Source organism: Diprion similis, chromosome 9, assembly GCF_021155765.1.
Source record: "Diprion similis isolate iyDipSimi1 chromosome 9, iyDipSimi1.1, whole genome shotgun sequence".
NCBI classification, from domain to species: Eukaryota; Metazoa; Arthropoda; class Insecta; order Hymenoptera; family Diprionidae; genus Diprion; species Diprion similis.
Window position 1 is genome coordinate 4,760,013 of NC_060113.1, and position 114,686 is coordinate 4,874,698.

General features: G+C 33.6%; 1 protein-coding gene and 1 non-coding gene across 5 annotated transcripts; one reads left to right on the forward strand and one right to left on the reverse strand.

The window, feature by feature from the left end:
• Window positions 1-8,934: 8,934 nt before the first annotated feature.
• On the forward strand, window positions 8,935-108,089 carry LOC124410299 (protein dimmed-like). 4 transcript variants are annotated; one of them, XM_046888553.1, is made up of 5 exons: window positions 8,935-8,989; window positions 99,978-100,139; window positions 102,406-102,594; window positions 103,794-103,930; window positions 107,834-108,089. In XM_046888553.1, exons 2-5 carry the CDS (start codon window positions 100,008-100,010, stop codon window positions 107,988-107,990), a joined length of 615 nt encoding a protein of 204 aa, XP_046744509.1. In that variant the 5' UTR covers window positions 8,935-8,989; window positions 99,978-100,007; the 3' UTR covers window positions 107,991-108,089. The 4 variants fall into 4 exon arrangements, with proteins under 4 accessions (XP_046744509.1, XP_046744512.1, XP_046744510.1 ...); XM_046888556.1 differs by lacking the exon at window positions 8,935-8,989 and adding an exon at window positions 83,078-83,125; XM_046888554.1 differs by lacking the exon at window positions 8,935-8,989 and adding an exon at window positions 94,761-94,836.
• Trnas-cga lies at window positions 34,714-34,795 on the reverse strand. The gene has a single exon. It is a non-coding gene; the product is annotated as a tRNA-Ser (tRNA).
• Window positions 108,090-114,686: the final 6,597 nt, after the last annotated feature.

Sequence of the window (114,686 nt, forward strand, 5' to 3'; positions counted from 1 at the left end):
AAATCAATCTCTTTCTTTACTTAACGTTTTTTATATTTTACATTTTATATCGACATTTTTTTTTTTAAATGGTTTTATCTACGTGTAGATTCTATCCTAAATAAATATAAACACTAAATTTATAATGAATACTCGGTGCAGTCTGCAAGCCATAAATAATTAATCGGCATAGTGCCAGTCGAAGAGTGAAACTGCAAAGCAAGGAACAGAGTCCTGCAAAGTGAAATGTCAGAGCAAGGAGAATTAACATTTCCTAAATGCCACTGCGTGAAACTTCTTATTGCGCCGCCGACAACAATGCACGGCTCTATAGATATGTACCTACTTGCAGGATCGAGGCTCTAATTATTATTCATACTTAACTATAATTAAGTTGCAATAAAACTAAGGCACTCGCGTAGCTGCAGTGCGAAGAATGACACGCGATGATGCGCGACGTCAGGCTGAGGGAAAGCCTCTCATTTCACAGATTTGTTAATCCATAAACACGCGCATTGTTTTTATTATTATTATTATTATTATTATTGTTTATAGAGAGAATTTTCTTAAACGAGAATTTTTATCCCTCATTTATTTTTTAGCCTGTAAGAAACGTACACCGAGTTTAATTTATCAACCCACGGATCGCCGATCTCAGCTCGAATTTCTGATCTCTGATATTTATCGTAAAGCTTTTATAAACAATTAAATCTCAGCTCTCCGTTTAATTATATAATTGTATTTATACATTCGCATCCTGCAGATTTTATCACTATCGTCGATTTTAATCCCAGCTGGTATCGAACAGTTTAGGCGATTTAAAAACGATGTTATTCTTGTTGTTGTTGTTGATATCGTTATTATTATTGTTTTTATTATTATTTTTATTATTATTAAGCGGTTATATGCAGTCAGGAGGCCCAAAAAAATCGATTTTTCAAGAATTTTTCTTGAGAAGACCTTTTAATTTATTGAAAGAAGAATTTTTACACGTATTATGGTAACTTTTAACTCTATTTAAAAAAATTTTATCTGTGGGAAATAATTATTTTGAAAGCTGCTACAGCCGATCTTCGGGAACAACTCTAAAAAAAAAAGGCGTCTTGCGTACGTAATCGCAGGTAATCGATTTTTTTGAAAATTTTAATTGTATATAACCCCGTAATTCACACGGAATTTAGAAGGAAAAGCTTTTCAGGCATCTCGATTCGCTGTGTTTATATCGATTTCCATATAACAAAGGAAAATTAACGAGTGAAATAAAATGTAAATTTATCAAATTTCCATCACGAGTTAATTTCATTCTACATCACGTGGATGATCTAAGAAAAAAAAAACCTACACCAACCTAGAATGCACATAGGACAGAAAATGAAATCGCACGAAATAAAATAGAAAATTGTAAATTCATCGACGGTTGAAAATGACGATTGAAAAAAAATTTTTATGGCATGGGCATTGAAAATTCCACTTTTTGTGACAGTTTTCGTTTCGTAAAGTGACGCTTTATACGGCAGCGAACAAAGTTGCGGAATAAAGTCTTTATTCCGTAGTTTTGACGCGCAGTTCGAAGTGCGCATCCCAAACTGGCGAATAAAGTATCTTCGTCGAACAGATCGCGACATAACCTCACTCTTCGTTTTGCTTTTCAATGCCCATAGCGTAAAAAATATTGCATGTGGCATGCCCGTAAACCGTTTTTTGGCTCGGATAATTTCAGTACTTGCTTCCAGCTCGCTTCCGGCTCGCCTTCAGCTCGTCCTAAAATCTTTATCCTTACCGTAAAAACAGGTGGTTTACGGGCATGCCACATAAATAGCTATTATAATCATCGTTAAACTCCGATTCGATGCATGCGTTTCTTCTGAAATTTTGCAGCCGATTCTTTCGACGGTCCATTTCTGCCAGCGCTTCGGTTACGTTGGCAATTTTGTGCGGGCAGCAGCGTGCTGCTTCTGTGCCTGTTATTATCGCTACGAGCGATAAGTGATAAGTTATCGGTGAACACAAGTCGACAACGAGAGAGCGGAGTTCAGAATCATGCAACTGCGAGACATTGACAATCAAATTCGTTTCGATACTCAAGGCTGGCCGTACTCATTGTAATTAGCGTTGATCGATACGCGGCTTATTGATATATGACGTTATTTTCATCATTCGTTTCATTTAGTTTGGCAAATTGGCGAATCGACTTTGAGAAATTTTTATAGAAAAGAATAATTTTATCAGGGAAGTTCTTTAACCGGATAATCAAAGTGTAAAATCAATTTAAGCACTCCATGCATTGACTTGGAATTGAATTTCGAAATACATCAGCTTTATTATATTATTAGTATTAAAAATATAACTAAATTGATTTTTTAACTTAACACTTGTTACAGAAATGTTAATTTTCAGATTTCAAAACGTCGATTTAAATACGTAATATCTATCTGTCGTGACAGTGACCTTCTCAATCTTAATTCCAACTTAATTTCTTATCATATAATGTATATGTATGTACTATAAAAGGCACCTTTGACCCACCAACGGATTAACCGTATATTATATCTATCTCCCGTCATAGTGTAAATATATATATAAGTCTCGCAGAAAATTAAAAAAATTTATAAACATCCGTTGATAACTGCATGGTCTGTTAAACTTTTGATTCTCTGCCATATTACACCGTGTGTCACACTCTCTTCTATTTTATTCTTGCTTTCTTTCGCGCCAACGAAAGTAAGGAAAAGTTGCTCAGCGTTAGGTAGTTGGTATGTATGTACCTACGTACCTTGTAATCCGTGCACCACACGATCCAGCTTCTAGCTTCTGTTGTGAGTATATCGTTCCATCAATCTTATGGGAATTTGATTCAGAGTTTCACCTGTGCAGGCGTGACTCGATCTGGGTCACTCACACGCGCTTAGCAGCAACGGCAGTTCCTCGATCTTCACGTTATTATGCTAGTTTCCTCGCAAAACTCTATAAATCGTAAAATTATTTATCATTTTTCATTTTTCACGTAGAAGGTTGATTCGACATTTTTTTTTTTTTTTTTTTTCTTATAATCTGTTTTTTAAACATATTCTCATCAATTATCTATGCCTAATTATAATATCTGACTGACAATGAGATGAAAATTTCAATCTATTGATACAAAGGATCAACTAATATATCGATTTACCGTCAAACTAAATTTCAAATAAATTTTTTCCCTGATAAATTCATTGTCAAAAAGTATCTAAATTCACGTTTTACTGTTACATTCATTCGAAATTTTAATATATTCACGATATAAACTTACATGTGCATATATACAGGGCGTTCCACCAAAAAATTTGATTTTTAATTTCCTTAATTTTTTCTTATTCTTCAGTACCACTCAAAAGAGTCTTTCTCCTAAATTTTAGGATTTTTTGGATTACTTGTTAAAAAAATATCAACTTTCAATAGCACGATTAAAAATTTCAGCCTCAAAAATCTCAATCAAAAACACTTTGGATATTTTTTTTTGTATTATTTTCTATAAACACCATCTAAAAACAAAGAAATTAAAAAAAAAAGAAACCCAAATTTCGATCATTATTAACCAAGTTCTGAACAAGAAACCAAAAAAAAAGCGATTCAAGTTATCGAAAAAATCTCAAAATTTACCAGAAATCAAAAAATTAAGGAAATCAAATATATATATATATATATTTGATACAATAATGACAAATATCAAAGTAAATTTTAATCTCTAAGAACGTAAATTTAATCAAAGTGCATATTAGAAAGAATTTTTCGCATATTGAAAAAGAAATAACAAACTGACACAATAAATTCATACCGTTTGAAATAACAAGAAATATGTTTATTCAAACAATACACACGATTATTATCAACGAATCATTTATTCCGTTGCTCCAGATTATTATTATTATTGTTATTATTATTTCATTCGACTAATTTCTCCCACATTCGTCTTCTTTATCGGTTGTTAACCGAAGTCGGCAAGCAGTGAAACGGGGTCAATTTCTTGTCGAGGTCTATGGGTTCTGTTCTGGTTACTCCATCAACTGATACATATAGTGTCAATAATTATGGCCGCGATAATCATGCGAGATTAAAAAGCTGAGTGCTCGGAATACTGCAATAAATAACGCAGTGTTTTTTTTTCTGCGAGTTTATATTTAAATAAATAAATTTTCTATCCGATGATTTGATTTTTCTTGCTGACTGACCTAACATAGAATGAAAATTTATTTATTTAAATATAAACTAACAGAAAAAAAAAAAAAAAAAAAAAAAAAACTATTATTGGAGACTTGTAAAATTGGTGCGAGAAATGGAAATTTGACATCCAGAAGCCACATTCGAAATTCTTGTTGGCTGGTGGAATCGAGCTGCAAGTTGAACGCAAGTTACAATTTTATCTATTTTGTTTTTACAATAAAACTTTACCGCGGCATATTATTTTCTTTACTTACGACCGTAACTGCAGCGACGGAGATAAGCAGGGTAGTTTAAAGCCACGTTAATATAAGGCATTCCATGCTAAATCCTAAAATTGCAGCAATTTTTCACTCGTTGCCTTATACCGAATCGAACATTGCAGTGAATAATTCATCTGCGACGAAGTAGGATCGTTTTCTCCTTGTTGGCAAATTCTTGTCAATTATTCCGTCGCTGAGTTTTCAGTTTTAGTTTAGTTTGAAAAATATTATCTACTTTATTGTAACTAATTAGAAAAAATCATCTCAAAATATCACCCTAATTATTATAATTACTGTGATTTTCATACTTTTTAATTAACGTTTATATATAGAAATTAAGCGTTAAAGTTACCACCAGATTTTTTTCTTTTTCTTTATTATTGTTATTATTCTTTACAATTATTCAAAGAACGTGTCACTTTAGGAATAATTATTTTCCGTTATATCACGTGTCGTCAATTTTTTATTTAGAAATTTAGAAACCACAATCCTGACGATCGTGATTGAAAAAAAAAGTATAAAACACCAGCCTTACGTGCCTGTGGCTGTTGCTTCGATGAATCTAAAATTGCTATTTCAACTCCCCAAGTTGCGGTACCAATTTATTTCCCATCAAATCGTTAACAATAATTCAATCCTGTTTCGTCGATTGATCGAAATCAAATTCATTCTACATATCGTATAAGTGTAATTAACACGCGGGCATATATTGAAATTCGATTTAAAGATCTGAATTATTAAATTCATGGCCTCGCTATTATAGCTACTGACGTGTTAAATACTAAAAATTATACACAACGTATCAATTGATACATTCGTGCAGCAGCGTTCGTATCATCGACGTGGTTATTTGAAGCGTCTTAAACGGCCGGTATATACCTTAATATACGATAAAAACCGATCGTAACAGATTAGCTCGAATAGAGTTGACAGTTGGTTAAATAATGTTGTTCCTCCTCCCCCCCAACTCCGCCTTGACGATCTCAGCACGACGTATAAACGTGCGAACGTAAGATACAAGCTGCGTAATACGTCAAAATTTGCGCCGAGGTGTCTGCGAATCGTGAATACGTGCGATGATAATTTTTACAGTAAAGTAAACCAGAGTTAAAAAACGAAACACGTTGAACGAGTGAGGAGTAATTACACTGTTCTGCAAAAAAAAAAAAAAAAAAAAACACTATTTTCTTCTTCTTCTTTTTCTTCTTATTATTATTATGTATAATTATCATATATTTGATGCTCCTGAATGAAAATATAGTAAGAAAAAGTATGTAAAACGTATAGTTTTCATGGAATGATTTTTTAAGAACGAGGGCAGCTTGGACTGGAGCAATTTTTGGTTGAGGGTTTTATTATTTATAGTTTTAAGAACGTTTTAGAATTTTTTTTTTGTCGAAATTAATTTTAAAAAAAAAATGGCGGCATGGCGCATATTCTAAGTTTTAAACAAAAAAAAAAAAAAAAAAAATCATATCACACAATGTATACGTGATGGCATAAAATGTAAAGCTGATCTAGATTCGGCAGTTCAATAATTTCATTTCTATCAGTTTTTTTTTTTTTTTTTTGTTTGAAGGAATTGATTTATTAAGTTTATTACTTAATTAAACTTACGGTATATAATGAAGAAATTTTTCAAGAGTAAAGAATAAAGTTTAAGAATCCTAGAGACGAAATTTCAGCTTTTCAATATCACAGATGCTGCTCTAAGAGCATGATTGAATGCATAATTTTTAATACGCGTACGTATAATCCTGATCAATTTTCAATCAACAAGTAATACGGTGCGTGTATGGAATATGAGGCGATAAACCGTTGAACGAATAAAGTAATTTTTCGCCATACTCTTTATTGATGGAATAAATATTACGGTAGATTTATTATCCATTAAGGTGGTGGTGAACTGTATTTTTTATGCCCGATTACACCAATTGATTGGAAAGTCGATTAACCGAGTCGTCGAATCGACGTGATTCTTTTTTTTTTTTTTTTATTTATACATACACATATTATTTATATTTATTTTTTTCTCATTAAATGCGAAAATAAAAAATAAAAAATTCCAACTTGATCGCATTTTTGCTACACGACGGAAAATCTCTGGATATTTGATTTTCGAAATTGTACGATTAGAGAAAGAAGAAAAAAAACAAAAAACAAACAAAGAACGGTGTGTAATTAAATATTTCATTTCGAAATACGTAAGACACAAAAGAGTATGTACGCATGATATGAAGGAAGAAGAGAACTTGTCAAAAAAATTGTTTGAACGGTGAGAAAACAAATACATACATCGTACAAGTTTCAAAACTGCCGCGCTGTCTGTAATATATAATCGACTTGTACCTGTATAATGTAACAAATGCCGTATTTAATTATGATAATAATATCATATCATCATATCATCATCATCATCATCATCATCATCATCATTATCATCATCGTCGTCGTCGGCGTCGTCGAGTTTAAAATAGATTCTTAAAATCAAATTACACACATAAATCTATATGTACTTCGGAAAAAATGTTTTACCGATACAATTATAAACGAGATCGTGTCGCGTAAAAAAAAAAAAAAAAAAAAAAAAACCCTGATTACATCATCGATACAACAATTTTCATCGGATGTATAACGGAGCGTTGATTATTCAACATCAACCCTCGTACGATACTTTTGTAAGTTACCAAATTTTTCCAAATTGCAGAGAAAAGAAAAAAATATATTTATATATATATTATTAATCTGAAATAAGTTCCTTATCGTAATCGTCTTCCTGAAATTATTACAAGCCTCATCGTTACACTTTTAATAGCTGATCGACTTTTTTCACCTTTCGTTTCCTTTTTCGAGATTTTTCTTTTCTCTTCCGGTTTTTTTTTTTTTTTCGCTTCTCTTTCTTTCTTTCTTTTTTCATTATTGTTCACATTTCGCTGTATATATATTGTATATATATACAGGTAGTACATATCCGGTGACAAACCGCGCAATGCGGGAGCTGTTTAAAAAACGACCAGAACGAGAACGACGAAAACAAAAGAAAAAACACAAAAAGGAGGAAGAAAAAAAACCACGCGAAAGAGAATAATTACGATAAAATGTAAATATTTGTAAACGCGCGGGAGACGGTTGGTTTTTTTTTTTTTTCTGTTTTTTTTTTCTCGTTTCATTTATTTATTTATTTTTCTTTCCTTATTCCTTTTTCTCCTTTTGCACCGTCGTAAAACTACAAGATACATATGTAACAAACTATATATGTATACATATGTATACTATATATATATACATAAATGCATAGTTTATTGGCATGCGCATATATTTATTTACATAGATAGTAGATAGATATATTATATGCTTAAGAAGCTCGTTTATGCTTAACAAAATCCCACGCTGATAAATACTTGCGGTTTATTACTATTACTATTATTATTATTGTTATCGTTAATATTATTATTATTATTAATAGACATATTATACGTATTATATATACATATATAGTTGTGTCACTTAAACGGCGGCCTTGAAAAATACACTTGTTAATACACGAGTGTAATCAGTCATTCGTAAACGATATATATATATATATATATACTAAGAATTTATTTAGAACGTGCTTGCACACTTGTCTCTTGCCACCTCTTTGTCATAATTATACGATGCAAAACCTCATCTCTAACATCGTATCTCATATATCATCCAGATATGTGTTTGAGTGTGTGTGTGTGTGTGTGTGTGTTTTTGTACATGTACCTGCGTAGAAAGAAAAAGAAAAAGAGAAAGAAAAAAAAACACACACACACACAAATGACAAGTAACATCGAACTTGGTGCAATTTTGGCAAAACGATCGTGATGACGCGTTTACTGATGGTCCAGGAGAGACTAAAAGAGATTGAAGTAAGAAGAAGAAAAAAATAAATAAGCAAATGAATAAATACTTAGCAGTTGTAGTTGTTGTTGTTTGTTTTTTTTTTTCGTTTTTTTGTTTCTGTTTCTGTTTTGGTTTTTTTAACCAGGAATAAAAAAGCTCGCATCAATTGTACATCCGTCAGAATTATTTATCGGCAGACCGAATGTATCGTTTTGCGATATCCTAGTGAAATTGAAACGGGGGAGGGGAGGGGGGGGGGGGGGGCTATAATGTGGAAATAGAATGGAAGTGAATAGAAATTTAAAAAAAAAGAATTAACATCGCCGAGTTGACGATTATTGCTTATTAACATTTTAAGCGAATGAGTATAATTCGAAACTATGCGCCTTTAGCTATTCCTGTTATTTTTGTTACAATATAAATAAATTGAATCCGTATCACGTTTGAAATAATCATTACTTGCGTGCAGTTTATCGAACTTCCATCAGCTATCTTGTAATACCTACACGAATTTCCCTTTTTCTCGCTTTACCTTCGTTTCGTATTTATTCATCTTCTTGGGTAGTATGGCCTTCAGATAAGTAACGCTGATAACTACACTTTAATAATGAAAAACACTGTAAATCTGTTTCAGGCCTCGTAAAGCACGAGTGTGATATGAGGAGGGAACTCTAGCCGATCAGGTATGCATTTAAGGACGTAATCGTAAAAATTTGTTATCATCCTTAAAAAGGAAACGCTAGATATCCAAGAGAGAGAGAGAGAGAGAGAGAGAGAGGAGAGATAACGCATATAATTCAAAGTGGCGATATTGAAAAAATGAAATGGAAAAAAATTGTACAGAATCTTTTTTTTTTTTTTTTTTTTTTTTTTTTTTTTTCAATCAAAAAGAAGAGTCAGTATGTTCCGGATTTTTAAATTACATCAAATCGATGCAAGGTCTTTTTCAAAAATTGTAGATCATTCGAAGCGATTGAGGAGAAAAAAAGAAAAAAAAAAGAAATTGTAGAATAAAAAAAATAGTGCCTTCGAGAGGCAAATCGAAGACGTCAAAGGACATACCCATGCAGATTCAGTTGGCATGGAATTCCCCATATGTAGATATATCTACAGTTTGTGATAAGAAATTTTTACAGCCAAAAAACGATCGTTCGTATCTGTTGAACGTTATCTCAGCACTGTGAGTTCTGCGCGGTATAAATGAATGAACTTTTATATACATGATGTGTGTATATATATATATATGGGGTATTCCACGTCAACTCGACCAGTGTTAAACCCCGACCATGTCAAAACAATAATTTCATGTCTTTTTTTTTGTAACATTCTACTCGGTAACAAACGTGACCTGAATTTTCTTTTCAGATCTTTTTATCGAATCGTTTATTTTTTATAAATATTTAAAGTCGATTGCGAATTTATATTTTTTGAAAATATTCATATATATATATATAAAAATAACGGTTTGTGAAAAAAAATGTGTTATATAATTCAGGAACATTATACGTGTACAGAGTCAGGAAAATGTTGTTGAAAAAAAAACAAACTTGTGAACGAAAACAAAAATGGTAAGAGAAAATCATTTGTCCAGTTGGCGTGGAATGCCTCATATATATATATATATATACATACACACACGCATACAGAAGCAATATAATATGCTATAAATACGCGGTGCAGATATTGAAAAAAAAAAGAGAAAGAATTTGACATCTCCATCGGATTATTATACGTATACATATATACAGAGCTGTTACATTATATTATTACATTATTGGATGCATATGTAACACAAGTCGAGAGTTGATTACTTCACAACCGCGGATTGCGCGTCTGAATGTCCAAGTGTGTATAATATATATAATATATATATATATATTCATATTCATATATATATATATATATATATACATATGTACGTAGGCAATTTATTGCCCTTATATAAAGTGTCGGAAAATGATACTTCCTCCGAGATTTCTTCTCCATATGTATACATATTACTTATGTATATATGTATAATGTTACACTACAGAACTTCAGATGTGATGTAGACGGATTGAATCAATCCCCCTTGGCTCTATGCTCCGACGTACTTTATTTACTTTATACGTTAATACGTAAAGTTGTTAATGAAATAATTACCCGTGTTACGGACATTCGCAAGTTTTATAATCCAGGTATAACTGTTATATTTAATAAACCTGAAGTTTCGTCTCAATTAATCAATGATTTGATTAAAAAAAAAAAAAAAACTTTCAAATTTGTTACGATTGTTTTATTATTGAAAAGTTTTAGGAAGAGGAGGTAACAGTTGAATGAAAGATCGTGGATAAAGGTTTTCTTATATATGATAATTTAATTTTCATAGATATATAATGTGGGAGAAAAAAAGTGTGTAAAATTTAAGGGAGAATAATTATGATCGAGGGTTAAAACGACGATTTCGGTTTTTTTTTTTTTTTTTCTTCTCCTACTTGTCGTTGTTGATTCTTTCCTTGAATAAATAGACGCGGTTTTTTTTTTTTTTTTATTTTATCGAAGAACGTTCGATTTATCCGAAACAGGCGAACACAGTCTTATGTTTAAATTATATTATTATTATATCCAAGGAGTAAATCGGCTATGTAATTAAATGTCGGATAGAATTTGTGCCGTCATGTGTCAGTTATCGCAGAGTGACGGTGTGTCTGCTGCATTCAGGACACCGAAGAAGATTATCGTGGAAACGTGAAACGACGAGGTTGTTAAAAAAATTCCATTACGATAACCTTAGTCTAAAAGACTTTCCGATGATACGACGATTTTTATGAATATTTATTTTACAATCTTCGATTCTATACCCAGCAAATATACTGAATTTATATTGTATTGAAAAAAAAATGAACAATTATAAGTTCAAGTAAGTAAAATTTCGTAAAATTACACGGCGGATACCTTTTTTAATTTTTGTTTACGCAGAGAAAAGAAAGATAATAATAAATTTTAGAGTTTTGCATTTAAGGGTGGGATTACCAAGTTTAGGAGGCTGAAATTTTTGCTGTTTTTTGTGAATTTTTTTTTTAACAGGGAAGGGATAATCGGAAGTCACAATTTTTATTTGTAATCATTACAATTCTTTCTTTTTCTTTTGCGTTAACAACATATTTCCTAAGAATATGAACCTAACTCTCGGATGATATTATTATTAGAAACATTTTTTTTTTTTATGCAAAAAAGGTGAAAAAACATGACATTGTGTTGAAACACCTTAAAAACATGTAATTTTCAACTTTTTTTTTTTGATAACAATTAGGTTCATATTCTTGGGAATTATGTTGTTAACGAAGAAGAAATTTTTTTTTTTTTATAATGATTACAGATAAAAATTGTGACTTCAGGAATGCCCATTGGCAAAAAAAATTCGGATGGCGATCGCCCGTGGACAGCAGCATCTAGCTTCACTATTTCCGGCGGAAGTGACTTGAAAAAATTACAAAGTCTACTTCAAAACATGAATAAAATATCCTCCAAGTTTAAACAAATTCTGATTATTCCTTGCCTGTTAAAAAAATTCATGAAAAACGCCAAAATTTCGGTCTCCCAAACTTCGGTTTCCCACCTTAAAAAATGCTGCGAAGAATATCAGAGTGTCCAGTATTCATGGAAATTATGATATCAAGAAATTCTCAGAGAACTTGATATCCCCTGGTGAAAAAGCTGGAGATCTCAGGAAATTTCACGTCGTATCTGGAATATAATAATTTTCATCCTAGGTTTCGTAAAGATTTAGCCATTTGGTGAGGAAAAAAAAAAAAAATTTCCCTCAACTTTCAGTCAACGATCATAAACCAAGTCTTGATTTCTTAAAAATCATACGTGCAAGTGAATTCTTACAAATTCGTTTTACAATGAGCTGCATGCTATAGTGAAACATAAAATATTCTTCTTCGTACGACTATTATATTTATCATTTATTGTGTACACGAGAAGAACCTGAATAAACAATGATTCTTGTCTGTAAAACCTAGAAACTCTCAGAGAATTACTTTTTCGCAAATAACTTGACACCCTTAATATCTAATAGATATACACTAATTCTGTAATCTAAATTTATCGAATGCCAACTTTTCTTTTACATACTTCTTCAGTATGAAGTCTTCAGAACATCATTGTTCGAGCGTAATGTTTCACAGCCTATTCCACTTTCTGTGTAAATTTATTACAACTTCTCAATGTCTATAAATAGAAAATATATTACATGAACCGTATCACGTCGTTAATAAAGAGAAAAGAAAAAAAGAAAGAAAAAGAAAAAATTAGAAAAAAAAAGACAACAACAACAATAACGACATCGACATCGACGAAAGCTGCTTGTGAGGCTTTAACGAAGACCTAATGACCCGCTACTGTACAAAGTAACAACGTTCAATCTTGTTGGCGATACGATACGTATGTATGCATACGTGACGCACGTATATATACAAACGAATTTAAGCATATTTATACAACCATGTTTATTGTATAATGCGTGACACATTGTCAACAGGATCGTTAACCGTGGATAAACTTACACCTAGTGAATATTTATATATATATATATATATAACTGGAGTATTTATCTGTTGCCATGCACATTATACGTAGGTATATTAAGGCTGGGTGAATAAAAATTATTAAAAAGATAAAAAAGAAAAAAAAAAAAAAAACAAACACAACGTTTTTCGTTTTGTTAGAAAAAATTCTTTCTGCCGGAAGTCGCTTTTTGGAAATTTTTTTTTTTTTTTTTTCTCTCTCTCCAAGGGAAAATTCCACTTTTTGTTTATAGTTAAAGTTAATAATCGTTGATAAGTAATCGTTAAAGTTGTCTGAAAATTAGGCGATATTTAACGATAATAAAAAATCTTAACGTGTGTTATAATAACGAGGATTATGCAGTTTTACATAAAAATATGTGAAAAATTTTGTTTTGTAATTTTCCGAGTTGAAAAGAATAAGCATTTTCATAAAAAAATATATGCGAAAATAAATTTTTTTTCTGTCGTTACGTCAGTTTCAATTTATCTAAAGAAATTCCAGAAAATATTCTGAAGTGTGTATGTACAATAGATAAGTATTTTATTTTATTTTTATTTTTTTTCATTTAGATGGCTTCACTGAGTAAGCTGTTTACGTGTTTAGTGCTCTTATATTTTTAACTTCCTTTGACATCTAGTATCGCCTGTAATGGTATATATATAAAGATACAGAGGTATTGCGTAGATTTACGTTACAGCTCATCAGTTCGACAATTTTCGAATAAATAACGCGATGAGATAAATATACGCATAGACTTGCAAAAATTGAAAGAAATTAAATTTTAATTAAAGAAAAATTAAAAAAGATAAAAAAAAAAAAAAAAACAATATAGAAACGGATCGCTCAACCAAAATTTTCAACAAGTGATCAATTATATTCGAGTCTAGATCGTGGCGCGAAGAATTGTTTGAATTTGGAACCCGTTGACTATACAATAATTGAAAATTAAAAACCGACAACTGCAAATGAGAATCTGAAAAATATTCTAAATCTGAAAAATTACAGTACGAATAAAAAAACAAAGTTGTACGAAAATTTTATTCAGTGTCGTTCGTTCGTTCGTAATTAAATAACGCTGTTCTAGCGAAATGGGCAAGTTTTTTTTTTTTTTTTGCTTTTTTATTGCCCTTGTAAATTCGTCATTCATCAGGTAATTTTTTCATTATAATGTGTACGTGAAAATTTTTCTTGATTTGAGTATCTGCATCAAACTTTGTACCGTATAATTCGTCGGTATTTTCAATACCACATTCTTCAAACAATTTCACCGGCAATTTCGTCCTCAATAGCGCTAATTCAGCCTCGAAATCACGCCTTGTAATTTGCCGTATGATCTACCACGTATACGCACGTGGATACATCAATCGCGAATGTAGATTGTAGATTTTTTGATTAGTTTTCTTGACTGTTTTGTCGTAATTAAGGTTATGACATTTTAGGTATGTATTACTGTCATTTATTGAAAGTAATTTTTTTATTAGACGTTTCGACCGTGCGTGGCCGGCCATCTTAAGTACTACATCAAGATAACAGAAATAAAATTAAATAAAAATAAAAGTTAAATAAAAATTACACTTTATACGTCTGGTGTTTTTATGACTAAAGTTACCGTAAACTTATGTGGGATTTTCCACGCGGTTTCGGTTATGCGGAGAGGTTATGTCTTCTACTTTTTAAATTGAATTTTTAACACGATAATAGACTCTAATGTGTCTCTACATTGATAGGGTTATAAAGTGACATTTTCTTTTCATTTTTCAATAAAAAAGGATCTTAATAGGTATGAATTCAAAAACAACCATGTTTTTTACTTACGAAATTGGACTTCTATCAGCGCATCAAGATGTACGAAAGCACGACAGCCGAGAAGTTATTTGCCAAAACAATCGGCGAGCGATCAGATCTCGTGACTCGAAGTGCGAGATATATCGAAAGTCTAAATTCAAACGGTTGTCAAGCAATTTAGAGGCTTTTTCACATTCTTATTATAGATTCATTTGACAAAGGTGCAAACAGAGATTACCAAGGTGTTCAATATCAGTACGTTCCTTGCAAGTTGAGCTTTTAGATATGTTGATCATTTTCTTGATTAATCTGTTGTGGTAATTGGATTCATGGGAAAGTAATTTTGGATTGTCAAAATCGAACTTAGGGGCAGACTTATTTTCGTCCTTACAAATTATACTATATTTGTGTTCTTTGATGCGGTTCCCTAATTGTTGTTGAGTTTGGCCAATTTAGGAGTTGAAACAATTTTTGCATTCGATTTAGTAAATAACAAAAAACAAAGACCCCAAAACAAGGATCCCAAAGACCAGAAGTTATTTACCAAATCGAATGCAAAAATTGTTTTAATTCCTACACTGGCCACACTTCACAACAATTAGGGAACCGCATCAAAGAACACAAATATAGTATAATTTGTAAGGACGAAAATAAATCTGCCCCTAAGTTCGATTTTGACAATCCAAAAATACTTTCCCATGAATCCAATTACCACAACAGATTAATCAAGGAAATGATCAACATATCTAAAAGCTCAACTTGCAACAAACGTACTGATATTGAACACCTTGGTAATCTCTGTTTGCACCTTTGTCAAATGAATCTGTAATAAGAATGTGAAAAAGCCTCTAAATTGCTTGACAACCGTTTGAATTTAGACTTTCGATATATCTCGCACTTCGAATCACGAGATCTGATCGCTCGCCGATTGTTTTGGCAAATAACTTCTCGGCTGTCGCGCTTTCGTACATCTTGATGCGCTGATAGAAGTCCAATTTCGTAAGTAAAAAACATGGTTGTTTTGGAATTTATAGCTATTAAAATATTTTTTTTATAAAAAAAAAAAAGAAAAAGAAAAAGAAAATGTCACTTCATAACCCCATCAATGTAGAGACATATTAGAGTCTATTATCGTGTTAAAAATTCAATTTAAAAAGTAGAAGACATAACCTCGCCGCATAACCGAAACCGCGTGGAAAATCCCACATAAGTTTTCGGTAACTTTAGTCCTAAGAATAAAAGACGTGTAACGTGTAATTTTTATTTAATTTTTAGATTTCTATTTAATTTTCTTTCTGTTATCTTGATATAGTACTTAAGATGGCCGACCATGCACGGCCAAAACGTCTAATAAAAATTACTTCCAATAAATGATCGTAATACCCAAGATGTCAAACGCGTTTCAAATTCGGGCGTCGGCGTCGGCGTCGCGACGCCTAGAATAACAGGCGTATCCTCGCGTCATCTGTACGCCTATTAATCTCTTTACTATTCTAGGATTCCCTCATCCATCCGCGTCGTAACTTCTCCAGTTTCATTGATAAATTGCCGATTCATTTCCGTCACATATGATCACCGGTGCGTCACAATTGCGTTACAATGCGATAACAATATACTTTTACACTTTTTCCTCTCTCTCTCTCTCTCTTGTTTTTCCGCAATTTTGTTTTTTGTCCATATCCAGAAATTTAATCGTTCTTACTTACAATCAGAAAAATTCAAGATAAGAATTAAAAAAAGGTTGTTGTTTTTTTTTTTTTAATTATGTAGGTATGTAACGTGAAGAAAGAATTCTTTTCAATAATAATTACATTGACAGCCTTGTTTTATTTTCATTTTGAATTAGATATATACATATATGTATGTATTATACGACCGAGATTTAATTCAAGCATAATATAATTTTCCCGCATATTACGGTGTTAATTATTATCGTATAGAAAATATTCCGATGATATTTGCGTTGGCCGCATTGTTCATATCGTACAAATGAAAATCTTACTTATTTCGATAAAAAATATTTGTAAATAATAATCACACATTACCATCAATTGATTAAATTGAAGAAATATCGATTTTTTTTTAAGTACAGTCTAAATCTCGCAATTAATCCAAATTCAAACGATCAGAAATTTTTTGGTTTTTCAATCTTGAATATAGTTAAAACTAAAAGAGTAAAATAAAAAATATTATCATATTATAAACAATTGATCAGAAAAAAAAAAAAAAAAAATATGCCAAGTATTCGACAGCATTAAATTCCGCAATTAATCAATTCTAATGATCGGAATATCGCTTGTATTACGCGGGGATAGAGCTATTGACCGCATTTGTTATAATATGTATGAGAAATAAAAAAAAAAAAAAAAAAAAAAAAGAAGAAATATATAATATAATATGCAATATACCAACACGTCAGCGTTTTTCGATTGCTCCGGATCGAATGTCTATTCCACGCCATGAAATACAGGCATATAATACATACCTATACGTTCTAGCTGTACGCACATATGTGTAGTACGTAGATATATGTATTTTACAATACAATTGTAGATGCGCGATGTGCTTCTATATATATATATATATATGTATACTCTTGCGGTGCTTACGTTTTAATTACAACAAAATTTAGGTCGCCGATATCGATCTAACCGTAACGAGAGGAGACTATATATATATATATATATATACATATACGTGTACGTGTAAATCGAACGTAGAATTTTTTAATTTTGCAACACCGGTATGTCTGTTAAATATATATAACATATATATATATATATATAGGTGAAATAATTACATTCATATTATACGAGCTGAAAACTCGTCTCGATCAACGATTATTTAACCAAGTGAACGTATTACGTATGCACGTGTGTATGCATAACGATGGAACACCGCGTTACGTGCTCGCGTAATTCGGATTTCAATTTTTCTTTTTCCTTTTTATTTTTCTTTCTTTCAAAATCTACGTACATAAAATACATACATTCTTTTTTTCAAAGAAATGCAGAGGGAGACAGGAAAATAAACCATTCAATGTAAGATATATTATTAATATAATAAGTTAAAATTTTAATACAAGCGAATGATTACTAATAGGTCAACGCGAATTTTCAATCTGAATTTTAGATGTCAAATTTTCCAATTCTTCGACGTAACTAATAGAAGAAAAAAAAAAAAAGAAACAATTTTCTACTGCATGTGAAGTGCTTCTGAAACTTTAATGAATTACTTGAATAAATTAAACCATCTTCTTAAAAAAAAATTCTTGAAAAATCGATTTTCTCGGGCCTCTTGACTATATATAACTCCTTAAACAAATTTTTTTAGTTTCGCATTTAGATAATTTTTGTCAAAAAAAAAAAAAAAAAAAAAGAAAAAGAAAATTAATATCGTTTCCGTTTTTTACAAAGGCATTGTAATTTTCATTGTTTTTGACGCACGACAAATAAGAAAATAATTAACTCAACCCAGGTACAAGAATAAGATTTATCTGTTTTTATTTTTTCTTTTCTTTTCTTCTCTTTTTTTTTTCGTCGAGCGGTGTTACGTATTTTCATTTATTGATATTTTATAATCTGTACAGTGTAAAAAGTCTTGAGTAAAATTATCGAACGAGCTTTTTCCCTTGACACATTAATCACCGTAATTATTCATCTATACACTGTTACTGATAATGACATAATGAACTTACTATTCAACCGGAGTCAGCGGAATGAAATAGAAACAAAAAAAAGAAAGAAAAAAAAAAAAAATAAATAAAACCTGTCACGAGAAGGAGAATCTTACCATGTATAACACCCAATAGTTAATGCCACGAGTCGATATCGATTATTTGCTCGTTTGATCCGGGTGCAGTGATCATTTCATCGGATATATATATATCATATATCGATGTAATAATTAGTTTAGCTACATGAGCCGCCGCAGCGTAAGCAAAATTTGCGATATCGCATCGCTTCTTCTATTTTCTACGAGAGAAGGCTTGTTGAGAATCGGTGTTGGCATTTTATTATTTAAATTATACGTGGCATTTCGCATTCACTAAGAATGAATAGCGTTACGAGCAGCGTCCCAGTTAGTTAGACTCTAATCTATGTAATCACGTGAAAATAACGCGCGCATCTCGCGAGGTTCACGAGGGTCGAATCACGGTCACGTATCTTTGATATAATTGCAACTATATTATTAATTCAGGCTTGACTCGACGGTATATCGATCAACTGAATAATTTCGCAATGCGTTTATAATAATCAATGCGGGCTAATCGCAATAAGCAATTGGCGATTTTATATAGCGGCGTGTAGAATTATTTTTATGTAAAAATTAAAAGTCAGCTTTTAATTAAGGGGACATCTTAGTGAAACTGTATATTTTTTTTTTGTTTTTTTTTTCGATTTCCTTGAAACTCGATACAAATAATTTTTAATCTTCATTATCGTTTGTTGAATTCAGACTTTATTAGTTTTATTAGACAAAAAAAAACAAAAAAAAACACAAAGTCAATTATAAAATTTGAAACTCTTGATTCTATTTCAATCGCGAAATTTCTATTTACAGCAACGAGGGATGTTCTATTACGCGAGAAGATAACGATAAAATTAAGTAAGTAAGTAAGTAAGTAAGTAAGTAAGTAAGTTACAAGGAACGTGTGGCGCAATTCAAGGCTCGTAATCGAAGCACCATCCTGGTAATTGGGAAGTAATCATTGCTCGAGATGTGCCTCGAATACTTGTTTCACTTATACCAACGTGTGCCTTGATACGAGTCGTGTGATAATAAAATATCCTCGTTCTCTTCTCCTCTCGTCTTTCTCTAATAGATTCGTTGTAGTGAATTCCTAACGACTGCATTTTGGCCCGTGTGGTAAATTTTAACGCAGACGCGCGCGTTTCAATCCAAGATGAAAAAATTTCGACAGTCGTCGTTGGCAGTTAGTTATACGATCAATTTACAAATTTCGACATTTTTTAGGTTAGAATCGCTGGCTCACCCTGGCAAACAGTTGAGCACGGATCGTATGCAGTCGTTAGAAATCCACTCCGCGTATTCTTCGACGTTATTTGTTTTCTTCGTTTCATTCAATTTTCATTCTTTCGTTTTTATTTTTGCTTGCTTTATTTGGTGTTTTTTTTTCCTTTTAAAATTCTTTTTTCAACGAATCGTGCAGGGAAACATTGACCCCACCGAAAAATCCACTACACTTCTTCTATATATATATATATATAGCACACCTTATATTTCGTATCTTATTCAACTCAGCTGTTAACGCTGCGCGCAAATACCTGACCGGCATACTAATCGAGAAACATGTGCCAAGTTTTTATTCACTCAGGTATAGGAAGGAGGTGCTTTATACATATATATATCTGATGTTGTAGGTAAATTATTCCGTCGCGGTATACGTCCGTGTAATCTCTGTGAAAGATTGACGCGATCGAAGGGTCGAATCGATCGAGATGAAATTCGCTAACGTTAATGGAATTAGTAAATCGGATTGGACGGTTTTTTTTTTTCGCAAAAGCTAATCTAGTCTGGGTGGTATTTTTTTTTTTTCTCTCTCTTTTCTTTTCTTCCTCTTTTTTTTTATCATTCTTATCAAGTTCAATGTCCCGATTCGTACAAATCATTCAAGTTCACCGTCGATGATCTCATGCGAATATATATATATATATATATATATATATATATCGAATGCGTAATGATGGTGTGAATTAAAGAAAAAAAAAAAAAAAAGTTAGTAACTACATATTGTAATAAATAAGGAGAAAAAATAGAGTTGCAGGAAAGATAAAATGAAATGAAATGATGAAAATTTTCAATCAATACAAAAATTAACTTTATCACTGTTGAAAAAAATTAAGCGATTTTTTTTTTCACTTTTCTTTGAGGAAAAATTTCGAAATTGTTGCGTGACCACGGATTTTCCAAGGTAATACGGATCGACGTGTCTACCACCGGCATGCTTGAAATTCTACCAATTTATGTATAGATGTTGGTATTCGAGATGCGGGATGTTTGTACAGAGCACGTGCTGACTGTAAGCTATTCTCTCTGTCTTTTAACGAATGATCGAGCAGTGTCTGAGTAAGTAACCCGTAAGTAGCTTCCTACCTTGAAATTGGAGAGAATAATTGAGCGACGGATGATTGAAATTTATATTATTTGTAAATGAAATCGAGTCGAAATTTCAGATACGTGTAGAATTCGATTTTTTGTGTCATCTGTCGTGGTGGTTATAAATATACTTTGCGAAATCGAAGATCAAGGCCTGTCTGAATTTAAAGGCTTATCTCGTAGACTTACGGCCTCTTATTTCCAAATGTGAGAATTACGTTGAAATGTCACCACAAGCTTCGCTGCAGAATCACGTAAATCCACCGAGTAACAGGCAATTTTGAAATATGAATAACGATTGCGAATTTTTATCGAATTATTCAAGCTTATATTGGAGAAAAGACTTGAACGACAATCGATTGCATTAATTTTATACGTTAAAATGATGCAATCGTTGATTGCTTGCGCAGGTCCTCTTATCGTGTATATATGTATACGTTTCAGATTTCCGCTGAAATGTATTTGCTTCCCTTAATTAGTTCTCGCCGTACGTCATCGGAGATAAGAGCGATTTGCACTCGGTTCGAAAGTGCAAATTACATCTAGTCGACTGTCTGCAACGTGAATTTGCAACAAAGTTATTAACGTCTTCGAAGTATATGCGATTACGTTGAGATATTGCATTAGTATGTATATGTAGCATGTAGAGACGGGTCAGTGAACTCCGTGGACCGATGAAATAATTACTGAAATATTTTTCAGCCACGCGAACGATTTGAAAAGCGAAAACTAAACACCGGCAATGATAACGAAAACGTTTTACGCAATTTTCGTGTATAGATTGCGATTGATAATCTGACTAAATAGAGAAATGCTTCCGTTTCACTGGGCGCTAAATCATTAATGAATTATTCATGAATCACAAGTGATAAATTTTTTTTCTCTGCTTCTCTGTTTGTTACAAGAACTCTGGGAGCGAATATATTATAGTTGAAAACTATGTGTCGTAAACTTGAACATTGGTATCGAACATTGACTCGATTTTAATAATCGCCTGAAAATTTAAACGAGTCTTAATCCAGGGGAAATCGACAAGCCTACGATACGTAATGCCGGCGACAAAACGAAGAAAGTAGAATGACGTGCAATTTTGGCGAGTCTTCGAGCAGCAAACTTGATTCGTCCAAGGAAGCAGGGGACGTCGGCGAGGAGTCGAGGCGAGGAGATCCTGGCTAGAGCGAAGGTCCTCCGGATCCTGCGAGGCGAGGAAGGCGTCGCGTCGGGCGCGACTAAGTCACTTCCTATTTAGCGTCGGGATTTCACGTCGGAGATAATGAGAGGCGGTTTTGCCGGGAGTCCACTTTGCAAAATCGCTCTCAACGTCGCCGCTGATTGCTTCTAGGTAGCCGATTTATTACGATCTCGTTACTCGCCTCCCTCCCCCTCCCCCCCCCCCCGCCGATTCTTTTCTTCCGCCCTGCAACGAGACTCGGAGAAAGTTAGGCCCGATTTCGATTGTTTTTCACACTCCCCTGACACGGAAGCGATTCGCTCGCTCGTTCGTTCGTTCGTTCGTTCGTTCCTTCCTTCCTTTCCTCCGGCCTTTCCTTTTTTCTTTTCTTTTCTCCTCGGTTGCAGTCAGCTACCCCCTCTCCAAATAGAGGACGAAGCACGCTGCTCCGCATTGCATCCTTTTTGCGATCGGTGAAAGCCATTATCCTTTGACAGTTGAAAAGATACAGGCTCTCACTTCTTCGGAATGTCCATGCTGCGATTCGCCATTTGTATCGTTCTCTGATTTTTTTTTTTTTTTAGAGACCGCAACTCTAGCAGAATTTTTTATAAATTCAGGTTAGCGACTTTGCAATCTATATTGCCTGTAATATTGACGATATTTCATTCATTTGTCTATCTAATTAGTCTTTCCACGATCTTTTCGTACAATCGGTACAGCTACAATATCAAACAGACGGAAACGATTTAGCAAAGCAAAAAGAAGCGATGAAAATTTTTATAACAATTAATTTCAATATACTTGATTTTCACAACAATTTGTTCTCGATTTCAATAATAATTCAACACAACCCTCGGGGCAATCGATTTCAATGATTCGCCGCAATCGCTCTACCGATCAATCGATCAATCGATCAATCTCAGTCAATCAGCCCCAACGAAGATCCCACTCTGCAGTCACCGCGCAGGTGATTTTCTGTTTTATTCAGCTGTTTTCACCACGTAGATATCGCCTGGACGTGTGATCGGCAACTCAATTGGCCCAACCTATCGGCCCCCCTGGGCACCCCCGGGGGGCATCATAGACTCGGCGCGCATTCCGTTTCATGACTATATGTACTCGAATGAGGACGTAACGTAGCGCGCAGCCACTATACCGACATATATAGAAGAACTCGAGACTTCTTAATCGTCGTTCGCTGTTTCGGCGTTTCAGGTATGCGGTCGGCACGAAACGCCGGCCGCAGGCCGTAAAATCTTCTCTATTTCATGAAAATCGAATGAGAAATTATTTCGAAAGAAAAGAAACACCCCGAGTTTTATTTCATTCTCGAGTTTACTTTTCAATTGGCAATTATAGAAACACATCATCAATATCCTGGTGAATTGCTATAAGTGATGAATGTTTATACACAGGTATATATACATATATTAGAATGGCGCAAAAAAACCGACTGTATTTTTTTTTTTCGAGTCTCGTGTGACAAAATGTTAGTTTTTAATGTTTTGAGAGCCCACTCCAAAGGACAGCTCAAAAAAAAAAAAAATTTTAAGACGTCGCTCCAAATTTAAAAAAATGTCAAAAATCGTCAAGAAATTAAATAAAAAAAAATTATATTTTCAATATTTTTTTTTTTATTTTTAATTCATGTCGTGGTGTATTGTTATCGATTCTTTCTTACTAAATTAAAGAAAAACAATTTGTGAAATTTTAATATGAATATTAAAAGGTCGCTCGAAAAGATCTAAAGAAATGCACCAAAAAATTGAGAAAAAATTATAAGCGACCTTTCAAAATTCAAATTTTGAACTGAAACTTTCGGAAACTTATTTTTTTTTTTTGTCTATAATATTATACCGTAACGAGAAAAAAAAACAAAAAATAAAAAATAATCGATTTTTGACGATTTCTGACGTTTTAAAAAATGTGGAGCGACCTCATCAAAATTTTTTTTTCGAACTGTCCTCTAGAGTGGGCTCTTAAAACATCAAAAACTAACATTTTGTCACACGAGACTAAAAAAAAAAAATATATACGTGCTGCAATAATGGTCAGAGAGTCGTTGAATCAAATTATTGCATATTTGATTTTGATTAGATTTTTGTTCATTTATATTCGTGCTTAATTTTCTGCCAAATATAATCATACGGTATAAATGTATATTCTTATTTTTCTCCTCTTTTTTACGGCAAGCTTTCGCGATATTTCTTCAGCTGTCGAAGGTTTTTATTTATTTTATTTTTTTCTCCTCTCATTCCCATCGACAGATTAGAGAATTTCGATTGCAAGTGTATGTGTTTTTCTTATTTTTTCTTGTATTATTATTATTTTTTTTCTTCTTCTCCTCGCCGAAGTTCTGGAGAGATTTCACTTTCAGGCTGTAGGGATTAGTTTTTCAAATTGAAATTCTACTACTTTTCACGTAGATGCTGCTGATTTACTCGATTACTTAAGCATATTTAATTATTCAACGATTGATTACTCGCGTCATTTCTTGGTGCGATAATCACACACAAATACATGTATAAGAAGAGAGGTGTATTCACTGTGGAAAGCAATCGCTTTAAATCACTCGAAATAGCATGAAATTATGTGAAATTATTTAAAATCGTTTGAAATCGTTGCAATCGCTTGTCACGTTTGCTGTTAAAATTGGTTATTTTTTCGTCGTGTTAAATTTTGAAAGAAAAAAAAAAAAAAAAAAAAAAAAAACCAACAACAACAAATTACACAAGGAACAACATAAGAGATACTGAAAATAAATTTCTGCAAAATCTATACACAGATGAATAAATTTTTTCGTTATTAGAAAGAACGTGTCGTTGTATGTCGTAAATTACATTTCTAAAGAGAATTATTATACGAAGGCGAGAAATACGAATGCATACATTAACGTGAAATGGCCAGGATATTGAAATCCACGCGAATGCATCCGATGTAATGACATAGTATTAAGTAATTGAAAGGTCAGGATCTCGCGAGCGACCGACGTTTAATTTAATCCGGTATACCAAGTGCTTTGCAGCCTCTGTGGAATAGCAGGTAATTCGTTAAACCACGGTACGATACCCTGCAGGAGTTTGCCTGGCACATTTGCACTTTGCACTCACTCCTGGAGGGAGGGCATGCATGCTGTATGCACCACGCAAACCACGTGACAGCGGTAAACATGTGAATCGAATTCATCGTTGCACTGAAATTTTTCGAAACTTTCACACACGTACATAATATATTTATCAGAGAAAAATTATTCGCTGTTTTTTGAAAAGTTTGTTTAGATCGACTGAAGTTTAATCACTCTTTGAATCTGTTTTAACGACACCTTTTTTCCGAATCTCTTGAAGTCTCTGGTTTTTCTTCTGAAATTTTTTGAAATTTTTCAAAAATAATTTATAATCTATTTAAATCTTTGAATTTTTTTTTTTTTTCTGCAATATTTGAAATCTTCTGAAATACCTTGAAATTTTTTGAAATTTTTCTGTAATCTCTTGAAATCTTTTGCAAATAATTTATAATTTATACTTAAGTCTTTGAAATTTTTTTGCAACAATCGAAATCTTATGAAATCTCTTGAAATGTTATATAAATAATTTATAATTTACTTGAATCTTTGAAATCTTCTGAAATCCTTGAAATCTTTTGTAATATATCGAAATCTCGTGAATTTTTTTTTTTCAAATAATTTACAATCCATTCAAATCTTTGAAATGTTTCGTAATATTTTAAGTCTTCTGAAATTACTGAAAATCGTTGTAGCAAAAAAAAAAAAAAAAAAAAAAAAAAAAAAAAAAAAAAAAATCCGTTACGATTTCAGTCCGAATCGGGGAAATTCAAAGACTTGAGAAAATCGGTTTTTCTGCAGGCAATTATTCGCAGCAGACTCGTAGTAAGTAAGTGATTGGAATTAAGTATCCTAACTACACGCTTGAGGTATGCGGAATCTAAATACCGGTATAATTTCGCTATCGCAGATATACCTGAGTGAAAAAAAAAAAGAGGAAAAATGCACGGCAATAATCCTGCAAGTCCGGAGATTTCACGTGACGTAATAGCACGCCGTTAAATTCCGCAAGTCGCGGGAAGAACTGAACCATTAATCCCGTATGACTTGAACTCCTCTGGAATTAAACTCACTTGCAGAGTCAGAGTCGACGTGTTTTTTCTCGTATAAATAGACACGGAAAAAAAAAAAAAAATTGCAATTTCGCAAGATAAAATCGCGCTTCACCTGCGTTTATTATAAAGATCTTAAACGCTAAATTATCTCCGCATTCCGTTCCGTCATTACTCTCATTATACGGCCTACAATGTGACCGATCATCCGATAATCCAAAAAAACATTTGTAAATGCGACACGATTTTTTTCTTTTTTATTTGTCGCAATTTTTTTTTTCTTCTTCTTTTTTTTTTATTCTGCAACTCTTCTTTCTTTCATTTCTAAATTTATGCAAATTCTGCGGATTTTTCGAAAATTATTTTAATTTAAAAATCGGGCTTTCGATTCACCCTGAGAATATTTATGCACATCGATCGGTTACGTCGAACCTGTTATTACATCGTTGAGATTAGGATTAAAAAATTGTTCGTCTCGTATAGAGTTATTTTCGTACGTTGAACGCAGATAAGTGATAAGAGATGTTTGCACTTGGTTCGCAGCTGGTTTTATCCCTGGTGCAGCGTAAATTTACAACAATGTTTCTTTTTCAAAAGACATAAGAGATTGCGTTGCGACATAACATCACATTCAGGTTACGAAGTAGATACGGCGCGACGGAGCCAATGTTCGGAGGGTCACTACTCAACGTGAACCGATTATCACGTCTGACGACCCAAGGATGCGTTAATTACGCGAAAAATGATCTTGCTAGTGAAAAATACGCAGACGAAGCGGATTAGTCGCGTTAATGAGTGATAAAGTGACGGTTCAAAAACCGAAAATCGAGTCAATAAATTTGATTAAAATAATATCTCGTTGGTGAGGCAAGAAATGAACAAAACAGTGGACAAAAAAAAAAAAAAAAAAAAAATCATAACTCATATCAATTAAGAAAACGATCAATGTATTGATAATTTGAATAGTCATCTTCTTGATAATTTATGAAATTATCGAATCCCAAAAATGTCAATTAAAAACACGACTTACTCGTACAAAATTTTCGGTTTTTAGTTTTTTTACTACAGTGTTGCACAAGTTTGTTTTTTTTCGTATCCAAAAACGTGCTGTTCGACAAATTTCAATGAATCATACGTCATCTTGTAAATCATTAATGAATTATTCATATACCGCCAGTGATATGAATTTTTTTCTCTGCTTCTCTGTTTGTTACAAGAACTCTGGGAGCGAATATATTATAGTTGAAAACTATGTGTCGTAAACTTGAACATTGGTATCGAACATTGACTCGATTTTAATAATCGCCTGAAAATTTAAACGAGTCTTAATCCAGGGGAAATCGACAAGCCTACGATACGTAATGCCGGCGACAAAACGAAGAAAGTAGAATGACGTGTAATTTTGGCGAGTCTTCGAGCAGCAAACTTGATTCGTCCAAGGAAGCAGGGGACGTCGGCGAGGAGTCGAGGCGAGGAGATCCTGGCTAGAGCGAAGGTCCTCCGGATCCTGCGAGGCGAGGAAGGCGTCGCGTCGGGCGCGACTAAGTCACTTCCTATTTAGCGTCGGGATTTCACGTCGGAGATAATGAGAGGCGGTTTTGCCGGGAGTCCACTTTGCAAAATCGCTCTCAACGTCAGCGCTGATTGCTTCTAGGTAGCCGATTTATTACGATCTCGTTACTCGCCTCCCTCCCCCTCCCTCCCCGCCGATTCTTTTCTTCCGCCCTGCAACGAGACTCGGAGAAAGTTAGGCTCGATTTCGATTGTTTTTCACACTCCCCTGACACGGAAGCGATTCGCTCGCTCGTTCGTTCGTTCGTTCGTTCGTTCCTTCCTTCCTTTCCTCCGGCCTTTCCTTTTTTCTTTTCTTTAATTCCGGCTCCCAGTAAGTTATCGAAATTGCTCGTAATTCGTTTCTCCGATTTTACGGTTGTTTCCTACTCGCCGTCTTTTCGGAATTCAGGTTAGTGTGGCAATCGCCATCACTTTGCAATGTTCTCACGCAACTTATATTCCTCTACCGTATATACAGAAATTTATTAGCGATAAAATCTCCCTGCTTCGAATGCGTCGCGTCGGTGCTGAAGGTGAAACAGCCCTCTGGGCAAGGGATATTGCGGAAATCGTTAATACCTCTGGACTTGGTCGGAGTGTCGATATATTCATTCTCCTTATTTCTTGCAGTCAAGAGTTTTCACTTTTTCCCCAACCAGTCAAGTTTATCCTTTGATTCGTATCCCATATTTTTCGAAACAACAAATAAATATTACACCCTTCGATCTATCATTCGATAAACAAATTTTCAACGAATAAACAATTCTAAATCCCAATTCAACAATAACCTGCAAAATTTAGCTAAACATATACGTTTGCCACGCTGTAATACGACGTCGTCAATATTTCACGCAAATTAATATTTTTTTATTTTTTTCGTAGTTCTCACAACGATTGTGAAAAAAATTCAGTCAACTTATCCGTAAAACGGGTTTTATAATTACGTATTCGTAATTCCGACCATGAAATCGGTTCGAAATCGTTCGAACACGGTGTGTACCTCGTTATAATCAGACACGTAACAGCCGATGAAAGTTGGCCCAAAAATTGAGATTAACGGTACTCGAAAATACGATATCTTATCTACGACTGGAGCGTATAGAGAGAAATAAAAAGAGAGCTTTCACATATTTCGATGTGTTTTATTTAAATTGAGATCCCCCTACCTGTGTGACGTTCCTCACACATGTACGTATACATTATACAACCGATTTCCGTACAAGCAACGTATTCCTTTTTGTTTTTTTTTTTATTATTATTTTTTGCTTCTGTATATATATATATATATTTATATATATATGTATTATTATTTTTTTTTTGTCACTTTTTCACCTCGTTTACACGGTACTTTCTGTATCGTGGTTTACAAGTTTCGTATTGTAAAACGTTTCGATTGTTCTAAGTCCGCGATCCATGTCTTCCCGCGAGTAGGTATAATAAGACTTGAAGCCGATTCGACCGCATCGTGAGTTTCTTTATAATGGAATATGAATTCATGTATTATGATATATACATGGCAGCTGTACTTTATACATCCATAACGTTTTTTTTTTTTTTTTTTGTTTTTTTTTTCTTTCGTATCTATACATCTCGCAGGATTCAGAAATGCGGTACGAGCTGATCACCTTTCAGATATAAGCACGTCGATATAGCAAACAATGCAAAATTTATACCGCGTTGAACTGCCTCTTTGTGTTTTTTACGCTTTTATTTTATTTTTTTTTTCCACTTTTTTTTTATTCAAACGTAACGTTTTTACACATTTATAAAATGAGCACGATTATGTGGTCGGCCTTTTTTTCAGTTTTTTTTTTTTCGAAATTTTAGCCAGACGAATTTGCAATTTTTTTGTTCCCATCACATGGCAACGTTTTCCTTTTTTTTTTTTTTTTTTTTTTTATCTTACTTCAAAGAATGTTCAACTTAATTTCTATCTTAAATTATCATTCAAGGACTAATTTATTTTTGTTCAATTGATTGAAAGAAAATTTATAACACTGTGATTATAATTTGTTTCGTTGATTTTTAATATCTTAAAAATTTTTTAATAATTAATTATGATAAACGTGAAAAAGCAAATGAGGAGTGGAATTCTGTTATATGGTTCAATATGTCCACAATTTATGGTTGATACTTTAGTGACGTTATTCAATGAATTTTCACTGATTTTGAACAGACTAAGATTTCGAAATATGAGTGTGTGTTTTGTGTTGTTGCAGTTTACCAAATTTTAGACAATTCGAAAATGGCGAAACAGAGGTTTCTTCTTCGAAACGCGTTTTGATTTTATAAATTTTGCAAGAAACGTTTCACTTCGCACGCATAAAACCTCGGAGAATTTCCAAAATCCAAGAATTGATCTCCGTATCATAATTTCAGAATGAAATCGACTCGAAAATTCTTTGATGTTAATTTTTTTTCCACTCTATTGTTTTTCAACAGCGTGTATCTCAACTCCATTTTTCAGATATTCAAACGTGAAACGAAAAATTCGTTCTTCTGCTATCGATGAATAGAAAATAATAAAAGTTTTTTCAAAAATCGTTCAGAACGTCTGAATTGTATTCACGTTCTTAGTCCGCGTAGATTTTTTCTGTCGTCGTCCCTGTTTTCAAACATTATTCTGAATTTTTTCAGACTCTTCTCAACAATCGTTTCTGATTGACGATTTTTTTTTTCAAACGAACAAAAAACGACCGTTTTTCAAAATCTGAAAAAAAATTCACAACAATCAACCACTTTCATTCATTCACAGATATATGTAAATACTATTTTTCAACTACACGAATGGAAAAAAATTCATTTCCAACATGTATTGTACGTACCATTAGACGCGTAGTGTAATAATGCCTACGGCTTAACTGTAATAGAAGCTCTTGCAAGGACTACAGGCGAGTCCTACTTTCGAAAGGAATTATGCGATACTGTAGAACCTAATATTACATGGATAATACACAGGTATATTATTCCGTTATGAAAAATTCATCCCGTAATCCTCAGAGCAGAATTAACATAGCTAGGTAGGTATACATATATATATATATATATATATGCACACCTCTTCCGGTTTTCAGGCATAATTAATTCATTCAAATATTCGCCGGGTGCAAGTTTTTGTGTGTGTTTTTTTTTAAATCACTTTGGAAAAAAGATGAAAGAAAGAAAAACATCAGGACTAAAATAATATCCATAGAATATTTCTGACGGTATTTGTTTTTGGTTTTTTTTTTCTATTAAATACGCGAAATCATTTTAATAAAATTTTTTATAAGTGTGTAGTTACGATATCGATAATCGAAGTTAATTTTCCCCCACCAGATTTTGGGAAAAACTAGTAAAAACGTGAAAAACCAGGCGAAATTTTCATCCGGAGGTATTCGTTCGAATTTAACAAATATATAATATTTAAAATTTTTAAAACCTCCTGCCAGATTGCAAAACCCGATATCTGTATGTTTGAAAAATTTGATTTCAGTTTTGTCCAAAGTAGTAAATTTCCTATTTTGGAAATGTAAGTGGAGTTTTTTATTTTTTATACTCGATATTATAACTGTAGCATATAACGATGAATTGATTTTCAGGAATTGACTAACTGAATATTTTGTAACTAATCATTGCAAAAAAATTAAGAAATAAATAAATGAAAAAAAAAGTGATCAGCAAACTCGATAAATACTTCCCGTCGCCACGGGGGAATGAAATGAGAATGCAAAAAGGTATTGCGAAAGGAAAAAAATAAAATTCATCTTCTCTTCCTACGAACGGTGACGCGACGCGCGACGTGACGGCGTCAACGTACCGGGAACAACGTCCACCTACATTATTTATTTAACATACGGAATCACACACGGCGTCGTGTGTTGCGGTAAGTTGCTACAGGTAGAATACACCGCGGCTTTGCCTTAGCCCACGTGACACAAGGCCGTGCGATTACCTTGATCTCCGTTCTCTCTTTCTCTCTCTTTCTCTCTTTCTCTCTCTCACGGTCTCTTGCAGGTAACGTCGTCGTCGAGTCTTGATCCCAAGTCTCCAGCATCCGGTACGAAATATGTTGGAATATGTTTTTTGCGATACTTTTCATCAACGCGAAATGGAAAGAACTTCGGCGATGATCTCGAAAATTGCGGAGTGAAAAATTCTGATACCGATGAAAATTGACACAATGTCAAATGAAAAAGATTGTAATTAAGAATGCGGAGAAATATTTTTTATGAAAAACAAAATATTGATATATTATAATTATAAGAGAGGCTTCGTCTTATCAAAGTTTTCGAGTTATAAAGAGTGACCAAAACGACATTCGATTTATAGAGACTCGTAAAAATTGGCCAAATATGTTTTTTTTTTTTTTTTTTTTTTTTTTCGAAAGAGTTTCGAGTTCTAGCCTTTGACTTATTGTTAGAGAGATCGGTTATCCTTAAACTCGAGTTACAGAGTTATTCTCTGTTTTTTTTTTTTTCAAATTACAAAGGTTTTTCCAAGAGAACAGACTTAATCTCAGATACATGGTGGTTTTAGAGTTATGGAGGTTCGACTGTATAATATCTATTCCGCAATAATAAGTCGTCCCAAATCGCACTCAAACCAAAAACTCACAATTTCATTTCCAACCAGCGAATCCGCGATCCATTATCCATTGTCTTCGTGATTCGTTGGACCCGGCAAAGTACGCGGCAATCAGATTTTTCTATGCGTAGGACAAAAAGGCTGGTATGCGGCTGCTGGGCCAGTATATTTTACAGTTACGGGACCCCATGGTGGGTCCCGATGGAAAGATTTAGAATCGCGATGTCGGGCGAGAGGTAAAGAAACCGTAAACTGGTTTCGTCGCGGGTTTTTTCGTCGGAAATGCTTCATAATCTCGAGTGCATCCCACTGAGATAAAAAATATATAATCAGGAATTATACAGCCCGCGTAAAAATTTTAATCTCATTTTTTCCAACAGATAATTCTGTAATTGGATAGAAATATTATCTTCGTAAGATTTTTACAAACAATTGCGGTTTTATATGTATATATATATATATATTATATATGGTTATACGAAAATTGAAATCATTTTCATCTCCATCATTTCGGCCTCGAGTCAGGCTTCATAAATTCATAAAGTTTAGTTCTAATTACATGATGCAAAATGCAACGTACACATCGAGTTCGTGTGAATATAAAAAATCTACGGGAATCTTTTGAATTCGTTACGTAACAGGAAGGAAAACGCGAATTACGTACACGTGATGCATCGAGTCACGTTAACGTTCGCGAATCTCGTCACAGGATGTGGATAAATCGCAATCGTGTATTCGCGTGAATATCTAAGAAGAAAAAAAAACGGCGATTATCGCAGCGTGCAATGGATCGAAAAATTAAAAACAGGAAAAAACATCGTCGCAGATTTCAATTGCATAAATATTGAATGAATTGAATTTTCGTTATCGCCGTAGGTTTTCAAGATAGATTTTGTCGTTGCTGAAATTGATGATAAAAATGGAATTGATTTGGGGACGATCGACGATAACGAATTGCGAAGATTAAAATTGGATCGAAGAGGAAGATAAGAGAAATCATTCCATATTTAGAATTATACTCATACTTTTATGCAAAAGATTATTAAAGAGTACATACAAGCTATTAAAGATACAATCTGTGAGATCGTACATCTGATCTTGAATTTTGAAAATCATTATCACGCTTACGTTTCACGAAGATTAATTATTCTTTTTTACATAATATATATTCAATCTTGATTCAAAACATCACGCGATCCAATCTGTATAGGTGTGCATGTACAAATAAATAAATATATATTAGGGTGGTGCAAAAAAACCGACTATATTTTTTTTTTTGAGTCTCGTGTGACAAAATTTTAGTTTTTGATGTTTTAAGAGCCCACTCCAAAGGACAGCTCAAAAAAAAAAATTTTAAGAGGTCGCTCCAAATTTTAAAAGATGTCAAAAATCGTCAAAAAATTAAATTAAAAAAATTATATTTTCAGTATTTTGTTTGATTTTTAATTCATGTCGTGGTCTATTGTTATCGATTCCATCTTACTAAATTAAAGAAAAAAAATGTATGAAATTTTAATATGAATATCAAAAGGTCGCTCGAAAAGATCTAAAGAAATGCACCCAAAAATTGAAAAAAAATTATGAGCGACCTTTCAAAATTCAAATTTTGAACTGAAACTTTCGGAAACTTATGTTTTTTTTGTCCATAAAATTATACCGTAACAAGAAAAAAAAAATTTTTTAAATCGATTTTGACGATTTCTGACGTTTTAAAAAATGTGGAGCGACCTCTCAAAAATTTTGTTTTGAACTGTCCTTTGGAGCGGGCTCTTAAAACATCAAAAAATAACATTTTGTCACAGGAGACTCAAAAAAAAAAAAATACAGTCAGTTTCTTATACACTAACACTATCCACCTCACGTATCTCGGCATTATTAATACTTAGTCATATGCCGCGGTTAATCGAAAAGATATTGCAGCTTTCACTTGAGCATGTATATATAACAAGCTTCACATATCCTAATAAAAATATAGATATATATATATATATATATATATATATTTATACGTATATACATGCTGATGAAAATGATACGATGAGTGAATTTGATTTAGAACACTTTTGCAGGTAATTGAAAATCATCATGCAGCCGCATATACATATGTGTTATACCTAGAGACGTAAAAGGTGGATCAAGAGTTCAATTAACGCCTCAGAAGTCGAGATTTAATATCCACTTGAAACACGTGTAAACATAGGTTAATTAATATTAAGTGTTCCTTGCACTTACGCTCCTTTCTATTTATCAATTATCACCATATGACTCAACGCCTGCATGTGAGTTTTATTTTTTTGTTTTTTTATTTTTTTATCGTTGTTCTTCTTCTTCTTCTTCTTCTTCTTTTTCTTATTTATTTAAAGTACTTTTTACCGCACCTACGTGTTATAAGTAATATATTTTTATCGGTGTGGATCAAGTAATTAATTTTCGAACGATCGGATCACGCTGGAATAATTGCGCGTAAAGTTTTAATCATATTTCGCAGCGACAAATCGCTCAGGATAATTTTATCGGCGAAAGGTTAAGAAAAAAAAGTCCCGCAGCCGGTAGGATTCGAACCTACGCTCCCAGAGGGAATCTGATTTCGAGTCAGACGCCTTAACCACTCGGCCACGACTGCCGTTGACGTAGAGATTTTCTTTACACTAGGGGTGTCATCCCCTAACTGATCGAATTCCGAACGTTCCTAGCCCGGCAAAATCACTCGATAATATTCATCTCGCAAAACTATTATAGTCAACGAACTGAATGAAACAATCGAGGGTTTATATATACAGTCAAAAAAAAAAAACCCAAAAAAAATCGATTTTTCAAAAATTGTTTTTCGAGAAGACCTCTTAATTTATTGAAAGAACAATTTGCACACATATTATGGTAACTTTTAACTGTGTTTGAACCTTTTTTGTGTTTATCAAAATAATAGAAAAATTTAGATATACAAAAAATATTATATGTTTTTGGCAAAATAGCGGCTTTACAAGAAAAAAAAAAAAAATAAAAAAATAAAAATCAATGATTATTAATTATTTATGAAAAAAGAATGAAACGGCGAATAAATCAGGGATGCTATTAGATTCGCGGATTTCTTACGAGTGAGAAAAATGTCGAGAAAGGCACTAGCAAAATTCTACTGCAAGCGAAATTAAACGCGGAACCTGCACGACTACGTCTGAACGACGATGACGGGACTTTCTAACGGGGTTCTTCTATAACGGATCGATAGATTCTGAAATGCTCAAATACATACAGAGAGTAACAAGCCTACATACATGCATACGACACTGGATTTTAACAAAGGAGTGTAATTTTGTAGGGTGACGATGCAGATACTCGCCCCGATTACGATGGCTTACCGCAATGTTATTCCTATCGTAACTGCAACGATTATCTACAAACAAACTTGATTATGTATTAACAAAGAGTCGCAATTAGCTACGGGTTTTATAGAAAGGTTTTTTGAATGGATCCCTGAGGTACCGAAGGAGCAGACTTAAGGAGGAAAAGGGTTCGAGTTACGAATTTGCTTAGTTTAGAATTATTTATCAAGTTATAAACTTGAAGTAAAGAAATCAAACTTTGAAGAAACAATGAAGTTTAGAATGGAATCATCGCGGAAATCATACGGATCAAAGTTCCGGAATTCAAGATTCCAAGATTATTCGAAATATGTTAGAGCAACGTTCCGAAAAGTAAAGTTCCGATGGAGGAAAATTTCAAAAAATAAAATTTCAATGCAGGAAAATTCCGAAAAATAAAGTTCCGATGGCGGAAAATTATGAATATAAAAATATACTTACACAGCATAGTTTACTCAACGAGTGGATGTAAAAAATGAGAAAAACCAAAAATCAGAATTACCAGGATTCCAGCAGTCGTAAAAATATCAAAAATCAAAAACGGGTGGGATAGAAATAAAAAATGATCAAAAAATTGAAGGGTCACAGTATTGAATATTTAACGAAGCGAAAACTTAATTTATAGAAGTCCAAAATTTTGATAACAGAAATATGGAGAAGTGAAAGAATAGAAAGGTCAGAACATAGAATGCCGAAGTGTAGAATTGTCAGAATTCCTCTCGATAATGTAGAATCGTATACAGATTCTAGATTTTGACGTTCTATGTTCTAACCTTTCTATATTTTGGCATTCTTTATTTCGACTTCTTGTATTTACAACTTTATATACTTGGACGCATGTCATATTTCAAAATTTTATCTTCAAGATTTTTTCGTCTGTGAAAATTCAATATTCTGATCCTTCTATCAATTGACAATTCTAGTTTTTACCCTCACCCATCCAAAACACAGAAAGATTAAGCCAAATATTCACGGAACTGAAAATCTTCGATCATTCGGAATTCCGATGTTACAGATTTTTAAATTTTCTCATTTTTTCATCACAAGGGAAAAACTTTTCTTCTCAGTATATATTTTATTGTAAAAGTAATAATGTTAAAAGAAATTTGTAACCGTGAGGTTTTAGTCGGTGTTAGTGCTACTGTGTGGGAAAAAATTCACATAATCATCTCACGAAATTTCGACGAATTGGACACCCTTGAAATCTGACTTTTTTTTTTTGCATTTAGAGGAAGTGCGATTCGTCTAGATTTGCTGATATCGTGATGTAAATTTTTTTAGAGATAGTATCGCTAATACCCACTAAAACTTCGCGCTTACAGACTTTTTTTTAATATTATTACTCTCGCAAAAAAATATATGGGTCATTCCATGCCAAATCGACCACTTTTGAACCCGACCCCTTTCGACTTCGCTGAAAATTTTTCATCATTTTCTACCTCATGAAAGACGTCTCTCTGAATTTTTTCAAATTTTTTTACCCATCCAAAAAAAAAATCATGAATTTTTGAAAAAAAATCGTTTTCTTTTTTTTAAATCACCATAACTTTTTTAAAAATTGACGTATCGGGACGTTTTTTTTCTGAAATTCTTGTTTTTTAATGTACTTTTTAGAAAAAAAATAGATTACAATGATCAACATCCATCTTCGATGTTTATTTTTAGATTTTCGGAAAAAATCGCGAATTTTTTTATGATTGTCACTTTTAATTTTTTTCATTCTCAAATTTTTTCGGAGTGAGATTCTTTCATTTTCAATTTTTTTTATTATTTCAAAAAAAAAAAAAAAAAAATTTCTCCAAATTTGGCTCATTTCACATAATCCCACCCTGAAATTTTGTATGAATGCTCATGAGATCTCAAAAGTTGGGAAAAAAAATTTTGCTCAAAAATTTAAAGTGATAATCATCGAAAAAATTTCGATTTTTTTCGAAAATATCAGAAAAAAAAATAAAAATTCGTCCACATCCTAATGTAGGTACGTGAATCCCGAATGAAAATCGTACAAATTGTTCCTACTTTCACTTGTGAAACACTTGTTAAAAATTTCAAATCGATCATCTACTAAATCGTACCAAAATTCTTTGACCTTTTAACTTTTCGCGATCTTAAATCGAGCCTGACAGTTTCTCGTATACATATAATAAAGCATCAATGTTGAATTGCAAAAAAATTATAAGTGTAAAAAAAACTTCGGATATATAAGTTCAGACAATCGCTTTGAAATCTTCCGCAGGTCTTTAGATTAAAAGTGAAAACAATTTGTACGATTTTCATTGACTTTAATAAGAGTTACGAAGAGAAATAATGGAGGTCGTGGCGACGACGGGATCACGGCTAGAAATTCCCGTCAAGGATCATTAAACCGTGTCTAATGTTGCGGGTAGTGTGGAGAACAATCAGAGAGAATTTCATACGACGACGCGACGTATAATAAATACCGGATGCAGCCGATGATCGTAGAAGAACTAACTAACGATATCTCAGGTCCGTTTGCGCTCGAGGATATTTTATTATTATATTATAACCGACGCAGATCGCGTCCTTCGATCCTGTCCCGGTAAACATTCCGTTTACAACAGAGTGCGTTGTGTCAACTGTTGTATGTATTTACAAGGTATTATTGAACGGTTAAGGTTATAGATCATAGATCAAAAAACAGACGAAACACGGTATCGAATTTTCTAAAACGTAAAAACTTGATTTGTAGAATTTCGAAATTTGGAAAATTGGAGTATAGAGGAGTAGAAAATAAAAAGATTACAGTTTTGTCAAAAGTCAATAACGCGAGGTATTATTGAACGATTAAGGTTATAGATCATAGATAAAAAAACAGACGTAACACGATATCGAATTTTCTAAAACGTAAAAACCTGATTTGTAGAATTTCAAAATTCGAAACATTGGAGGATAAAAAAGTAGGAAATAAAAAGCTTAGAATATGGAATCCGAAAATATAAAATCGTCAGAATTTTTATGGGTAATAGAAAATCGTATAAAAATTCTAGATTTTGTCGTTTTACGTCTAAGCATTTCTATAATTTTTTGTCCTTACTTCGACTCGCTGTAAGTGTATCAATTTTTTATACTTGGACTTTACAAAGACTTTTTCAATCGAAATTTAATTCCCGTAGTATTATAACGACGACTGTGTAAAATCACTTCTGAGAAAGTATCTACTAAACGGGATAACAATCGAAAATTCAACAGACTGAAATAATACCTTGTGTAATTGCACAAAAAATATATATATATATGTATACACGTTTAACAGTTACAAGCAAATCTTTTTTTTTCTTTCTACTGTGTTAAAAACTCATATTGTCCGAGAAACTATAATTTTATTGCGATTTAACTGCATAAAATTAGTCAGAATAATCACGGAATATTGTCGCAGCGGTTTTTTTTTTTCATCTTCCTATTTTGTTTCTGTGCATTTTTTTTTTTTTTTTGCACTTTCTCTGCAGATTCGCAAACGCAAAACTTTGTTTCTTCATTTTTTAATCATTCTTTTGCCAATCACAAACGTCTTAATTTACCAAAATATTCATTCGATTTATAGAAGGAAGTTTGAATATATATATATATATATAAACAAACCGGCTCCGATGCAAAATATACAAAACGCGCAATTTCAGGCGTGACGTGGAAAAGCTCGCTTCTGATTGCGAGCTTCTAGTTTCAGATACGCGAACACGCCGCTGTATATGGCTGACAGTGCAGCCTAGGCTGCAGCTCATTGAATTTAATCGCAGTTCAGGCTTTTTTGCATCATGAATAATTTCCGCCAGTTTTGCACAGCGCTCATGCAGCATTAAACGTGCACTCTTGGCTGACCGCCTCGAATAAGTTGCAGCCGCGGCTATCGGGCTCAACAGGTTTACGATAAAGATACGGCGGGTCTCATATCTCTAATAAGCCTGCAGTTCTCAAATATACGCGTCTAAGCTGAACTCGAGAGAATGTTGAAAAAAATTGGAGAACACGAGCCGTGCGTCTATGTCGCAAGAATTCGCGATCGCGACTGATTGTTGTAATTTTCATTTTTTTCCTTTCTTTCGCACATCGGGGGGAGAAATTGTCAATTATTTTCGCCGGTTGATTGGCCGATAATTAATCGATACTTTTTGTTAACTTCGCTATACGAGATTATAATCGTACGTCAAGTGTTTATTCAATTATGATAATCGAAAGCTCGATGTCGATGCTTCGTCTCAAACTTCTTTAAAATTTTTAACATCGAATACAACAATCTTTCAATTTCACTCTGCACGAATCGTTTTATTCAGAAGACTATTTCACCGAAACAGATATTTATTTTTTCGATTTTCAATTAAATATCGCTAAGCGGTGATTATGAATTGAATAAAAATTATGTAATGTTGAATGAAATTAAATATTCAACAACGCCAACATGATAAAAAAGGAAAAAATCTGTTTCAGTGAATTTGTATAAAACAGTTTTTTCTACCGAGAACAAGCTATCGTAAAGTGAAATCGATTATTATTAATATTATTATTATTATGTGTAATTATCATATATCTGATGCTTCTGAATCAAAATATAGTGAGAAAAATTATGTAACACGTATACTTTTCATGGAATGATTTTTTAAGTGCGAGGGCAGCTTGGACGGTCTAAAACATACCTGTTTTCATGAGTTTTTTTTTCAAACTTTTTTTATTAAGAATGAAAACACTTTGAGCAATTTTCGTTTGAAGGCTTTATTATTTATAGTTTCAAGAACGTTTTAGAATTTTTTTTTATCGAAATTAATAACAAAATGGCAGCATGACGCATATCGTTTGCTACTTGTATGCGTCATGCCGCCATTTTGTCATTAATTTCGATGAAAATTTTTGTGAATGTTCCTAAAACTATAAACAATAAAGTCCTCGATTTCGAATTGCTTTAAGAGTTTTCATTTTCTTTGAAAAAAAAAAAAAAAAAAAAAAAAAAATTCTCCTAAAAATGACGAATTCTAAGTTTTGAACAATAAAAAAAAAATCACATCAAACAATATATACGTTATGGTATATAAAATGGAAAGCTGATCTAGATTCGGCACTTCGATACCTTCGTCTCCATCACATTTTTCTCTTAGAAAAAAAAAAAATTCATAATTCTCTTCTCACCAAAGAAACGACGAAATGTAATAAATATAAAATGAAAAAACGATAGCGCGAAATAAAAAAAAAAAAAAAAGTGAAAAAAAAAGAGAAGAAGATGAAAAAGAAAAAGAAAAAGAATAATGACAACAACAATAATCAGCTTATTACGCCTACTTTCTCTCGTTTATAATCCGAATTGCGAAATCAGGTCGACCGGGATACCGAGTAAAGGGGGAAAATTCATGGGGGGTAGAGAATGGGTGGAGGGGAAGGCGACGCCGTGACGGGATCATTGCTGTCCCGACGTCCAACGTCGCGACGCCGCCACGCCTCTTTTCACCTACGCACTTATCGCACTTAAGTTTGACACGAAATGCTCCCGTAACATACGATGTATATATGTATATGTATATCTCATGTATCTATATGGCACCCCGATCGAAAGTCTAACGGGCAATTGATTTTTTACTTATTTATCTGTCCTTTTTTTTATTCGTTTCTTGTTTTTTTTTTTTTTTTTTTTTTTTTTTTCGCAATGTAATTACCCCGGCTGTTCACTGGGACAGCCAAGGACTTTTTGCGATACATATTTCTCGTACGGTTATTAGGTATTATAAATGATACGTACGTTGGGTGCTTTCATACCTGAAACGCGAGATAAGAACGTTATTGCTTATTATATATATATATATATATATATATATATTTATATACATACATACATATGTATATATACTATATACCCTATTCATTATGATATGAAGTATTTATTATTGAAAGAAATCTGGTGGGTGAACGGGAATTATTGATAAAAAATTTTATTATTCCATAATTTTGTTTATATTGTTTGAAAAGATCATTTTTTTTTTTTTTTTTTTTTAATCTTATATTACCAAGGTTCAAAGCGTTGATCAAGCTTTTGATGAATCTCGAAACGATCGAGTCGCTTGATTTTTCGCAATAATTATTTTCCTCAAAATGCAGATTCGTCAACTCTGCCTGTGTGTATGTGTTTTTTGTTTCATTTTAAAAAAAAATTTTTTTTTAATACAATTACTCGATCATTTGAGAAACTGATTCAGCTTCAATCGGACTTCTTTCGTCGAGTTCAACGTAAACGCGATATACTTTTTCGAAATCACGTTCCAACTTGATTATACTTATATATTCATCTTCTGTTATAATTAATTCATCAGAGTTGTAACAAATGTAAAAATTTCAACAATCCCAGAGACACCTGGATATCATCGATATTATAAAAAAATTCGTCCGTTGTACGATATTTCAACGAATCGCTAAACTCTTAAAACAATGAAAAAAAAAAAAAAAAAAAAATGTAGAAAAAAAAATAGAAACGCAATTTTCATAATTTATCAGAGAGTTAAGTTGGAGGTGAGAGACATAAAAAAAAAAAAAAAAGGAAAAAAAAAAAATAAAAATTCCAAACGTTCTTCAAGAGTAAACGACGTAGCCTGCATGTAGCCGCAAAGTGATGCATGAAATTGATTTATCTAACCCATTGGTCCCAGAAATTGCTGTTATATATATTATAAATTATATATATATATATATGGAGAAGGTGGTCAGCGGAGAAAATATAATACAGATCATTTCAGCATTGCGTAATATTTATTCGATCCACTCTCTCTTCAGGCTGAACGCGCGCGGTTTTGCACGCGACAAACAAGTCGCCCAGAACTTGTCGCAGAGTCAGATCAGATCGAAGGGTATGATATACATGTTACAGTTGCTCAACGCTTACACACCCCGATAATTGAACACGCGGTAGATAAAAAAGGTGAGAGAGAGAATGACGAAAAAGAAGAAAAAGAAAAAAAAAGAAAAAAATCAAAAACAAATGGAAAGAAAAAAGAAACTCAATTTCTCTGATTTAGCACTTCTCAAACGCTATATATATATATATATATATATATATATATATGTGTGTGTGTGTGTGTGTGTGTGTACGTGAAATCGATAATGAATTTCTGAACGCCCCGGCGGGGGATGAGAAGAATTGAATTTTTTTTTTTTTTTTTTTTTTTATAGTAATTTGAAAATTGTAAAATAATTATGCAGGTAAAATAAAAATAGACTTGAGGACTGTGTAACGATTTTTTAAACATATAAGCAAGCAATCAGCGATATTCGTTATATATATATATATATATATATATAACAATCTTAGGAACCTTGTGCCGGGAGGATAAAAATGGTGAAAATAAATTTTTAATGAATATAAATAAAGTCTGTAGCCTGTTTTACGAGTTTGTCTTTCGCTTTATAAGAATATATACTATATCTATGGCAAATGAGATATTTCTGTTGTGGGAGGAGGTGCCGCCCTCGCCTCGGGCGAAGTTTCACTCCAGTGATCCAGTTCGCTCTCGATCACTCGCCGTTTGAAATGAGCTGCAAAAAGAACGAAAGGCGGGTGAAAAAGAGTAAGAAAAATCCATATCTCTTGAGAGGGTTTGGTAGGGGACGATCGAGATTGAGATGAAGGGTGGGAAAAAAATTCTTCATTGCCGGCTATGTATTTTATACTTATTTATTTATTTATTTGTTTGTTTTTTTTATTTGTTTGTTTGTTTATTTATTTATTTATTTCACAACTCCCGTTTATTTATGTAATACGCATGGCAGCGGTTACCTGAGACCAGAACGATCGCCGTCAACTGTTTATGCCGTGTTTAAGGGTTTATATACAGTTAAAATTTTCAGAAAATCGATTTTTTTTTTTTTTTTCATATAATTTCATTATCGTAATGTACATTATAATATCCAAGTACACGCGTAGAAAGTGTCTTTTGTCAATCCGGCAAATATTGACAACTTGATGTAAGTTGGAGGGTAAAAAAAAACAAAAACAATTTTCCACCGCTCGCAAAGTGCTTCTGTAACTTTGTAAACGCTTTTTTCTCAAAACTGTGTTTTTCAATTAGGTGAGCATGATTTCTCGCGAACGGCCAAGCCGATCAATCTCACATTTTAAAGAAAGCCTTTTGAGTATATTTTTTAATAAAATTAATCCAAGATTTTTTCCTCACCGATGAATATTTTCTATTTTATGAACAGTTTTAGGCTTAAATTATTGTAAAAAAAAGGTTTTTCTTTTTTTTTGGAGGGCTTCCGGACCGTGTATAACCCCTTAAGAATTATTTCTGATTTTATCGACATACGAATTATACGAAAAAACAATAGAATTCATTTGAAACGCTTCGCGACTGAAAATGCTGAATTTGATTTTCAAGATTGTAAAACAGCTTGGCATATTCATCGCGTTAGCATTCAAAATTTGAAAAGGTCATTGTGACTCTCATTTATCAAAGGTCAAACTATCTGTCGCGTATTTATTTAAAAAATCAAGTTTTTTACTAAAGAAATATTAGAATGTATCCAAAATGTCAGTTTCATATCCTTATAATATATAAGGATATATCCTTATATATAAATATACTGTTTTTACTGCAACAAACGTTGATATTTAAAAATGGCCAGGGTCACAAGAGCCACAGCTTAAAATCGAAGGTTGAAAATTAATCGAATGACACTATTTTATAACTGTTCAAATTCTTTGCAAATAAAAAAAGGAAAAAAAAAACAAAAACAAAACAAATCTTTTGGCAGAGAATCAAATTCCCTAGAAAATATATGAACATTGTTTATAATCACTGAGGTGAAAAATTCATAAATAATTTCAAATTATTTTCTCGCGCCTAAATTATAAATGAAAAAAAGATGCGACTTTGACAGAAAAAATGTTGTAATTTTTTTTTACCACCGTTCTATCACGCTGACTATTTTTCATCCTACGTAGTATAATAAAATGGCGAGAGCTGCTCCGAATTTAGTTAGTTTGACGGTGGTCGAGCAACCTTGACCAAAAGGAAAGCAGGAACGGTATAAATTTCGGTTTACCTACTCAAGTGTCAGTCGGTCTATCAATACTCTCACCTCGAGCAAAAACGTTCTGTTAATTGCAGCACTAGGATACTCGGTTACAAAGTAAGATTTATAACACATGGATCGATGATGGAGAAAAAGTGATCGATAAACGGCAACGGAGAGAAGTAAAAAAAAAAAAAAAAAAAGAACAAACAATCACCGTGTACAATTAATTTTTAATCTCTTGAACTTTTACAAAAGTATATACTATGTATTCAACGTGAATTTTGCGAGTTTGTGAAAAATATTAGAAGGAGACTGACACTTGATCGTTGAAATTTGTAGGCGTGAATTTTTTTTAAATTTTTTTCTCTGATAAGAAGATTTTTGGATGTTCGTTATATACGTGGATAAAAAACGGCGTCATGAGGATTGATTGGATATTTAAATAAATAAAGAAAATAATGATAATTGAAACGTGCCAAAGTGGAATAAAATCTGTAATAATTTTTTTTTTTTTGTTGCAACAGCGATACAATCGCGCTTTACATATTTAAATATATATATATGTATGTATTATATATATTTATATATGAGTATTTATAGAGCGCGGTTGACTGGCTAGAGATGAAAGTTGGTTCTGCTTCATAGATCTAACTTTCTTAGAAGGAATTTCATTTACTGCAGCAAATAATAAATAATAGCTTAATAACAGACTATTAATTTTGCCGTTGTATCGCCCTTTCGCGAATACACGTATATATAGACATATATATTTATGTGTGTATATCTATATAGTATATATATTTGTATAAACATATGCATAGATGCACTGCCATGCCGTCGTGTTTCTCCGCGTGTCTGCGTGTCGCGTGTTCGAATCTTCGCTAATTCACCTCCCACTTGTTATCCCTCTTATATATTTTCTCTCCGCGATCTGCGGCTCTTATCTTTTACCGATTCTTCTACTTTATTTTTCATTCTTTTCACTCGACTTTCAAGCGAGAGTCGGAATATCATTCATCTCGATTGCGTGATGATCGCGCGGTGCAGTTTCAGCAGCGAATCGCATCGTTAATACGGAAACTAGTTGAAGATTTTTAAAATCAATTTATTTATTGATCTATTTTGTAGAAAAAATATTGTTTGTTTACCAGAGGGGGGAAAAAAATAGATAAATAAATAAATTTACGAACTCGTGAGAGTTACAGATTGATTATCGCTATCAGAAAATAACATTTTACATCGTAAATATGCGAAAAAAAAAATTTTTTTCAACTGGCAAAACACTCTCTGTAAGACGTTATTAAAGATTCTTTTTCGAAAAATAATTAAAATGTGCGGTTATCAGGAGAGGAGGTCCAGACATGTGTCTTATTTAATTAGGAAAATTAAATCATTCGTGATCTAACACCGTTGAATCGGCCTGTCAAATCACAATGGGACATTTCTTTGTCGTTGTTTGACGGGTTACCTAATTCCTGTAGGATAAATCATCATTTTTTTAGTCACAAGAATTAAACAATCGTTTTTCGATCCTTACAAAAATTATTTCACCGTGCAGAATTGTGATGCCAAATTATTTCCGAGACATTACTCATTTACTAATCCACTTTATTTTCCGTGCGTTATAAAATTAACTAAACTTTTTGATTTTTTGAAAATAAGCTTTTTGTTCGGAAGTAGATTAACTTCGTTTCAGGGACTAAATTAGGGAGTTATTTTTTATTTTTTCTTTCTCTTTTATCCTCTTCGAATTTTTGCGATTCCCAATTTTATTTCACGCTTTTTTATTCCACTATGCAATCGAACGGAATAAAAACGGAAAAAACAGAAAAACAGAGTTAAAGCAATATGCTGTTCCACGTTTGACAGCGTCTATGTTGATGCATCGATCGAGTAGTACCTACAGCTGGCGGCTGCAAGATCTCGTCGTATTTTTTATTCGGTCTTCAATATTTACGAACACCCAACAAAGTATAAATAATAAAGTCTCTCTCTCTCTCTCTCTCTTTCTCTCCGTTACATTTCTTTCTTTCATTCCACTTCACGGTGAAGTGAAAAAAAACCATTATTACTATTATTAATATTGTTGTTATTGTGACGTAGAGCTGATTTTCAACTTTTTCGATAACCAATTTTGACAGATTTCGAATATCGTCACGATTGCGATACCCAAAAGCAATACAAACGTGCAGACAATCCATTTTTGTTTCTAGTTACAACGTGAATTGGAACTAGTTTGTGGGATTTGAATTGTTCGATTAATTTCTTTCTCTTCAACTTTGACTTTTCATTTAGAAATTAATACTCATTAATTAATGTGTTTCAATGTCTGGACACCTAATAATCATGAGGTCCGTACTAATATGTTTTACATCTTTTTCGCAGAACCGGTTTCGGCAAATTCAATCGGAATTTACACACAGATTTATCTATTAATGTCTAGACAAAAACATGCACAGTTAAAGCTTCTGCGATATTTACCTCTCATCTATAAAGAATTCGCGAATTCGATTATGTCATACCAGGAAAATTGACAAAAATCATCGCGAATATTAAGAACGAAAAAAATTGCTCGCCAACTTTATTTTCAATTGTACATTTGCAAAAATTTATAATATATTCTTTGATTGTTTTTTTTTTTTTTTTTATTTTTATTATTTTCATTCTGCAATCAGATACTCGATTGCGTTTTAACATTTAAATTACAGATAAATCGATTTTTATTTCTTATCTAAATAAATGAATTTTGATTTAATTTTACCCTTAAGGTCTTATTTTATTTCTGAATTACTAATTTTTCTCGTTTTTCTTTGTGTTTTAGGTAAGTGACATCGTTTCTCCTCGATTCTGTGACTCGGGTAAAGTTTATTGAAGAAATAAATTGGAAAAAAAACACTTGCCAATTATTTCCTAATAAGTATATTCAGCGGGGTTTTACCAGAAGGAAAAAGATCAAGATCGAGTCACGGATGATCAATATTCGCAAGTTTTGGCGCGACTGCAGTGTAACCGCAATGTAAGAGGATAATATGTATATAAATTTGGGTAAATTCGGAGAAAATGAAATATTATTATCCAATCAAACTGAGTGAAATTAGAATCTTGAGTTATTTCTAGGCGTATGTCTTTCGAACCATAATCGCTGCACAATTTTAAAAGGCCAAAATTGTTTGTGAATTCTTACGCAATCACCGCATCGCAAATTTCCTTCAACTTTTATTAATCAATAAAAGAAAAAAAAAATCCTTGTCACTATTACTAAGAAGATCGATGACCGAAAATCCGGACTTTCGAATGATCAACAAAAGCTTGCAAATCAATCCTACGTTTCAAATATTGATATTTCTTGACTATAATCAATATCCGTTGAATTTTGTAAAACTTTTTACATACAAACCTACGGAAAAATCGAACTAATCTATCGAGCATTGAAAAAAAATTTTATAACCGATTCGAGAAGCAGCGTCGATATCCAAGCTTTCCTATAAGTTCACCATTTTCGATTAATTTTTTTTTTTTTTTACTTTTCCACGAGATTTTCGCGTACGATAATCTTCGTAAAAAAAACTTCTCAAAAGTATCGATTTTTTGCCAACCGATCTCTTCAGTATCTAGTAATTCACCCTGAAAAAAAAGCTGCTTTTGTAAATTTTTTTATAACATCATTAACAAAGATATCGATCTAGAATTTGTCAGGCTTTGAATTTGAATGAAAAAAAAATTTTCATTCGTTTACTTCGTACACTTTTTACACATAAAAACATCAGTCTAAATGCAATGCCTCTAAAAACTGTCTGCCTTGAAAATAATCTCGAGACTGAACGATCTGAAAAAAGAATCGTATACTTTCAAAAATAACAAAAATGACTGCCAATAACTTCAATATAAACTGTATTAATTTCAATTAAATCGTATTTTTAACCCATTCTCGTAAAAAAAAAAATCAAAATTTAAAAAAAGAAAGCTAAGAAGACCCCTTAATACACAGGCTCAGTTTTATCAGTGTACATAAATACGTGAACGGGTTAATCGGCTGCCTTGAAAGTAAAAGTAACAATTTTCCAATTAAAAATCATCCTCACACGTCTTACCTTTTGCAGCCCGCACCTTCTCTTGGCACCTATAATGTGCCGCACGTTCCTTATACGAACAGGTTACTTGCTATCCATGTTGTCCTGACCTTTTCACCTTTTGCCTACCTACGGTGGTCCAATTATGTGATTTTAATATATTAGGCGTATATCAAATAATACCACGTTGGTTTTGGAAATGAAGATAAAAAAAAAAGGAACAAAAAAAAAACAAATTGTCATTGTTATTGTTATTATTAATTTCTTAATTTTTTTTTTTTTTCCGCTCTCTCCCCCGAACACGATTAAATCGATTTTCCGGCTAACAGATCAAAATTGCGAGAGTTGAAATTTTGAAGAGGAAAATTAATGATTGGAGATGAAACAAAAAATGAAAGAAATAAAAAAAAAAAAACAAAACAATTTCTCAATTCCTTGCAGAAATGTAATGACGCAAAGTAATAAAGGTATGGCGAACGTTTCTGCGAGGAATTGAGACCTTTTTTTTTAGTTTGTTTCTTCTTCTTTTCTTTTGTTCCCTTTTCAACGATTAATTTTCACTTGAAAAATTTCAACGCTCGTTATTTTATTCTGTACGAAAAATCGATTTCACCAAGTTTTGGGGGAAGAAAAGAAAAAAAGTATGACCAAATTAATTTGTGCAACCGTACATGGAATGAAGTTCGACCTCGTTGATGATTAACGAATGTTAAAATTTTTTTTCCCTCACGTCCAATTAGCAACGTTTTAGCGAATTTCTTTGACACAATATTTCATCGGTGAGCATCGCTTCGATTTATCATTCAACATTGAACATCCAAAAAGTTGGATAATTTCGTATGAAGGAATATAAAATACACGGAGGTCGTTGATAGGATTAACGATCGGACCGTTAACATAACGTTATTCTCGACGTTTGAAAAAAAGTCTGTTTATACATATATATATATATATATCTGCATACACATATTGCCATACGATACGAGCATTTCTCTTCGTTTCTAATTCACAACCGCGGTCCAATTTTTTTTTCTTTGATTTTTTTTTTTTTATCGAGCCGATTCCATTTGGACGTCAAGATCGCGAGGAATAAATTGGGCCACGTGGCCCGAGAGAGAATAGATTTAAGTAGGTTTCGGATGGAATGACGAGAGGTGAGAAGGGTGCCAGTTTAAGTAATGGAACGCACGTCAATGGCTCGTGAAGCGATTCTCGCCGGATGCGTCCGGTGGTTTGTAGAACTCTTTGCTCATTGCCAGGCTACTTTTATTTAGTTACCTCACAATCAGAGATTTGCTCCGTGTTGTAATCCACTTTGGCCGTAGTAACACTAGAACCCACCATATTAACTCGACGACAGGTGGAGATACGCCTGAACTACATATATATACCTATATATATATATATATATATATATATGCGTGCAAATGCAAAGGAATCGTCCTATGATTTTTCATTTTCTCACTCTTTTGCTTGAAGTTTTTTTTTTTTTTTTTCTTCTTTTTTCTTTTTTTCCTCCTCTTCTTCCTCCTTTGTATCGTAAAGTTGAACGTTGAAGAAAAAATTTTGCAAAATCATAGAGAAACTCTTGACAAAAAAAAAAAAAAAAAAAAACAATTCGTGACATAATTTGACGGAAAACAAAAACAAAAATAAAAATAAATTAATTGAATAAAAGAAAATATCATTCATTTTTCAAAATGAAAAGTATTCCGTCCTGGAATTCGGGATACCGCGTGATGATAATCGGACTCGGAGTTCAGAGAGATTTATTTCTCACGCCCTTTCGTCCGAGAGACACATAGAGTTACGTACCTATACACATGATATACATATATATATATATATTTATGTAAAAGAGTGACCCATAAAATTGTACGGGAGTTGAGTTTTTGGGAGAAAGGCGCGTTCGCAGGTATACATACCTATATATTCACGGCGTAAGTATCAACCGTAATTTGACCCGAAAATTTACAAACCGCTTCTACAGCCTCTCGACCTGATTATATTGCATTAAAAGTCTCGACCGTTGACGCGGTGCACGAAGCCCGTCCATCAACGTCGGATCGACGACATCGGCCGATTCCTTGCCCTCCATCCGTTACAAAATCCCCGATCAGATCCCAGATCGTTACAATTCCAGGATCAAGAAAGATCGAAATTCTCTGCTCGAATCTTCGTCAACCGTAGACTTCGGTGATATCGAGTTTTTTTTTTTTTTTTTTTTTTTTTTTTTTTTTTTTTTCTCGTTATCCCAAATGATCAAAAAAGATGCGATGAAAAATTTCTTCCATAAAAATTTAAATCACGGTAGTATGTGTGGTGAGAAAGAGAAAAAAATTTCGATCTCCCGCGATGAAAGTTTACGTTCAAAAAGTAGACTTTTTGGAAACGGTTCGCTGGATTTTTTTTGGCTGAAGTTCGTTGCGCGTACACTTTTTTTTTTTTTTTTCTTTCTTCTTACTTATCTTACTTAATAATCAAACGGATTTAGACACATATATGTATATATATATATACACTTAATATAAAATTATGCAAATCCGATAACCGTGATCCGATCTAGCACTAATTTTTCTCCGTTATAAAACAATATCGATCTACCTCGCTTTTAATCGTTAAGAGATTCTCGAAGCATCAGCATTTTTTTATCATTCAATTTCAGATTTCGGCTTTGGTACGCAGGAAAAAAATTTTTCAAACCTCGTTTTACTTTGCCTCGATGCCGTATTTCACTTTGTTTTTATTTATTATACAACATCAGAATTGAAATCCGAGTATCTTTCTCAAAATGAATGTTTTTCCAAGGTTTCGTTCGTTCTGGGTTTTTTTTTTCTCGGTTTTTTTCCTTCTTCTTCTTTACGAAAATTCAATTCTAACAAGGATGAAAAAAAATTATTTCTGCATTTGACTATTTTCAATTATCTCGGAATAAAATTTTGATCGTTTATAATAATTTACCTGTATATATATATATATATATTACGAACCCACGTTTAAGACAAGCTTAATTGATCATGTACACATATACATGTATATACGTATATGTGTATTGTATATGTAAATTGTCACGTGAAATACAAGCCTTTGAGAATGGCTATTTTGCGCGCATAAAAATCGATCTAACGATAAAACAAATCTGACATTTGTATTACCTTGCGGGCGTAAATAAAATAAATTGTGGTATAACGAATTATCTATGATCCGTTAACGGGACGAGTTTGTAAATTTTTATACCTTCCCCCCCCCCCACCTCTCCACTTCGATTCCGCAGACAAGTCATGCATGACAGAAAGTATCGCGTGTGCTTTTAAATATACCGACGGCGAAACGTGTAATACTTGTTGCGTGTGAAAAAAAAATACATGCACATATAGGTATATATGTGGCGTGTAATAACCATAAAACAGTCGAAGAGCATAGAAAACTTGGCGATAAAAAAAAAAATGCAAGCTGCGAGTTATAAACTACGACAAAAAGAAAAAACTGGAAATGAGGAATAAAAAAAATGAAAAATTTAAGAAAAAAAAAAAACTAGAAAAACATGAACTCGACACGTGCACGATGTATACTTATTATCAGTATAATATATATATATATATATATATATATATATATATATATATATATATATATGTATAAAAGATTACGTTTATAAATATCAACAAATTCACTTTTCAACTTATATATTACTTGTATACGAAGTGTATTCCTAACGGCTGCACGGTCCCGTCGTCTGTTAAAATTTAACGCGCACGCGCTATAGTTTGATAACAATCGTTTTTAACAGGCTGACCAACTGTTTCTACACCTGAAAAATTTTTGCAAACGTAAATAGATTCCGTCCGTCAGGGACAGTTGTGAAAAAATTTTCACGTTAGATTAAAATACGTCGATTGGTTAGCCTGCCCATTAAATTCTAACAGACGACGAACGCATCGTGCGGTTGTTAAGAATTCACTCTGTAAACCTACACTACCGCACCGATTCGTCACATTAATTTCTACAATATCGTCTACCTATATATATATATATATATATATATATACATATATCATCACCGCAACTTGAATCCACTCGTGTATTAGGTATATACAATTTATCGTATATTACAATCGAATTGTGCATTTGCAAATTCACAAAGCACGATACAGGTGTCTTGCTATATAAAGTTGCATAAAATGCTCTACATGTTTCTATTACATATATATATATATATGCATACCTGTAATCGCATGTATATGTACATTATACAGACGTTGCTCTCGGTGCATGTCGCCGCTGGCTAATTGCCTCCTTTGAGAAGGAAGGAAAATGGAAAGAAATAGTGTATGATGGGGGGGGGGGGGGGGGGGGAAGGGGGGATTCGCGATTTGAAAAATTTACTCTTATAATTTTAATATCGCGACGTTACGCGACGCAAATTCGCAAACATTTGCTAATTTTTATTTATTATACGTGCATATGTAAGCATATATATATATATATATATATGTATCCTGTCATACATATGTATAGTAGATATATATATATATATACGGTTGCGAGGTGAAGGCAGGTAGACGGATCGACGCACGGTGGGAGCCGGAACAAAAACGGCCTTGCCAGGTGACCACGCCCTGAATCGGTATTCGCGATACACAACACACCCACGATTCCGCGAGTCCGTGACTCTCTCTCTCTCTCTCTCTCTCTCTCTCTCTCTTTCGCGCTCTCGATCGGCCTCCGCGACCCTATTTCGTTTTATTTTCCTCAGTCCACAGTCCGCTAGTCCAGTCGGAATGTACATTTGAGTTTGAAATTTTTCAATACCAGGTTATTCTTTTTTTTTTTTTTTTTTTTTACGGATACGGGATAGATTGATTGATATTAAATAAAGAATCTTAATCAGATTCTGGATAGGCTTTCTTCGCCCGTCGTATTGAATTTATGGTGGATTATGGTTTTTGTCGAATAACATTGGGGGTTTTTGTTTTTTCTCTTTTTTTTTTTTTTTTTTACCCGAAAAATTCCAGTCAGATCCAAACTTGCGGGTAATTCGATTCTCTACGAGTTAGGCGTCGTAACGGAAATATATTTTATGTTGTTTATTTATTTATTTTTTTTTTTTTTCTTGCCCCCATTGTCTACAATCGACAATTTCACCGTTCAATCGTAAAAAGCTCAAGATGGCGAGAAAAGCTAATGCAAAATTTGGCCTCGTAATTCGAGATTTATATTACCGATAGTCACAAAATCCCACAAAAATTAGATAAAGATAATTGATCTATCGAAATATTCCATCTTCGGGTATTTTTGTTTTTGTGAATAGAAACTGGCTTAGACCTTCCTTTCTCTATTTCTCTCTCTCTCTCTCTCTCCCACAATCTCTTTGAGCAACAGAGATTTCGAAAAAAAAAAAAAAAAAAAAAAAAAAAACAACGACACTAAACACTAAACACAACCGATTATACACATATATAGAAAACTTTTCGCAATCGTACCGCAAATCATATGCAATTTATCATACTACGTGTACAATTAATTCAATACTCGGATTAAGTATGACAAGAACGAATGAAAGAAGGAAAAAAAAAGAAAAGAAAAGGAAAAAGAGAAAAGAAAAAGCTAAGAAAAATTCACTCACTTTAATAATATACATCAATCAACTTTTTTTCGCTATATTATAATCCCCGCGGTTAAACACAGTATTTCGTATTTCACACTCAATCAATATGCATTTATGTAACATGCATTTAAGCATGTATTACGCAGCCTTATACATATATCTAAATAAGAATCAGTCAATTTTCACTCGCACTCACATCAACACCGATATGTCAAATCGATATACTTAACACGAACTTTGAATACGGTAGAGGCAAAAAAAAAGAAAAAAGAAAAAGAGACGAGAGAGAAGAAAAAAGAAAGGAAAAAAAAAAAAAAAAGGAAATCTTAGTCAACTTTTGGAAACACGTGAAAACAATTAATCGAATTATTTATTATAAAATAACTGTATGCGAAGAATCGTTTCTTAGATTTGACACGAACTGGACGATGCATAAATCCCTGAATGCACCATAGATATGGAAGGCATAGATTATGTACATATGTGGACGATTAACGCGCGCGAGTATGCAGCAGCGTCGTTTTCTCGCATTTAATTTCATCTCTCTCGGTTTTTGATTAATCGGCTTCAAGTCCGCAGCGGCGGCGTCTGCATTAAGAGATCGAGCAAGACCCGCGGAAGTCGGCTACACGTATCAAGTTCGTGTTCCTGGTTCGCGGGCACGTAGACACGTGCCTTTAACTGGGCCACGAACCCGGACTCGTGCAGGTCTACCTACCGTTCTTTATTGGAAAGATTCGTTCCCCGTAAAACCGCTGCAGGTATTACAATTGAGGAGAGAAGAGAGAATAGAGGGAGAGAGGGAGACGCAAACTGTAAGAAAAATAGCATCGGTTTTGCATTTGTCTTGTCTTTTTTATTCAACCATGAAAATTGAAAAAAAAAAAAAAAACACATTTCTCATAAGGGTATAATATTATAGACAACAAAAAAATAAGTTTCCGAAAATGTGAGTTCAAAATTTGAATTTTGAAAGGTTGCTCGTAAATTTTTTTTCAATTTTTTTGGTGCATTTCTTTAGATCTTTTCGAGCGACCTTTTAATATTCGTAGTAAAATTTTATAAATTTTTTTTCTTTAATTTAGTAAGATGGAATCTATAACAATACACCACGACATGAGTTAAAAATCAAAGAAAATACTGAAAATATAATTTTTTTAATTTAATTATTTGACGATTTTTTACATTTTTTTAAATTTGGAGCGACCTCTTATAATTTTTTTTTCGAGCTGTCCTTTGGAGTGGGCGCTTAAAACATCAAAAACTAACATTTTGTCACACGAGATATATATATATATATATATATATATATATGGAGGAGAGGATCGATTGCTGCAGGAGTAAAGTGAAAATCAAGAAATCGTATCTATATACAGATACGTACAGGGTGTCCAATATTCATGGAATACTCAGAAAATTTCACGTCGTATCTGGAATATAATAATTTTCATCCTAGGTTCGTAAAGATTCAGCCATTAGGTGAAAAAAAAAAAAAAATTCCTCCAACTTTCCTGGCAACGGTCACGAACCAAGTCGTGATTTCTTAAAAATCATACGTGCAAGTGAATTCTTACAAATTCGCTTTACAACGAGCCGCGTGCTTTAGTGAAACATAAAATATTCTTCTTCGTACGACTATTAATATTTATCATTTATTGTGTACACCTGAGAAGAACCTGAATAAACAATTATTCTTGTCTGAAAAACCTGGAAACTCTCTCGGTGAATTAAATTTTCACAAATAACTGAACACCCTGTACACGTACCTGCATCAGACAATTGCAGTTGACATGGAAAGTCGGTGGTGAGTTGAAGCCAAGAGAGAATCGCGACGTGTACATACAAGTTATAAGAGAAATTAACGGTGTTTCGGTTCACTCCAATTTACGTAATTGGATATATCTACCTACCTACCTACCTACCACCTATATACCCACCATCTACCAAGTTGGAGATTTTCGCGAGTGCATCGGCATCATCATGGTGGCAACAGCATCAGCATCAGCATCAGCATCAGCAGCAGCAGCAGCAGCCGCCAGTTTGCTTCGTGTGCGAATCTCGATGCGAGGACCGTTATTATACACAAACACACACACACACACGGAGAGGGAGAGAGAGAGAGAGAGAGAGAGAGAGAGATCAGACTCAGGCACGAGAATTTTCTGTATATAACTGTAAGGAAGCGGCTGATACACATTTCGCAACGCATGCATGCGAATGTTCAGGCCTTTTGCAAGACAATCCGAAGACCGGCAATTCTTATCGGAATCGTGCACAGAGCGAAAGAACGACTCTGGGTAATGCGAATTACCGATAACACGTCCAATCGATGCGATAATAAATCCCCCCCCCCCTCTCCCCTCGCCCCTCCTCCTCCCTTCCCGTACCAATTATCCTCAATTATTGAAATCCGCGAATAATGGGGGAAATTGAAACTGAAATTTATACCGATTATAATGCAAATTTTGGGTATAAGAGACGTAACATGTCCGACAATTCGTTAAGTGGGTGGGGGGAGGGGATAAATTTCGACGACGTGCCTGGTACTCCAGAAAATCGTGACGCTTACTCAGGTGATCGGTTTTTATTCTTTTTTTTTGGGTTTTTTAATTTCCATTTTTTAATTTTTATCGTTAAGAGAATCGATACCGAGATGGAATCGTTTATACGAGCTTTTACTCGTTGTTTGTACAGGTGTTCTTTTTTTTATTTTTTTATTTTGCGCACGCTCGCGCGCATTTTGCGTTATGCAAGTTACAGCTCGGTTATGAAGACGGAATTATTTTTGCACCACGTTACAGCAAATTTTGTCAGCGATTTGAAAATTTGTCGTGAGTTTATGTATAAACTTGAGAGGATATTTTTAGTCTAAATGTCAAGGAAATCACAGGTCAAACAATTTTTGGAAATTAAATTGTATATTGAAGACAGTTGAGTGACGAAAAACGTTGCTTGGAAATTATTTATCGAAAATTGTTTTTTTTTTTTTTTTTTTTTTTTTTTTCTCTTTGGAAATCATAAAGATCAATTTATGTATGTATTCCGGTAAACACCACGTGGTTTTAATTTATTAACTCTCTCCCTCCCTCTCTCTCTCTCTTTCTCTCTCTCTTGTGATTACCAATTTATCAATTGGTGATTTCTCATTGATTTTCAATGATTTTTCAGCGTTACGGATAGTTTCTAGTGATCAGTTGTAACTGCCTGCGATTCTTTCGATTTTGTGAGTCAACGAAGATCGCCTTGAACGTTTGGAAATCGTTGTAAATCGAGGAAAATCGATGTCGACGAGTCAGAATCGTTGCAATCGATTTCCAACTGACAATGAACGTTCGAACTTCATCGCGATGAATGAGATTTGAAAGTGAATACACACGCGTCAATTCGTGAAAATTTTTGCAAATCCTTCACCGAGTCCGAGCGCTCTTTGATTTCTCACTCAATTTACGATTGCTGCAGTAGTTATGGGGGGAGGGGGGGTGGGGGGGGGGGGGGGGCACAATTACCGAGTCGAGGAAGCGAGAGTTGGGTAATCGGAGGCACTCTCGGAGAAGCTGCGGCGCGGCGAGGCGGTGAATTTATTAACGCGGAATTACTTGCCGAATGATTTTACTCCCCGTTTATAGACGCAGCATCGCGGGTGCTTTCGAAGTAAGTAAAGAGAATCGCTTGCGCCGAGGCAGACGCGAGATGCTTATACCTTCATAAATTGAGCAACCGATAGAGGCTCGTAAAGTCATGCAGAGTAAGATTCTTGAGTGGCTCGCTTTAACCCCGACGATCCTTTGCTCCGTATATTATTATTTATTTCAGATCGAGAAGAGAAAGACCGATATACTTGCGGCGGTAAATTGTTTGCGATAAAAAAAAATATTTCGCACACCTGCCTTCCTGTACTGTAGCTATGTATATATATATATATATATATATATATATATATATATACGATATTCGCAATTAGTGCCGGCGAAACGGTACAATCGTAGCCGTTAATGCGTGTGTTGATTAATTATTATTATACATACTTACCTGTACCTGCATCCTCACTATCCATGAAATTTTTCATCTCTTCTTCTTCTTCTTCTTCTTTTGTTACATAAGATATTCTACTGTATATTAAATAATTTAACGGTACACAAATATTGTAAAATTTGCTACGAATTTTCTCGCGCTCAATTTTCGTATACATATATACATTAGGGTGGCGCAAAAAAACCGTTTTTTTTTTCTTTTTATTCAGTCTCGTGTGACAAAATTTTAGTTTTTGATGTTTTAAGAGCCCACTCCAAAGGACAGCTCAAAAAAAAAATGTTAAGAGGTCGCTCCACATTTTTTTAAAACGTCAGAAATCATCGAAAATCGATTTTTTTTCTCGTTACGGTATAATTTTATAGACAAAAAAAAAAATTAGTTTCCGAAAGTTTCAGTTCAAAATTTGAATTTTGAAAGGTCCCTCATGATTTTTTTTCAATTTTTTGATGAATTTCTTTAGATCTTAATTTTATCTTTAGAACAAAACACTGAAAATATAATTTTTTTGATTCAATTTTTGACGATTTTTGATATTTTGAAAAATTTGGAGCGACCTCTTAAAATTTTTTTATAACCTGTCCTTTGGAGTGGCCTCTTAAAACATCAAAAACTAACATTTTGCCACACGAGACTAAAAAAAAAATAGTCGTTTTTTTTGCGCTACCCTAATATACGTGTATATATAAATAAATAAATAAATAAATAAATAAATAAATAAATAAATGTACACATGTAGATTTTCTCGCTATAATTTATTCACACCCTTGTATTAGTTGGTGTATAGAGTGTACAAAGTTACTCGCGCACCTATTAATTAAGTATAGCTTGTTATTTCGCAAGTTAATTATTACTATGCAGAGCAGGCGGCTCTATATATTTATACATATATGTAAACTAATACAAGGGTGTGAATAAATTATACCGAGAAACTCTTCCGGGGAAGGGTGGTGGGGGGTGGGGGAGGGGGGGGGGGGGGAGAGTGATAAAATCAAGTCTAAAACTCGAAAAAAAAACTCTGATTTTTTTCAAACAATCTTTCGTTATTCTTGTCAGGAGTAATAGTTACTGATATCGTATATATGTATATACTAATTTAATTTTATCAAATATGTTTTTATTCTCGGAATTTTGTTTTCTTTCTTTCCATTTTTTTTTTTAATTTTTTTTTTTTTTTATTCATCGCCACCTCTCTTAGGGGGTAACCACATTTGAACTGCAACGGAAAAAAAAGTTTTGCAATTGACGAGAATAGAAAAAAAAAAAAAAGGAAAGGAAAACTAAGTATTTCCTTGAGTATCCCGTTTTGCCCACCTCCCCTCCCCCCGCACCACTACTAATCATAAGAAACGAGAAATTCTTTTCCGGTATACCGCGATATAAAACGTTGTTGTTTGTTGATTTTTTTTTTCGTCAATACTTTTTTCCCTTAAGATTCTTCGATTCACCGAAAGTTTTACCCGGCGACGCGGCGGCGTTCTGCAATCCTGCGGGAGACAGCAGATAATTCTGGTCCAGAAGCGTAACGGTCCCGTGATTATACGCAGCATCGCGATGATGCCCCCTCCTCTCCCCCCCCCCCCCTCCCCCCCTCCTCTTCTTCTTCTTTAATCTCCCGATAGTTAGCTATCCTTTCTCCTCCGCTTCTTGCCCATTTCGCCCATCTCGCCTTCACAATCTGAGTCACGTTTTTTGTTCCGCTACGCGGTATTTTCACCGATCGATCCTCCGATCAACGATCGGACCATGATAGAACCTGACGATTGCTTTGCACGCTCGGCGGTTTTTTTTTTCTTTTTCTTTTTTTTTCAACTTTTTGCCGAATACCTTAGTCGACAAGGAGACCATCTCGACTCGATGTGCCCGATTGTATGACTATAAATCGATTAACGGATTTTCTACAACGCACTTTTTCATCCCTTAAAAATAACGCTTTGCTGCCGGATCGAAATTATTTATTATTCGCTTTTTGTTTTTTTTTTTTTTTCTTCTCCTTTCACTTCGTTTAATTTCATTCTCGATCGTACCTGATGAAAAATATTCACGAACGTCAAGTTTGTCGATTTTTTGTATAATAAAACATTAAATATAATAATAATAATAGGTGAAAAGAAAACAATTGAAAAAAATACGTTTTTTGAGTCGAGGAATGTGTTTTGGGTCCAACGAAAAGCTGAAAACTTCGATCGACTTTAAACTGGACTGTAATTTTATCTGATTGCGATATTTCGATATTTGTTCATTCGATTAAAGTAGGTAATGTCAGTTAACGTTGTTTGTTACTTTAATTAACGTGTAAATAATTGAGAAAAATTTTCGAAAAATTATTTCACGCTATTCGGATAAAATTTCTCTCACCAATCTCAATAATTTTCGTATGATTTATACAAACTTTCGTGTAAATTTTCAATCAATTATTATTCACATTAACAATCCGTCTACAGACTTATTATCCCACTGACGATTATCTATATTTTTATTCAAACAATTTCTTCCTTTGAATATAATTCAGCGTTCAGCGATCGTAAATTATTATTCTATTATCGAAATATCGCGTTTGAAAGAATTTTTTGAAACTAGATTAGATACTTCGCTTACGTAACGAATTACGTAATCGAAGTACGTATGTACGTAGAACTAACAAAGTTCAGCGACGAGAAATTGAAAAAAATAATTTCTCTTTACTCTTATTTGCACATTGCATTCAGAATTGTGTATGTATGCATATTATGTATAATGCTTGGACTTTCGTCGGGGATTTCAGGCAGAAGAACTGCACAAAACTCGATTTTACCGAGTGAGCTGAATAGCAGCCCGTATTTCGGAATAATCTGCTTTTCTCTTCTCGAAGAATTTCTTCTGTTTCGTATTTTTTTTTTTATTTTTTTTTGTTTCTCATTTGTTTTCTTCTTGTTTTTTTCATTCACGTTTTATCTTTCTTTCTTCTTATTATTTCGCTTCTCTTTGCTTATCTCTTTTCTCTCTCTCTCTGGCTGACCTGACGCGACGTTATTTCTCCATCTCGTTGCCTGACGTTAATGGGTCGTTTCGCAGAGTTTATTCGCATGAGGATGTATTGCAGGTGGTTTGACGAGGCCGGAGGGCATTGCGCGTGGGCGATTCGAAGAGTATTTTTGGGTGGGCAAATTTTCGCTCGCCAATTCACACGTACGTACGTACGTAATGGGGGACACACAGAAAAATTATCAACGCAAATTACGTCATCGAAATCCGTTGACCGTTTTTTTTTCCCATCTTGATAGTGAAATATAAACATTATTTATTATGTCTCCATTAATTTATGCGATACGAGTAATTCAAAAGCCAAAAAACGATTTCGATTAGCCTTAATTGAAATTAGAAAGAAAAAAAAAAAAAAACTTTTGTTATGTGGCGATAAAATGGCGCCGATAATCAGCCTCTGACGTCATAAAGACATTTTCCAATATTTTTATGACAGAAACTAATCATATATTGTACGTAAAACTTTTTTTTTTCTGGGGGCTTTTGTTTTTTATCTTACTTGCAATTTTTTGATTTGCAGTATCAACGATTTCATTCTCCTCGCGTGTGACTCGAAATTGAGCACATAAGGAAGAAACGCACGTATCGCAGTCTGTAACCTGCATAATCCTCCTCCTCCTCCTCCTCCTCCTCATCTTCTTCTCTTTTTTCCTCCGGGCAAAACTGCACCGCCAAGCGAGATGCAATTTTGGTGGATTGGCAGCTGCTTTACTGCTCGATGAACTCGGGGATCTTTTCTGGGAATTTCAACTCTGCGAAATCATCTTTTTAAATATAGGTATAATACATATTTATATGTGTATGGGAGCGCATAAATTTTCATCGCATCTCACGCATTTCAGAAATTTCCAGTCGCAGCATGCAGACCGTCGTCTTTTGAATAGCTTAGTATTAAAAGTGGGAAAATGTCAGGGAAAACTAGGTTTTTGATTCTGTAAAAACTGAAAACGTCTTGGAATTTTTAATTTTTCTAAAAAATTTGGGGCTACTCTGTAATATTTTCAAACGATAATATCAGAAGAGAATAACATGAGAAAAAGAAAAGCAGGGAAAAAGAGAACAAACACGTTTAATCGGCTCGAGTAATCAGAAAATTTTTTTATTTTACTATTGCTATAACTGGTAATTCCGTTCATCGTACATATTATAAAGCGAATACAATTAACAAATACCTGAAGTATATCGTTTCAAAATAAGCGTATACTCAAATTATTAGTGATATTATTTATCCTATTATTATTATTATTATTCTTGTTATTTTTGTTACCATAATTTTACATGCGTTAAACAAACAACAATTGTCAGAAGATTATTTCCCAACAAAACCTTATTGCCACGTAAAATTTCAATCCTGTTCTTCTTATTTTTCATCTCTTGTTTTTCGTACGTTTTTTTCATTTCCCATCTTTTTTATCCCTTGGAATGAGCCTCTTAATTGTCGAGTCTAATTATTCCTTTTTATTTATATTTTTTTTTTTATTTTTGCTACAATTTTTTATGTACTAAAAAATTGTCAAAACGTTACAATATGTAAATTACAGTCGGATGGATGTAAATCGAAAGAAAACTTCACTCTGAGAAGAAATGTAGATAATTTTAGACCTCGCGAGTATGTAATACGTGTATATTATTATTATTGTTATGTAGAAAATTGTGAAAACATACGAGCGGAGGAATAATAAGCTCCCGCTGCATCGCATCGTGCACCACCTGCATCATCTTCGAGGGAATGAATCGGCTCTTTTGCAATGTACGCGGAATGACGACGACGTCACTTTTTGTAACAATAAACAGCGCGCGCCGAAGTTACATCGAGAAAATTTTTAACTTTTAACTTTACTCGGTACTGTAGGAGAAAAGTTTATATAAATTCAATCAAGTTTCATTAAATTTCAACTAATTGCAACAATTTTTTAATGCTATATATATATATATATATATATAGGTACAGTCGATCAAATTCCTCATCACTTGATTACAAATGAAATCTAATCTTTAAACTCTTCGTTATTTATTGCAAATATACCGACTTTTGTTTATTCGATAAACCTGTTCACTTTAAAATGAAATTACTTATTCACTAAAAATTTGCCTTCACTTGAGTAGGGAAACATTTTCTTGAAAGATTTTTAGTATTTTTCGACATGTTTCAGATATTGAGTTGTTCTATTTTCTCTCTTTTTTTTTTCAAAATTCGCTTCTTTGTAGCAAAGTGAGAATAATTCTAATAAAATCAAGTACAATAACAACAAATTAAAAGAATAAAAAATCATACAAAACCACGAATCTTACACACGAAAAAGCTGAGCTTTTGAATGTTGTAAGATTGTAAGAAAAATAACAACGGAAACAGATTTTCACTTTGTAATTAATACAGGGATTTTAAAAAAAATATTTGGCCTGGATGAATTTTTTTCTTAGGATGATCGGCGAGGTATCGAAAGCTCGCGAAACTGAGCGGCCACCAAGAAAGCCGCAAACTCGGTATCCGCTCGCCTGTCGATCGTCTGCGGTTTACAGGCTACAGGATCGCGATCGAGCGCGAGTTGAGGGAAAGGGATTAACGCGAAAAGGACACGGATCCGTTTCACCTCCGAGGGTCGACCCGTTACTCCGTCTTTCTCTCATTTTCTCTCGTTATAATCTCTGCTCCCTCGTTTTTTCTTTATCGTTTTTTTATAATACGTATAATTACGTATTACACCGTAAGAATTTAGGGCGTAGAAGATCCCAAATTATAATCTGTCATATCGTTATTCATTCGCACTTTCGTTATAAGATCTCCTCTCGCCCCTCTTTTTTACCAATTCTTGTTTCTCTTTTTTTCTCGTCCACGTCTGATATATATATGTGTATTTTTTTTTTCGAGTCTCGTATGAGAAAATGTTAGTTTTTGATGTTTTAAGAGCCTACTCCAAAGGACAGTTCAAAAAAAAAATTTTTAAGAGGTCGCTCCACATTTTTTAAAACGTCAGAAATCCTCAAAAATCGTTTTTTTTTTTTTTTTTTTTTTTAATTTTTTTTCACGTTACGGTGTAATTTTATAGACAAAAAAAAAAAATAAGTTTCCGAAAGTTTCCAGTTCGAAATTTGAATTTTGAAAGGTCGTTCATAATTTTTTTTCAATTTTTTTGTGCATTTCTTTAGATCTTTTCGAGCGACCTTTTAATATTCATATTAAAATTTCATAAATTTTTTTTCTTCAATTCAGTAAGAAAGAATCGATAACAATACACCACGACATGAATTAAAAATCAAACAAAATACTGAAAATATAATTTTTTTAATTTAATTTCTTGACGATTTTTGACATTTTAAAAAATTTGGAGCGACCTCTTAAAATTTTTTTTTTGAGCTGTCCTTTGGAGCGGGCTCTTAGAACATCAAAAACTAACCCTCTTCTTTCCTATTGTTTCAGTTTCTGTAATTCGTGTTATGTAGTGTAACAGTGTCTCACGGATTGTTTTGACATATGAGGTACATACATCTCCGTATCTAATATATATATACAATATACATATATATATATATATATATATATATATATATATACATATATGTCATAAATATTATTCACGCAAATGCAGCCCCAGTGACTGTTCCACCGTATACATATAACATTGAGGTGAAAAGAATTTGTTCAATTGGATAAATATCGGTGGCTTAGATATACGATGCACTTGTGCAAGTGTGTGTGTGTATACGTATATTTATTTATACAATACAATATTGCAAGGTACGCAATTATATTTCAGTTAGTGACACGTATTATTTCATCATCTGCATTCAAATATACATATATATATATATATATATGGTATACATGTATACACGCACGTGTGTGTAATATGATCTACAAATCGATCCCCAATTTATGCGCTTATTAAAATGCCGCAACTGCCGTATAAGGTACTTAAATTTTTTTCAAAGCCCGAACGCGCACTTAAAACAAACCAATGAATCAATCAATCACTGTGCAGGAATCGTTCGATATTTTTTGTTGTATGTTTTATTAATTTTTTTTTTTTTTTTGTGTTCTTCTCTTTTTTTCTGTCCAGGTTCTCGCAACTCAGTTTCAGGATAAATCTCATCTATATAATGTGTATATATATATATATATATATATATATATATATATATATATATATATCGTGTGTTTTGGTTTATATGAAATTTATATTTAAATGCTGTTTGCAACGCGGAATTTGACGAATATAGAAGTAATCTTCGTGGTAATTGAAGCATCTCGTGTTTAACGCACCTAATTAACCTTCGGTGGATCGACTTGCGCAGTTGACGTCGTTCCGAAGTAGCTCTGATCGATTCCTAACTATCTTTATAGATATATTATACAAACCGTTTGTAACCTATACCTTATTTATCGTATTAATAAAATCAAAGACCGCTTAAACTTTCGCATTTGCTCCGGGCGACGCAAACGAGCCACATGACACCATAGAATCCGTAGTATGTATACGTGGATTCATATTATTATATACGGAGCGATTTACGCCAAATCGGACGGTTTGAAATATTTTGATTTTTCATATTTTTTATTACCCCTCAGAAGAGCTTTTCTGGTGAATTTGGAAATTTTTGTTTTTATTACTTGTTAAAAAATATATCAAAGACGGGATTTAAAATTTCAAACTCAAGAGTCTTAATCAAAAGGACTTTGAATATGTTTTTTTTTTTTTTTTGCATTTTTCTCTGCAAGGGTCATTTAAAAACAAAGAATTTACAAAAAGAAAAAAAACTTCAATTTGTACCATTATTGAGAAAGTTATGAACAAAAAACCAAAAAAGAAAGCGATTTTATTTTTTTTTAAATGTGATATTTTTTCAACAAGTAAGGAAAAAAAAAAACCTCAAAATTTACCAGAAAGGCTCTTTCGAGGGATACTAAGAAATATGAAAAAAATTGAACAAATCAAGAATCAAAATTTTTCAAACCGTCCCATTTGACGTGGATCGCCCCATATGTATATATATATATACAAGTTATGTAAAATCAAACAAGACGATAATCGACAATTCAACGACGTGAAATTACATGCCGAATGTGCCTCTGATGGTGATACGATACAGAAACGATTATCGATTCGTGAGATACACGAAGAAAAATAATTTTATGAAAATTAATACCGGCATTGAATATAGTAAATTTGATTTTGTAGAAGTTTTGAAATGAAATTTATAATTCACACTAAATTCGTCCGAAAGTTTTTATTCGCCGATTTTATATTATAATAATACCATATAAATTTCTAATTTTTTTCACCAAGATTTAAGTCTCGAAATTTTCGACAAGGTAATACAATGAGTGAAATTTATTTTTCAATACTCGAGAATAATTATTGCGATATAATGTAAATTATTATTGTCGGAAGCAAATTCGTTGAAAGAAATTTTGAAAATTGAAACAACGATTCATTTCCGAGAAATCTATTCCACTAAACACGTTCACATCTTAAATAAATTGTAAGTTTTTGGAATCGCTAATTACAAATCCGAAATCGGATTTTCAAAATTCAATCTACCGGATGCAATTATGCCTGACGAAAATTTCGAACACGATCTAATCCGTAGAAAGAAAATTTCGTCCGGAGATTTCTTGAGTCGAACGAGACAAAGTATTTTAATTAAGATAAAAATATTGTGTCCAAATTTGGTAAAAAATGGTCGTATCGTTTTCGAGTTTGGCGAATCTGTCGCAACTTGTGCAATTCAATTTGGATTTCATAACGCAATTTGCACACAAAATTTTTGACACTTGAAACTTTGAGAAATGTGACTAAAAGAAGAAAGTAAGTCGAATTTTGAAATATTCTACTCGGATAATGTGTCCCCTTAAGATGTGGGAAGGAAGTGAAAATCTTCTTCTCATTGATGAGATTTTTTTTTTTTTGATAGAATAGCAAAAGATTTGTAATTTTTTAGGATTTTGCCGATAGAGATGCGACGACGTTGTAGGAATAAGCTAGCTTTTATTTATGTATAGGTGTTCCTGTGCAAAGTATATACGTGAGGCGAGGCGATGCAGCGGTACTTCCTGTTGCGCTTGTAAGACCACATCGGCACTTTCGCGTCGTCGGTCTACGGAATGCAGAAAAGGAGTGGAAAAGGAGAACGCAGCGTTAGCGTTTTGAGTTAAATTCCTGCCGAGTCAACCGGCTATAACGGAGGCTTCAATTTATTCCCATTTATAAACCACCGATGCACTTTGCGCAGTGTGCGTAAGGTCCTCTCTCGTCGCGTCGTTTAGTTCAACAGCTCTCCGATCCTCCTTGGAGCTCGCTTTCGCTCGCGACAAAGGACATCAAGGATCTCGCGATTTTTTTTTTTTTTGCATCCTTACACTTGCTGATAAAAGATTGGGACAAAAATATTTCACCAGGTTCACTAAAATTATTTTGTCGGCTTAAGGGGTTGAATTTAAAAAAAAAAAGAAGCTTTTTTCTCACCGATAAATGTTTAAAATTTTTTTAACAATTTGAGGCCTAAATTTTTGTAAGATAATTGATTTTTTCTAGAGAGACGCTCCAGAAGATCAGATATAACAGATTTCAACATAGTTTTTTTGATAGATAAAAAAATTTTAAGTACAGTTAAAAGTTAACATAATATGTGAACAGATTTTTACTTTAATGAATTGAAAGACCCCTTAACTATATTTAATGTACCTATTACTCAGTGAGAAAAAAATAAAAATGACAAATTAAATGTTGATATTATCAGAATTTGTTTTATATTGACTAACAAGATTTCAAAATTTAGAACCTATTTTTGAATTTAGGGAAACCGACAGTTTTCGAATTATAAACAAAAGCTTTGTCGAGTTGTTTGAAGAAGATTGTTTCATTGAAATTCCGTTTCGATATTACCATTTTTCAATGATAATAATAATCAGCTATCGGACTCGATAGGTTTACGATAAAGATACGGCGGGTCTCATATCTCTAATAAGCCTGCAGTTCTCAAATATACGCGTCTAAGCTGAACTCGAGAGAATGTTGAAAAAAATTGGAGAACACGAGCCGTGCGTCTATGTCGCAAGAATTCGCGATCGCGACTGATTGTTGTAATTTTCATTTTTTTCCTTTCTTTCGCACATCGGGGGGAGAAATTGTCAATTATTTTCGCCGGTTGATTGGCCGATAATTAATCGATACTTTTTGTTAACTTCGCTATACGAGATTATAATCGTACGTCAAGTGTTTATTCATTTATGATAATCGAAAGCTCGATGTCGATGCTTCGTCTCAAACTTCTTTAAAATTTTTAACATCGAATACAACAATCTTTCAATTTCACTCTGCACGACTTGTTTTATTCAGAAAACTATTTCACTGAAACAGATATCTATTTTTTTAATTGTCAATTAAATATGGCTAAGCGTTAATCGTGATCAATATCAATGCAATGTTGCTAAATCAAATATCCAACGATGTCAGGGTCATAAAACCTGCAACGATTTCAGCGATTTTGTAAACATGGCATTCTGAATGAAATAAAGCATTGTAGAATATTATTGAACGAGTATACCGGATTCTTAACAAATTTCAAACTGCTTTATATTTGCTAGTTTTTTTTTTTTTTTTTTTTTTTTTTTTTTTTTTTTTTTTTTCAAACCTGTTGCGAATATATCCAATTTTTTGGAAACCTGTAAGATTTGAAAAGCACTTCTCGATTCGAGTTAATTTCCATAAAAAACAAATCTTTTCGAAAGTAAAGTGAATTGAATCGTCAAATCACTTTCGATTCGTTTAATTCTCTCTAATCTGAAGCTGATTCTCGTACCGTAAATAAAAGCCGATAAATCCGCGACGTGAGATCCGCATTTCGAAGAACGTATTTCTACCTTAATATTCCGATTCTACTTCGTTATCTTTCCACGCTGAAAATTTCGGCTGCATTCTCTTAATCGCAGAACCGCAATTTACATGATACACCAATTTTTTAGTTCTTAACTGAAACTCACTCGGAGATTCGATCAAAGTCTTCGTTAAAAGATCGAAGAAAGCCGGCCAAGCAACGCGAAACGGGGCCGCGAATTATACGTAGATACACGTTCTTTGCTGTCTGTCCTCTCTTATCTCTGTGAAATACGCGTATAACGTCAGATAGTGGTCAAGTTGAATTGCAGCCCAGGTAAAAAAAATTTCACCCGCGAAAGGAAGACGAAAAAAAAAAAAAAAAAAAACACCTCAGAAATTGATGCACTATATTTTCTGAATTATCTTGTTTAAATTAGCTGTCTCAATCTTGCATGATATTTTAAAGATAAATAGTAATTTCATGATGCACGATCGACGAAGATTTTTGTCACGAAATCAGTCAAGGATTTTTAGAAAATAATGTCGAGTTTTTTTTTTTTTTTTTCCTTTTCTTTTTTCAATTTAATTTTTTCATTCCTGAATTATTATTCTATTTGAAAGGTGTTACGTTAAACTGAATATATTCTCTTGAAATTGCAAAATTTCTGTTTTATTATACAGCATTTTTTCGGTCCAAGAAATTTTTCACTGAAATTATTTATAGTTACTCTGAAATAATGAAAGTCGAGTAATTCGTTCTTTAGATTTTTATCGTGAATCGGTAAAATCAAGTTTAATATTACCAGAATATTTGTGACGAAAAGGAAGAGTAAAAAACAAAAAAAAAAAAAAAAACAAGTTTTCACGAAAGATTATCAATTCGGAAAAATTTTGAAACATATTTAATATTTAAAAAAAAAGACTTTAAAGTAGATAGATTTTTTCTTCAGCCTGCGATTGTGTTATTGATAATCAAATTCCGGTCACAAGAAAGGAAAAAAAGACTCCTCCTGCGTATGGTAAGGAGTTTTAAAAACGTTTATGGAACGTTCGAGGTAATCAGGTCAGCAAAAAGTGAAAATGCAAATACAAATAAGTGCTTGCACGAATTTCTGTAACCTTGTCACGTGAATTCATCGACTTATCGTCTTTCAGCTATATATATATATATATACGGAGTGATTTCGATGCGGTGAATTTATTTTCACGATATTCAACCAAGAGTCTTGTGAAACTGATGATTGCCTTGCGGCCTACAAGCTCGCTGCTCGATCTTTTCGATAAAAGGCATTTTTTTCTTTTTCATTCTTTTCTACCCTGAAACTCGTAAAACGATATCCGCGAAACGCGTTAATTGCGACTGGCTAATTGCCGGGACTTTATTTTTACCCAAATACATCATCCAGATAAAATAATTAAACATTAAGCACATAATTATTTATGTACCCACTGCAGAGGTATTGAAAAGAAAACAAATTTAATATCGTACTTTCACGATCCGTTAACAGTGATACAGCTATAAATGCCTGAACTTTTATTGCTGGAAATTCAATCTAGAATAAAAAATATCGCGAGTCATTCCGACAATGATCGGTCGACTGTATACTTAATTATTAGGGGTCATTTATTAATTACGTAAGGACGATGAAAATTTTTTCCTAAATCTTAACAATATATAAATGAAATTGTATATTAGAAAATTAAAAAATAAAACTCACAGTTTGTCAAAGCTCTGAATAGAAATTTTTTTTCTGACTTTTGAGAAACTGTCTCATTAATTTTTCTAGACGATTTTTCTTTCCTCAAACATTTTTTTTTCTCAACGCAAAATATTTATCATCATGCACGTATTCCGACTTGTAAAATTACTTTTATCCTTACAATATTTAACAATCTGCTTAAGAATCTGACGGCAAAATTCTCTCGTATAATCTTTTGCCTTCGATCTCGTCCGTCTCTCATCGCAACTGGGGATAATTAACATTATTAGCCTAATGACATTTTAAATGCGTTATTTATCTGCTGCAGTTTATAAACGGTCTAATTACGTCGGTTCCTGCTTGTAATTTGACCTTCCGGTTAACCGATTAACGATTCTTGAGTACGGATAATCATCGTAATGTAGCTGAATTTTCTTACCGAATTGATAAATACTTGTACGGGGCATTCCATGTCAAACGAACGGGTCATCGGTCCGTTCTCCTGGGATTCTGATGATAAATAAAATCAAAAATAATAACTCTAATGTTTACAAATTGTTACGCCATTTTTTAAAACTCTGCGGGTAATCGCACGAAGGGAAGAAATATCGTTGACGTGTAAATGAACATTTTCAAAGTCGGTGAAACTTTTTTTGTAAAATCACGAATTAAAAGACACATTTTTATTTCATGGTTCCAAAATTAGGTGAGAATGCTAGATATTTTTTTTTTTTTTTTTAATTTTGGTTTTATTCTTTTCGGAATTTATTTTTTAAAGATAAAATTTTTTCAGTTAATATTCTATTTTCTTTTTGTTTCAAGAGTAAAACAAAGGAAGTGATGCTTAATTCGAAAAAAAAAAATAAAAATACAAAAACTCAATGAACTAGAACCTCGAATGAAATACATAATTTATTTAGGAAAATTGCTTTCGTGGAATTAATCATTTCTAAGCAAACCTTTACCTGTACTTTCTACTCGTCTTCGATACCCGTTGGTTTGACATGGAACGCTCCATATAAATATTTTTCCTGCAAACAAGTTTCGATATTATTCTTGTCGAATGAAACTCCCAAGGTTCGTAGTATTTTTAACTCAAGTCTACTATGTTTTTAAAACACCACGTGACGCCATCGAAAGTCCTTTGACTTTCTTCTCGTCCTTTCATCCCGGTCCTTGACTCATCCATGGGGTCAGAATTCCTCATCGAGCATCTACTTCGAAACACCTGACGAAATTCGTCAGCGCCTTTCTCGGATATTGGCATCCACTTTAGATCTTAAATTTTCTCTTCTTTGCTATCCTCTTCATCATACTCGTTGAAATTTTTATGCACAAATAAATCTCTCGTGCATCCCATCACCGCTGATTTACTGCACAATGTGATCCCTGCACTCGTGTCAAACCCAAGTGCTCGCTAAATAAGAAATTAAGAAAGCAAAGAATATCGCAACAGGTCATTTCTGGTCTCACTTTCAAAATCAATATACATATACGAATAAACTTTTCTTATCAATCTTTGCTTTATTCATTAATTATTCATAATTACAAACAAAATTTATTAATAGTTTAAGGATAATCGAAATGGAGTTACAAAAAGTCGGATATAGTGACTGTCAAAATGCAGAGTTAATATCTTTTTTGGAATGATATCGAAATATTTCTAGACTTGCGCATTAAAACAATCGCAGTATTCTCTAAAATCGTTATATTAAATTTTTTACCGTACTAGAATAACAAAAATTAGTGTAATTTCCCAAAAAAAGGAGCGAAATAAAATCTTGCACGTTCGATGTAACAACGCATTGAAAAATGCGAGTCATATGGTGTTGTGAGTAATCTTAAGGGGTTAGATAGACTCGCAAGGCCAAAAAAAAAAACACTTTTTTTGAGACTTTTTTTGAAGACAGTTTTCGTTATTCATTGATCAATATTTATCAGTTCAAAAGATACACATTTCAAGAAGATACACTAAGTTTTTCATGTAAAAAGAGTGATAAACAAACGACTTACAGCCAATATCCCAGAGTCCCAAAAAAAAAGATTCATCTGAAACAAACAAAATCGTTGGAATTAGTTGAAAACAATATTCTCTTGTACTTGACGGCGAGATATTATCAAAATTTAATTTCTTTACAAAATGGCGGATGTTCAAAGAAAGAATGTTACTTTCACTATAAAAATCATTTTTCTGTTCTATAATAAAAAAAAAAAAAGTAATAAAAAACGAAAATCCAAAATGCTTTACCGTCAAGTACAAGAAAATATTGTTTTCAACTAATTCCAAATATTTTGTTTGTCTCAGACGATCCAGTTATGAGTTACGTTACGCATCGCAAAAATTTTTTTTTATTCTTTCGGGCCTTGGTAGATTGGCTGAAAAAATTACTTTAAATTTTTGAAATTTGTTCTTTTTAACTGAAAAGTATTGATCTAAAAAAAAAAGTCTCAAAAAGCATTTTTTCGGTCTTTCAAGTGTAACTAACTCCTTAAATTTGCTTATATTAATTTTGAATTTTCATTAATCCGTTTCTCTCTTCTGCAGCACGTAATAGACTCGTTATAAAATTAACTATTAACATTTATATTTATATCAGAAATGCACCTCTGCACCGATCGTCCAATCGAAAAACCACCAAATCTACTAAGCATGGAATATTTCGCTATCGCGAATGTACGCCAAGTATCACTGACCTCCAAAAACGGGTCCGTTCTCCGGATCCAGACGCCCCAATCTGCCACATATGGTACACATTATGTGCGCACATGTGACGTTGCAAAGTTGTACTTGCGTGAACGTCGCTGCGAGAGAACGTCGAAGTTGTACGACACAATGGGACAGGTGTGCAGGTGCTTGTGTAAAGTGTGTGTGCGTGTGTGTGTATGTGTGTGTCACACGATGTCAGCACACATGCAGGTACATGAAGGAGTGGCCTTGAACTTGACCTCCAGTAACGTACGGTACGTGCGAAGAAGTTCACCCGATATCGACGAGGCCTTACCGTCGTCACCTGTATCCCTCGAACGATGAGGATTTTTTCCTCTTTTCTCTCTTGGAATGGGGTGGAAATTTCGAATCTGAAAAGTTGCGGTGACACTGAAAAGGAAATCAAACCCTCTCGGAACGTCGAAGTTCAATTCTAAACTTCGTTGCTTCGTAAGGGTTTGACTTCTTTACCTCAAGTTCCGCCATCAAGAGAATCAGCCACTTTCGGAATTTTAACCCCGTCTCTCTCTCTCTCTCTTTCTCTCTCTCTTGTTTATACGCTTTTGAGGATCATGTCTAAATTGCATCTTGTACAATTGTTTGGAGTTAAATAGTCCGGGTGTATCGTTTGGATTGGAACATTGAATCACTGGTACATAGAATCATGTTCCCTTGAGATCATGGCTTCAAAAACGAATCGACGACGTGGATAGTGACGGACAGGAAGTGTAACATACACAGATAACTCTTTCTCAAGTCTCACGCTGCTTTTGCGACCCAAGCGTCTAAACCTGAAGCTCTTGGGCCTTTCAAGGCACCGATAAGTCCCAACAGTCTTTAGGCTGCTTTTAGCTATATCAGACAAGTAAAGACGGTCTTTCCTCGCACATTTAAAATAAAAGACAAAGTAAAGATTCAATTCAATGCGTTTGATATTATTTTTAATCCCATTTTCAATAGTTTGATTCAATTCATTCCGCAACTAACTTCGAAGTACCGCAACTTTTGAATCCATTCGATTGATGATCGAACACGAATAATTGTGGGAACCAATATTACCGACAGTCGGATATTCAAGGCTCGACTCGAGAAGCAATGTCTAATAATCCGTTATATTATACGGTAATTCGAATAGTGTTCACCTTCGAAGAGATACCGGGTAAAGTACCGCTATAGCTGTTGAACCGCTGTTATACCGATGTACATAGTAATAAGAATTCAGTCACTCAGTCACTCAGTCAGTCAGTCAGTCAGTCAGTCAGTCAGTCAGTCAGTCAGTCAGTCGAGTCCGAGGCCGGATACAGGAATTTGCAGTATTTCAGGTACTTGTCGGTGAACACGATCGTAAAGGAAAGTGGAACCCATCGATCGTTAAATGACGCTTTGAACACCGTCACCGGTCATTACCCAATTACCGATGTAAGAAGCGCACAATTATTGATTGACCAAAAATATTCAGGAGAAGCGGCGAGTTCTTTGATTACTCGAGTGGAATTGACATTATATATTATTTATTTTTGTTTAACAGAGAGAAAACGATGCCTTGTTGTTATATAATAACCGAAGGAAAAAAAATTATTCATTTATCTCAGTCAATGGTGCTAATTATGAAAATTCGAATGGTGAAAAGACGACTTTGGATGTTACACAGATTATATTAATTAAAACGAAAAATTGCTTCGAATTACACGTTTTTGCTCTTTCAATTCTCTTTCAAAATAAGCAAATCAATCCCAGTTTTTGGGGATAGACGAAAAAACCGTTCCAGCAATTGTTTTTGTCGATACGATGAGGGTGAAGGTCGTAAAAAATGGAAAAAAATTTACAGATGAAGCTGTTGCAACCGGTTTTGAATTTGCGCGCGTGACAAGACGGACCAAAAATACTTGCAATTTCTTTTATCCAATTTATAGCACGGCTGTATAATGCGCGATTCGTTGATTGCTTAACAATATGAATTTGCAAAGCGCAGGAAGAGTCGATATCTGCGTCGTGCAAAAACAAAATTGTAAATTATATGGCTGTCGGGTATTTAAAGCCTGGAAGCGATTCCATGAGAAATTTTTTACAGGTACCCGGTTGGAGAAAGAACATAAAAACTCCTTTCAAAATTTGAAACACCGGATGTGTGAATATATTATTGAACCGGAAAGAACGTCCTTTTTATTCTAAATCATTTCTGACGATCGAAATTCGAATTACTTTGCGTAAATTTCTCGTAATTGATGATACGTGACATATTTTTTGACGAGGAGTTTTTATCATTCGGGAATACTTTCTTTATATTGGAAATCGGTTCGGTATTTTCGTCAATTTTTTTAACTTATATCATCTCCCAAAATTTCAAAGGATTTTATCAATCTGGATGGAAGAAATCCGGCGAATACAATTTTACCCACTTCGTCAACACTCCGACATCCTTTTAAGGAGATTGTTTGGCCTAGAATTACGATTTTTTGTCACTTTTATTCATAATAATAAATGCATTATATTTGTAAATTAAGAGAATCTATTTCAAAATGCAAAAACAGAAAATACTAAAATTCTAAACAAAAGCTCAGATATCGATGCTTTGCTTCAAACCGCTTCGAGACGGTTGCAAGTACAGTAGATTCCCATGATATCACTCCAATTTGGCTTATTTTATTCAAGAAACTGTTTTCTACAAATCAACTGCTATACTTTCTCTCATGAAGTTCCCATCGTCGAATATTTCATTTTACAACATTGCAAAAGAGAATAAAATCAAACCACTCTACCAGATTCGTCGAAATTTCTAATCAACATCTAAACTGTCCTCCATAATTCCAGTATATTCTCAACTTTTTTCATTCTATAAATCAATTTCATAATTGAAATACTCGACATACAACTACTTCTTACTAAAATACGTTGAAAAAAGTGAAGCAAGGTGGTCACCTTAAAATTTTTGTCATCTCAATAAAAATTGGGGCAAACTGGGTCCCCCAAAATTTTTTAAATAACAAGAGATGAAATCAACCACCAGAACTTTATATCAAACATGAATTATTCGGAAAGCATAATTACTCCAAACATTTCAGTCTGATTTTAGTCATTATTTTCTCAAGGGGCCCACTTTGCCCCACCCTCCGCAAATAGGTACTCCTGAATTGTGAGTACTTTCGATTCTCACATCCTGTTTGGCCGCATGACACGTGCACAAACAGACCCGACGTTGCAATTTGACGTTCGCTTCTATAGACTGTATCTACGATAGACACAGCGTATACATATATGTGTTTATATACATTAGGGTAGCGCAAAAAAACCGACTATTTTTTTTTTTTTTGAGTGTCGTGTGACAAAATGTTAGTTTTTGATGTTTTAAGAGCCCACTCCAAAGGACGGCTCAGAAAAAAAATTTTAAGAGGTCGCTCCACATTTTTTAAAACATCAGAAATCGTCGAAAATCGATTTTTTTTCAAATTTTTTTTTATCGTTACGATATAATTTTATAGACAAAAGAAAAAAAGTTTCCAGAAGTTTCAGTTGAAAATTTAAATTTTTGAAAGGTCGCTCATAATTTTTTATCAATTTTTTGGTGCATTTCTTTAGATCATTTCGAGCGACCTTTTAATATTCATATTAAAATTTCATAAATTTTTTTTCTTCAATTCAGTAATAAAGAATCGATAACAATACACCACGACATGAATTAAAAATCAAACAAAATACTGAAAATATAATTTTTTTAATTTAATTAATTGACGATTTTGACATTTAAAAAAATTTAGAGCGACCACTTGAAATTTTTTTTTCAGCTGTCCTTTGGAGTAGGCTCTTAAAACATCAAAAACTAACATTTTGTCCCACGAGACTCGAAGAAAAAAAAAATATTCGATGTTTTTGCGCCACCCTAATATATGCGACATGCTCGTGGCATCTCTAGGAGATCGTGCAACACGGTGTAATTGGTATTCGCAACAAGACAACGCGACATGGCAGCACCAAGAGACCAACGTCGCATCCACGCACACAACAAGTAGTATAGACAGGCCTAAGCAATGACACGTCATTCACCGCTAACCCAGTCAAAGCACGACCTTCCGGCTGCAATATGTGGCAACTGGCAAGCTTATTTCCCTCAAATCCTCCCCCCCCTCCTCCTCCCCATAAAATCGTCGTGACTAAACGAGCCGCTCCGCGCTCTGACGAATAGAACAGCTTGCGTACGTACACGGTCACGTACACACGCATGGGGGAAAGACAGTGCGCGGAGCTTTTCTTGCCCAACAACCTCCGCCTCTACGTCACTCCCGACCCGGCTGGCTTCCTGTTGTTCCGTAATAACGATCCATCCACTCGTCGCCTGATGAATTCCTCCTCGCACGACACGTGACCCATATAAGTACAGAGAGAGAGAGAGGGGCATGGGGGGGGGGGGGGGGGGGAGGGAGGCGCAAAACGGGATACTTAAAGAAATACTTACTTTTCGCGGGGAGTCAAGTACGTTAAATCTTTATTTATTTACTTATTTTATTTTTTTTTTATTGTAACCATAGTAACAATTTAAAAATGATTTTCAGATGTCAGGGAGAAGATATTTATTTATTTATTTTTTTATTTTGAAAATTTAAAACAATGCTCGATAATGCTTTTATACAAGTCGTTTTTGACTATTTAATAAAAAATATTGAGAAAGAAATTTTTTTTTTTAATTTTTTCATCCAATTTTAAGGGTAGCCCGTTTTGCCTCCCCACTCCACCCCCGATCCCATCGTCCCTTACTTAATCGTCAGAAAAATCGACGAATCAGATTTTTTTTAACCACAATCCTCCCTCTTTTTGCTGTACCCCAATGAAAAATTGATTCACCCGCGGTTGGATCGGTTTTGGTTTTGCATCTTTTTTGCTCTTAGTATTTTTTTTTTTTTCATTTCGTCTCTTGCTCCTGTTCTTTCGCAGGTAGAAAGACGCCGCGTGTCGCCTGCGGCTTACTACTCGTGCAAAGAGAGAGGGGCCTTGGGCCCCTTCAGGTGGGACTTCGTCGCTGAATCAGCGGAGCGTCGTCTATGACGAATACCGTTACTTACTGTATATAATAGTATCGCCGGTATGCGTGCGAGATACTCGCCTCGAATTCCTTGAGCGAATTTTTGTTTGTTTATCCATCCATTCGCTTGCTCAATCGCTGATACATATATGTATATATGTAATATATATATATATATATACATATTTATTTATATATGTATGTATTGCTTACTTAACCCCTCGGTGTTATACTTACCATGTTACGTTGTTACATACTTGCTTATTCATCGATTGGACGAGAGGGTGAGCTATGAATTCGACTTACTTTATAGATCATACTGGTTGAAATCTAAAGAAGGTTCAGCGACTGTAGAGAGAAAGAGAGACGGAAACTGTAGTCCCAATTTTACGGGAAGTCGTTACGTCCTCCAACTACCTGTTGTTTCCTGTTTGCACGCGAGGTACTCACGTGGATCGGAAAAGAAAATTATAAATTTATCACGAATCGTCGGTCGGTCGGTTTTATTTCGTTAATTGATACGTCGAGCGGATATTTTTGCAATAATTATGGATCTAGCGGATTCTATACTGTTTTATCAATTGTGCACAGTAATGATCGTTTTCAAACAGACTAATTTTCGATTAATTGAAAATAAATTCATTGGATGAAGTCGACTGTGTACCTATATGAATCTAGAAACTACGCAGTTTCTTTTTTCCATTTAACCTTTCAAACTAAACTAATCTAACCTAACCCAACCTGCATGACCATTTACCATGGTGTTCGGGTACCTACACGGAGGGAAAGGATTATTTTAATCAAGTGATGTTCCTTCGATTCAACTAAACGCTATTGTCGAATGCGGCGAACACAATACTTGCTTAATTCAATGAAATACTTGCGACTACTTAACAGAGGATTCAATCAAGCCTTTGAATGATCGTACTGACTATCATCATGTTCCTTACGATAATGTAAATTTTGTATCGAGGAAATGTGTGATTAAAAATAATTGAAAATTTTATTGAACGCACGTGAATTGTCTTGTTTTAAAAATATGAAATTGTTTTATAAAAACATACGTTTTCTTCAGTCAAGAATTCAATGGTCGAAGGAGGTCATGGAATTTTATTGTTACAAAAATCTTTTGCAATTACTAAACATCATTCATTCTACGAATGATATCGTTTATAATTTTGTAGACTCAAAAATTTACGGCATTTACTCGATATTTAAGAGGTGAAACGCGGAAACTTGGCTTTGCATATGTAGAAGTACAAATTCAACATTATGTCAATAGTTATCGTTCGTTTTTAGTCAATATCAATTTTATTTCTTTCTTTTTAACAGATCTGACGATCAATTTATATCACGTTATCCGTATCTGACTTCCTTTTTTTTTCGACTGCCCGCTTTTAAAACTATCTCCGAAGCTACTTCCGCAACAAGAGATGAATATATTCTCTACTTGTTCAAATCATCTGGCGTTTCTTTCACCTTGTAAAGAAATTAGTGCAACTGATTTAGCCAGTTACGCCAAACAAGTTCCGGTTGGATCAACGAACCATAACAACATTCAATCGATGTTAATTTTTTGTTGGCCAGATTCGAGTACTTATTTTATTTCAAGTACCTAATTGTTTCTGTCAACGTAGACGTGACTTGGAGGAACAATACGTGAACTTCGAATGAAACGATATTTAGTCTACTCAATTTCAGAAACACGTTAAAAGATTCACTAGATCGTGACAAGAAAGGCTTATATCGATCAAGGAATTTGCTTGGCTAGATCACTAGATCGAAATTTTCGAATCCAAATCGAAATCGCACGTTTGCATATGAATGTAAAAACTGCGCAATTTCTTTTTCCAAATCCTAAGGCACTTGGAAAACATTTTAAACGTAAATTGGGACGCTCGTGTAACCGCTGAGGAAGAAAAAAAAAAAAAAAAAAAAATGAAACAGGTGTTGTAAAGTCTTTTCGAAAGCCGTGTTCACCCGCGTAATTATAATAAAGTATAACAAGTATAATAGTCAGGCGAGAAGAGATGATTGCCCGTGTCTTATATCCGGCCCCTTCGGCTGCGTCGCGATTCTCCGTTCTCTTCGAGGATCCTCGATGTGACGAGGGTTTGGAATATGCTTATGCTCTGCGAGTTCCGGGGATTCACACTAAACGCTGATGTGACATGCAAAGCTGGCCGACGGCGACGTTAGCTAATAATAATATTTATGGGCTGTCCCACGCCAAATCGAAAGGTTTGAAATTTTTGTTTCAAATTTGCAAAAATCGAAAAATAATAGTAGTTATGGAGGACCCATGATCGTATCGGTCTTAAAAGTTGTTAAAAGAATGGTAGTTTAAAATAAAAAAGTTTTAAAAAAATCTAAAGATACACTCGCTTTCAAAAATACGATTTAAAACTTCAAACTCAAAAATCTCAATCGAAAACACTTTGAATATTTTCTGTTGAATTTTTTTCTGCAAAGGTCATCTAAAAACAAAGAATTATAAAAAAAAAAAAACTCAAATTTTGACCATTATTAAGAAAGTTATAAACAAGAAACCAAAAAAGATCGAGATTTTTTAGAAAATTGATATTTTTCTTAACAAGTTATAAAAAACATCTCAAAATTCATCAGAAAAGCTCTGTCGAGAGGTGCTAAAAAATATGAAAAAATTGAGGAAATCAGAAATCAAAATTTTTCAAAACGTTCGATTTGGCGTGGAACGCCCTATATACAAAGGTCAATGATTTAAATTGTCTGACGTTAGGTACGTACGTACGTACGTTCGTAACTAGCTACCTACGCATTGGGAAAACACAACTTTACGTCAATCAAATTTAGACAAAATAATCCTTCGCCCCTGTATACATATACATATAATAACAATAATGTTGTACCCGAAAAAGTGTTGCGACAGTGAAGTCTTTAAACGCGCGTCTGGATCGTGATTGATACGTGATCACGATCTGGAATGCACAAGTTTTTCTCAAACGTTTGTTGGGCTTCAAAGGTTTTTTTACGCAACTTTTAAATTCAAAGTAGTAACTGTATTCGATCAAGGTGGATGGATTTCTAGACTTCCATCTCGTGAATTCATCCATTCCACATTGAACTCGGTATAATATATCGTGAAAAGTGAAAGGGTCATGCATCCGTATTCAAATATAACATCGCATCACGAGCAGATAATATAGCTGAAAATTACGTCGCTTAGAAGTTATCTTATGAATATTTGACAAATCGACAAAATTTTCCTCATTTTCTACAGCTTATTTTACAATTTCAAAATTATCAAAAAAATGAGAATTTTTAAATCAGTCGTATTTTACATTTTTAACAGTATACACCTAAAGTTGATGTTCGAAAATTTTCTTAAAAATGTGAGAACAGAATTTTTCTTATCGTACAAAGAACTGCTTGGATAATACCAATGTTTCGTTTTAAATAATTTTCAAATGACAAAGTGTAAGCTTGACTTTTACAGATTACACTTCTCGATGGCATATTTTGTCGCATAAAACTATTTCAATCGATTCCCTCGAACAAATATTTTTTTAAACATAAAATTGAGTGTTATTAATCCTAGATCATGATCCGATAATCGATAGTGTAATCTCAAAATACAGAACCACACTCTTTTGAATAAAATAAATAATCGTGCAGAGTGAAATCGCAACGAATTGACGAGTCTCAAAAAACAAGAATAAAAAAAAATTTACAGATCAGAGAATGCAACCAGACAGACAGTTGAGCGATTTTCTCACCCCTAAAACGAATTCGAACTTTTTTGAGAATAATTTACGAGTCTCAAAAAACAAGAACAAAAAAAAAAAAAAAAAAAACGTGTACACGTCAGAGAATTCAACCAGCCACGACAATGGAGCGATTTCCTCAACCCTGAAACGAATTCAAACTTCTTTGAGGATAATTTACGAGTCTCAAAAAACAAGAACAAAAAAAAAAAAAAAATCTACAGTTCAGAGAATGCAACCAGATTCTCAACGTCATCGAGAAGTCGCCGTTCCACCCCCTCGAGGGTTGAAAAGGGGAAGTTTTTGGGCCTCTCTTTGGGCCGTATCGGTCCCACCTTGGCACGTCGATTTCGGGACAGTCGAGGCCGCGATTTTCGGCGTTGCATCGTCGCCGGCGATCGGCTGGTTCGCCTGAACAGCCAAATGGCAACGACCTGAGGCGTCCCGACGCATGCGCGTCCCAACTTCCCCTCTTCCCTCCCCTCCCTTCCCATCTTGCCTCCCCGCCGGTGCTAGTACACTCCGAAATGTCAAACCATTGACAGAAGTTGAGGCGCGCGCACGTTGTCGCGAATCTCGAGTTTCTTCGTGCTTAACGGATCCAGACAACAGGTAGTGAGTCTCGATCATTGACGACGATTAGTATTGCAGTCTTATATCTAACAATAAAGAAAAATTTCAAAGTTGAATTGGAGAAAAGTGACACGGATAATTGGCGCGACGGTTTTGTGGTTGTAATTATATATTTTCAGTGCACAGTGGAAACGTTTAATAGATATTCGCTGTTTTTTTTATTCTTACATCGCGGTGCAGTTCGTATTATCGGATAGCTGCTGAATTTCCGGCATCGAGAATGGAATTTACCACATTTCTTACGTGAGTATTGTAATACGGTTTTTGTCTTTTGAATATTATTTTTCTCTTTATACGCGGTATTTTTATTACTATATTATTGATCTGAGAAAGAAAATTTCGATCTTCGAACTCTCGAAGATGACTTTCAGCCAAGGAGTTGAGATTTTTTATTATAGAAAATGCAATGCAAACTAATCGACTGATATTAAAAATAAAAATCGAATACACGACATTTATTGGAAATTACTTATAACCAGTATCGTATCAAAGTCACTGCAAGGTTTTAAAAGACTTTGGATACTTGGGTCGAAGAAGTTATAAAACTTTGGAAATACAGCATGTGTTTTTAAATAATGCCGGAAGAACTTTTTCGATTTCGTTAACGAATTGCCTGAACTTCGTCTGCGACTTGTTCTTTTTGAAACTAATCAACAAGAATACCTTGATTAGTCTCCCTTATGAAATCCCTCATTTAAAATTTGACTTTATTCTCAATTAATCGTCTTTTCATGGTGTACTTTCACCGAATCACCATGAGTCTTGCGATAGTGGTACCAAAACTTAGAAGGGTCACTATTTCAAACGGCTGATGTATCCAAATTTAAAACATTCGGAAATGAAGTAACAAAAGTTAAGTTAATCGAAATCTTGATATTCGAAAATCTCACTGAGTAGATCGACTCCTAGTCAGTGACACGTTCAAAAATCAAGATTTCGAACAAATCGTCTCTCGTTACTTCATTTTTGCATGTTTGACATTTCGAAATACTTACCCTTCCAAGTTTTTACCCCCACCCCAACGATCTGAAAAAAATCTCTCTCTCTCTCTCTCTCTTATCGCGAAATCCGCATTCTGAATTCGGATAAAAATTGGACGTAAATCCAAAGATCTCGTTCTCACACTTGAAGACCGTCCTCCACCTCTTCTCTCCTCTCTTGCATTCTCTCCTCGAAGCCGCCGCACGCACCTGCGCCACACCGTTAATCGCATTAGACGGCACTTAACTCTCGGGTTAAGCGGGGCTCGATGGGCATATAAAGTAGTAAAGGCCGGAGAATACGTGGGCCGGCAAGTCCGGGGACCCGATACCTACTTTCCACCCGAGTCTAGGTACCCGATTTTTCCAATCGCGGCGTCATTCCGCCCCGATCCCCCCCTCTGACGTCATCTAGACTCACGTATATTGTAGAACATCGAAAACTAAGAGACTAGATTCTTTATTATCCTCGGAAAAACGGTTTAAACCGGTGAAAACTACCCCCAAAAATGGTCTCTCACTCAACGGAGTGATTTCTCGACGCGTTTCATGTATTCGAATGAAACCCAACACGTGAAGCGTTCATTTAATGAATCGTAAAACTTCATTGTTAGTTTCATTAAAATCCATCAAGAAATCACCCCGTTGGTTGCCGATTTTTTGGGGGGTCATTTTCACCCCTTTGAATCGTTTTTTTACCAACAAAAAAAAAATGCGTTTCTCTCAGTTTTCAATGTTCTACAACATACACGAGTCTCAACGAAGTCAGAGATGGATATCAAACTGATGTTCCTTGTTATGTTGGCGTAATCGCCGATAGACCGATATTTACACCCGGAAAAAGGAGAGGGACGATTACCATGAGATTGTGAGAGCTCGAAGATGCGGTTCCCACGTGTCCATTCACGTGTGTCGACCGGTATTGTGATGCCCAGTGGTCGACGCTCGCGCTGACTAGACTGGAAATACTTATTGCGTATGGGCGCTACGGCGTAAGAATGCCGGGATGAATTGCCCGTGACAATTATAGTTGAAAGAGATGTGTGAGTGTAATTGTATTCTATTGCATACATATATATATATGCGTGTATGTTTAACGTGGAGGTGATTCACCGCGAAATTACGGATCGCGGGTAGGGATAAAAGTGTAAAAAAGTCTGGGATCGAAGGATAGAGAAGGATTAAAAAAATTATGGTGAATTTTTAGATATTATAATTTTTTAACTAGAATGCAAATCGTTGAAATTTAGAACAGTTAACGTGTTTCGGCTGAATTTAAGATACATTTTTTTGTATTTACACTTTTTTCAATTACCGAATTCGATGATACGTGACTTTTCCGGGATTACAAAATTTGATACAATTGTTGCCCTGGTGTGTGTGTTTTTTTTTTTTTTTTTGATATTTTTGGATTGCCACCATCCCAGATGGAGGAAAAATTTTTTCCACTCACTTTGCAGATGGGAAAAAGAGATTATTTCCTTGCCACAAAAAACATGAGTCAAACTGTTATTAATTAATTAATTGTGTCTTGCTTTTTTTTATTGCAATTCTTTCCTTTTTCCTTGCGTTTTATGCTTATTATTATTGATCGTTTCGGACATCAAACGTTCAAACGTTCTTTGTTTTGAAATACCGGAATGACGTAGAACAATAACGAGGTCGTAATCAGCACTGACGTCATAATTATGCTCGATTCATAAAACCCCAAGCTACATGCACGATGAAATCGCATTATTATCCATTTCCCTGTTATTTATAAACGATATTCTGCGAAATCCCTCGAAATCATCGACTCGGTGTCTGCATGCAAACACCGTTTTTGGGTCCTCCAAGTCAGGACCCTCCCCCTCCCTTCAAATTTGAATCGATCGAACGGTTCCCCGTCAATATGTCCCCACGTAACTGTGTCGAACCTACAGGCTATAATCGAGAGAGAGAGAGAGAGAGAGAGAGAGAGAGAGAGAGAAAGGTGAGCCGGTAAAAAAGCTCGAGGCAAGTTTAGTCGAGCTCCAACATCTTCCGCAACGCCAGGACGAAGAGTAGAGGAGGCAGGCAGGCAGGCGACTAGTAGCCAGGGGCTTACAAATCGTTGGAAATCAATTGGTCATGCCTCGACTTGTTTTCTACGCCGTTAAATTCGTTTTAACGCGTAGGTACCTACATACCTACATACTCTCCTGCTCTGCGTACACACAGACGTGCGTTTGCCACGCACAAAGCGACTGCCCCCCCTCCCCCCCCCCCCCTTCCCCATGTCACGGCTGAACAATTCGCTGATATTTCCCGTCGCTTGAGTACACAGACGGTTCGATTCTTAATTTTTATTTTTCTCAACTTATTTATCTTTCTTGTTATCGCCTTTGCAGACGATATTTTAGGCAAGAAAATTTATCCCGTGAATTCTGTGATCGAAAAAAGCTTTACTGTTAGGATGGGTCAGGTGATGTATAATATGGAATGATCTGTATGTAAGAAAAAGAAAGCAATATTTAGCTTTTTGCACAAGATAACTTTTTTTATACGCCAATTTCGAAAGAGTTGACATCGTTTCGGAAAAAATTAAGCTTTTACGTCGTGCAATACAAACGTGTTAGACACCCTGTGTGTACTTTGATAAGCCGATCGATTAGCCACAACGACGAACTTAAATCGTGACATGCTGTATGCAAACTGGACAATAAATTATGACCATTAACGGTTGGTTTGATCTGTCGATAAGTATGGTTTATTGTTTGTTTGTATAGATGCATATTATGCGTACACTCAACAATTACTCTCCGCACCCTATATATATACAGAGAAGCAGGATATGTACCTCTAACTTATTGTTACAGCGAGTATATTATAAGTGAATGTTTGATGTTGCATAGAAAAACGGTGGTATAGGCTGCGAGAAGTACGAACATAAACATCGCATTCGTCCGCATTTCTTCTCATCCTCGTTATCATACACAAATATATATGCAGTATGTGTCTAAGCGGGGCGGTTCTGTTTATTGAAATATTATGTGTATTTTTATTTTTCACCGACGTCTCCTTCTCTCTCTCTCTCTCTCTCTCTCTCTCTCTCGAGACTCCCGTGTGGTATTTTGCCTAACGTGAAGCACCCACACACGTTTAAACCACACATCTATCGAAATGTGGCCGTGTTTTCACAAACTTGTACAACATGTCTCCTTCTCTCTCTCTCTCTCTCTCTCTCTCTCTGTCTGTCTCTCACACACACACACACACACCCGAGAAACCTGTTTCTGCTCAAATTTATGTCCATCGAATATCAGCCTCGGACTCTCCAGCGTCGTGGACCAAGAATACACGAAATGAAGCCTTTTCACAGACATGCAAGTGGCGCACGAAGATCAAGAACCCGCGGTGCGTAAAGCGAAAATTTTACAATCTCTACCGAAAACAGGAATCCGACTCGTTGAGATTGCGAAAAATTTGACAAAAAACAAAACTTCCCACCCTGAGTACCAGGCTGTGTCGCCCAACTTTCTTACGGCATATCGCAGTTCTACTGTCGTTTGGGAATGCAGCTGCGGCAGCAATACGCGGTTCACGCACTAATTATCCTCGATAAAAAGCCGGAGATATCCTTGCTGGATAAGCGGTTGTGGTGGTGGGTAAAAGTAAGGGAAACCGGCGAAACGAAAACAGAGAAACCATGAGTGCCTACTCGTGGAGAGGAAGACTAACGGAGAAGGAGAGATTAGATTAGATTAAGTGTTACTTATCGTGTGTGTGTGTGTGTGTATTTTGTTGTAGAAAAGTTTTACGGGATATTAAAAGTCGTTAAGAGTATTTGCATTGATAACGCTAGTTAATAATGGAATTGTTATTCTGTTGAAATGAAAATAATAACTTGGCTATGGTATCACTGCTGTTGTCCTATATCTCTTGATCGATGCAAAGATTAAAGATGAGGCCTTTGAGATTGGTTGAATGGACAGAGGAACAGAAGCAATTTTTGATGACATCTTTTTTAGTCGTTTCAAAAATCAAAAACTTGATATTATCAATATTTCACTGTAGTCTCCCCTTAATGTTAATCTCTGGACTTGAAATTGGTAAAAAATATTACTTTTTCACCGTGTATATATTGTAATCTGTTTCATGTTTTACCCCCGGTATTATAATGAATGGAAACGAATCAGGCATGGATGATGCTGGGTTATTGATTAAACGCTTGCGAAGGGAGAAAACGCGCGGCTATAAGGTGAGATTCTATCTCCCAGTATCGACACGTGCATAATATCTCATGTGCACCTATAAAGTGTAATCAGCCGAGTGTGTAATGGCGCATAAATAACATCAGGTTTACGCGACACGTTCAGCGAGATATAATTAGAGTGAGAAATCTCTGGTGATTAAGTTGCTACTGTGTGTTTGTGTCATTGCACACATACCGAAGGAGGAAATTCTGCCCGATGCTGAATTAATACAGCTGAAACCGAACCTCCCGATATTCGACTTCGAGTAATGTTCACGGTACAAGGTACCTTTGATCGTTTATGCATCATTGGGGTGTTTCAGAAAAAATAATTTGCCATTTTTTACCATGCCAATCCATGAAAAATTTTGCTAGATTGGAAGAAAGTTTCTGTCAGAAGATGAGCGTTCCACGTTATGCGGAAGATTACGCTCACTTGATTTTTTACTTTTTTACACTTTGGTGAATTTATCAAGAATCGCGAATAACTTTTTTTTTTATCGACTATATCAATCATGACATCAATTTATGTCACTAAAAATAGCCAAACTTGTAGTATCAAGAATCCAATTGACGTTTGAGAAATGTGGTTGACAACTTTTTCCTCATTCATTCAATCTCATAAGATAGTTTTAATTTAACATGAACTTTGAATTTAGGAGAACAAGATTCCTGGTTGATATATCGTTGCGTTATGAATCGTGATCTTTGGGTTGAATACAAATGTCAGGAAAGAAATATTAATTAAAGTGCTAAAACGTGACTCTTGAGAAATTCAAAAAAATGTGAAAAAGGTGAAAAATCAAATGACCGTGACTTTCCACATAACTAAGAACGTTCATCTTTTCACAGAATCCTTCTGTCAACCTAAAAAAAAAAAAATTTTCAGGGTATATCACGGTGGAAAATCGTAAGTTATTTTTTTCTGAGGCACCCTAATGTACGTGCTGCATTTGTTGCTGTCTCAACTTTTTGCAGAATTTCTATTTGACACACTTCCCACGTGACCGAAATTTTATTTAAGGTCTACAACCTGTAGCTTTAAGCCTATAAACGTTAAGAATGCAGACGAAAAGGCTCGGGTCACTCGACTAATTGCACTTTTCATACTATATAGCCTAGACTTTTACCTTATCTTGATATATCACGTGCGCGAAGTGTACTTGTAAAAAAAGAGGCTTTTATCTCTGGCTAACTTTCCAAATTAACATCACCGCGTATCCCAGTCTTTAAATACTTCTCCAGTTTCATCTAAAGATTCTTTCATTTCATATTAACTCTCGTTTTTTGGTTTTTTGAACGTGAGAAATTTCTACTTAGAAAGGTCATCCATATGTCATACGGTAATTCGCATTATAAGTATTATATCCGTTATGAGTGTCGGACAGTTTCAAATATTTCAAATTTCGAGCTGCAGACATTCTCCGGAAATTGAATTCGCCTCGAGTGTTATTGTCAGCGAAAGTTGGCAGCGAAACACGCGTTGGTGAAAAAAATGCGAAAAAAAAATCCACCCGCGCAATCTCTCCTCAATTTTCGACAAGTCAAATTTGCAAAACAGATGAATCTACCGATTCCCTTTTACAACTGAACGAAAGAAAAATAAGAAGCGATAGTTAGTTCCAATTTTCAGAAAAAAATTTAGATTAGATGTCATTTTTTTCTCGTTAAACGGTGAAAATAAAAATACACGTTATAGATGCGTGTTATTTAAGCTATTTTGAGCAACTTATCATCAAGGCGGGTCGGTAAAAGTTACAAACTTGAATTTACGCTCAAAGTATTGCATACACGGTAGGTATACCTTCGATAATAAAGAACTGTGGAAGATTATATCCATTCTCAAGTTTTACAGCCCAATTAGGTATTAGAATAAACACTCCGCGCATGTGTGTGTAAAACAACCACAGACAAACGGTTTACTTTCGAATCGCAAACGTGTTATAAAAATAAAGTAACGAGAAAAAAACCATTAAACAAATTATAAAAATCTCCTCTCGTGTCCATACGTGCTCATGAGGCACATTATTATTTATACATGGATACATATTCGTTGGAGATAAAAAAAAAAAAAAAAAAAAAAAAAGAGAGAGAGAGAAAGAGGGAGTGATAAAACTTCAAATGTAAATTACCTCGCCCGTTTCAGATATATATAACATACAGGTTTAAATTCACAGTTATGTCCTTTTCACTTTTAATTTCAAACTTCCGTCACATATATGCGATATATGTGGAGAGTATAAACGTTAAGCTTAATTGTTGGTTGCCGTGAATCAATCGATAATCAACTTCCTTTGTGTTTAAACTCAAAATTGAAATAACAGTCGCGTTTGGTTCCTCTAGTTTTTCTTGTTTCGACGTTACACATTATGCAACTGCAAAATACATTGAGACGAAGACACGTGGAAAGCTTTTTTATCACTTCTTCCACATTAGAGGAATTCTTCTTCTTTATCTAAATCCCGTATATTCATTTTCAAAGTCTTTACTCAGAGTTTCGATGTCAACAGACATTCTACTTTGGCCCTTAATAATTAACCTTTGTTTAGTGCACTTACTTCTGTCCACGATTTTAACACTCTGGGTAAATTTGACCCGGATGTTGCTTCATTCATTTGCCATGAACAACTACTTGGTCGGACCTTAGTTAACAAATTCAAAAAAAATTGAACTTTTGAAAGTACAATATTAAATTGTTTGAGAAAAAATTATTGAAAATTTTCGACTATTGAAAAGAATCGCATCGTGAATAAAATTGTGTAATATAATGCAGTTTTTGCATCTATACCTAAACATTATTGTACTCTGCGGTTTTTTTTTTTTTTTTTTTCTAGACTTTACGAGTTTGGGTAAAAACGATCGTTATACGCAGAATATTACACGATATAATAACGCATGGAGAGAGGTTTGAAAGCAATTAAAACGTAAACCGACTTTACAACAATTATTGAAGTAAATTATACAGGAACACGACATACCTCAGGATGATAATAGTTCTCAGGGCAAACTAAACTTAATTACGAACACTGCCTGTATAATTTTCCGCGTTCAAATTAGGCCGTCGTCAATATTCGCCATGTGCTGCTGATATGTCTAGGTACATATATTATATGTATATAGATATACAACAAACGTCTATTCGTGTCTCGGTTTATCGTTAATTTTATTTCTCATTTCAGATTTCATTCCCTTTTAACCTCATCTAAATACGTCTATTCGTCGATAGACGTACGTTAGACGATTAAATTCAAACGAGAGTAAAGTGTAAAAATGAATTTTCAAACAACCGTCGCGTCGCTGCCACAAATGAAACTCTTCACTTTTACATATCCATCTCACTTGGAACTGTTAAGTACGCTGCCTCTGTCCGATTTACGGTTAGACACGCTGCACCGACCGAATGATAAAGACGAATTTCGAAAGCCTCGACGAGAGAATACGTTTGATTTTTACTCTGCTTTAACCGTCTCTCTCTCTCTCTCTCTCACACATAGATTTTGAATTATATTTTCCCCCCAAGGTACGCAAATTTTTTTCACAATTTTCATTTCGTTTCTCAATTGTCCGATAGTTTTTGTAAAACTATACGCGAAGAAAGCTGGAGATGAAGAAAAACGAAGATAGAAGAAAAAAAAGAAAAGAAATTATTACTTTTAAGAAATATAATACCGAGTTTAAAACCGCGCCTTAAGGCGCTTCGAAGTGTATATATCCGCTTATAATACAGAAAAATTTTCCTAATTACAGGCTACATTGTGGTCTGTATCCCAGAGGATTATTTCTCGGCAACAATTCACTCGCTGAGGTAAAAGGCTGTTGGTACTTGGAAGCTATAAATACACTTTGAATCAGTAATTGCAGTTACAGCTGAAAACGTGGAGCGTAAATGCACCGCAAATGCAAGTGTGTACACTTGGGACAATTTCTTTCACCAACACAACACATTAAAACACTTTCGACGTTCCTGGTTGCTGCGGTTGTTCTCAAGAAGAAAAAAGCAATACGTAATAATCGACGAACGCTTTTGACACCTGTCAAAAACCGAAAGGCCTGCAATTCAGGCACTTAGATCACTCGAACTATACGGCTATATATCAACGCTGATTGTGATAGACGTTTACACCTAACGTACATCAAACGACCGACTGTAAAATCATCGCTAATCAGGATGAAAAGAGCTTTCTCCACCATCGAGTCGAGGAAGGATTTAGTCGACTCATCTGTCCCGTTTCAATTACCACAATATACAGTGTCTTTCTAACGGTAAAGGAATTTGGAAAAATCTTTTTTTTTTTATAGAAAAGTCATCCAAAGTCCAGAACATTCGATCAAATTAAAGTCAAATTTTATCGCATCTGACGTGCTGGGAAGTTGTTTTATAATGGCAAAATCTGTGCGGCTGATTTCACCAATTTGATTTCCTCGAAAGAAATTTTTTATGCCATGTTCTGTTGACAGTAGCTTAAGTGCGGGTCAAACTTCAGAAGTTTGGACTACACATCGTAGAAGGATGCTTAAGTTTTCAGACAAACTTTCTTTCTTAAGATTCAAGGAACACTGAATTTTTTTTTTTTTTTTTATTCGCATCTGTATACTTTGAACGTACGGAAACAGCGATGAAACACGAACTGATAAGTGACGAGGGACCTGTTTAAAAGTCAAATAAACCATCTTGTTTATATTCCATGAAACGGATTTTTTCACGCTAGTAAATCACGATCTTGCCTAATAACGACAAGAAAGACAAGCGATCGTGACGCAGGAGAAACATCAAAATCTCGATACAACACCGTACGGACTTTCATGTCTCATCACATGTATGGAAGTTATGCGTATCTTATCGCGATGGTAGTGGTCTGCAATGTATACGTCGTTGATTCAATGTCGTGCAATTAATTGTAAATCAACATACGGAATTTTTTCTACAGAGATTGTGCGGGCAGGAAGGAATAGAAAATAATTGCAACCGGATTCTGAAGTCCGCGGTCTCTCCTTCGACAAGAGCTGATAAACGTCGTAAGAATGCGAGATTTTTCAAGATAATACTGTGGCAGAAGTCGGTATGAGTCTATTTTTTTTTCTTTCTTTTTTCTTTTTAATTATAGCGTTGGCCGAATACCAAAGTATTATTGATTGACTCGGTCAAAAGACGATATTTTACCCGAGTTGAGCAAAGAGAAATAAGAGAATAAAAAGGAAAGTGAAAAGAAGTTATTATCGAGAGTAATAAATTGTTTATTACACTCTGAACATGTCGACAGGTATATGTATCTACGGTACAATTTAGTGCTCTGTAATAAAACTAAATGTAATTTACTGTGCATAATTGCACGATGCATAAGATACGTAAGGTTACACTCATCATCTGCTTGTGTAACACAGAGTGCAGAGAACGATATTTGTGACGTATGGTACAGTGAGATATATATCTAAAAAATTTACAGCTGAGAGAATACGCTGATCAGAAGCCTAGTAATCGCTGTTCCATCTTCTTTATGTCTCCGATTTCATGCAAAACAGAGTGCCGAAGAATAAAGATCTAATTATGTATACACATGCATAAACCTGCCATCCCTCGCGGTCGATAAAACAATAACCGCCTGTACCGATAATTATATTATCAAAAAATTTCCCGTATTTAGTAGCATTTCGTCTCGTATTTGGCTAAATATTGCTTAAAACGGCTTGAAATTTCTACCCCAGATTAGATTTCACACATCAAACACGCGGATGAATGTGGGTATTATAATCTGGTCACACATAATTGCTTTCGACTTTATCAGTATTTACCGGGTGCCTCCTCCTAACCTCAAAAGCCGTAGAACTGCGGCCAATCGATAAAAACAAAAGCGAGGAATAATTCCCGTCTACCTAATAATCGTCACAAATTTTTCACCGTCATTGTTTCCTGAAGATAGACGGAAGCATGTGTGCGAGTCCACGGCAAATACGCCGACGACGTAACGAGGCGCAGAGAGGAGAGCGGCGGGGAGGGGATAACCGGCGAGGCGAAGGCGGGGGCCAGGAAATCGAGCACTTGGAACCACGCAGCCCCGGTTGTCTTTGGAAAGTGGGGGATTCCCCGCCACGAGTAGTAGTGTACAGTTATAGTCAGTCCGGATCGGGCGTCTGGCCAGCTAAGACCTACTCCTCTGTAGGTCTTGCGCGTTAATCCCCGCGCATAATCGCGGTCTATAATCTTCCCTGTGACACAGCGGTGGTGATTGTAAAACGGAAACAAAGAAATTGAAAAAAAAAAAAAAAAAAACGGTGGCGAAATATTTTTGCGACGAGCTTTACTAACCAAAAAGGTATATCAGTCAGTGAGATTCGAACGGTTTTAAAAATATTCTATAACACGATACGAGGAAAAATATTAATGCTTTTTTGATCAAAATGGTGTTTTGAGTGAATCGCCTTTATATTATCTCGGATAGTTATACTTACTTGCAATATTATTATTCGGTCAACAACTGATTACGCTTGGTGCGCGCAAGTGTTTTTTTACTCCGTTCCAGTGCGTTGTCTAATTATTATACTTTTTTAAAATTTTTTTTTCTATTGGTTTGGTTTCTTTTTACACAAATTGCTGAAAATTCTAATTCAACGCGTATGTGCGACGGTGAATTTGTGTGGGATTAGCGGAGAATGTGTCGCATGTGCGGGATAATTAATTAATTGAGCATCTTCAGGCTGCACTTTGGGGTACCTTTTAACGTATTCCTCGGAAATAATAAACCGCATCGCTTGTGGGATGAGGAGTAGGTATAATAAACATGTTTATTACGGACTTGTACGTGCATGGATTAATATATATGTGTGTGGAGATATAAAACACTTGCCGTATGTACACAGAATGCAAAGGTGTACTTATAAATTGCATATATGCTGAACTGCAATTTGCTGCATTATAATTTATTGTCAGGCGATGTGCGATTCTCTTTTGAAAAATTCAGCCTCTCTTGCACCTGATATTATAACATGCATGCATAGACATGCATCGTTTAATTAATCTTTTTCCGCCGATCAACGGGATAACTTTTTTTTTTTATATTCTTATCGGCGTTGCTGAGACGGTTAAAAAAAATTGCATATGACATACAAAATATTAGCCTATATTTATCAGTTGATTATCTCACTGATGCTTGTTTAGGTATTGATTATTATTAGTTAGTTACTGAAAGAAATCGCCGATTCTGGTCAAATGATTCTTTCCTGTAATTTATCTCGTTTCAAAATCGATGATTTAGTTTGATCCTGACTGGCGAGATTTTTGACTAGATTCGATATAGAATCGTTGATATAGCGAATCATCTTGATAAGAAAAGTTAAAAAGAGAGAAAAGAAAGACGATTTTATAACTTTGATATTATTTAAAGTATCCCCTTAGAGTGTCAAGTTTCATCAAGATTTTCGCCCTCGCATATCTCTGTAACATTTCGATTTCAGAAAAGTTAAGTAGAGCTTGACTGATCGGAATCAGACTTACCTGTCAGTTTGAAATGTCAGTAAAAAAGAAAAAAAAAAACTGACGTATGTATTGCAACTTTGTTCAAATACACGCAGTAATTAATAATCGATGATGAGTATAATTGATTAACCAGAGAACTCCTATCAGAGTCTGAATGTTAATTTATAATATTGCCAATTTTTGCATTCTTCATTCCAACCTTCGATATAGGTATATATCAAGTTTTTAAACGCATGTTTAATTCCTCCAATTTCATCGCGATATTTCTGGGTGCTGAATATTTCAAGACCCTGATCCGAGCGCCGAAACAAACTTGATTTCACGCTCCCATGAACCCGCAGCACATGCATACCCAATACATAACCAGAAGACGCACCGTTAGACGGAAGACCAAATCCGGATATCGCGTGTAATTCGCGTTGGATCAAAAAGCAACTTAATAAACATCTGCGATAATTATAAAGATGAGAATTAAAACGGCTGCGAGTGTCACGTTTTTCTTTTTTTTTTTTAAACTAGGGACTTGCAGTTTTTTTCAAATTCTCCGTTTGAATTAAATATCATTTTTTTTCGCGTCGATTCTGAAACGAAAAACTTTTTTCCTTCATCTCCTGTTAATGCGACTTATTGTGAATTATTTTGACGGTTTTGATAATATATAAACATTTAATTCTTTGTTTTTGAACTGAGAGATATCGATAAATAAATTCCGTTGATTCACGGTCTGATACCTGCAACTGGTCGCCCTCCTCGATTATCGCCTCCGATTATTATATTAGACAATAATAAATTATTTTTTTCTTCATTCCTCGATCAGTTTGCGATGAGAGGCGCTGAAAATTTGCCAACCTGAATTAATCGACGCCTGTATACGTTACGGTTGTTGAACAATTGCTGATATTTTTTTAGTAAGAGCGAGAGAAAAGAGATGAAGAATATTATGAGAAACCGGATTATTGGCACCTATCTAATCGCTCGGCGAATTGACGTCTGATTTTGATTTACTCCGTGTACGCTTGGTGGCTAATCTGATTTGGTGACAAGTGTAATTAGCCGCGATTTTAAATCCGTGAAGGTCATCGGGCCAAGTCCTTCTCCAATATCTCGCTATATATGTCAATCAGAATTATCACAAATGCAGAATCGAAAGTTACTTGTACATTTATACGTTGTTGCACTTTTCTTTTCTGTCAAAAATCGTTTTGGATAAACAGACTCGAAGGTACTTGAAAAAAATTTGACAACTTGAGTTAGTGTTATCGGAAAGTTGCTAGTCGACGATAGTTTTTATCCATTTTTTTTTTTTTTTTTTTTTTTTTTTTGCATAAATTCACTTAAGCTTCGGTAGTTTCTTCATTTTCAACTATGATTATAATCGAATAGCACAATTTCGTTTGACGAGTATTTTTTTTATTTCAAGTTCAGTGTAAAATTTGGACAATAATTTCGAAAACTTGAACGACAAGTGTTTCTCACAACAGCCCCTCTGAGTACGTAAAGCTTGTTTCGAACGTACGATGTTGACGATTATGTAATTGCTTTTCAATAACAATCTATATCGATGTTTTGATTTTCACTTTGATATCGCGCTGCGAATTGTTTTTCAGCCCGTCAAGTTACGACTTTATCGGTCAAGTCAACGACGTTATCCGGAAATTGAAGAGAGGTGCCGGGCTTAGCTTATTATATTTATTATATGCACACCTAATTGTTAATTAAAATCAATACCCAGTGATCGTTCGTTGATGATATACATGCTCTGAGAAATAATATAAACGCTCTCTCAAAGTCCTACGATATATATATATATACTTGACATGTTTTATCACCGATTGATAACTCGCGGGTATGTATAATTTGTGTGTATATATATATATATATATATATATATATATATATATATATATATATATATATATATATATATATATATACATATATAATACACATATTCTGAAACGTGATCAGTATAGAGACTAGAGATAAAGCGTGATTTTTATTTTTCATCAAATTACTCCTCTCCGAATATATAGTTTTGTGTAGAAAAATCATCCGTGTTATATACGGTGATAAGAATTTTATTTACCCACTTTGCAGCCGTCTTATAAACTGATGGACATACATATATGTATATATTTCAATTCGATAAAATTACCGCGTTCGGACAATATTTATTTTCTTTTGTCTACGTCTTTGGTAGGAACTCGCTTTATGGATATCAGTGTTTCTTAAAAAAAAAAAAAAAAAAAAATGTGGAAATTTAAAATCTAAAAATGCATTTCTGCATTGCGTAATTTACTTGTATATATATATATATTGGAAATTTCATCTGTGTGAATTTTACACCGTAAAATAATACGAAACGACGAAATTGAATTGATTTTTTCTAACAAAAAATTACTAATTTGAGAATTTTGGATTACAATTATATCAACAAAGGCGTTTGAATTGTGAAAAAATTAATAGATTAAAAATTATGAAATGACTTGACTCGTTTTTTTCCCAATCCATCGCCGTAACCGTCAATATTTTATAATCGTCTAAATTCAGAAAAGAAATCGAATTGTTACTAGTCGCATGATGTTTTTCTTAGCACGGTCAAAGGTTCGGTACGTACGAGATCGTACGTCATTTCATTTGCAAGAAAGTTATCGTGGGGGAATCCGAATACAGATAAAGATACTCTTAACATGAATCTGAAGAATTCCCCGCGACGAAAAACATCTTCGAGATAGATAATCTCGCCGACGGAAACGATGTTGAAATCATTGGAATTTATATTTATTTATTTATTTTTTGTCTCTCTTGTTTTGGTTTTTACGTTGCTTAGATTTGCTGAGCTAGCCAAAAGTAATCGAGAAACTGTCTGTTGTAAAATTTATTCACACGACAGTCGAATGTAAGAGAGAAAATATTAATTAAACGATGCTGCGATTAATTTTTATGTCTATGCAAACTGAAACAACGATTGAAATTTCTTTATGTACGCACCTTTATTATTCATCCATTTTTTAAAACTAACCCATCGCAGCATCAAAATCTCGGCTTTATGCAAGACAATTAAAAATTTCTTATGATTATACATCTGAGAAGATTTTCAAACTTGAAACTCATTAGAATAATTCAACAGTGGATTTGTTTTTCAATTTCTTTTGTCATTTTTTCGTCTTGAATTCAATTTCAGTAATCGTGTAAACTTCGTATATAGAGCAGGGTGGGGCAAAGTGGGCTTCTTAAGAAAATAATGCCTAAAATCAGAATAAAATGTTTAAGAGTAATTACAATTTCCGAACAATTTATATTTGATAAAAAGCTCTGGCGATTTTAATTTTATCCTTTTTTATTAAAAATATTTCAAAAATTTTTAGGTGCCCACTTGGCCCCCCCCCCCCTCCCCTTAATATGTAGGTATATATACCTCCGTCTCGTGACCCAAGTCTACTGGAAATAAATAATCGTTTTGTTTTTAACCGATCGGAATCGCGTTTCAAATGTGTCAATTAAAATGTAAATAAAATAGTCGGCCGTTGACGTGAGTGGAAAGTTGAATATCATCGCCCACGAAATTCGTCTGCGCACATTTACACGTATTCATCGTCACATTTTTATGCAAGCTGAATGGCTATATGTATTATATGTTGGAGTGTTTCGGAAAAAAATAATTTACCATTTCTCACCGTGGAACCCCCTGAACAGTTTGTTTAGATCGACAGAAGGATTTTGTGAAAAGATGAGCGTTCTTAGTTATGTGGAAAGTTGCGGTCATTTGATTTTTCACCTTTTTCACATTTTTTTGAATTTCTCAAGAGTCACGTTTTAGCACTTTAATTAATATTTCTTTCCTGACATTTGTATTCAACCCAAAGATCACGATTCATAACGCAACGATATATCAACCAGGAATCTTGTTCTCCTAAATTCAAAGTTCATATTAAATTAAAACTATCTTATGAGATTGAATGAATGAGGAAAAAGTTGTCAACCACATTTCTCAAACGTCAATTGGATTCTTGATACTACAAGTTTGGCTATTTTTAGTGACATAAATTGATGTCATGATTGCTATAGTCGATAAAAAAAAAAGTTATTCGCGATTCTTGATAAATTCACCAAAGTGTAAAAAAGTAAAAAATCAAGTGAGCGTAATCTTCCGCATAACGTGGAACGCTCATCTTCTGACAAAAACTTTCTTCCAATCTTGCGAAACTTTTCTTGGATTGGCATGGTAAAAAATCGCAAATTATCTTTTCTGAAACATCGTAGCATATATATATATATATACAATACGTGGGATAGAAATTAGTACCGCATTATGTAATAATATATACAATAATAAAAACGACGTTTTTACAATACACCTGTCACCATAATTATTCTAGTTTATATTATTTATTTATTTATTTATTTGTTTTTCTCTCTCCCTTGTTTCAGGGTAGCTAGGCCGTAGCTATTGTCCGAAGAATGCGCAGCCTGGAAAGGTTATCGGGCAGCGACCAGGACTGCGCTGATCAGGAGATGTACATCGACCTGGATGACGCTTCCGTTGATTCCCTGACCGGGAAACGAAGCCGGCACGATGTCGGCGGCGCGGAGGTAGATATCAAATCTTTTTTGCCGACACTTGTCGCCTCGCCGATTTTCATTTTTGCCTAGTAAAAGTTGGGGAGTTTGAATTTTGCGAAAAACCGCTCGAGAAAAACTTTCCAATAATATTATTTATAGGAATGATATCGGTAAACAGGAAACAAAAACAATTTTCTACCCGCCTAGAACCCTCGAAACGATTTGACTCTGAGGTTTTTGATACGACTGAAAAATTTTCGGGCTGATTTCGTTTACCAAAAAAATCGCCAGATATATTACCCGAAAGTTTTTCACAACAAATTTTTTATGCTATACTATAATTGGAGGCTTGTCAAATTTTTTTTAGAATCTAATAACCTTAATTGTTAAAATCTTTTCTCAAATTGTCAATAACTTGAGATTGAAGTTCAGAGTTTGATTAGGAATTATTTTGTGGCGAAACTGAAGTGAAGAAATGAAAGTTTTTCATTTTTCGTCAAAGTTTCGTTTGTTTACTTCAACTTTCGGAATTTCAATCCCACCTAAAAATTTTTGGACCCTTTTTTCCTCCCCTAATTTTTGACTCCCACTTTGAGGAGCTTTCACACTGAATCTGATATAACATTTTCATCGTCGTACTTCCGGTTCACATCCACATATCGGGCTGCGTTAATACCATCGAAAGTTTGGCTCCTCCTGAAATTGGACGCCATTAATCGCTAAATAAGGCTGCTCTGCGGGATTCCACTTAAATCTACAAGTGCCTGGCACCTCGTTGCTTCGTTTGTGCAAAAGCAACGACAATATCGGTCATTGCACCCTTTATTAGACTCGTCATTTTGCTGGACACTAATGTCTGATCAATCAATCACGAATTATAATCGTTAAAACTTGAATTTATTTGTCAGTATTATTGACGGGGTTGAAATTGCAGGTAAAATTTTCGTATATATAACAAAACATCGAAGAAAAAATTACTGATTTCCTAATTTTACAATAATTTTTAAGGAACTAAAATTTCGAAATCTCAACGTGTTTCGTTTTATTTACGGTTTCACCGAATTTCAAACAATTCCAAAATTGCGAAGTAACTGTTTTTCCATTTTTTCCTCAGCATGAATCGTTATGATGATTCGATTTCATAAGCATTTTTGCTTTATCTTGATTTCACTTTGAGGAGAGCAATTTCTGATTGATTATTGTCAGACTATTTAGTTTCAACGTTTTTCTATAATAGTTATTTATGATGTATCCAAATCAATTATATTTACGATCACGTCGATGATTGCCTTTCGACAGGTTTACGCATCGCGTACATTTTCCTCATCTTATATCCTCAGATGCGATCTTTAGAAATCTATTCCCATTCTCGTTGATGTAGCCGGTTCGAATTGCAATTTTATATCGCCTGTTGCATAATTTAATTATTGAATTACCGACAGATATCAATAATTATTCCCTTCCAGTCACGAATAAACGAAGCTTAAACAAGCGAATGTGAAAATTGAATACGATTAATAGAAAACTCCAAGTACAGCATAACGAACCTGTCAAATAATAATAATAATGAATGATTCGAAACGCGTAGGTACTTAAATATGATATTATAAGAAAAAAATATATTCATAACTGTACACGCTAGATTAACAAATGGATAATTTCATTTCTTATCGACGGATAAATATTTTCCTATGTTTTTTTTTTCTCTCTTCTTCTCTTAGGTCAAACTTTATTGATGTGTAAAAATTGGGATATCAAACAATGTGGTGGTTAATACGTTGAAAAAAGAATTTTATTTCACACCTTGTATTATAAGCGAATAATATTGTTTTTTTTTTTTTTTTTTTTTTTTTTTTTTCAATTTACAACCACATGTTATGTAGAAATAAAAATATTTTCAAGGTGAATTACAAAAAGCAGCTGTGAAGATAAACCGTCTATAAAATTTGCGCCTCAGTTTACAAGGTTTCAGTAAAACAGTCTACATTGAAAGTTGTGCGGAATGAAATTTATCACAGTATGAAAATTAACGCGGCGTGATAGAATTATTAAACATGATTTTCGACACCATTTTCATATATCGAACGGTTGAAAAAAAGGTGGCCGGAATTGCTTGGCAAACAAATCGAACGAACCGTAAAGATCAATAATATATATATACGTTTCGACGTGCGAACGACCGGCTGAACAAATTCTTATCACTCACCTTCTCGATCTCTCGATCCACGCGGAAATTGTTCAGCTCTGTAACAACGACGAATAATAATATTTTTCTCATTTTGCTCTCGGCCGGAAGGCGGGCGAAGAAAGCGACAGCAGCGGCAGCGAAAGGAGCCCGAAACAGGCGAAAAGACGGAATCGAGGGGCGCCGCCGACGACGAGGAGACGCAAAAGCGGAATTTCGGCGAGAGAACGGAATCTCCGGAGGCTCGAGAGCAACGAGAGAGAGAGAATGAGGATGCACTCGCTCAACGACGCATTCGAGGTGAATTTTTACGTTTCGCTATTGGCGTGCAATTTTTCTTTACTTCAATAATGCATCAAACTGCTTGTCATTTCTTGTCGTGACATTTTCTCATTCGCACGCTATATTGCATTGAAGAGATTCTTTGAAGAATTTTTTCTTGAAAAGACCTTTTAATTTTATAAAGTAAAAATTTTTTACACGTATTATGGTAACTTTTAACTATATTTTTACATTTTTTATTCGTAAAAATAAATGTTTTTAAAACTGCTGTAGCTGATTATAATATAAAATGAAAAAACCACAAATATTTTGTCAATATAATTTATTATCTTGTAATTCATCGATGGAATAAGCAAAAGAATAATTTTTGACAAAACGACGGCTTCTCAAAAATAAAAAAAAAAAAAACATAGTATCGAATTTAGCCTATTTTTTCGACAGTTTTATTATTAGAAAAAAGATGAAGATTTAAAAAAAATAGGTTCCATAGCGAAATAAAGAATGGCATGAAGAATGTTTTGCAAAAATTTGAAATGAATAACGTGAGAAATCTTCCTTTAAGAATGTACACCGTTTTGAAAAACCACGTTTCAACAAAAACCCGTTTAAAGTATCGAGTTTTATCGAAAATTAATTATTTATCAAATTATTATTCTAATCGTGAGGTACGAAGGTTCCTCTGCAAGTAGGGAAGTAAATAAAAAAATACTCTTAATTTATGTAGACAAAAGCTTAAAGATCGATTTTCATTTGAAATCGGTTTTTTGAATTTTTTTAAATCTCTTAGACTTGTACGATTTTAATCTACGTTTGGCTCGTTGTACTCAGAATTCTATTTTTTTGCAAAATCGTTGAAACGGGTTTCCTTTTTTCCAGCAGTCCATTCGATGTTGCCATTTATTGATGGTCGTCGATGGAAATGTATTGTAAAATTAAATATCAACGATGCCAAGATGTTGAAAAAATAAATAAATACAGTGTTTCAACGATTCTGTAGAAAATAATTTTCTGAATAAAATAAACAATCTTTAACTAAAGTCCTAACGAGCTTACTAAATTTTGAATAATTTTTAAAACGATTTAAAACTAAGTATCGACGTGTCACCTTTTGTTTATAATTTCGCTAGTTCTCACGTCTTTCAACCAAACTTGTCAATTTCATCGTAATTGCCTTCAGTCGTTCTAATTTTTTTTTTTTCCAATCCTTTCATGCTCAGCAACTCAGAGAAGTCATACCACACGTGAAAATGGAAAGGAAACTGAGCAAAATCGAAACCCTGACGTTAGCCAAAAATTACATCATGGCCCTGACGAACGTCATATGCGAAATGCGAGGGGAGGAACAGCCTTACACGTAAGCATCTAATCGTCTTTGTCTTTTTTTTTTTCAAAATTCTCGTACACGAATGATTTCATCGTCTGATCTGATAACAGTAAACAAATATAATAATTAACACGCATAAGACAAACTTAATAAACTTTTTATCCATTATCAGACAAATAGTTAATTTCTAACAATTTAAATTAATAAGAATATATATATTTTACAATTTATTTATCTCTATGTAACTTATATATATATAACTAATTAATACAAAACAATTTTCATTCCTCGTACATAAAGAGCACAATTCTTGCACCAATATATAACAAAAATTAGTCTCTTCCTTGACGAAATCCAAAAGTTGCAATAATTAATTTTGAGAACTCCGTAATTCGAAGTTATGCAAAAAGTTCACGAATACTCAGACGATATTCATCGTCTGCAGTCAGAAATCGAGTTTCCGGTTATCACCAATCCTCTGCAAGTGTTTTTTTTTTATTTCCCCATTTTACTTTAGATGAATTAAATTTCTCAACAATCATATTCTAACATTAAATTATTATTATAACAGTAACACAGTACGATAGAAATAATTGGGTTTATCGCATCGCTCGCGAGGCGCGTTGCAAAAAATTTTTACTGCATATTTGAATACAATCTACCTTATATTGGCACACATATGAACCGGGTACAGTTAATTTCTCTCTCTCTCTCTCTCTCTCTCTCTCTCTCTCTCTCTCTCTTATCGTTTGCGCGATAAATAATCGATCGGGGCGACCCTGCAGCACCAGTCACGGATCAAACTGTAGTTAAATTACAGTCAAGGTCCTGGCAAGCAGAGTCAGGTACCCACAATTGCGAGATCTCGTTGTTAGTTCCATGCATACAACAGAAATAACTCGTTCAAGTACATACATAAAGCTGTAACATTGTTAACGACATTATATTACACACGTGGAGAGCCAGCGAGGTAGAAAAAAGTCTGAAACACCTTCGAGATCCGTCTTCCTAAATCGTTATACATGCATGATAAACATGTGTGATCCTGATACAATCAATATCCTTCGACGTTATTTGTCGTCGTTTATTGATTCGAATAACAAAATTGAAGTGGAAAGAATGAGAGAGAAAAGTGAAAAAAAAAAAAAAAAAAAAAAAATTTCGTACAAACAACGTGACGTGTTTTCGCGTTGTTGAAACAGAAATGATAAGTAATAGGATGTTTATTAGTTAGTTGAATAACTATTTGAAACCGTTACAACAGCTGCGATCTTGAGACTTTGTCGGTGTGTTTCTTTTTTTCTTTTCTTTTTTCTTTTCTCTCTCTCTCCGTCGTTGCAGTGTGAAATTTTTTTAAAAATATGATCTTCTTTCAATTTAGCCAGACGACTAGTTTAATTGAATTTAACTTTTATAAATTATCGTTGCGTGGAGATCGAAAAAACGAAAGAAAAAAAATGTAGACACCTAACCATAAATCTTGTTTCCAATTTCTCGTACATGCGTGGAAAACTAATCGATTTTGATTTTCAAGAATTCTCTTGTAGACTGATAATAATTATACATTGTCTTAAGATCGGATTAAGTTACTGTTTTTCATTCCATTTCTCCGGATAATTAATAGCCAAATGGCTTTGAAAGAGAACAAAAAAACAAAAAAAAAAAAAAATTACAATCCTCTACTTGTCACCGAATGATTATAAATACATCCGTTAATACTGTTAATATGTATATATGTATATATTATATACGTACGTAGGTATATTCAACCTGCCTGTGTCATTCGCTCGAGGTATACATATAATATCGAATACTTGCTGCATTACATGCAAGATTATACCGCCGTCTCGTCTGGAAAAACCGGTTCCGGTTTTATTCCGCCTGATAATCTTCCAAAGGATCACAAAAGTCCTTCGTTTCACCCGTGATACGACACGAGTTTCTACATATAACAGAAATTACAAGAAATTTCAGTGGCGTCTTTATATTCTCTATATATATATATATGGATATATATATTTGTCACCAATATAATACATGTATCATTTTCTTTTCTAATCGGGATTGTGAAAAAAAAATTTTCGAAGAACTCGTTTTAATAATTATCAATTTTGATTTTTCAATTTTCTATTCACATTTTTTTTTTTTTTTTGCCAATATATACTTTAGGGGTTCAGAAAATCGTTTTTGTGAAAATAAAAAATTGAAAGATCGACTTAATCATCACTCAAACGCATATTATCATTTCTATATTGAAGGAAACTGTTTTTTGACGCTTGAATAGCTTAATTTCAGTTTGAAATTTTTTTTTCAAATTTGGTACACCCCAATATGTACATATATATATATATATATATATATATAGAGAGAAATTTTACATGTCAGTCAGATTTTATGAGAAGATTCACTTTTTCTTTTCTTTTTCTAAATTCTTATGACTATACTCATTATTGTTATTATTATTATTATTATTATTATTATTACTAGTGAATTAGAGTGTCGAAATTGCGATCGGTTCTGTTCCATATAACACATACGTTGTATACGAGTCATTAAAAATATTTCGAAGTCAGCGCCAATCAATAGCGGTTTAGTATATATATATGAGTATAGGTAGTACATATACGTATCAGAGTCGAAACTATGAAAACTGGATCGCGTGCAATCAGAATTGAACACACGTCTGCTGTATGAAAGAGTTTTAACTCCTTGAATGTGACAAGACGAGGTCAATACCGATTTCATTTCAATAAAGAATAAATTCTTTATCGCCAGTATTATACGATATATAACTGCGGTGGCAATTATCGACTCTTGACGGGATTTTCAATTGAGTGCAGCTGATTGAAAATAAAAATTATAACAAAATTCTCATTGTTTTGTTGAGTTTTTTTTTTTTCTCTTTTTTTTTTCTCTTTTTTTTCTTCTTTTTTCATTCACAGGTATCTCCGATACGCAGAGTGTTCATTTTCGTTAATCCATATAACGACGATCGAAGTACTTTAAAAATTAGAAGATAAAATTATTTCATCGTGTATCAAAAGTTACAATGAAGCGATTAAAACGAACCGAACAGAAGAACAAATTTTTATGACAATTGTTTAGGAATGTTGAAAAAAAAAAAAAAAAACGATACGAAAAATATTTGAAAATAAATTTCAGTATCATCGGAGATGCGTGGTTCTTTTTTGTTTTTGTTTGGTTTTTTTTTTTTCTCCACTCCCTTTAATTTACGTTAACGATCAATAATTTACGAAATTTTGTTTTTCGTTGCCATTTTAGGATTCACTTCACGATTATTTTCATATTTTATCCGTATATTTGACATGAATAACCTATATAAAGACTCCCAAGCGATGACGGGGTTTGTAAACGGTGACTTTTCTCACTTTCGGTAACTTGTTTTTTTTTTTTTTTTTTTTTCAAGAAACGATCACCCGAGATTACTTTTTTTTGAATCGTAACTGAGTCTTGGGTAGTAGAAAAAAAAAAAAAAAAAGTTTTGACGCAGAATTTGTTTTCCACACCGATATATTCGTTTATTCACTAGACAAAATTTTTTTTGTCAAGTATCGCAACAATTTTAGCGAAAAAATCGATTGCCTTCGTCAACAAAACAACGTTGTTCGTTCTCCTTGTATCGAAATTTTTTTCGACCGAAATAACAATAAATTCACAAATCAGAGTTATTGCTTACTTTTTATACAATTTAATAACAATAACGTATGATTGAATAACAATGAAAAATCGATCCAGCGAAAAATTGTTTAAAAGATGAATAACAATACTGACCTATATTAAACTAGTCGATTAATCAATCTGCTGTATAATTAATTCCGATGAGTTATTTTTTTAAGGCAATTTTTTTTTTTTTTTTTTTCTTCCCAACACGTGAAACGAAAATTAAGGTTTCTATTATTTGTTATTTTCAAGATTCGTTGATGGAGAATGCGGTTCGAACAGCGGTGACAGTACGGGACAGCTTGAATTGAGCGGGGGTGAACAGCCGGAGGAAGCATCGCCGGAATCGATGCACGAAACTAATAACAACAATTTACTGCACGAGAATTTGGAGCGCCGGATACCATAAAACTTTCATAATCACGAAACAAATACGCATAAATTCAGACTGAACACACAATTAAATAAATATCATACATTCGTGTGTCGGTGTGTCCAAAGTGGAGTGTTTTTTTTTTTTTTTTTTTTTTTTGGTTTTTGTTTTTTTCTTCCAATTCTCACCCCCCCCCCCTCTCAACGTGGAAGAAGAAAGAAGGGAAGACAACAAATCCCGTAAACACTCCCTAATGACCACAACAACAACAACAACAATAATAATAATAATAATAATAATAATAATAACGATAATAATGATAATGATAATAATTTTTACGTACCCGTAATATCACGTCGAACGGTACGTTTAATACGTGATTATTGTATTAAAATTATTGATCGATATAATTAATTCTATATCATTTCACAAGTCCCTTATCAACAGACAATAAGAAAAAATAATATTTTTTGGGACAGAAACGCGAAAGTATCATCACATTTAACAAAATTATAAATAATAATATTGATAATAATAACAATAACAACAACAACAACAACAATAATAATAATAATAATACTAATAATACGAATAATAAGAACTGGAATCGTAATGATAATAATAACAATTCTAAGGATATAGTGTAATATCTATAATGATAATAACAATAACGATAAAATCAACAAGAAGAAAAACTATGATAACAAGGATACAACTGATATTGTACGGTACTCGATTGTGTTTAAGGTATTATATATGTATACGTGATTCTACCTTAAGTGACACATAATTTCGTGACGTTTGTACTTTTCTTGGTGTTTTTTTTTTTTTTTTTTTTTTTTCCCCCCAATTGTTTTCTCTCGTTGTGAACTGAAGTAGCTGAATATTGCGCACGCATGAAACAATATTAATATTAATAATGATAATAATAATAATAATATGATGAATAAGACTATTAATACTATTATCATATGTGATATGTATGTATGCGTGTATATGATACACAATTACACATATGTATAATATATAATAGTGTAACACGGGGGATAAGCTTTGCTTGTTTAAACATATAAGACGCGATTTTGAAATTGTGTTTTTTTTTTTTTTTTTTTTTTTCTGTTTCGTCCTCTTCGCAAATTTTTCGTTTTCATTTGTAATTGACATTTTATTGTTGTTATTTTTAACCTTTTACAAGTTTAATCGTGTTATTCTCATTTCTTATTTGTTATTATACGAATGAAAAATGTTGTATAACTATAAATTTTATATTACCTATACGTGACTACGGCCACCAGGCATGGTGCAGTTTGAAAGAAGTGGTTTTGTTTAATCTTTTTTTTTTCTTTTTTTTTCTTTTTTTTTCATTATTCCTATTGGGTTACGGAAACGGATGATAAACTGTGATATATATAGAACTTTCCTTTATTTTCTCTTTGTTCTATATAAGTTTCATTGAAGCAAAGGAAACGAAAAAGAAAAGTTATTAAAATACAAATATATATATATATATGAAATGATATTTATAAAAATGACGTCAACATGGTATTATTCGCTAAAATGTTCAGACGAGACTAATTTCTACGCGCAATTTAACAACATATGTATAACGGTGTATAATTAAATCACTGTGCAGTGCTGTGTGATAAAATGCAAAGTGTTTTGAGAAATGGAGGGAACGATAAAAGAAAACGTACTCAATAGCAGTGACTTACAAACTCTGTGGATACCGTGCGAGAAGAAAAAAAAAATGAAAAGAAGAGGAAAATAGAAGAAGGGGGAGGAATTCAGCATGAGACTCTAACGAGATCGAGATAGTGTGAAAAATTTGAACGATTATAAAAAGACTTATTAGCCAGACGAAGACAGCGCGAAAAGTACTCGTGATGATGGAAAAAATTGATTTTAGTGATGAATTGCTGTGTGTGATGGTGAGAGTTGCGTTGTAAAAATGTCTGATAAAAATTGTACATTTATATGAAATGACGTTGTTGTTTGTTTTAAAAAAGACATCGGATATTACGTATGTAAATATATATATATATATATATATATATATATATATATATATATATATATATATATATATATATGTATTATATATACTTATCTATATGTAAGATATGTTAAGTCAGCCGTCCATCTAAAAGCTCGCATAAAATATATTATACAAAATTTCGATAAATAATTAAACGAAGAGAGTGAAAGTGAAAGGAGAGAAGATGATGAAGAAAAAAAAAAAAAAAAAAAAGAATAGTACAACTGTAGTGAAATATTGAAAAAGTCATACATACATGCATATATACACACGTGTAGATACATAAAAGAGTTCATCGTACTTACCAAGTTGCGAAAATTTAAAATATCAATATTTGCATGCAACATTATTGGTACATTACATATATGTAACAGAACATTTTTTTGTTCAATGCAAATCCCATATCGTACGTGTATACGCAGAATGATACGAGTTACCATGTATTATTCTTATAATCATGTATGTCAATATGATATAGGAAGAAATTTACAATGAAGAAAAGAAGGAGAAAAATAGAAAAAAAATCAAGAAAGAAAGTAAATCGCTCCACATTTAACATCTTTACACGACAATATTAAAGGATCAAGTTTTTGCACATGCAGATCATACATTTTTATAGAAACTCTTGGTGTATATGCAGAGTGATTAGCTGACGGTTGAATGACATCACGCGCATGCGCTGAAATCCTAGATTCTAGAATCGCAGTTGTTTCGTCAGGTTGACCAACCGTCATGAGTTCACATCACAGGTCGTAGCGATGTATGTAACCTCAAAAATGTTGGTCAACCTGACGAGGCAACTGCTTTTGCTCGCCATTTGACCGTTAGATAATCACTCGCTGTATATGCCTATACAAAAACGCGAATAATAAATGCACGAAAAATGTTTCGAAGCGAAAAATTGAAGACAATAATAAACGCCACGAGTCTTGCGAAATGCAATTCAATGATAAATGTTATTGACTATACTTATTTATATTCTTTGATTTTATGAGTAAATCTGTACAAAAATTGTTTAATATATTCGTGTACTCGATGATTTCTCCGTAATGTTTGGACTAACTATTTGAATCGACTGATTATTAGTATATGGGGCATTCCAAGTGAAATCGAGGCGTCATTTGCCTCATGTCATCAGATCTTTGCATAACTTTTTTTCGCATTGATATAAAGCAAATGACGCCTCGATTTCATTTGGAATGCCCCATATATACTATATACATATACTAATTCCGTATCACAATTAAACGTTCATTAGCTCAATTTTAACTAGCGTGACTTTAATTCTTCGTATAATGGTTTTCCTTGTATAATTACTTTCCTCATTAATTCGTGTACGTGTTTATAAAACAAAATTATTCAGTCGGTTGAAAAAAAATTCACGTATAATCGTTCGTGAATAATAATTATTCTTATCAATCGCCTTTCGTCAATTATCGAGCATATATTTACAGATTTACAAATAATTACCCGTGGCCGGTTTACTCGGCAATTTTAGTTTTCTTATATCCCCCCCCCCCCCCCCCCCCCTCGTTTCTTTGTATCGCATTATTTATTGCAGTGGCGTTTTCGAAACGCTAATTACCAAGTATTAAATATCAAGAATGAACGAAAATCGGCAGCTCGAATCAACTCACTTTTTCTATATTTCTTCTTTCGCGTAATCTTCTCGTCGTCGTTTTTTAATATATTTACATATAACTGTAAAACATATAATTGTTTTTCAAATTATGACTGCGATTTAATACTTACGTTAATTATAAATACATGTATAAAAATAGTCAGAAAATTGTTCAATTTTCTTTTTAACATTTCAATTCCTTTTTAGTTTAATTACGAAACACATGTTGACACAGTTTTTGAAAACTGATCATACGCATTACTGCATAACGTATAAACATACGTGTGTGCTCATGCGGTGTGAATTAATTCCTGACGACTGCTTCGTTCGTCGTCTGCTAAAATTTAATGCGCGCGCGCGCGCCACAATCCGAGAGGGACTATTTGCCAGGGTGACCAACTGTATCTAACCTCAAAGATTTTTACAGTCGTAAATTGAGCATGGCCGCCATTGGCAACTGTCGAAACTTTTGAGGCTACGTTTAGAACGGTTGGTCATCCTGAAAACAGCCGCTCTCGGATTGGAGCGCGTGCGCATTAAATTGCAACAAACGACGGACCATGCAGTCGTAAGGAAATCACTCTGCGTATTTTTAACATTCATTTGTCTTCCATGTATACAATATTTTATAATACAATATACAGATAGTTTTCCCGAGTTCAATGTACTACAAAAACATTCCAAGTATAAATTCCAAGTACTGTATAAGAATATTTGTTACACAACCGCGAAAAATTGATTAGAGAAAACAATGAAGAAAAAATTTGGCGCATCAATTTGTTTCTCGGAGGTCGGATGACCTGCCGATTAAAAATGAGGGACACTTAACAATTCGATTGAAATGGCCAAATTCTGACGAATAGAAATGAAATATATATGACAATATTATGTATATGATAAGTTGATTTTATAGAAATCTTTGTCAAAAGTACGAATATTTATTTGATTTTGAGTTATTTTGAGATAAGAGGGGCATGAAAAAATGTAGGAGAGTCCTAATCGGCTTGTAAAGGGATTGTGTGCAATTACGTAAAAAATTCTATATCATTATACATATATAATATATTTTATGCAGACGTCTTTTGCGGATGCGATGCTTTTCGTTTTGTTTGCGCGTGTTCTTTTTATTTTATTTTTTTTTTCTGTTTGGATTATTTTATGGAACTAAATCGACAAAAGTATATTAAATTTATATGACATATAAATATATCAGTGTTCAATAAACAATATAAATATGTTATAGATATATATATATATACATATATATATATATACATATGATATATGATATACATATATATATACATATATTTTTTGAATAAATGAATTTTGTAAGTGACCATATTATACATATAAATATAATTATACAATTAATGTTACATATGCATAAATGTATGCGCTGATAAATAGATAGTATATTACATATTATACATATATGTATACATACACACAAATACACACACACACACGCACACGCACACGCACATACACAAACACACATATATATTGTTTAATATAATATAAAAACGAAATGATAATATATTTACACACGCTTCTGTTTCAAAAGTGTGCCTCGGCTCAGCATATAAGTATTTTTAATCCTCGTTAATACGGTTAGGAGCGAGTATTTTTTATAAATAGAAACGAGGTCAATATAAAAAAGAAAAGAAAATTAAGGGAGAATTTTAAAAATTCACAGCTTCTTGACGGCTCGCGTTTGAAATTATTCATGAAAGAAGGAAAAAAAAAAAAATTTAGGCAAATTCAATGTACTTCATATATTCATAAATGCATAATCCTAAAACCATATTCCTCTTATTATTATATAGCTATGCATATATACATATATGAATATAGTAAGTACCATACATATAAATATATATATATATATATATGTATAAATAATTACGTTAGTACAATTCTCTCTCGCGTTTAATAAATTAAGTAATACATTGTGTATGAAATTTCGGTGCCTAAAAAACGAGAAACGAAAAAAGAAAAGAGAAAAGAGAAAAAAAAAAGTCGACATTCAATTTCTTCGTTATTATTCTTTTTCATTTATTTATTTTTTATAATATCGTATTTTTTTATCTTCTCTTTCACGCATAAACTAATTATCTACTACACCCGTGCAATTAGAAAAGAAAGTAACTTGACAGAATTTTACTAGCGTATCATATTCTTCTTTAGTTATATATATACGTACATGCATTGTCATGTACCTGTGCCTGGATATAATATTATGTAATTTATAAAAATATATAAATACATATACGTATATGTAATATCCATGTTCACGTATATATACATATGTATATACATACGCGTATATGTAAAGAAAATTATTTGTAAAGAAAACTAAAAAATCCGAAGACCTTCGCGATCAGCAGACGCGTTATTGTGTTATCACAATCTTACTACACACGTTCATATATATATATATATATATATATATATATATATATATATATATATATATATATATATATATATTAGATAGATAGATATATATATATATATTATATATACATGTATATATACTTATTTATCTTATATGCCGCAGTACACGCTAACAAACATGCCACATTCACGTTCCATTAACAGGAAAAAAAAAAAAAGAAATAAAAAATACGACAAGGAAATGAATAAATAAGTTAAGTTGCTGTCAATTGTGTGTATAATATCGTCGAATAATTATTATTATTATATACTGTACGTCATAATGTGACACACATACATGTACACATGCACATACGTATATATATATATATATGTATTTATATATAAACACGGATGCACTGGCGCAACTGTGTAACAAGAGGGATCTTCGGAAAAGCTCACTGATGGTTGTACATATTTGATAATCTGACATTAATTTAGACATAGATATACATATAATAACTTTATTATTTGAATAAAACAAATTTATAATAATGGTTTACTTAAAACCTTACAATATATAGGTATATATGTATGTGTATATATATATATATATATATATGTATATATGTATATATACATATATGGGTGTATCTCCGTCCATTGTGAGCAGCTGATCTGTCTCCCAGGGAGTCGT

Coding starts and splice junctions, on each gene's coding strand:
- LOC124410299 (XM_046888553.1), top strand. CDS start 100,008: ATGCGCAGCCTGGAAAGGTTATCGGGCAGCGACCAGGACTGCGCTGAT. Junction 100,140..102,405: donor ACGATGTCGGCGGCGCGGAG/GTAGATATCAAA, acceptor CTCGGCCGGAAG/GCGGGCGAAGAAAGCGACAG. Junction 103,931..107,833: donor GGGGAGGAACAGCCTTACAC/GTAAGCATCTAA, acceptor GTTATTTTCAAG/ATTCGTTGATGGAGAATGCG.